Source organism: Balaenoptera acutorostrata, chromosome 2, assembly GCF_949987535.1.
Source record: "Balaenoptera acutorostrata chromosome 2, mBalAcu1.1, whole genome shotgun sequence".
NCBI classification, from domain to species: Eukaryota; Metazoa; Chordata; class Mammalia; order Artiodactyla; family Balaenopteridae; genus Balaenoptera; species Balaenoptera acutorostrata.
Window position 1 is genome coordinate 127,023,630 of NC_080065.1, and position 142,463 is coordinate 127,166,092.

The 142,463-nt window shown below is 45.1% G+C and overlaps 4 protein-coding genes and 1 non-coding gene across 12 annotated transcripts; 2 read left to right on the forward strand and 3 right to left on the reverse strand.

The window, feature by feature from the left end:
* The first annotated feature begins 14,113 nt into the window (after positions 1 to 14,113).
* On the forward strand, positions 14,114 to 28,091 carry DELE1 (DAP3 binding cell death enhancer 1). 2 transcript variants are annotated; one of them, XM_007194145.2, is made up of 13 exons: positions 14,114 to 14,272; positions 14,962 to 15,076; positions 15,171 to 15,288; positions 17,365 to 17,512; positions 18,479 to 18,640; positions 18,883 to 18,971; positions 19,074 to 19,170; positions 21,841 to 21,983; positions 22,827 to 22,985; positions 23,079 to 23,171; positions 25,330 to 25,489; positions 26,359 to 26,598; positions 27,490 to 27,628. In XM_007194145.2, the coding sequence occupies exons 1-12, from the start codon at positions 14,242 to 14,244 to the stop codon at positions 26,595 to 26,597; spliced, it is 1,554 nt and encodes a 517-aa protein (XP_007194207.2). In that variant the 5' UTR covers positions 14,114 to 14,241; the 3' UTR covers position 26,598; positions 27,490 to 27,628. The 2 variants fall into 2 exon arrangements, with proteins under 2 accessions (XP_007194207.2, XP_007194206.2); XM_007194144.2 differs by lacking the exon at positions 26,359 to 26,598 and having other exon boundaries at positions 27,490 to 28,091.
* A 4,764-nt stretch (positions 28,092 to 32,855) lies between these two features.
* On the reverse strand, positions 32,856 to 45,522 carry PCDH12 (protocadherin 12). The gene is made up of 4 exons (XM_007194153.2): positions 42,643 to 45,522; positions 39,149 to 39,246; positions 37,070 to 37,221; positions 32,856 to 33,704 (listed from the first exon to the last, which is right to left on the reverse strand). The coding sequence occupies exons 1-4, from the start codon at positions 45,520 to 45,522 to the stop codon at positions 33,235 to 33,237; spliced, it is 3,600 nt and encodes a 1,199-aa protein (XP_007194215.1). The 3' UTR covers positions 32,856 to 33,234.
* On the forward strand, positions 33,501 to 76,108 carry RNF14 (ring finger protein 14). Of its 5 annotated transcripts, none has more exons than XM_007194148.2 (9): positions 55,574 to 55,711; positions 58,084 to 58,257; positions 59,564 to 59,733; positions 60,791 to 60,942; positions 63,690 to 64,217; positions 65,155 to 65,383; positions 70,406 to 70,578; positions 71,543 to 71,673; positions 73,611 to 76,108. In XM_007194148.2, the coding sequence occupies exons 3-9, from the start codon at positions 59,580 to 59,582 to the stop codon at positions 73,666 to 73,668; spliced, it is 1,425 nt and encodes a 474-aa protein (XP_007194210.1). In that variant the 5' UTR covers positions 55,574 to 55,711; positions 58,084 to 58,257; positions 59,564 to 59,579; the 3' UTR covers positions 73,669 to 76,108. The 5 variants fall into 5 exon arrangements, with proteins under 5 accessions (XP_007194213.1, XP_007194210.1, XP_007194212.1 ...); XM_007194150.2 differs by having other exon boundaries at positions 58,084 to 58,227; positions 59,552 to 59,733; XM_007194151.2 differs by lacking the exons at positions 55,574 to 55,711; positions 58,084 to 58,257 and adding an exon at positions 33,501 to 33,627.
* Positions 71,876 to 96,785, reverse strand: GNPDA1 (glucosamine-6-phosphate deaminase 1). 3 transcript variants are annotated; one of them, XM_007194146.3, is made up of 7 exons: positions 96,655 to 96,785; positions 95,624 to 95,753; positions 92,560 to 92,661; positions 91,181 to 91,363; positions 89,961 to 90,145; positions 87,636 to 87,810; positions 71,876 to 72,400 (listed from the first exon to the last, which is right to left on the reverse strand). In XM_007194146.3, exons 2-7 carry the CDS (start codon positions 95,745 to 95,747, stop codon positions 72,378 to 72,380), a joined length of 792 nt encoding a protein of 263 aa, XP_007194208.1. In that variant the 5' UTR covers positions 95,748 to 95,753; positions 96,655 to 96,785; the 3' UTR covers positions 71,876 to 72,377. The 3 variants fall into 3 exon arrangements, with proteins under 3 accessions (XP_007194208.1, XP_057394571.1, XP_007194209.1); XM_057538588.1 differs by lacking the exon at positions 71,876 to 72,400 and adding an exon at positions 77,404 to 79,755; XM_007194147.3 differs by lacking the exon at positions 71,876 to 72,400 and adding an exon at positions 86,210 to 86,623.
* A 27,152-nt stretch (positions 96,786 to 123,937) lies between these two features.
* Positions 123,938 to 124,011, reverse strand: TRNAG-UCC (transfer RNA glycine (anticodon UCC)). The gene has a single exon. It is a non-coding gene; the product is annotated as a tRNA-Gly (tRNA).
* Positions 124,012 to 142,463: the final 18,452 nt, after the last annotated feature.

Below are 142,463 nucleotides of genomic sequence, written 5' to 3' on the forward strand. Positions count from 1 at the left end.
AATAGTCTCTTCAACAGTTGGTGCAGGGACAACTGGATATCCACATGCAAAAAGAAGGAGGAGGATGAGGAGGAGGAGGAGGAAGAGAAGTTGGATCCCTACCTTACACTATACACAAAATTTAACTCAATATGGTTCAAAAGGCTAAATATAAGAGCTAAAACTATTACACTCTTAGAAGAAAATATAACGGTAAATCTTCATGACCTGGATTTGGCAATGGTCTTAAACATGACACCAAAAACACAAGTAACAAAAGAAAAAATGGATATATTGCACATCATTAAATTAAAAACTTTTGTGCATCAAAGGACACCATCAAGAAAGTGAAAACACATTTTGAAAGTTATATATCCAGTAAGGTTCTGGTATCCAGAATATAGAAGGAACTCATTACAACTCAATAACAAAAAGACAAATAACCCAATGTAAAAATGAGTAAAGGGCTTGAATAGACATTTCTCCAAAGAAGATTATACAAGTGGCCAATAAGTACAAGAAAAGATGCTCAACATCATTAGTCACTGGGGAAATGGAAATCAAAACCACAATGAGATACCACTTCATGTCCACTAGGATGGCTATAGTAAAACAAAACAAAACAAAACAAAAAATAAAACACCTAAACAAAAACAAGTGTTGGCAAGGATGTGAGGACTTCGGAGCCCTGGTACATTTCTGGTGGGCATGTAAAATGGTGCAGCCACTGTGGAAAATGGTTTGGTGGTTCCTTAAAAAGCTAAACATAGAATTAGCATGTAACCCAGCAATGCCACTCCTAGGTATATACCCAAGAAAACTGAAAACAGGTACTCAGACAAATACTTATACGTGAATGTTCATAGCAGCAACGTTCACAATAGCCAAAAGGTGGAAACAACCAAAATGTCCATCGATGGATGAATGGATAAACAAAATATGGTATATTCATATAATGGAATGTTATTCAGCAATAAGAGGAAATGAAGTACTGACATATGATATAACATGGATGAACCTCAGAAACATTATGACAAGTGAAAGAAAGCAGACACAAAATGTCATATAGAGTATAATTTCATTCATTTAAAATATGCAAGATAGGTAAATCCACTGAAAGTAGGTTAGTGGTTGCAAAGAGATGGGGGAGGGGAGCATGGGGAGTGACTGCTTGATGGGTGATGAAAATGTTTTAGAACTCGATAGAGGTTATGATTGCACAACATTGTGAATGTACTAAATGCCACTGAAATGTATGCTTTTAAGGCTATTTGTATGTTATGTAAATTTTACTTCGATTAAAAAAAAAAAAGCAGATTCCTGGCCCCACCTTCAGAGCCTTAGACTCAGTACGTCTGCCATGAGGCCCAGGAATCTGAATTTTCTGCAAGTACCTTAGATACCTGATGCAGGTACAGGTACCGATTTTGAGAAATATCACTAAACTGTCTTAAACCTCCTGTGGATCCTCTCCCATAGGACCCAAGCTTCTCCTTTCGTAATACACCTCATAACTGGAATTACTTTTCCCGCAGCTCTTCTGCACCCCACCACCCCCGCGAGTCTGCAAACTCCCTGAGGGCAGAACCGGTGTCTTCTTTATTTATCATAATACTCCCAGCATTTAGAAAAATCACCTGGACAGTACATGTGCTTAATTGATATCAGGTGAGTGGAATTACTGAACTGGATTAACTAGAAGGGGTCAGAATAAAAGGGGGAAATCCTAAGGTGTCTCTAGCTCAAGAACCCACAGTCTATGTAATGCGTCCAAGGTTTAAACTCACCTCTCTCCATGAGTTCCACCGCATGATGCAGTGTATCCATCCCTGGTGTGGAAACCAGCACACTCTGGTTGGGAAAGGCCTTCCCTAGGACCCCAGACTGGGCTCCCCATGGGGAGGCACAGCTAGGGAGCTCCTGGCCAAGACTGGGCACAGCAGTTTCCGTTCTGGGACCCTCAGACGTGGCATCTAGAGGTGTACACCTCTGTTGGCATCTCCTGGCTGGAAGACTCTGCCAGGTTTTCCCAGCCTCCTGGCTGATCCCAGCACCTTTTGGCTGGGCGACTGCTCTTGCTCTTGGCTGCTTGCACATTGCCTTAGAGAACACAGTCGGCAGAATGGCTTCCCTCACTGTCACTGAGCTGGGCCTGAGCCATCCTACTGTCGCCCGTGCTGATTTCTGAGGCCTCAACCTCACAGCAAGGCCTCAACCTCATTGTGCAGGAAGCACAATGCAGCCGAGAGGGTGTAGGTGAGACATCCCGGAGACTGGCTGGACCTCTCATATGAGGCTTGCAAAATGCTTTCTCCTCACTGCTGTTACCCCTCCCGTCCAGGCTCCCTAGAGTCACCCTCGCCTCTGTGTCTTCTCTGAGGAGGAGAGTGAGGTTTTCCAGCTCTGCACTAAGCTTAGGACAGTCAATTAACCCTAAATCACCAACCACCGCCCCCGCCCCACGACAGACTTATGCTTACATACCACATACCACCAAAATAGGAAGACAGTGTGTCTCAAAGGAAAAACCAGGGCTTTTTAAAATTTTTATTATTGGCTAATTATGTGGCATTTCTCCAAGGCCCCCAATATTTCCCTCAACATGAAAAAAGTCACTTCCTTTGAGCACATACTATGCACCAGGCAATGGAACTTAACGCTTGCTTGTATTACCTCATTCAGTTCTCACAGGACCCTACCAGGTATGTGATGCTTTAGAAATTTAATTGTGAATACAACATATACAGAAGATGTCTAAAACATGTATATGAACCATTTAACCCATACTGGTCCCCTATAATATATTAACATACTTATAATTAATATTATAATATCAATAGATTATGTGTTATTATTACATATATGTGATAAACATTCCCTTGTTTTTCTTTATAGTTTTATTACCCATGTATGCATTCCTAAATCATATAGTTTTATTTCTAAACTACATATGAATGGAATAATACAATATATACTCTTTTGAAGTTTTTTCTTATCATGAATCCATGTGGAATTCACTTATGTTGTTTCATGTATCTGAAGTTAATTGATATTCATTGCTGTATATTCCACTGTATGAAATACAACAATTTATATTTCCATTCATTATAGTTGGGTATTGGGGTTGTTTCTCCTTCTTGGACCTCACAAACTTTTTTTTTTTTTTTTAATTTTATTTTTGGCTGCATTGGGTCTTCGTTGTTGTGCGAGGGCTTTCTCTAGTTGCAGCGAGCAGGGGCTATTCTTTGTTGCAGTGTGCAGGCTTCTCATTGCGGTGGCTTCCCTTGTTGCAGAGCACGGGCTCTAGGCGCTCAGGCTTAAGTAGTTGTGGCACGCAGGCTCGGTAGTTGTGGCTCACGGGCTCTAGAGCGCAGGCTCAGTAGTTGTGGTGCACAGGCTTAGTTGCTCTGCAGCATGTGAGATCTTCCCAGACCAGGGCTCAAACCCGTGTCCCATGCATTGGCAGGCAGATTCTTTTTATTTATTTATTTATTTATTTATTTATTTATTTTTATATTTATTTTTGGCTGTGCTGGGTCTTCGTTTCTGTGCGAGGGCTTCCCCCAGTTGCGGCAAGCGGGGGCCGCTCTTCATCGTGGTGCGCAGGCCTCTTCACTATCGCGGCATCTCCTGTTGCGGAGCACAGGCTCCAGACGCGCAGGCTCAGCAGTTGCGGCTCACGGGCCCAGTTGCTCCGCGGCATGGGGGATCCTCCCAGACCAGGGCTTGAACCCGCATCCCCCGCATTAGCAGGCAGACACCCAACCACTGCGCCACCAGGGAAGCCCCTGATTCTCTTTAATAATCATATTTTGAGGCTTACTTCCTGTAAGGCACTGAGCACATACAGAGACATCATAAATGTCGGTTACCATACATGGGAGTTCCAGAAAACAGCATGTGTGAATGAAGAGTTAAGGACATGTACTCCTACAGAGTGAGCTTAGAACCAAATCATAGAGTCCCAGATATGTAGCCATGTCCTGCCCTGCAGGGAGAGCCCCACGTAGCACATGCAGAGGAGCTTGGACTGGATGGAATATACATAAGGAATGAATGTGCTTCACAAAGGATGTACTATGGAATAATCTCACACTTTGAGCAATCCTTCCCCTCTACTCAGGACTGGAGATACAGCCTTGGGCCTTAGCAACAAGGGGTCTTAAGGGGCTTGGTCTGTGGAAATCATGTTTCTTACATTCAAATGGTCCCATTCAAGGGTCTGTGGGTCTCCTGATACCTAGAGGCACCCTCAGATAGAGGGGGCTGTAAGGAGGTGAGTTTTCTGTACCTGTTGGGGAAGTCTGCATGGATTAGGTAGGAGACCCGATGAGATGACCCGTAGGTCCTTCCCAAATCTGGGCCTATGTTCTAAGGTTAGATGGATATTGTTCTAAGGTGTCAGACTTCCTGAACCATAACTTCTAGTTTTTTCTTCTGCCTCATGGAAAAGAGGGTACCCCCTTTCTGCCACAGATGGCCTATTCTGGGACACCTGGAGGAGCAGCTGGGCAAGATTGGGGGTGAATAAATAGGGTGAGGATCAGAAAGACATAGGAGTATGTCCGGGCTCTGTCCTAGTTGGGAAAATCTCTAAACTACCTTCAGCCTCAGTGTCTCATTTGTAAAATGTAACTGTATCTGAGAAAGAAAGAATAATCAACCCCATTTTACAGATGAGGAATCTGAGGTTCAGAGAAGTTAAGGTGTTCAAGAATTCACTATACAGAGTAGAGTCAGGATTCAGACTCAGGCTGTCTGACTCTAGAGGTGAAGCTCTTATTAATTACTAAGAATCATTCCTGGGGTGGGGTGTGCAGAGGAGCAGGGGAAGGAAGAGATACTCTTTAATACATTTGACGCGGACATCCACTGTCAGACGTAGAGTGTTCTGGCGTGAAGGCAGTGAGGTACTGTGGGTGGGCTGGAAGGAGAAGGAACAGAGACTCCGTGTGACTCCTGCCATTTCTTTGTCGGGTTTACAGCCTCTGGCAGGCACCTAGCAGGGGAACAGCCACGTTAACGGGGGCCTAGGGCGCCTGCTCCCCAAGCGGAGGACATGCAGCAGCCTTATCCGCAGGGTGCCACTCACTCCCTTCCCCCAACAGTCAAGGTTTGGAGGAGCGCGGAGGGGTACAGCGGTTGCCACCGTTTATGCTCCTCCAGAGCTTCGAAGCAAGATTTCCCCCAAAAGCCGTATTAAGTAAATAAAAGGAAATTCAGCAGATGGAAACATGAATCAATGAAGACTCCCATATGAGTGCAAAGATCTATGTCAAAAAACGAAACATCAACATCTGGGAGCTGCCGTGTCTCCTCTTGGCTGCTCGTTTGGAATGGATTCTCCGTGTCGCTTTCTGCCTCTTTCTGGCCCTGGGAGAGGCCAGAGAGAAAGAATGAAGCCTATTTAAAAAACAGTCATTTTTTAAATCAGAAACGAACGCTGTTTTCCCCCTCAAGGCTGGAGGGAACTTGATCCGGGCTGCCGGGGCGCCGAGATCTCCGGGAGAGAGAGCCCCCTGCCGGACGCGGAGAGGCGCCCCGCGTTCCCCACATCCGCAAGGCTCTCTGGGGTCCGGTACTCCAGATTTCACAGCTGCCGCGGCAGCGCGAGCTCGTACGCCAGCACCCACCGCACTGCGGCCGCGTCCCGCGCTCCCGGCGCCGGCGCCCAGACCCGTCACGTGGCTGGAGGCCTGCGTTGAGGCGGTTCGGTAGTCCGGCCGGCCGCCAGGGAGCTCATCTCACCAGAGCGGGCCTCTGCGTGGGTTCCCCCAGTTCCGAGGGGAAGGATCGGGGACGTATGGCGAAATTAGAACGCAGGCTTTGAGGATGATGCAGCACGGATCAAAGATCGCACTTAGCTCGTAGGCTGGGCCACGCAGGGGTTAAGAGGGCAGGCGTTGGGATCCTGATGTCTGGGTTCAAATCCCAGATCTGCCACAGCCAACTGGGTGACCTTGAACACGTTAACCTCCCTGAGCCAGGGTTTCATCATCTGTAAAATGGGAATAATACCACCAGCCTCCTGGGGGATTGTGCAAAGAGAATGAGAAAACCCACATAAAGTACTCAGCTCAGTACAAATATACATGAAATTGAATAAATGTTAGCTATTGTCATCAGGATAAAGGCTCAGATTCTCATCATAACCTACAAGGCTCTGTATAACCTATGCTTCCAGCTCTGTGGCCTTGGAGAAGCCACTGACCCCCTCCATCACTAGGCTCCAGTCATTAACCTTGTCTTCCACCCAGCAGCCTAGCTCCCTTCCACCTCAGGACCTTTGCACATGCTGTTTCCTCTGCTTGGAAGACTATTTTACACCTTCCACTTCAACCCAGGCTGCCCGTTCTTGGGGCCTCAGTTTACTTGCCTCCAGGAAATTTCCTGATTCTCCCCTCCCCCAAACGTAGTCTCTGCTCTATACTCTCATAGCAGCCTTGGCTTCTTACTAGCAACACTCCCAGTTGTAATGTATCATCAGTTTTGTTATATGTTTGATGTCCATCTCTCCCTAGACAGTTCACTTCTTGAGGCCAGGAGCCCATCCTATTGCATTCACTGTGGTATCCCCAGTCCCTAGGACAGTGACTGACCTAGGCCCACTATTTGTGGTGAAATGGTGGGACTCTGAGGCCAGAGGGAATCTTGAATCTTCTATATTGTTTTACCAGTTCCTTCCAACAATAACTGTATTTATTAAGCTGGCCACCAAGGACACAGATCCGTATAATTCTATTGCTGACCTACTGGAGCTCATAGTCCAATGGCAGAGACAGACATGTAAACAGAGGACAACACAACACACAGATGGGGTGGAGACAGCAGACAGGGTGTGTGGGGGGTGGTCTAGGTGGACTAAGCTTCGTGCTTTTCCTGAATTATTTTACTAAAACTCACAACTATTAGATAGGCCTATTATTATCCCCATTGTATAGATGAAGCATAGAGGTTAAACAACTTGCCTAGGATCACAAAGATAGCCATGGCAGAAGTGGCATTCAAAGAGGGCACATTCTGCTTCAAAGCCAGAGCTCTCAACTACTTGGCCACTCTGCCTCAGAGCAAAGGGCTCTCAGTGAGGTTACCCTCCCTGCCCACGACCCCAGTTCTGGTTCTGCACTGAGAGTGGGGCACTGCCCCGCACCACGTTCTTGCCAGTAGAAATCCTGCCGCCCAGCGGCAGAGAGGGAGGTGGGCGCGCAGGGCTGAGGGGCAGGTGAAAGCCCTACGCCCTGCTCCGCACAGGAGCTTAATGAGGAATGTTCACAGGGTGGCAAAGGGGACCTGCAACAGCTCAGCTGAAAACAGGGGCACCTCTGGCTTCTGTGCTGCCAAACCCCAGCACTGGAGGGAGGCCCCAGCCTAAGCCGGCTCAGCACCCTGAGGGTGTTGCTCTCACCTTTCACACCCACCTCGAAGCTCCACTGATTCTGCTACATCTCCTTTCACCACACCCCCGGGGCTTTTTTTTAAAGGTTGGGTTCACATCCTTCATTTGCTCTCTTAACAGCGGCCCTGCCTGCTCTCCCGGATTCCAAGAGTCAGCCAGAAAAGCTTTTGGAGGCTTACAGGGGAACTGCTCTTCAGAGTCTTCTCTGCTGGGGCGTGGCTGAGGTTGGGTCGGGGTTCCTTAGAGGATTTGATGAGACCACCCCTCTTTTTCAGCACCCCCCCCCCTCCAGTTCTCAGAAAGCTGCATCTTCCAGCAGTGGCTGGAGTATTCCGACAGGTCTGAGGTCACAGCAGGACATCTAATGGAAGAGACTAGCAGGTGATGTTAGAACTCAGGAAAGAGAACAAGGGTAAGGCTGATAAGTGCTGCCATTTATCGAGTCCTTTCTGTGTGCAGGGAGCTGTGCTAAGCACCTCATGTGTGGTTGCCCAGTGAATGCTCACATCAACCCTGTCAGGAAGGGACCAGTATTATCCCCATTTCACAGATGAGGAATTGAGGCTGAAAAAATTCAAGTAACCTTCCCAAGTTCACTCAGCTAGAAAGTGGTGGTGGGGACTTCCCTGGCAGTCCAGTGGTTAAGACTCCGTGCTCCCACTGCAGGGGGCACAGTTTCGATCCCTGGTCAGGGAACTAAGATCCCACATGCTGCACGGCGCAGCCAAAAACAAAAACAAAAAGAAAGTGGTGGGGGATTCAAACCCAGGCCATTAGGACTCCAGAATTCAAGCTCTTAACCACTCTACTCCTGTTTAGGAGTCAGCCGCCCAGAGAAAGGTCAAGAAAAGAGTGGCGGACAGAGAACTGAAAGGTGGGCAATGCTGTACTCAGCATCAGGAGGAAGAGGCAATGGCAGAAACAGTGATCAGGAGGTAAACAAGCATGGGAGAGGCAGTACAAGGGAAGCTGGAGAGGAGACAGATTCAAGGGGCTGACACAAAAGACGGCGATTTTTACAGGACCTGGTGACTAGCTGGGTGTGGGAGTGTCTGACACCTTTGGGGGTGCCGATCACGAGAAATCCAGGAGGCAAGCTAGAGAGAGAAGACTCACATCACTGGCTTCGAGTCTGCAGTCCTGGGCTTTCCTGGGTTCCAGATGCATTCTACCTTTGGGGTCCATTAGCTGTCCCCCACTCCTCCATATCCTGATAAAAACTTTTCTAAAAAGGTATCTTCAATGGGTTTCTCACATTTGCAGTAAGAGTCAAAAGTAATATGGGGGTGGGCAGAGAAAGGGGTTGAGCCAACCCTGAGTTTAAGGTTTATTCCTGAATGGTTTGGGGAAATGATACAATTGACGGCCGTAAGGAAGGGTTGGATGACGAGGTGGTTTGGTATGTGAGAGTTAAGGAGTGGACGGTCAACTGAGGCAAGCGCTCTGGGTCAAGATTGATTGAGTGAAGGCCCACTGGTGGTTAATGAGGTGGTCTTTGATGACCCTGGTGACAGCTGTGTCAGAAGAATAGCGATGGAAGCTGGGAGAGAGCCGAAAAGTGAGGGAGTCGTGAAGGAATGGGAGGCAGTGTGTGTGTTACTTAATGAAGAAATCCAGCAGTAGAGAGAACAAAACAGAATGGTAGCTGTAAAGGGCAGGAGGATGAAACAAAGGATTTTCCCCCTAAGATAGGAAAGGCCTGTGTATATTTCATAGAAAGAAAAAAACTAATAGATGTATGCTTGTCTTGAGGGTCAGGATAATTATAGAGACAAGGTTCTAGAAGAGACAGGAAGGGAATGGGACTAGGAGCAAATACAGAGTTTGGCCTTAGAACAAAGGAAAGAGACAGACCTCTTCTGTGTTCTTGTCATTTCCTCCAACTCACATTCATGGCTTACATTTATTTGTACAGTGTGCAGCTAAACATCCACAGCTGTGCTCACAGCTGCTTTCAAGTTAGATCCTTCTTCACATCACTGTTTGTTGACCACGTGCCAGGCAATTATGTGTTATCTCATGAGGTGTGTACAATTATCATTCCCATCTTACAGATGTGGAAACCAAGGTAAAAGATAATATAATTCACTTGACCAAGGTCACCCAGCCGGTAAGTGGGAGAGCTGGGATGGATGCCAGATAGTCCCATTCCGGTGCTCTTCTGTGCTGCTTCTTGAAATTTTAAAGAGTTGAAAATTGTTGCCTCTAGGGATTAGGACTAGAGGGTAGAGAGCTGTGTGTGGCAGGGGTCTGCTGGGTTTTGTTATAAGCCGTTTAGTGCCGTTTTTACTAGAGTAGGCTCTCCTTTAACAGACCGTTTTTTTTTTTTTTTTTCTTTTTTACTTATTTATTTTTGGCTGTGTTGGGTTTTCGTTGCTGTGCGCGGGCTTCTCATTGCGGTGGCTTCTCTTGTTGTGGAGCACGGGCTCTGGGCACAGGGACTTCAGTAGTTGTGGCACACAGGCTCAGTAGTTGTGGCTCACGGGCTTAGTTGCTCCGCGGCACGTGGGATCTTCCCAGACCAGGGCTCGAACCTGTGTGCCCTGCATTGGCAGGCGGATTCTTAACCACTGCGCCATCAGGGAAGTCCCAGCAGGCAGACCATTTTTTAAGTGAGGGGTAGAATCCACTGAGCCTGGCACAGTCCCTGCTTTTTGCAGGCAGGCTCTTCCTTAACACAGTTCACACTTAAGTATAAACTGTTTGACCACCTGGCCAACCTCATGTCCAGATGCTACCAGAAATAGCAGGCTTTCTATGACATGTTTTTGGGTTTTTTCCCTAATACAAAACAAAAAAAAAATCAAAAACTTGCACAAAGGAGTCTGCATTTTTTAATGATACAAATTCCCACTAACAAAAAGCAAAAGGAACTGGTATCAGTGCTGCGATAATGACTCAGCCTTCTCAGTGATGAAGGTGAGGTCACTGGCCAGAAGGGACAGGGTGAAAATGAGGGCTTGACCCTCTCCAAACCATCCCTCACACAGCAGCCAAGAGCCTTTTAGCATCCCTTGGGCCTGATCATGCCCCTCATTCCTTCCTTGATGTTTCATGCCCTCAGGACAGAGTCCAGACATGGGGTGGGGGTGGGGGGTGGGCGCTATATAAGACTATGAACCAACAAGGACCTGCTGTAGAGCACAGGGAACTCTACTCAATAATACGTAACAACCTAAAAGGGAAAAGAGTTAGAAAAAGAATAGATACATGTATATATATCTATATATCTATATCTATATATCTATATAACTGAATCACTTTGCTGCACACCTGAAACTATCACAACATTATTAATCAACTATACTTCAATACAAAATAAAATGTTAAAAAAAAAAACTTTATGATCTGGCCCCATTTACCTCTCCAGACTAAAGGGTTATTGCTACCCTATACCACCCCCTCCACCATCCCCTACCCTAGCTACAGTTGCACAGATCTTAAATTGTGCTCTCTTTGCCTCCCTGGGACTTTGCACCAGCTGTTTCCCCTGCCTGAATTGTTTTTCCTTTCCCTTCTTCATCTGGCTAGTTCCCAGGCCTCCTCATTCAGGTTCATCGGTTTAGAAGTCACTGCCTCCAGGAAGTCTTCCTGACTTCCATACCTAGGTTATGAGCCTCCCCTGGGTGTTCCAATAGCACCCTGTTCTTTCCCCACAAAAAAACCACATTCTTCTGTATTCGTGCCTGTGTGTCTTCCCCTCCCACACTGATGCTGGGATGACCCTGTGAATTGCTTTAACCAACAGAGTGTGGGAGAAGTGACCCTGTGCAGGTTCCAGGCCTAAGGCTGAAGAAGCCTGGCAGTTTCCGCTTTTGTACTTTTAGAAGCTCTGAGCCACTATTTAAGAAGTTCAGCCACCCAGATGGAGAGGCCCTGGGACTACATGGAGAAAGAAAGAGGCCTAGTTGAGCCTTCATATGACTCCAGCCCCAGCTGCCATCTGACTGCCACCTCATGACAGACCCCAAGTGAGACCAGCAGAATTGCCCAGCTGAGCCCAGTCAGTTCACAGAACTGCAAGAGATAATAAAATGATTGTTTTAAGCCACTAAATTTTGGAGAGTTTGCTATGCTGCAATACATAACTAAAGGACCATTCTGGATTTCAATCATCTACTGAATTTGTTTGTCCTGCTAGACTATTTTCTCCATGAAGGCAAGGACCATTCCATTCTTAAAAATTGTTATATACTCAGGACATTCTCCAGCACAGAATAAGCTCTCATACATTTGATGAATGCAAATTAAGAATGTCTACAAGGTGAAGCCAACAACAAATGTCTAGACCACTCACTGTGTTGAGTATACAATGGCATCAACAAAAGGTGATTAACTGGACATCTGGGCAGTAAGTTCCCGATGTAAGACAGCTTACCTTTGTAGAGGGACTGAGTCAGATTGACTTTGGGCCGCAAGCCAACAACACAGAGCAACGTTGGGAGCAGAAGAGAATGGCTAATGGTTCGGGCCTGCAAGTTCAGAAGCTAAAGGCAAGGGAACAAAGTTGTTATCCCCGATGGTGCTCCTCTGGGCAGCACTGAACAGGGGATCTGGTGTGTCAGTCAGTGAGGACTCCAGCTGCCCTAGCCAAGTACCCCTCACTCAAATGGTCTTCAGCATTCACAGGCTTCTAGGGACAAGAGACATCGAAATGCCATTTTACACACAGGAACAGACATCATCGTCAAAAATTTTTAACTCGCTTTAAACACGGAGGGCCTTCAATGTATGCGGAATGAATACATTTCTGCTCAAATCGGTAAATCCCAGGATTGAGGTCTGGTGGTCTTGTCTGTAATAATCATCAGCACAAAGTGTCAAGTCAACGTGTATTGTTTGAATATCTTCTGTGTCAAGCCTTACGTGGGATGCAAAATGGGAAAATGCCATCCCTGCTCTGAGGGAGAGAACTGGGGAGACTAGACTTACACAAATGAGATAATTAAATAACAGGACAACATATAATTACTGCTAAATTGTGTGGTAAGAAATTAAGTGCTACAGTAATTGGGAAAAGTGGAGAGCAGTGAGGGCTCAAACAGTTGGGAAGTTGTCACTGAAGAGCTGGATGAGCTGGCTGAGCCTTGAGGAATGAAACCAACTGCAGACAGGCTGAATGGAAGAAGGATGCAGAAGTGCTGGGAGGAGGAAGAGAGCTGAACCAGGATGCTTGTTATTTTATTTTGACACAATAACACAAGGAATGTGAAAGGTGGCTGCCCCAAATCCCAAAGCCAAGGGTATTTCTGAAGTTTCCCAATATTCACATTTCTGGGCCTTTGTTTATTGCCTCTTCTGCTTGCAATACCTTTCTCCCTTCTCCACCTGGTAAATTCTTACTCATATTTAAAGGTCCAACTAAAATGCAACTACTTTTCTGAATCATTCCATGGTATCCCATAACCCAGTGCTCTTGCTTCTATTGGAACACATCTATGCCTTTTGCCTACTCACCTCCTCTACCACTGCCATTAATAGCAACTTATATTCATTAGGCTCTTACTATGTGCCAGGAACTATGCTAAACAGTTTAAATGTGTTGTTTAAGCCTCACAACAATTGCATCAGGTATCCTTTTTCCTATTTTATAGATCAAGAACTTGAGGCTTAAAGTGGTTAAGTAAACTGACCAAGAAGACATAACAGGAAGTAAGAAACCATTCAAACCATTTGTGGGACTCCAGAGGCCACTCTTAAAACACTGGACCATGTCTTCCTGGAGGCTACAAATGCTCTTCACTCCTCGGTCTTCTCAGATTCTAGGATGGTGGCTGACATATGGCTCAAAAATTGCTGAACAAGTTAATACCACTGTCATACACATGCCTGGGTCTAAAAGTAGGTACCTCCAGTACTCTTTTACCCCAGAGACTTCCATCAAACCAGAAGTCACTACCCGGGAGAAAGGAGGAGGGAGAAAGTGTAAGCAACTTACATTTGATTTTGAGCTCCTTTATTTCACGGATTCAGGTGTGGGGAAAGAGGACCGAGCCTTTGCCCAACAAAAGAATACACAGATAACTCTGGCTGTGTCTGAAGATGAGAGCTCTGATTAACAGGCGTGGGGGCGGGGAGGGGGCCAGTCTCCTCTTAGGTATTTTGAAAGCAGCAATTCAGGTTGTTCTTGTCAAATCAGGAAGGACCAGTCGAGCTCACTCCATCTGACCCTATCACTGGGCAGACTGAGGCCCAGACAAGGGAAGGGCTCGGCGCGAGGCTACACGGTGAGCCAAAGCTGGAGCCAGAGCTGTATCCCCCCGGAATCGGAACCCCACTCGCAGTTTTCAAAGCCTACCCAGTCGGGCAACTCCAAGCAGATGGCCTTGGGCGGAAAGCTCGGAATACTGGTTTCCTCCGTCGGACCCTAAGGTTCCTCTCCTCCACCCACTGGGCCTGGTGTCTCCCACCTCCTCTAGCCTCGGGGCCTGGGGAAGATTGTTCCCCCTCGAGTCTCCACGGTGTCTGCAAGGTCGTCTGGCACCACCGAGGCCGCTCTCGCCCCGCGTCTCAATGGTCCTTCTTCTGAGGCGGTTCAGCTTCGCCACCTGCGACCCCACTCCTCTGCGCGACCCCCCCCCCCCACCTTCTTATGCGGGCAGCAAATGACACCTCTTCCACCGGAGGCCGGGCCCATGTCCCCGTGCCCTTGTCGCAGCTCACCTCCCCGCTAGCCCCAATACGCCTACACCCCCCACTTCCTTTCGCTGAGCGCCGTCCTTCCGGCTGGGCCCCCTTCTAATTGGCTGGCGGTGAGCTTCCTTGGGGACTCGGCCACTCTGAGGGCGCCACACAGGCCACTCTAGCCGCCGTCCGGGGTTTGGCCGCGCTCTTTCGGCTGCGAGCTCTATGGTGTTGGCGATGACATGTGGCGGCTCCCGGGACTCCTGGGCCGAGGTAAGGACCTTCGGCCGCGGGTCTTGCGGCAGCTGAGACTTGGAGCTGAGGAGGGGGCGGGCCGGAAGACTGAGCCAAAGCAATAGTGGGCGGTGTTAGAGCGGAAGAGAGGCGGGGTCGTTAAGAGCCGCGCTGCACCCTGAGTCATGGGGCCGTTCGAATTTTAGGTGTGGGCGTGGCTAGTAGGAAGAGGGTGGAACTTAGAGCCAAGGAGATGGGAGGAGCTATTGGAAGGGGGAGGAGCCAAGTAGCCGGAGATGGTGGGCGGAGTTCATGAAAGATGAGTAGAGGCCAGTGCAGTAGGCGGGGCCAATGAAAAGAGGCGCGATTTAGAGACAAAGAGCTACAAACATTGAGCGAGAGTTTGTGTATGAATGTCTGGTCATTTTAGAACAGTGGTTGTCAGCCCTAGGAGGGCGTCAGATCACCCGGGGAGCTTTTTCAAAATATTGATGCTCAACCCTGAATGATCCTAGTTTATTTGGTTCTGGGGTGGCACGCTGGAATCTGTACTAAGCAAAAGATCCCCACGTGTATGTATCCTTGTTTAAGAACCTCTGCAGAAGCAGGTGCCAGTGTTTCCTGGGTTCCTGGGGTGGGGCTCTGTCAAGGATCAGAGGGAAGATTGGTGGGGCCACTGTTGCCTCAATCCCGCTCATGTCAAAGTGACTGATCCTTGCTCTGCACAGCTCTTCCCCGTCTGCTGGGACCTGGCCTCCGTGGGGTGACCTCCAAGTCCACCAGTCCAGATGGACCTCAGGCTACCTCCTCCAACCTGCTGGTCCCTGTGCCCAGTTTCAACAGGTGAAATACTGCCATTCCATCCCCCATGTGCTCCCCTAACCTCCCTCTACTCCCACTTAGGACAGAATTGGATAGCCTCTGTTACATCTTCTAGGTCTGGCCACCATGGCCCAGGCACAAGCAGGGGCCCAAGGTCCCATGGATGGAAGGATGCCTTCCAGTGGATGTCTGCCCGTGACTCCCGGAACACATTGTGGGATGCCATATCATGGGTAAGGCTTCCCCAGTCCTGTCCTTGACCTTCAGTGTGGATGAGAATGATCCTGTATGGAAGTATAGCCTAGAAACAAGAGCTAGGGCATCATTGTGGCCACACTCAAAATTTGGGTAACTCATGGCATTGGAGCATATTTGGGGAGATATTGCTGCTCCCTTTCCCCCTGCTCTCCATGTATATATTCCTCCTTTCATTCAGTAAACATTTATTTAACACTTTCTTTGAGCCAGGCATTTTTTGCTAAGTACTAGGGACATAGCAGAGAACAAGGTAGATATGATTCTTGCCTTCCTGAATCTTACAATTAAATAATACTAAATAGCTAACTTTTAATTTATTATTGTATCTATATATATCATCTTAATTAATCCTTACAAAATCTTGCAGAGGAAATATAATCTCTATTTTATAGATGAGAAAACTCAGGCTCTGAAACTTTAGGTAACACTCTTAAGGTCACACAGCTATTCAGTAGAGGAACCAGATTCTACTCTGGAGCTCGTGCTCTTAGCTACTATGCTCTACAGCTTGGTGTTATACCTAGTATGGCTTGTAAAAGCACATAGTACATATCCTGACCCGTGATTGTCGCTCAATAAATATTTGTTAAATCTGATCTATAAAGGCAGAGGCTCAGTAATACGAGCTAACACGAGGTCTAACAAGGCAGAATCTTTGACTCTTAGGTTCTGCTTATAAGATATTCTAAAGGAAGTTGGCCCTCACGTCACACTTGTCTCCATCACTTCTCATCCCTCTCACTTTCATGCTGCGTACTTTGGGCAAGTGGTTTGACCTCTCTGAGCCTCAGTTCTCTCATCTGTAACTTGGTGTCATCAGCAGAGCTGAGACTGGAATGTCTCCATGCCAGGGACACTTCTCTCTGGGGAGCTGTGGCCTAGGGGCATAACACACCCTGGAGAGGGATGTGTTTTCCCATTTTGTCAAAGATATGAACCCTAGGGCAATCCTATAGTGAGTCCTTCTAGAAACTGGGTCTGCATCTCAGGGGTCCTGATGCCATCCGTCAGCTCTGTCACTACTGCCTATGTGAACAGGCCTGAGCACAAGCTTATCTCCAGGGATATGGATACGTGTCCCTGTTATTGACATTGCTGGGACCTTCTCTTCCTTCTCTTCTCTTCTCTTCATTGCTTGGACCTTCTGGTCTCAGCACACACATCACTTCTTCAGAGAGGCTTTCCTCTACTCCCTGTCTTGTCTGGGGTCCCTCTTATGCCCTGTGTAAACTCTTGATTTGTTTCCTTAGCGGCCTTTAGCATAATTTGTAGTTATTATATTATTTCTCTGTGTACTTGGATTTTGTCTTTCTCCATCAATGAAGACATGAACTCCATGAGGGCAGAGACTGGGTCTGTCTTGTTTGCCATTGTATACAGTGCCTGTTGCAACAAATAAGTAGTTGGGTGTCCTTTCTCGTGCATAACACAGGAGGGGACAGGGAAAACCAAGCAGTCACTGGGCTAGGAGCTAGCTTAGGTCTTCTGCAGACCTGTTGGAGAAGAGACACCCACAACAAGCCTGTAGCTGTGAATGTGTGTGGTGGGGTGGCTTGGGGGTGGGGGAGGAGTTGTGCCAGGCTAGAGAAAGAGGGAGCCTGATGGGGAACTCTGACCTGTCTGCATTTGGCTGCATGTGTGGCCAAGCCCAAACTTTCCACGTTATCTTTTTGCCTGCTTAGACTTTGTTTATTCAGTCACTCGCTCAGGCGTTTATTCAGCGTGTATTTATTAGTGCTGTATCTTAGTGCTCTGCTAGGCGCCGGGGATACATAGGTGAGCAAAACAGACATGGTTCCTCCCTCGTGGTGCTTAGAGACTAACAGGAGAGACAGACCTTGATGAATAATTGTAGAGATGGCTGTTTAAGTACCAGTGTGATCAGGGCTCCATGGGGGAAGTTCGGGTGCTTACGAGAGTGTGCAGTGGGGGAGCGGCTACAGCCAGGAGTCAGGAAGGACTTCTCGAGGAAATGATGTTGGCGATGTAGGCGGAGACTGAAGGAGTTGACTGGTGGAGAGCTGTGTCCCCTGATGTGCTGTCTTCCTCAGGGCACCCTGGCCGTGCTGGCCCTGCAGCTGGCAAGGCAGATCCACTTCCAGGCATCCCTGCCAGCAGGACCTTGGCGAGCGGAGCGCTGCTTTTGGCGCAGTCCTCTGGACCGTTTCCTCTCATCTCCCTTGAGGCACCCGCGCTCCTGTGAGTTCTCAGTCCCGGGGACAGGAGAGCTGGGCTGGGAGTTTCTCTGGGCCAGGAAGCATCTCTGGACACACCTCAGGAAAAGAGCCGTCAGCAGCTCCTTGCCTCTCCTATCTGCAGTCAGAGGAAGAGGAATGGGAGGAAGGTCTGTCCACCCGGCATGTGGGCCACGCCTGCCCTCCAGGGTCCTCCCATGTCCTCCCCTCCCCTTCCATTGACGGAGCCCCGCAGGGGTCCAGGTTATTTTAGATCCTAGGAGTGGCTTCCTGCCCACTCCTCAGCCAGTTAGGTCATTCTCTGGTCAGCCATTCATCAATAAGTGAATCTTTATTGAATGGCTATCATGTGCCATGGTACAGAGGCAATGCAGCATAGTGATTAAGGCTCTGGAGTCACATTGTCAGGGTTCAAGCCCAGAACTGCTGATACTAGTTTGGTGTCCTTGGATGAGTCACTTTTAACTTCCCTGTGCCTCAGTTTCTTCACCTATAGAATGGGGAAATAATAAAACCCATCCCCACAGGTTTCTTGGAAGGACCAGATGAGCTAATACATGTCGAGGACTTAGAACAGTGCCTGGCATGTAGTATGTGCTCAGTAAGTAGCGGTTTAAGTTCTTGCCCTTAGTATTATGATTATAATCATAATCAGTATTAACCATCAAACAAAGTGCTAAGTGCTGGGGCTAGAACAGTGAATAAAGTAGATCCCTCCCTGCGACTGGAAGAATTCAAGCCAAGGAGTGATTTATGCTTGGGGTGTGGGGATCAGCATAAATGTGGGCCCCTCTCCACCCCTGCGGAGGGAAGCCAGCCAAGGAAATGGAGGAGGAGGCATGTGAAGGACGTGTCTCAGGAGTTTCCAGATTCTTCCTTTGGTCCGCGAAGCCTCAGGGAGGGCTCAGTCAGCCCCAGCAGGCTGAACCTATCCCCTTCTGATGTGACCGCTCTCACTGGCTCTTTCCAGCACTGCGGAGACACATTCTGCCCAGCCCTGATAGCCCGGCTCCCAGGCACACTGGCCTCAGGGAACTCAGGCTGGGCCAGGAAGAACCCTCCACTCGGCCCGAGAGCCTCTCTTCACCCAGTTCCTTGAGAGCAGCTGGTCTTCAGGGTGCCTCTGAGGAAGGTATGGTCCCACCTCCTAAAATCAGCAGAAGGCGGTGGCGGGGTGGGGAGTTGGGCAGATGGACATTTGTTGCTGCATATGCCACATTGGGGAATTGTCATTCCTGTGAGCCCCCTTGCTTTCTGGGGCAATTTGGAATGATTCTGGTTCCTGGCAGTGGTGCTGGATGGAGGGCTCTGTGGACTGGGAGAGTGAGAGAAAAGGAGAACTAGCACCTTCCTCCTTTGCCTTTTCCCTTGCAGATCCCAGTGACACCGGCTTCCTGCATGCCAGCAGTAGCTTCAAGTCCAAGACGAAGCCAGCCCAACCTCAGCCCGCTGGCGAAAAGCAGGTATTGTCCAGATTTGGCCACCTGGATCCCCGTAACATTCCCCTAGACAGGTGGCAATCCCAGTGAACTGCCCCATGATGAGTCTTTATATTTCTTCCCCAGGAACAAGATAAATCAAAAAGTCTTTCCCTCGAGGAGGCCATGACTTCCATTCAGCAGCTCTTCCAGCTCAGTGTTTCCATCGCTTTCAACTTCCTGGGTAACTGGGTGGACCCTGTCTCAAGGAGGGCGGATGGGAAAATGGAACGGGTGTGCGGTAGGTCAAGTAGAGTCAGGGCAGGGAGTGCACAAGAGAGAGGTTATTTTCTCCCAGGTAGGTCGACCAAATCCGGCATGGTGGCACAGTGGTATCAGGGACCTATTCTCAGTCAAATGGTTCTGCCATTCTTAAAATGGGCTCCCATCTCAAGGTTCAGTTTGCCTCATATCCAAATTCTAGCTAGCTAGAAGGGAAAGGTGGGAAAACTGAAGGACCACTCCTCCCCAACCTAGAAGCTGCACAAATCATTGTCCAGAATGAAGGCTCGCGGCCTTACCTAGTCACAGAGGAGCCTGGGAAATATAGTCCTTAGCTGAATGACCGTGTGCTTACCTGAAAATTCGGTTACTGTGTAAGAAGGAGAAAATAAATCTTGAATGACACCTTGAATTTTCTGCCGCACTTAGGCAAGAACAGGCTCCTGAGGTTTGGAGCAGGCCCTCAAGTGCCCTTTCTTACCCACATCTGGAGACTCCAGATTCCGCTCCACCATTTGTCCTATTCTCCGCAGTGACTTGGCTTCTTTCAGGCCTTCTCATGTGGAGACCCAGACTGCCAGCAGCATCTCCTGGACTCTAGTGGGCAAGTGAGTGAGAGGCTAGAATTCATTCAGTACAAATGTATTAAGCATTCACCTTTTGTTAGGCCTTAGTTTAGGTGTTGGGGATACAGTGATTCACAAGACAAAGTCCTTACTCTCATGGAGCTGCCATGTGAGTTGAGGGAGAGGAAAACAACAAATTGGTAAACAAATAAAAAAGAGAATTTCAGATAGTGATAAATGTTATGGAGAAAATTAAACAGGGGGATGCATTAGTGACTTGGGCAAGGAGCAGCTTTGATTTGGAAGGCCTCGCGGATGGAAAGATCCTTGACCTGACTGACAAAAACAAGCCAGTCTTGTGGAGAAAGCTTTCCAAGTAAAGGGAACAGTCTTGTGGAGAAAGCTTTCCAAGTAAAGGGAACAGCAAGTGCAAAGGTCCTGAGGCAGGATTGAGTTTTGTTTGTTAAAGGAACAAAGAAAAGGGTGAGCGTGGTTGTAGTTTAGCGATCACCAGGAGAGTAGAAAGAGATGAAGTCAGAGAAGCAGGCAGGGGCCAGATCAGATCAGGCCTGCTGAGCCATGGTGGCGTATGGTTCTCCTAAGTGAGACAGGAAGCCATTGGAGTGTTTTACGCTGGAGCAGGAAGTGGGGGTAGTCATGTGATCTGATTTACTTTTCCAAAGATCTCTCTGCCTGCCTGCTGTGTAGACAGACGCGGGTCGTAGGAATGCCAGAGGGGAAACAGGAGACTAGATTGGAGCTGTTACTGATGGCTAAGCGAAACATGATGGTGACTTGGTCTAGGTTAGAGGCAGAAGATCCAGTGTGGGGGATGGGGACAGGGTGGGATCCTGTGCCCTCTTGAGCCTTCTCCTCAAGGACAGAGGGCTCTGTGAACCCTCGACAGTGAGTTTTCAGGCAGCCAGGAGGTGACTCATTCACTGCTGGCCGAATGGAACCCGGTTTCTGCCTCATTAGCTTTTTGTGATTTTTCATGGGCAGACAGTCTTCTGAGAATTTTCTTGCCCATTCCTTCCTTCATATGCATATTCATTTATTCAGCAAGTGCTAAGCACTGTGGCAGAACACAAAGGGAGCATAAGCCATAATCATATTTTGCATTTGTATAGAGCTTTCACCCTATGCAAAGTTATTTCTTCTACGTTCTTTTTCTGCTTCTGCCTCCAGGATTTTACAGTCTAATTGAGGAGACAGGGCTTGTACTCTTGAAACAGTTTAGTTCCTAGAAAAAGGCTTGTGTATGAAGTAAGTGCCGAAAGAGTGTTTAAAGCCTGAGTGTGGTCTGAAGATTCTAGAGCAGAAACAGGTTGGGAAGGCCTGATGATAAGAGTTAGAAAAAGGTATCCCAGGCAGGAGAAATAGCTTGAGCAAAAGCTTAGAGTTGAGAGTAGGCTGTGCTCAGCCCCTTCCCTGTTTTCCTGTTCGTTTGGATGATAAAGAGAACATGGGCTTTGGAGCTGGGCTCTCTTTCTTATATTCTCTCACAGTTTCCTCATAAAGCAAGATTGACAGTGTCAGCTGTATCAGTTACGTTATGTTGGTTACAAGCAGCCTAAAACCACTTTGGCTAACCTAAGCACAAAAGGAACCTATTGGGATCTGTTGACCTGCCAAGCCTCAGAAAGGACAGGAATTAGAGAGGCTCCAGGGATGCATGCGGCAGTAACTGAGAAACAGTGTCTTCAGAGTGCTGCCATCAGAATAAACCTGCAGAAGCTGTTTTCTCTCCTGTTGCAGCCGGACCAAGATTCAGATTCCTGAGAGAGGGTCTCATTGGTTGGGAAGAGGGCAGGCACATTGATTGACAGCACTGGGGGGAGGGCTGTTCCCAAATGGAAATTAGGATGTTGTTACCAAGAGGAGGATGGTGTACAGGAGGGCAGAACCCGCTGATACCTATGGCAAACCAGTGAAATATTCAGAGGATGGAAGTGCATGCGAAGTGTCTAGCACAAAAGAGAAAGGAAGGAGCATGTGGGTATCTGACTAAGAATGCGGGGAAGTTCACAGAGGAAGCTATGTTTACGCCTAGTGCTTTCTTACAGGGACAGAGAACATGAGGGATGGAGACTACACGGCAGCCCTCTCTTGCTTCCAGAAAGCAGCAGACCGTGGCTACAGCAAAGCGCAGTACAATGTGGGCTTGTGTCACGAGCACGGCAGAGGCACCCCCAGGGACCTCGGCAAGGTACTACACCTCCTCCCTGCCCCCAGGCCCGTGGCCTGTGCCGCACCGCCCAGAGTGGCCTCCAGAAATGAGCCGTGGGCAGGGCTTGGGAAAGTCCAGCTTCTCTCTTCCAGCCCGGAGGGAAAACTAAGAAAGAAGTCTCCAGCTTCTAGGAATTTAGACTCAAAACACAGGAAGGCCAGGGACCTTGTCTTTCTTCTTTGCAGCTGTATCCTCACGACCTAGAACATTACCTTGATGAATGGATCAATTAATTCTAAAAAGTAGGATAAGTATGCAGAGATGTTATATATAAGAATTTATATATAACAGTTTCTTAGAATTAGATACAATGGCCAAAAAAAGGGAAGAAACTTGAAGTTCCTTCAACAGAGAATTGGTTAATAACATCTATGTGGGCCTTAAAAATGATATGCTAGATCTATATTTATTTGCAGGGGAAGATATTCATGGTGTATTGTTAAATGAAAAAAAATAGGTTACAAAAAATAGTGAGTGTAGTTCTCTCTCTCTCCCTTTCTTCCTACACACACATACACACACACGCACACACTTTTATATATGTGTGTGACTGTATATTAACATATTTGTGTATATATGTTAATACATATAGTACAGGGGGGAAGAAATTTGCAAGATTTTACACTAAAATGTTAACAGAGAATGATCTTTAGGAGGCAGGATTTCTTGGAATTTTGTTTCTATTTTTGGCTTATCTGTATTTTCTGACTAATCTATAATGATTATGTGTTATTTAATTAAAATAATTTTTAAAAACTTCACTCCAAAAAAAGGCAGCTTACAGAGTTATCAGTTGACTGGATGTTTTTCCCTTTGCCCCAGGCAGCCTCTTATTACCAGCTGGCTGCCAGCCAGGGCCACAACCTGGCTCAGTACCGCTATGCCAGGTGCCTGCTGCAAGATCCAGCCTCCTCGTGGGACCCTGAGCAGCAGAGGGCAGTGTCCATGCTGAAGCAGGCTGCAGACTCAGGCTTGAGAGAGGTGAGTGCCATTGGTGGGGTCACTCCTGGGCACTTGGGGCATGTGGGGCCTGGCAGTGACCAAGATACCTTTTTCCTTCCTCCTTGACCACAGGCCCAGGCTTTCCTCGGGGTGCTCTTCACCAAGGAGGCATACCTGGACGAGCAGAGAGCCGTGAAATATCTTTGGCTTGCAGCCAACAATGGGGTATGAGGTGTCCATATCCAGGCATGATGGGGATCAAGTCTGATAAAGGAAGGGATTTTGGAACTGGTACCGTGCCTAGGAGACGGTTGATAAGAGCATCGGGCTGGCTTCAAGCCTTAACTCTTGCTGACTTACTGTGTGCCCCTTGGACAGGGCCAGCGGTGTGCTGGCACTGGCTTGTACCAGCCTGCGAGAATTGTTGTTAGCTTGAAATCAGCTACGGGGAGAGCATTAGTACCACAGAATTGCCAAATGCTACAAAACAGGGCTTTTTCCCCTGGAGAGCTGGTTGTTAAACATTTACTAGCATACTACCGGGCTGGTCACTTCTTGTTTTCCTCGTCTCTAAGATTGGGATAATAATGCCTGCCTGACCTGTCTACCACTTCACAGGGTTGTTGTGAGGATCAAAATCTAACTGAGATAGTAAGTGTGAAAGTGCTTTGTAAAGTGTACACATGGAAGGTGCATCATCACAAGTGGCTTAGTCCAGGGAAGTCAGAAGGCACATGAGGTGAAGACATTGAGCAGTTTGGGGGGTAGAGGATGTCTGGTTGTCTGTCAACTAGGGGTTGGCATCCAGGCAGCATGGAGTTTGTTCCACAGAGCATTAGTTCCATGGAACGTTTATAAATAATACGAGGGAAAAATGGTCAGACGGGTTTGGGAAATACTTTGTTAAACAGGTATCTTTAATGCAGGAAATCTCAGAGCTTTATGTCACTGTGAATTACTGAAAAGGCATCTGTGGGTTTGCTGTATCCTCGAGTGTCTTTGACCAGTATATTTTTTGAGTTGTATCTTGAAGGACCAGGAGCCCTGGGTTAAAGCCAACAGTGGCCACGTACTAGAATTTCCCTGCTTAGGGGCTGCTGCTTCTCTTTACTTCCTGGCCAACACAGTGATAGCGTCATTGAACTCTTGGGCATCAGAATACTTCTCCTTTTTCACTGTCTGTTGTCCAAAGTATCTGCAGTAGCCGTCAAAAGGGGACCAATGTCATCATGTCATCAAACAGTACCTGCCTCTGTGCCTGTCTTTCTATGAAAGAGCCCCAGAGTCTTCCTTGGCCTCAGTGGGTTGTGTGACCATGTGTGGGACAAGGCTGGGGGCACCCTGGCTGGCATTAGTCACTCAGCGCGCCAGGAGAAGTGCACAAAGGGATGTTGTGTAACACATACATAACAGCATGTGTGTTTTGGCCTGACTGTGTCCTAAGCTGGCCTGTAGCCATGAGTCCACCATATTTATTACATAGACTTTGACCTACATGTTACGGAAACTCTTTAGAGGGTAGAAGAGAAATAGAACCATGGTTGGGAGATTGAATATAATGAAAATATTCATTACAGAGAAGGAGAGATGAATGATGTGGGCAACTAAAGGTGTGGAAATAATAACACTAATCTAAGCACTTTCCACATATTGACACATTTAATCCTCACGACAGGGTAATAAGGTAGGTGCTATTATTATGCCTACTTTACAGATGAGGAAACTGAGGCACAGAGACACAGAATATGATGCCCAAGGTTACACAGCTGGTAAGTGCTGGAGCCAAGATTGGAACCCAGGCGTCTGGCTGTAGAGATTGGGCTCCTACTCCCTACCTGATACTGCCTCTCCCAGGAGCCTAATTCTCAGTGAGAGGGGAGAGAGGATCCGGAGCCAGGGACAAAGGGATTAGCCTTTTAACCTTTCAAAGGAGGAGAAACATGTTCTTTGTAATGTATGCTTTGTAGCTCTCTGGGTAGAGATCAGGAAGGCATTCAGGGCCTTCGGAAGCCCAGCCTCCACCCTTGCTCCTGGCTCTTTCAGGATAACATAGGGGCCCAACTCCCTGAGCTCCCAGAGCAGGGCCAAGTGCTTCCCGCAGCCTTCACTTCTGCACACTTTCTGCACCATCCTCAGCACGAGAAGCCTCCACGCTGCTCTGGCCGGAAGCTCCCTGGGTGGAGGGATCCCCGTGTCCTCTGTTCTGGGCCTCTGGCTCTTCACAGTTGAGATCCCTTGGTCCAGGGAGGGTTGCGGCTGGGCCTGACCCTGCAGGGGTGAAGCACCAGCCTGCTGACTGCTGCACCTTCCTCCTGCCCCAGCGTTTCAGTTCTTCAGTCCTGCATGCGTGGGCATCTGTGTGTCTGTCCGTCTTCTCCTTTAGGACTCACAGAGCAGGTACCACTTGGGAATTTGCTATGAGAAGGGCCTTGGTGTGCAGAGGAATCTGGGAGAGGCTGTGAGATGCTACCAGCAGTCAGCAGCTCTGGGGAATGCGCCCGCACAGGAGAGGCTGCGGACCCTCTTTTCCATGGAGGCAGCAGGTACAGATGAGAGTCAAAGCCAGCAGGTGCCTCCCCGAGCTCAGTACCCTGTGACAGAGAAGCGGGTGGCAGTAGCCTTTGGTCTCTTTGTTACTTCTGCTCCATTGGTGGGAACGAGCACAGCTTTCTGAGTCAGACAAATCAAACCTGAGTTTTAACCCCTGCTCTATTCCTGAACTTGGCCTGTATGTCTTTGCACCTCTGTTTCTTCACCTCTGAAAACTCATTAGGTTGTAAAGATTAAATGAGATGGGACTTCCTTGGTGGCGCAGTGGTTAAGAATCTGCCTGCCAGTGCAGGGGACACGGGTTTGAGCCCTGGTCCGGGAAGATCCCACATGCCGCGGAGCAGCTAAGCCCGTGTGCCACAACTACTGAGCCTGCGCTCTAGAGCCCACGAGCCACAACTACTGAGCCCACGTGCCTAGAGCCTGTGCTCCACAACAAGAGAAGCCACCGCAATGAGAAGCCTGCACACCACAACAAAGAGTAGCCCCCACTCGCCACAACTAGAGAAAGCCCGCGTGCAGCAACGAAGACCCAACGCAGCCAAAAATAAATAAATAAACAAATTTTTAAAAAAAAGATTAAATGAGATGACAGCAAAGGGCTTAGCACAGCCTGGCGCACGGTAGGTGTTGAATAAATGGTAGTCACTCCAATGACTTGTCAGGAGAGACACTATCCCAAGGCTGCCTCCGTGCCCTGACTTACCGTCTAGGGCTCTGGGAGCCCTGCTCACTCCTGACTCACTCAGGCTGACCTGGGTTAGTAATGCCAGGGGAACCAAGTCCTTTAAGAAGCCCTTGCTCCAAAGTAGGAGTCTAAGAACACAGCCTGAGTAAGAGTTGCTCTCGCCTCTCCTCGCAGCCCCGGGGCCCAGCGACCTGGCAGTGAGAGGACTGAAGTCGTTTTCCAGCCCCTCCCTCTGCAGCCTGAACACCTTGCTGGCAGGAGCCTCGCGCCTGCCACATGCCTCGAGCACAGGGAACCTTGGCCTGCTCTATAGAAGCGCTCGTCTCAGAGCCAGCCCCGGAGCCCCCAGCAGGGCTGTTCTCCCACACCCCTACCCCTTGGAAAGGAGTCTCGTCAGACTGGGTTTTGGCTAAGGTGAGATAAAATGCAGTCACTGGTACCTCTCACTGGTGCTGGGGGGAGGGGCGGGCAGGGAGGAGATGGGATGGCAAAAAAAGCAGGGTGTCAGTATCCCTTTACAGGGTAGAAATTCCATGGGGGCTCAGGTTCCCAAGCAATTTCAAGTGCATGGCTAATAAATGACTTTGACCATTTCCCCTAGTTGGTAGCCTCACAAATGGGCAGTGGACACATTCATTTTTTGGCCATGCCACACGGCTCGTGAGGATCTTAGTTCCCCAACCAGGGATTGAACCCGCGGCCTCAGTAGTGAAAGCGCCGAGTCCTAACCACTGGACTGCCAGGGAATTCCCCATTCACAGTCATTTCTGTTCTGTGCATAAAAAAGATTCGTTCAGTGACCTGTGAAAAACTTTACTGAAGGGTCCAGAGACCCTGGTCCTCGCCTTAGCCTTTGCCTTTGAGCAAATCCCTTCCCTTCCCCCTTGCCAGTCTTCAATTTCCTCAGGCTTGGACCACATCATTTTTTGCCAGCATCTGATGTGTGTGCCTCCAGTGCTTCACAAGGGGATTTTAGGTAGTATTCAAAGTAATATTTTTTACTTTTAGTGTTTGTATATTAATATATATTATAAAAATGCGATTAGCATATCATAATGTCACAGATATTAAAAATAATGAATCAAGTAGAGAAAAAACCTTGTGACATTGCGTAAAGGGGAGCACAGATGGAGAGGTGGCAAAAGTCACGGGGTGGTTTCATGAATGCCTAAAACTCAGGAAACACTGAACGACGTCCGCTTTTGTTCATCCCCAATGGATTCCTGACTGTCTCCATTTCACCTTTGATTTGGAAGGAAGGAGCATAGTGTCTAAATGCCTGATGTAACTGCTTGACTTTTTCAGACCTTCACACTTCACTCAGCCCTAAAGATGAAGCCTGCGAGTTCTCAGAGAGATACCACAACTTGAATCCCAGAGAAGAGGCCAGATATTCACCCGCCTTCCCAAAGAACCTTAAGTACCTGCCCAGCACAGTAAAGAAGAAGAAAGTGTGTAAAGACCCAGGTTCTGGCCACATCACCTTGAAGCAGTGGCCTGACTTGCTGTGTTGTTTCCTCAATTGTAGACCAAGGGCAGCGGTGTCTGCCCTCCTACCCTCCAGGGCTGACATAGGGCATTTCACTATGGAAAGGACGTTGGTGCTCACTTAGGCCTGAGGAGGCAGAGTGATGCCCATGGTTACATGGCTTTATGAGTCACCAGGCCAGGACAAGGACCCCAGCCTCCTGACTCCTGGCCCAGGGCTCTTTTGCACAGTTCTTACTGTAATTTTAGGTGAAAGCGTTACTATCGTCCTGCCGATATGGGGGGGGGGGGGGCGGTAAATGGCAGTTGGGCCCTTAGAGTCTTGGAGCAGGAGAGTGTAGATTTTGAGATCCTCTTTTGTGAAAGGTTTGTGCCAGAAATGGATGGGAGTTTAATAAAACAGATACTGGATTATCTCATCACTCTCGCCCTTGAGTATGTTGGGGAAAGCCAGGGAGACGGGCAGGGGAAGCAGAAAGTGAGGCTCCGTCCTCATCTCCAAACTCTCCATTAACCAATTTAAAGGGTCTTAAAAGCTTCTCCAAGAGAGAGACCTAGCAAAAAATGATTTCTGAGTCAACGCTAATGACTCCAATTACTGAATTTGTGCGTAGCTCTTCCCCGGCTTCTGGATGTTAGCCCAAGTCCAATAGCAGAGATGTGGTTGAGGACGGGGCGTGGGAGGGACTGAGGCCCAAACCCCCTAGGAACCGTCCAAATGTGAAAGACCACCCAGCATGGCCAGCTCAAAGCGGGGAGGATTTGAGGAGGGGAGTTGTCCACATTTCCCTCTCTGCTGCCCAGCCCCCTCCCCAGCCTCTAGTGGTCTCGTCACACTTTTCCCAGCAACTTCCTCTCACTGCTGGAGCCCTAAGCATCCTCCAGCTTGAGCGCCTCTCCGGCCCTCTGCTCCCTTTCCGGGGCTGCCCTGCACACTGGCCTCACCCCCACTGGTCCCCTCATGTGGCTTTCTCCCACAGATGGCTCCTTGGAAGCAGGGACTTTGTCTTTGGATTCCAGTATCCTCAGCACTTAGCACAAGGTCCCGTCGTGCAGGTAAGGGCTCAATACACACATTGGTTAAAGCTCCGGTTTTTAAGCTGTGCAGTGCACTAATCTCTCTGCAAAAAAAAAAAAAAAAAAAAAAGATTTCTGTGGTCAAATAAGTTTGGGAAACACTGCACTAGACGTCCCCTTCTTATAGATGCACGATGCACATCAGCATATTCAAGGTTCCAAGAAGTCCTGCAGTAAAGAACTTGGTTAACCCAATGCTTCCCTCACAGAGTCAGGCGCAGAGCCCGGCTCCCTGCAGATCGCCGATGAACCTTCCCGGGGCACCCTCTGTGTAAAGTGTCACTTCCTGCCTTCCCGTGGAGCTCCACTTGCCAGCCTCTTCCCCTCCTGTTGTCACTTGGGGTTCTCTGATTATGGGCTCCTCTGGCCATGCCTGGGGCAGAGGGGCAGTTCACACAGTCCGGGGACCCAGGGCCTTCTGTGTTGATGGCTAGAAAGGGCTCTCCCTCCCTCTCCGTCGTTGTAAGTTAAGTGCTGATCCAATTCAGGGTACCAAATGTGGAGGGAGGATATTTTTAAGCTCTCCTTGTGGAGCAGGAAGGATGGAAGAGTCGTGAGAGAAATGCTGTCAAGGGGCCAAGAATCCTTGCTGTTCAGTCCCTACGGTCTCTGTACAGCCCCAGGGGATGGGCTTCCTCGCAGACCCTGGAACTGCTGTGCTTTTGCCATTAAAATTCCGTTATTAATGACTCATTGTCAGTGCCCTGAAAGGAAATGTGAGGGGAGGCTAGGGAGGTGGCCTTTGTTAGCAGGGCCAGCCTGGGTCAGGATGACCCCAGGTTCGAGCCCTGATGCCCTCAGCAATGAGCCCTTTGCGCAAGGCTCTGCTGCCTCAGTTTCCTCATCTGGAGATGCTGTTTTCAGGGAGCCCTGACACTGTGGAGGGAATGAGGCTGTTTGGTTCATTATATCTTCAGTGCTAATACAGGGCAGGGCACTTAGTAAATGTTCAGTAAATATTCATTCAGTAAATGAGTGATTCTATGCATTGTCTTTTCTCCAGCGGACACCAGCACCAAGCCTACCCAGCAACATAGGAGGTGCTTTAAAATATCTGTTGAATGTATGATTCTGTATACCCCTCCCCTGACTGCCATTCCTAGTGCTACTTCTGACCTGTAGTAATTGCTCAGCAAACTTAAAATGTTTGTTGAATGAGCGTTTCTGATCGTGCCCTCGACCCCGGACCCATTATATTGTGCCCAGTACTCAGTAGGGACTGGAAAACACTGACCTATTTTCTAGGTACACACTATGTGCCAGGCTGAGCCTGTGCTAAAACTCCTCCCTCCCCTCCCCTGTCCTCTCTTCTCGTGTTGGAGATTTGGTTCTCTCCAGAGTCCCAAGAGTGGTAGTTGCCACTTCACTCATTTCAGTCAGAGGAGAGGTAGGGTCAGTGAGCTGCCAAGCTGAAGTTGGGTGACAGACAAGGAGGCTTCCTGTCAATCTCAGAACTGCCCCCAGGCTCCGAGTGAGCACTGCATTGCACTCCTGGTGCTGGAGAACGGCTGACTATTGATAAAAAATGTCCCTCTGTGCTTTCCAAATTAAGACATTTAACTGAGTGCTCGCTGGCTCGCCAGCTCCTTCAGTCTCCCGGGGGACAGAGCCCATCTTGGTGGAAACAGTTTTGAGCACGTCCAAGGTCTCAGCTCTGACATCTCGGCTGATGTCAAGAAGTTTCTGTAACCTTTCTGTTCAGCACACTTGGTTCTGTCAGCATACACACCGTCTCACTCTCAGCCGGTTATCGGGGAAAGGGCTGGCATCAGCCTACTTGGAGGGGTTGCAACGTTCGGGTGAGAGCACTAACCCTCACGTACATACACCCCCGCCCTGATCAAAGGTCGGTTGCCTCAGAACAGGAACGGCTCTACCATGAGTTCTCCAGGTTCTGCGGGGAATAGAGGATCACAGTGGGCCTTAATCTTATTTAGGTCACAGACCCCTTTGAGAATCAGATGAAAGCACTGACTCCTTCCCATAGAAAAATGCACATCTTCCCAATTTTGCATGCAGTTCAGCAGGTTCTTAGATCCTAAAGCCCAACCAAGAACCCCAGGTTAAGAGCCCTTGATATATTAGAAAGAACATCATCCTGGATCTCAGATGCAGATGCTAGCGCTGTCACAAGCCTGCCGTATGGCTCTGGGCCAGTCAGCCCTTTCTGTCTTGCCATTTCCTTGGCTATAAAATGTTCAGACTCCTTGTGACTAAAGTTGCCCATGTCTGTGGAGGTGTAGATAGTGACTGAGAGCGGTGCTGCTTATCTTTTTACAGGTCACATGTTCCTTTGAAACTCTGCTAACTCCGTATCTTCTGCCTAGAAAAATGCCTGTACACAAAGTCTTGCCTGGCATTCAGGGGGCCCAAGATTTAGGACTTTTGAACTAGAGTGAGGCAGTGATCCAGTTGCGAGCCCTGGTTCCAGTTTCCCTAGGTCACCTCCTCTCCCCATCTCTTCTCTCCACCTCCCAACATCAGCTCTGCACTGAAAATCCACTAGTAATTGGGGGTCAGCACTGTCTACTCCAGGGCTGTGGTTTTCAGACTTTGTCTTCACATAATGGAACATTTTTTTTCTCTTTTCTACTCCAGTGCTGTGGTTTTCAGACTTTGTCTTCACATAATGGAACATTTTTTTTCTCTTTTCTAAGGAAGTCTTACCTGGAGCTCCAATATAGAGAAAAGGGACTCCTGTAGCATTTATTTACCCATTTATTCATTTATTCTTCCATTCAACAAGTATTCATCAAGTGTTGCCTTGTGCCAGGTACCTGGCTGGTCAGGTTGGAGACCCTACCTGCTTGGTGTCCCCCAGCCTCTTTCATTGACTTGGGGAACCCAACAGCTTGCAAATCACAGACCTTGTAAAGAGTTTACTCTGCCTCGGAGTGAGATGATCAGAGACCTAGAGACCCTGCTCCAGAAGCATTCCTGAAGCTCCTGAAGCATTCCTGGAGCTCCTGAAGCACTATGAGGGCCTCATTTTCCTCATCTGTAAAACGGGATAATGGAATAATGATACCTCATTGCATTCCAAGTGTGGATGGTTTTCATTATTCCTAGTTGGGAGTATGATTGGCCCATTTCTGTGGACAGTGAACATGTGTACTGAGCTCCAGAAAAAGGGCAAAAGGAGAGGCACAGAAAGGAATTTTTCCCTTTAGTATCCAAGAAAGCCCCACGTTACTGAGAAGCTGAATAGACTGCTTGGAAATTTCCAGGGAAATCATAAGGCTGAGCCTTGGGAAAATATTTGCTATTTTTTTCACTCCTTCCTCTCCTGGAAGGTTTGCTGCTGTCAGTGTCAATTTCATAGACCCGGTTCACACACTGTCCTCTAGGGCCTGAATTCACTGCTGTGACAGAGGAAGATTTACTCACGATTGGTGGGTCTGGAAAGATGACTTCTGTACCTGAAGGGCTGCTTGCTGGGAAAGGACAGGAGTCTGCAGACGCCTACCCTGCATCAGGTCAGTTCCAAGTCCCTCTCACTATGTGCTTGGAAGAGCAGAGATGTGAAGGCCTGAGTGGCTTTGGAAATGTTCTTTTCAACAGTGTTTCTTGCGGGGATCTCAGGCAAGTCTGCTACTGGCAAAAGCTCACCTATGGGGGCTTTTCCTTTCCTTTCCTTGGCTGGCAGTCTAGTGTCAAGGCCGAGGGCATGGGTTTTGGTGTTGGACAAGCCTAGTTCCAATTCCTGGCTCTGCCTCCTCTCTCTGCTTGATCTTGGGCAAGACCCTCAGCCTCTCCAAGTCTCATGGCCTTGTCTGTGAAATGGGGATAATAATACCTCTCCTCCCAGGGTTGTGGAGAAATGAAATTAAATCCTATTGTAAAGGCTTGTGCCTGGCTCGTGTTAATGCTCTATAGTCAGGCTTTTCTTAGCCTTAATTTTCCAGCTGAGAATCGGATTATTTGATAATGTAGCAGCAGCAGTGGAGCAGGGGTCAAGAGTACCCATGTCCATCATTGCCAACCTAACACTGTGCACCCTCCCGCCCAGGCCCCACATGACCCTCTGGCCAGGGACTGGATGACAAAGAACCTTCACTCTTATTCTTCCGTCCTCCCTCTCGACAGGTGCAAACAGGATAACGAGCCACTGCTTTTCCTTTATTAATAGGTCAGAGAGCTTTGCCTGGTGCCCCAGGATCCAGCCCCCCACACCCTCCAGTGTGCACCCAGGCCATCCTTTCCTGCTTGTGACACTCCTTGGCATCCGTTCTGCAGGAGGATGAACCCTCTGTGCTCCTACATGTGTTTTGCCAGCAAACACTTATCTCAGCGGCCAACTGTCTTCCTCCTCCAAAAAATCCACAGGCAGAGCCAGCCCCTAACAAGGGGTTGCTTTGGTCAGCCCGCTGTTTGTCCTGGGGCTCCTGCCTCCTCTGTGGGGCAGCACTGGTCACCTTAAGTTCTCAGGCCACCTCTGGTCAGTGAGTTCAAAGATTAGAGAAACCACCTCCTGTCCCAGAATCCTCAGGGCCTGGGCTTCCTAACATCTCCGGGGGCCCCTGGTTCCTGGATCCACAGGCCCCTGCTGCTGCTGCCGCTGCTGGTCCTGCCCTCGGCCCCCTGCTTTCCAGCTCGGCCCCCAGGGCCTTCGGAGCCCGAGGCCCCGCTGGTGGCTAGGTCTAGACTCAGGGTCCTTCCGCAGACTGAGAGCCGCCGCAGCACCTCGGAGGCGGCCTCCACCGGCACGGCGGGGCGCTGCTCCAACAGCATCTCCAGCAGTGAGCTCATCTCCGACAGGAAGGTGCTGGCCAGCCGCGTGCCCGTCGGGCTCAGCTCGGGCCCCGGCGCCTTGCCGAACGTCTGGAAGGTCCTGGGCTCCTCCGAGGTCGCAGCGTCCGGGGAGAACACGTTGTCACGGTAGTTGGTGGCGAGGGGCAAAGAGAGTCTTGCCATCCAGGCCGGGTCGGGGACGCTCAGCCGGTCCAGGGCCAGGCCTGCAGGGGGCGGAAGGGACGCGGTGAGGGCGGAGCCCATGGCGGGCGGGGGTGGGGTCGTGGGCAGGGCGGGGCGCCGGACAAAGGAGGAAAGGGAAATGGAGGGGACCGATGGGACGGCCGGAGGTGGGCGGGAAGGAAGAGGCCCTGACAGGGAAGCGCGCCGGGCAGGAAGGCAGCGACTGAGGTCCGCGCGTGAGCTGAGTGAGGACGCGGCAGGGGGAGGAGGAAGGCCTAGAATGAGAAATGGCCCGTTTCTAAAGCATCTCCCGGTCCGTAGGGGTGTTTCAGGTTTCGGTGGCCTTCATCCATCCCTGTACAGCCAGGATTTTCACTCCCTCAGGACACCACTAGCTGAGGATGGGTGGCGGGGGATCCCCGTTTTTAGCCAATGCTGGAGTTCCTGGCTTGGTGCTGCCTTCGGTTCCTATTCATAATAATAGTGACCACTCCTTAAGTACTTCTGTGCTAAGCAATTTACATAATTATCTCATTTAACCTCCACACAAACCTTTGAAGTCAAGAGTATTTTATGGATGAGGAAACTGAGGTTCCAAGAAGTTGTCACACAGCTACTAGGCAACCAAGCCCAGATTTGACCCCCAGGTCTGATGACTTGGAGGCCCCCTGTCACTGCACCACCCCACCCACTCTCTGAAGAGCTGGCCCTTCCTCCCCCTGGATGCTAGGTGGTTCTGGTTTCCCAGGCCTACTAAGCTCTGTACTGTTGCCTCCCGGCCCCATGCTCTCAACTCCTCAACCTTCCCCTCTCAAGCTGCAGGAAACCGTGTGAAGGGGCTGGCTGCCTAAAAGCTGTCCCAGGAAAGGGCCGGGGCAGTGAAAAAGTGTCCCCCAGGCCCCAAATCCCACCATCACACTTCTCCTTTTCCCATCTCTTCAACAGAAAATCCTGTCTCAGAAAACTAGTCCCAGGCCCAATGATAGAGGCCAAGCCAGAGGGAAGAAAGTATAGGCCTTGTGGTTAAGAATGTGTGTCTTTAAAAAAAAAAAAAGATACAACATCTGCTTTAACATGTATTTAATATTTGCTTAAGGTAACCTGCTTTAAAATTTGTGCGTAGAATGAAAGACTGGAAGGGACGCATCATAGCGTTAACTGAAATTACCCCTGGGCAGAAATGATTTATTCTCTTTTTGTTTATCTACATTTGTCTATATTAACCAAATATTACTTTTGTGATTTTGAAAAGTTATTCCAAAATACAGTAAATGCTGTTTCTAATGATAAATGAGTCTCGATCTTGCCTTCACAGTGTGGGGCTGTGCAGGCTGTGAGGCAGGGTCAGGCCCCTTCCTGACTGGTCCAGCCCATGCCTGGGGCTTAGTGAACGTTTATTGAATGATTGAATGGACATAAATATTAACCCTGGACATTTGGGAAATGTAAACCTAAGTTCCCTGAGACTCTGGGGTAATAAGGTTAGAACTCTTTTGCTGTTACAGAATCAGGCTTTTCCTTGCACAAGGGTCAGAGAGCTTTGGAAGGAATGAAGCTTGGAATGAGAAAATCAGTGGAGTGTAGGAGAATGGCTGAAATGTGATGATGAATTCACTCCGTGGCAGGTGGGCACTGGGCAGACCTGGGTTTGATTTCCTAACTTTGCAGCTTATGAGCAGTGTGACCTTGAAAAACTTGCTCAACCTCTCTGAGCCTCCTTTTTCGCTCATAAAGTGGTGAAATAGTAGCACTTATCTTGTCAGGTGGCTGTAAGCATTCAATGAGCTCATGCAACGGTAAAATATGGTCATCATCACATCCTCAGGTGGGGCTGTTAGCTGATGCAGCCAAGACCCCAGTGTCAGGCACATTCACCAGTAGCCCCATCACAGTCCAGACCTGTGAGCAGCGCAGGCACTTCTACCCCTGCTGCGCTCTTCGTCACACCACTTGTTACCATCCCCCTGTGTTCTTTGCCCTCTGTGCTATGGGGAAGCAGGACCACATGGGAACTGAGCCCACAGGTTCCAGCGCAGAGCTGGTGCACAGAGATATAATGCAAGGCAGTGAGGTCATCTGAAATTTTCTAGTAGCCACATTTAAAAAGTAGAAAAGAAAAGGTGAAATTAATTTGTAGAAGTATTTTTATATTTAATATCATCATTTTATCACATAATCAATATTAAAATTATCAATGAGATGTTTTACATTATTTTTTCATACTAAGTCTTCAAAATCTGGAGCGTGTTTTATACTTCTATCACATCTCAATTGGTACTAGCCATTTTCAACCACTGCGCCACCAGGGAAGCCCCCTAGCCATTTTCACATGTGGCCAGTGGCTACTCTATTGGACCTCACAGCTCTGCATTCTAGACAATGCTGTCCTATAAAACTCTGTAGATTTGTGCTGTCCCAAGCAATATCCATTAGCCACACGTAGCTACTGAGCTCCGGAAATGTGGCTGATATGACTGAGGAACTGAATTTTTCATTTTACTTGATTTTAATAAGATTTCATTTTACTTAATTTTAATTTAGAGCGACACTGCCTGGGTTAATAACCATTGGCTGCACAACCTTGGGAAAATTATTAAACACCCTGGCCCCTCAGTTTTTTTCCTTTATGAAATGGGGATAACGAATAGTCCCTCTCTCAGAAGATTTTCTCATGAGGCAATTAGAACAGGGACTAGCACACAGAAAGCACTCAATAAAAGTTAGCTATATATTTTTTTAACCAAGGCTGTCATGCCTTCAGCACACAGAATATGTCCAGATGAGGAGCAGATTAACTACAGAAACAGAAAATCACAGCGTAGGTTGGACTTACTGTGTGTTACCTGAAGGGGGCTGACTGGTGCGGGGGCGGAGGGAGCTGGCAGATTCTTGAATTCTCAGGGTAAAAGCGTATTTAAAGACATCAAAGAAATGCAGATGAGTGGTTTAGGAGGTAAAGAGAGGTCCCCTGATGGTAGGTGGGCTCAGGATGGCTTCCCTTCAATCTTTGAAGGTGACTCAGGGCAGGCTGTATTACCTCTCTGAGCCTCAGTTTGCTGATCTCTAAATTGGAGCTCATAATATCTACCTGAAAAGACTGTTTGGAAGCTTAACTGAGATAATGTGTATAAGATGCTTCCTTGGTACCTGGCACACACCGAGAACTTAGTAACTGTTCACTATTCTTATGATGATTTTTTAAAAATGAATAATCAAAGTAGAATCTGATCTTTAAACAAATGAAGATCTGAAGCTCCAGGGGAAGTAAAAAAATGTTGCTGATAGTCTTCTCCAGAAATAGAATGGCTGTTTTCCTGCAGTGGATTGGAGCAGAACTCTGAAGCCTGGGCACAGGAGGGTACCGTTGGGGCAGAGCGGGGTTGGGGTGACCCTGGGGAGTCCCTACCTGTGTAAGGGTCCAGCAGGTTCGACAGCTCTTCTTCTAGCAGCTGCTTCACAGAGAGGTCCTCCTCAGGGTCCAAGGGCCCTTCCTCCTGATCCGGTTCTGCCTGGCCACCAGCCCTGGCACCTGGGCCATCTGTGTCTGGGATTGCACTCCTGCAAAGGAAGACAACCCAGTCCACGAGTGAGGAAATTCACACATAGATTCATTCATTCCTGCTCATGAATAGTCTTCTATTCATGCCAGCATTCATTCATCCACAGAGGGAAGTGGGTCCACAGCCCAGCCTTCAGAGTCAGACCAACCTGGGTTACTTGATCCCAGCCCTCCTGCCTACTCTGAGTCTGCTTCTTCATCTGTAAAATGGGAGTAATAAATACCACCCACCTCATGGGGCATTATGGGGGTAAAATGAGTTGTTGCATGTAAAGAGCTTAGCACAGTGTTGTAAGCAGTCAGCAAACAGAAGTGACTATGAATGCCCTGGTATTACTCACCATTGTCCCTCCATTGCTTCTCATTACCTGGCATGGAATAGGAGTTTAGTAAACTTTGGGTGATCTAATGCAGTCATCCTTCCACCCCTCCATCCCTCTATCTGAGTATGAGCTCCAGTGAGGGCAGGGATATTTGTCTGTCTTATCCCCTGCTCTCTCACCAGTGCTCAGAATAGGACTAGGCACAGAGTAGGTGCTTAATAAATACTTTGTGGACTGAGTGACTGAATGTTCCTTCCTCCCTATTTGAGGCTAAATCCCAGACCAGAAGAGCAGGTCAATAGAGGATGCAGCTGAGGTGAGGCATCCAAAAGCTACTCAGAATCTACTATGGTGTCTCTTGCTGTCTCCCTGACCCCTCCCTCCCAAAGACCCTCCCTATCACCTGGGGGAGGCCAGTTCCTGGGACTACCTCAGCATGGTGGGGACAGGCCTGGCCCCTCATCCCAGCATCTGGAAAGCCTCCCTTTAAGGCCTGGGGGTCCTTGCTGCTTTTTTTCTGTGGCCATTTCTGCTCCTATGCAGGGGTAGCAAGTTTGCAAGTAATGGCAACAACTAATGTTTATTGAGCAATTACTCTGAGTCAGACATAAGCTTTGCAAGGTATATTTACCTTCTCATCAAACCTTTCACTTCTGTAAGGGGTTCTCTTGTTGTCCTCATTTTACAAATGAGAAAACCAAGATTTGTAAAGTTTAGGTAGCTTGCCCAAGGTCCCCACAAATTAAGTAAGAATTCAAATCCAGGCTGATATGACTCTGGAATGTGTGTGCTCACCCCTACTCTACACTATTGCTAGCTATCTTTGCAAAAAAAACAACAACAAAAAGACTGTAAGTTGTCACAGCAAGAGCACTGAACCGGAAGTCAGTGTCCTGAGAGCTGGTCCCAGCTTTGCCACTCACTGGCTGTTTGACCTTGAGCAAAGTCACTTTAAGGGGAAAGGACTTAGCATTGTTTGTGTACCTCCTATGTGCCAGGCACTGGGCCATGGGCTTAGAACGCATGTGATCATTAAATCCTTACCCCATCACTACAAGGAAGTGCGGTGACCTCTGTTTCATGGATGAGAAACTGCGGCCCTGAGGCTTGATCTGACTTGCTCAAGTTTACATAGCTGGGTTGGATCAAACTACTTAGAGCCTCAGTTTCTCCATCTGTAGCAAGAGGGAGTTAAATTAGATGTCCTCTTGAGGTCCCTTTAATTCTAGGACCGCCCAAAGGAACACACCCACACACCCACATCCTTAGCCAGGAGCCTTCATATTATGTTTAAGGGTCAAGAGAAAGAGCTAAATGTTACAGATTTAAAGTTCATAGCCCAGCACCTCTGCAATCAGGGAACAGATAATCAGAGCCTCAGGGATGAAGTCACTTCCTTAGTGACTCGGGTCCTGTAAATACTATTAATACAGTTGCTCCAGGACCAGGATGCCTGGGAGGGGGGATGGATGCTGTTTGCTGCAGTCTCCCAGGGGAGCAGCATCTGGGATGTGCTCACCCTTCCTCAAGGCACAGAGGCTGCAAGGGTGAGGGCAGGCTGGTGGGGGGCTTGAGAAGCCAGTGGGGGCTACGTGCAGCTTACCTGCTGCCGCCGGGCTTGGCCAAGTACTTATTTCCCCGGTGGTTTGGTTTGGGCTGGAATTGGCCCTGATGCAGCAAGGACAGCAGCTGGGAGATTTGCTACAAGACAGGAAAAATCTGTTGACTCCACACAATTCCGACCCAGCACACTTCCTCACCGGATGTTTCCCTCAATGCCGGCGCTTTCTTTTTATAGTCTTTCCTCCAGCTTCAGATGTTTGTGGATCGGATGGGGGATGGTGAACGGTGATGGTGACGGAGGCAGGGATGTATGCAGACAGGTTCCCTGCTTGGCCATGTGTCAACTACAAATTCCCGGGACCTGGGAGTCTGAGAGAGAGAATGAGGACCCTCTGGGCCTGTCCCCCAACTCTCATTCCCCCAGGAGACCTGCTCCTGGTGGAAGCTGTGGGACGGGGGTGAAAAGGGCATGTCCTGACTATAAATGTATTATAACCTCGATAAGGATTATTGTAAAGTGTTATTTCCCCCGCTTCAGTGATGTTCAAAGACTAAGCCATTGTTGGCGGGCCAGATGTAAGACTATGTTGTACAGAAGGCAGAAGGGTGTCTTTGAATCATTCGTTTATTCATCCTTTCATTTGCTCGACAAGTATTTAATGAGAGCTTGTTTGTGCCAGGCCGAGTGCTTGCTGGGGGGCTAAGAATGAGAACAAGGCCCAGTCTCTGCCCTCAGGGAGTTCCCAGTCTGCCAGGGAGGACAGTCAGGGGAGACGGGACACAGCAGCTGCTATGGGGGGTTGCACCAGGGATGAGAAAGGGTGGAGGTCAAGTGGAGCAGAGGAAGGCCCCTCACCCAGCTTGCAGCAAGGAGGGAGTTACGGGGTGGGGCTGTGGATACAGGGGGAAGTAATTCACTTATTTCAACAAATGTTTTCTGAGTTCATACTACATGCCAGGCGCCTCTGCTGAGACCTGGAGGTTCCACAGGGGCTTGGCAAGTGGAGAGAGGGTGAGGGCCAGGGTGAGGGAGGAAGGGAGTTTCGGTCAGAAGGCGCTCAAGCTGAAAGGCCAGAGGAGACGGTGGCGTTTCAGAAAGGCTGGTGAATGGGGCAGGGGTGGGTGAGATGTCAGGGCCAGGCCCCACAGGCCCTTGTGAGGGAGAAGGCAACAGACCAAGTCAAGGTCGTTTCTAGCTTGTTGTGTGATGTTAGGCAGGTTTTTAGACAAACTCAGACCTCAGTTTCCTCATCTCTAAGGTGGATCTAAAAATACCACCCAGACTTCTTTACAGGGTTGTCAGGATTAATTAGGTGGTTTGAAAGTTTGAAATGCTCTGCAGAGTCGAGGGGTTTGGGTTGTTCCTGCTAGAAATGCTGCCTCTGCCTCCCTCCTGGGCCCAGCCCCCCTCTTCCCTGAGAGGGCCCCTCTGCCCTCTGGGCAGCTCAAGACAGAAAGTGCCAACCTCAGAGGAGAGTTGGAAGGGGAGGTGGCCAGGACTGGGGTTTCACTGTGATGTGGGAGGGTCAGGGTTCCATTGCCTGCCTCAGGGAAGTTCCCACCTCCTGGCTCAGGCCCAGAAACCCTCCTACAAGCACCTGCCATCCTTTTTTCGGGTGACAGGTGATACTTCAGGGAAACTCCCTGAGTGCCAAACCCTAAGTTGTATGCTGTCATTCCACAGTTAAGAGTCCAGACTCTGGAGTCAGACTTGGGTTCAAGTCCTAAATCTGCCCCTGTTCCACTTCCCATCTGTGTGGCCTTGAGGAATTACTTAAGCATTCTGAGCCTCAGTTTCCTCAGCAATAAAAAAAAAAAAAAGGGAATAATAATGAGACTCAGGTCATGTGTTGGTTGTGGCTATGAGGATTAAATGAGTGAAAGTCTATAAATTACTTAGTAATAGATCTTATGATAAGCACTTAATAACTGTCCAGTGGTATATAATCTCATGTCATTCTTCAGTAACCCAAGGAAAGAGATACCATTATACCCACTTTACAGATGTGGCACCTGAGGCTCACAGGGGCTACACAGCAATTAGAGTTAGGGTTGGACTTTGAAACGGGATCTGACTCCACTGTGGTACTGTGCTACTGGAAAGACAAGCATTAGGCAAGCTGCCTCTTACCCTCAACTTGGTCCCAACTTGGTACCCTTCTCTCTTTCACCCCAATGGGGTCACCCACAGGGCTTGCTATCTGCTGTCTCTGTTTGCCAACCACCAGCACAGTGTTTGGCACAAAGAGCTCATTCAATAAGCATTTGATGAATGCATGGGTGAATGAATGAATGAATGAACAAATGAATGAATGACTGTCTCTGGGCAACTTCTGGGGCTGCACAGAGCCCAGGGCAGGACTCCTGAGAGAGCAGCTGGGCCCTCTCGAGGTGGCTTCCTGGGGAAGGGGTGGGGGAAGGAAGCTGTGTCCTTGCTCCGCAGGAAACGTGAGCTGATAGCCTGGCTCATGACAGAAGTGTGCCTTGGGCGGGCAGCCTGGCACAGGGAAAATGATCTGGGGTTCAGAGGAGTTGATACAGGTGTGAGATCAGGCACCATCCCGGAAAAAGCTTTCCCAGGTGTGTCCAGTAAATCCTAGGTCATTGGACACAGCCATTCATCATCCCATTTAATTCTCAACCCCCTGGGAGGTAGATACAGCTAAATTTGGCATCACAATCCCCATTTTATAGATGAAGAAAATAAGGCTCAGATGTTAATGTTGCCCAGCTCCTAAAGTGGCTGTGCTGAAACTGGAACCTAGATCTGCCTAACTCCCAAGTTCCAAGGTTGTTTCCACTGTCCTATCCCATAGGCCTAGCTGGCAAGCTCTGGGGTCTCAGGCAGGTCAAATGCGCCCCTGAGCCTGGGGGCAGTGATGCCTATGCCGGCTTGCTTCACCCGGATGTTGCCCAGATGAGATGAGGGCAGGTGAAATGGAGAAGAGCTTTGCAGAAATCATCATAATCATTTTCTGAGTGCTGACTACACGCCAGACGCTATTCTAGAGGCTTTAAGTACATTCACTTTATTATCTTCAAGCAAACTTGGGAGATGGGTGCTGTTAACTTGGGCAACTTCAACAGAAGAGCTGAGGGACTTCCCTGTGGTTCACAGCTTGGAAGAGGTGGAGCCAGAATTTGAACCTGGGCAGCCTTGCTCCAAAGCTTGAACTCTTAATCACTACCTTTGCTATGTGTCTACTTGCACAAGGCACTCTAAGTAAGCGCTCATATAGGAATTAACTGACCAAATCCTTAGGACAATTCTGCAAGGCAGATGCTCTTACTGTCATCCCTATTTTATAGATAAGGAAACTAAGGCTCAGAGACAGTAAGTCATTTGTCCAGGATCACACAGCTAAATTCTGTTGACCCCAGAGCTGTGCCCTGAACCACTGCACCCAATGCATCCTAAAGTGCGTGGTGAGCCTGAGGAATGAATGTGAAGAATGTGAGGGTAATGGGGTCTGATGCTGTTGCGGGCGGGTGAGGGGGTGGTGACAAGAGAGGGAGCTGCCCACACCGAGGTACCTGAACAGGAGGCGAATCCACAGTGAGCTCCTCTACGGGGTTCCGCTCCGCAAAGGCAGCCACAGACAGCCGGACCAGGCTCCGCAGGATCTGACGGGGGCCTGACTCTTTCTCAGGGGCTACTTTGCCGTGGAGATTCCGCTGCCGCCTCAGGGTTGCAGAGGAGGCTGGGGGGCTCAGCGGGGCCTCCTTACTGCCCTGGTCCCCAGGCACCCTCCCTGTGGGGCTGCCCGCAACCTTCAGGGGCCTTGAGCGGGGCTGGCCCGTCGCGGGTTGGGGCTCGGGAAGGTTCAGGTTCTCCCGGGAGGCATTCCTCTGCCTGGGATGGTTGAAAAGGAGGTTGACAGTGTCCTGCAGCACCTCTCGGCTCTCGGCCAGCGTTCCCTGGTTACCTTGGTTACGCAGAGTCCTGTACAGGGTCGGTGTGAGATGAAAGGGGGCCTGCAGGCAGGGGTCCCAGCCTGCTTCCATCATCGCTTCCTTGCCCACGTGCTTGGGGGGCTGCCCAGCTTCGCCAGGCTCATCCACCTGGCCCCTGAGCACAGGCACGAGGTGGATGTCCGCCTTCTGGATGTGTTTCTGGGGCCTCTTGGGCTGGTGACGGTAGGTGGACTCGGCCTCCCGACAGTTGTAGGCCCTGTTGTCCTTCTTCTCCGTCCGGCAAATGGACATAATCAGAGCCAAGATCAACCCGGAGATGGCCAGCAGTACGACCAGGCAAATCACTGTGAGCACCGATGTGCTCAGAGCCCCAGGCTCACGGGCTGAGTCCCTCAAGTGGTCCACACTGGTGACGAAGAAGACCCTCAACAGGGCTCGGGTCTGTAAGGAGGGGCTGCCTCGGTCTTCCACCACGATCTCCAGCTCCCACTCACTCCCAGTGAGGCTGCTGGCATTGGTGATGTTGATGAACAGCTGCCCCAGGTGGGGGCTGAGGACGAAGAGACCGGCTTCGTTCCCACTCTGAATGCTGTAGAGGAGCTCTCCATTTGCCCCCGAGTCTGCATCTCTTGCTACAATGGTTACCAAAAGGAATGGCCGGGAGCTGGGGGTGGCCTGTGGTGGCATGTCAGTGCCTGCTGGACCCACGCCATTGGGAGTTTCAATGGGCACCAGCAGGTGACCTGTGGAGGCATTTACAAGCACCGAGAGGCTGGCTTTCCCATCGCTGAGTATGGGGTGAATCACCTCTGGGGCATTATCATTGGCATCCAGGAGGCTGACCCACACAGAGACACTGGATGCAAGCTGGGGCTGGCCCCTGTCCTCTGCGATCACCAGGAACTCAAAGCCGGCCATCTGTTCATAGTCCAGTGACCTCTGAGCGGTGACCTCGCCTGTGTCTGAGTCAATAGCTACCAAGTGAGAAACTGGAGAGTCCTGGATGTGGTATGAGATTTTCCCATTAACGCCCAGATCTGCATCATGGGCCTTGATGGTAATGAGGTGAAGAGAGGGTAGGTTGTTTTCCCGAGTGGAGACCTGGTACCTGCTTTTCTCAAACACAGGTGCGTTGTCGTTGGCATCACTGATCTGAATGCTGAGCTGTTTCTTGACTGATAAGGGCTGGGGTCCTTGGTCTTGGGCCAAAAGAGTGAGGGTATATTGCGGCCACTGCTCTCTGTCCAGCGTGGCATTGGTTAGCAGCATGTATGTGTTGCCATTGGTCCTTTTCAGCCTAAAGTGGCCCAGCTCTTGGCTCAGCCAACAGTGGACCAGACCATTGTTTCCTGAGTCTAGGTCTTTTGCCATGATGAGAGCAATGAAACTGTCCTTGGGAAGAGCTTCGGACACCAGTGATGGTTGGGAGGCCCATGTGATGTGGATGCTTGGGGTGTTGTCATTGACATCCAGAACCTTAATGAGAATTTTGCAGTGGGCTGGGATGGGATTGGGACCCAGGTCCCTTGCCTGGACGTCCACCTCGTAGGCAGGATTTTTCTCATAGTCTAGGGGTTGACGCAGAATCACCTGGCCTGTCTTGGCATCAATACTGAAGGTGTCCAGCACCTCTGGAGGCACATGCTTACTGAGGAAGTATTCCACCTCCCCGTTGGGGCCTTGATCAGGGTCTGTGGCAGTCAAGTTTATGAGGAGAGTACCAGGGGAAGCGTCTTCTTGGATTTCTAGTGCCAGCGAGCTCTCAGCAAACACAGGGCTATTGTCATTGGAATCCAGGACATTGACCTTGACCAAGCTGGTGCCTGACTTGGGGGGGTTCCCACTGTCATAGGCAGTTAACACCAGATCAAAAAATGAGTGGATTTCCCGGTCCAGCTCCTTCACCACCACGAGTTCTGCGTGTTTGGTCTCATCGGGCCCCACAATGACATCCAGGGCAAAATGCTCACTGGGAGACAGGGTGTAGGAGTGCAGGGTGTTGGGGCCAGTGTCTGGGTCCAGAGCTCTGTCCAGGGGGATCCGGGTGCGCAGGGAGGCGCTCTCAGAGATTTCCAGCTCCTGCTCACCTTTGGGAAACCGTGGCTGGTGGTCATTGATGTCCAGCACCTGGATCTCCACGTGGATGAGAGCCAAATCCCCTGTGGCAAGCACGTCAAAGGAAACCAGGCAGGGATCCTGCTGCCGGCAAAGCTGCTCCCGGTCCAGCCGCCTCCCTGTGCTGAGCAGGCCGTCCCTGGAGTCCACCTGGATGGGGAGCGCCTGAGGCAGCTGCAAGACCTGGAAGGCAGCCCCTGCTCGCCCAGACCTCTCCTCCCGGCCCAGTTCCTGAGACAGCTTCCCTATCACTGTGCCGGACGGTACTTCCTCTGACACTTGATATTTCACAGTGAGAGTGGTGACCTCCTGACAATCCCCTGAAAGGAACAAGTAGCCACCTGGCCCCAAAAGTCCCAGCAGAAGTGGCAGAAGTCGCATCATGCTTACCGCCAGAGTGGGCTAGATCCAAAAACCGCTAGAGTTCTTCAAAGGCTGGGCAAGTCCTCCAGTGTTTCCTGGGGCGCTTGATTAGCCCTGTTCTCCTGCCCCCAGACCTGCTGGCACAGCCTTGTCCCATAATTAGTTGATGGAGCCAGCAGAATTCCCAAGCAAGGCCATCTTCATCAGAAGAGATTTGAGGGGTCCAAGGACCAATGAAGTAAAATTGTCCAGGGGCACTGTTGGTCCCCGTTAGCAAATGATGGACAAGAGCCGGTCCAGGAGGGACTTGACCCAGTAGAGCAGGATGTGGGGATCTGACTTCCAAACAGTTGCTAGGCTGGGGAAACAGAGAAGCAGCTTTTTCCTATGGAAACCCCACCTACAGGAAAAGGGAGGGCTATGAGTTTCTATGCCAATTAGAGAAAGAGAGTTTCCGTGAAGCTGAGTGGCCCGCCGCTGAGGAGGATGCGGCTGGGGACAGGCCGGATGGGAAGGTGCTGTCCATGCGGCAAGGCGGCCACTGAGGGGAGGGGAGCCCCTGCTGTGGCCAAGTGAGCAGAGAGCCTGAGCCCCTCCTGGGCAAGTCACACCCTGGCCTCTCTTCCCTTCCTTGTCTCTCTTTGTTTCCGTCATCTCCCGTTATTCTTCTCCCATCCCCCTTTTTCCCACACTTGTCTACCTCTCAGTCTTGACTCTGCCCTCATCACCCGTTTCTGTCTCATGGGAAGCAGCGCTGATTAAGAGAGTGGCCATCAGAGCCAAACTGCCTGGGTTCAAATCCTGACTCTGCAACTTCCCAGCTGGGTCATGTGGGACAAGTCACTCAACCTCTCTGGGCCTCATCTTAAGAGTGCAGATGGGAATAACAACAGTAGCCCTCTCAGCAGGAAATCGTGGGGATGAAATGAAACGTGCATGGAGAGCACGGAGTCATAGGCAATGACGTTGTTATTAGCGGTGGGTGGCGTGATCTGCCAGCTTGGCCTACCTTGTGGCTGCCTCTGGCTCTTGCACTGGCCCTGGGTCGGTCCCTGCCCACATGGACCCGTAAAGGTGCCCGTGTCCTTGGCTCCTGAAGCACAATGACCTCTCTGACCCGACGGTGTGGCCTCCCTCCCCCTTCCCTTCCGGCTCCCCAGCCTCCGGGCCCATTGTTCTCCACATCTGGTCCAGCCTGAGGCCCTGTGCGGGGGAATCCCCCAGCCTCCTGCTCCTCGGTCTTGGAGGTTTTTATACCTTTCCCTCTCCCACACCTTCCTCTCCCTTTCCCTCCCTTCCTCCAATTCTTCTCTTCCCACTGCTGTTCATGTCCAAGAGTCCCGTCACAGAGGTGAGGCCCAGGAGGGGGGCGAGTGGGCAGTTGGCTTGGGTGGCCTTGAGGTGGCTTGCTGCTTCTCATTTCCTCCTGCATCCGCTGCCCCCACCATTGTCCAGTCTTGCACTTTACCTTGAGGTTGAGTCCAGAGGTTTGTAAAGATTTTGAAGTGATGGGAGTTAAGGGCCAGCTTCCCCTCGATGGGTGTTGGCAGCTCAGTCCTTGGGGCTGGAGGTGCCTGTTGGGACACCAGTGACTCCAATCAGGCCCATTGGCCAGGGGGCTTGTGGCCATTAGGATGGAGCGACTAAGGACCTCTCTGGCCTAAGCCTCACCTTGCACCCCCCTTCCCCTCTGTATTCTCTTTTCCACACCCTATCCTTTCATATTCTACTCCTGGAGGTTTCCCAATAGCAAGGGGCCTGAATCCAATGGGGTGTTTCCTACAGTCTGGCTCTGAAGACAGACAGAACACTCACTAGCTCGGAGACATGGCACAAGTCACGTAACCTCTTTGGGCCTCAGTTTCCTTCTCCGTAGAGCGTGGCTGTCACCCATCTCCCGAGTTTGTGGAAAGGATTTGATGAGATAATACAAGTGAGGGCTTGGTGCAATGCCTGGTACAGAGAAAGCACTCATTACATGGGACTAGTTTACCTTGTACTATTTGCCAGGCTTTATACCTCGAATGCAAATGGTAAAAATGGTCTTGCATTTGTCCCTTCACTTTTTTTCCTCTGCCTTCTTGGCCAGGAAGTCTCATTTCCCAGGGCTTCCTCAGCTCCGGCGAGGGCCCAAGGCTACCTGCCCTGCAAGGGGAACCAGCGTGGGCCCCAGGCCCTCTGGTGACAGTCAGCCTGCATGGCGGCCTCACTGTCTGGCCCTCACTCATCCTACTATGTGCAAGGCAGTGAGCAAGACAAAGTGACCCCCAAGGGGCTTGCAGTCTCAAGTCAGGGTGGGGAAAATGAAAGAAGTGGGTCCAGTGGATGGCTCCAGATTCAGGCTTAGGGATCAGGGGAGGCTCCTCCTGGAGGACCCTCCGACACACCCTGAAGGACAGGGAGGAGTGAGCCAGAGGGGGGCAGGTGCAAACAGGTGGAGGGAGCAGAATGGAAGAGGCTGGAGGTGGGCGAGCTGGCTCCTTGCAGCCCCACACGAGGGCCTGTGCGAGTGGGGAGGAGGAAGGTGGGCTGGGGATGTCAGCAGGGGCCGCCAGATGATGGAGGGCCTGGGACCCCGTGCTAAGGGTTTGGACCTTGTCCTGAAGGCCATGGAGAGGTTTGGAAGGGGTCTGAGCAGACTGATGAGAACAGCAGCTACCTGCCAAGCCTTGTCCTGAGTGTTTTACCTGCATCGTCCCATGCCACCCTCACAACCAGGCCATCGGGGTGAAGAAGCTGAGCATGGAGGGTTGGGTAACTTGCCCAAGATCACGCACATTTGCCCTCCACAAAGCCCCTTCAACTGTACTCTGGGACATGGATTGAAAGGGAACAGAGAAGAGGGAAGGAAGAAGGCCAGCTGGGAGTAATGCAGGGGAGCTTTAGTGCAGGAAACTGGTGCTGAGAACGTTTCCAGAATGCCATCTGGTGGCCAAAGGCAGGAAAGCCACAGAGGTAGGGAGGTGGGTGGCTGGAGTTCACAAATGTCCACAGCTCCAGACCCGTGTTCCTGTGCTGCGTACAACACAATGGAAGGAACTATACCCAGGTGACAATCATTTCACTTAGTGGGAAACCTAATGTGACCCAATGCCCACAGGAGGAATTATGGAATTCATGATTTTACATGTGTTAACATTTATATTTTGGAAAGGGCATTGATGTGTGTGTGTGTGTGTGTGCATGTGTGTGTGTGTGCATGTGTGTGTGTGTGTGTGGTGTGTGTATGTGTGTGTATTCCCTTGACTGGGATTCGTGGACGTAAAAAATGGACTCACAGGTCAAGAAAAACTTTGAATTCGGATTTCGTAGGTGGTTTTATTATTGTTCTCTGTTTTACTCACGTTGGGGGCAGGAAGCTAAGACAACCCTTTAAGAATCCAAAGTCGGCAAACCAGACCTTTTAAAGGCTATTACCTCTGGGAACAAGGTCCCCTTTTAGTAATATTTCCTCCTCCTTTCTGGCTACAGGGTCAGTTGATCTCTAGCCGCCGCATATCAGGGGGTGAAACTGGAGTTTATCTGGAGGGCCTTCATCATCCTGAGTTTTGAAAATAGGTTTGAAGGAGCAGAAGTCCTCTGAAATAGGTCTGAAATAGCTGAGGACAGCCTCCCTAAGTCTGAAATATTTTTGAAAAGAGGGCAGGCTTGGGCTTGGTGCTTGGAGGCCTTGTTCACCACCAGCCTTGGGGTTGTTCACACTTGGGTCCATTGTTTGGGAGGGGTTGGGGAGTGAAGTGAGAAGGGTGGGGGTCAGAGGATCCCTGGTGTCCTGAGGAACCTTGAGGGGTCAGACCAGCAGGGTGGGACTCTGACCCTTGGGGGACTTGAAGACCAGTTGGAGGAAGGCTAAGGTCATGCCCCACCTATGAATGTCCTACGGGGTTGGCTGCTCACCCCCAGGGCTCCCTGTGAATCTGCCCAGTCGCTGGCCATAGTCATCACCACCCACCAAGGCAGTGTTGATGAAGCTGGGAAGCTTCATCCTCAGGATCATTCTGGTTGGGGAGGTGACTGGACCACCTAAGGTCTGCCTCTTTTTTACAGCAAGACCTTGTTGAAATTGAAGGCAGTCTAACCAGGACCATTGACTGGGAGACTCAAGTAGCTGTTCTGGGTCACCTGGTCCTGGCCCGTACTTTGTGATCTCTGTTGGGACAGACCACAGATGTCCATTCCCACGCAATGGCACCTCTTTCTGGGCAAAGAGCAGAGAGAAGAATGCACTTTGCAGGGAGAAATTTGCCAAGAAATAAGACTTTTCAAGAAATGAAAAGGCTTTGTGTCTTGATTAAGAGTGGTATCTCTCAAAAGCGTCCACATATCACGATCACTTGAAAAGCTTTTCAAAATACCAGGAACAGGGCAAGAAAATTCATACTTTTCTCTTTCCCAGCCTGCCAAAGAGAATTTTATAATTGCCAGCTCTATTACCCCCTCTCTGAAAATGCTTCATCTTTCAGATCATTTGGGACTGGATTGAGAAAGTTGATTGGACCTTTTTTGCTGGCAAGAGAGGCCTAATTGATCTACATAATAAAAGGAAAAATAGATGAGGGGGTGGGGGATTGCTGAAGCTTGAGGATATTGTGGAGGGAGGTACCCTACAGAACAGCAGAGGCTGTGAAGAAAGTAGATTGAAGATAAGGACTTTCCAACAGATAGTTGTAAACTATGGATCACCTTCGTGGTTTTCAAGATAAATGCAAGAAAAGATTTATAATTTATTTTGTGCTTTAGTAACCACGACACGGCCCCCCAGACGGACCACATAAATTCTGAGTTGATAAGGGTTACACTTATGTCTCTCTCCCCAATCCTCAGAGGGGGAGAGGGCTACTTCCAGCATGTAGATTTCAGTTCTGATATACTGTAGGTCATTCTGCCACGCACCCGTTCTCCACCCCAACCTCACTGAGAACCACTGACATAGAACTTCTTAGAAGCACCAACAACCTTGTAAGGGCCGAACTCTACAGCCATCAGGCCTTTCTCACTGAGCATCCTCCTGGTCCCCACCTCTCCCCTGTGCTTGTGTCAACGCTCAGCAGAAGCTCTGTGCACAGCTGGTTCTTCTTCCGTATTTCTGCAGGCTCTTCTGTCTGCTTCTCTGATTCCTCCCTTGCTTTGCCTTCCTTCTGACTCCCAGGTGTGGGCATGTCCACCAGCTAACTCTCTCCAGCCCTCTCTTCTACATAGGTTTATTAGCCCAGAAATCGTTTGCCAGATTTAACAAATAAAAATATACTGTGCCCCGTTAAATTTGAATTTCAGATAAACAATGAAAAATTTTTAGTATAAGTATTTTTATCTGGCAATCCTATCCAGAAGTAATGTATGATCTTACCACAAGTTCTTTTCTGTTTTCATTTTTCCTCTTCTTCTTTTTATTTTTAGAATTTTGGTTTACACAGTGAATTTAAAAATCTATCAGTAAACACAAAAATCAAACATATTGACTGGGAGCATCATCTGTGCATGAATATTCAGAGGCTGACTGTTGATTGGCCTTGTTATGTATTCAGCGTTTCTCGGTGACTCTAGGATGGAACTGTTCTCACACTGAAAGAACCACCCCAGAGAAAGACTGGATCACACTCATTCATTAATTTATTCGGTCATCCAGTCACTCATTTATTTGGTGGAATTCAGCATGTTCTTCTCCATTTACAAGGTCAGTTTTTTTTGGCAAGGGAAGTGGTAAATAGCTAAAGCTGACCCACATTTTCCCTTCCCATTGGTTTGGTTTTCTTTCTTCACATAGAATCTAATCAGCCTAATTCTCACCTTGCTTCAGAAAGATTCTTGCAGGAAGGAAAATGAGTCCTGCCATCATTACATAAATTCTCATGGGGCTGCCCTTTATAAGTTTATGACAGCCAGGAGTTGAGCCTGGAGCTCCGAGAGAAACAGCCATGCACTGATTTATGATGGCAGCTGCTGCTAAATCTCACCCCTCTTTCCTTCTTACAGTGCCATGTTACCTTGGGGTTACAAAACTCTTTCCACTGTTATTCAGGGGAATATTAATAAAGTCCCAGGTTGCAAGTATAAACATGATCATTCTGTGCCTATTAGTGTAAATCAAATTTTACCTTTTGCATCAGAAGCACAGAAAACATTTTTATACTGTTAGCCACCGCAAGCCTTTCTAAGAGTCTGTTTTTATATAACCCTGGGATGACCTGAGGTATTGTTTGAGCTACGCTGACCAGGGAAGCTGGCCACACAAGTAGTCTGGCTATTTCTCCTTACAGACCTGAGCACTTTGCTTGAGCAAAGTGTAAACTTGATCTAAGCATAGCATTAGGGTTAATAATGTGGGCTCAGGACTCCAATTGCCTGGGCTCAAAGCCTGGCTTTGTAATTTCCTATCTGTGTGACAGTGGCAAGCTACTTAACTTCTCTGTGATCAGTCTCTTTAGCCTTAAAATGGGATGACGATGATGGTAATATGTTACAGGGTTACTGTCAGGTTTAGGTTAGTCAATACAGAACATTTAGAGTGGGGCATGGGACATGAGTAGTGCTCTAGTTGTTAATTATTTATAATTGCTTTTAGTGTAGTAGCTCTCAATTTTTTTTTGAGGATGAAGCCGCCGTTTTAAAGAAACACCAATTTTTCAGATTCCCAGGTGATAATGGTAAATTTTTTGAGATCTACAGAGTGAGCAAATACATAATGACAGGAGACCAGCAGTGATACTTCTGTACTGGGGTGGGGCTCACCACTGTCCAGTCCTGTCCCAGAGTTGGGGCAGGGCTTTCCCTTCCACACTGCTGCCCCTCTATACGTCAAGGCTTGTTTTAGAGGTCCTTGTGAGTGGTGGCCATTGAAAAGGAGGCTGTCCCCTCTGGGCAGGTGGGATGAGCTCAGCAAAGTCTCTGGACACCATTTGGATGCCAGTGATGGATGGGAACCAGTGCAGGTCCTGATGGAAGCCCGGCTGGTCCCTACAAGACCAGACACATTTTGTGACTTACTCCTGCATCTCTACCCAATGGCCTGGGTCTTGACCTCTGGCCTAGGTCACACACCCCATCCTCTCCTAGCCCTAGACTCCATCATCATCTAGTGTCCCTGGGGACAGGGGATGGAGTTGGGTCTCTTTCTCTCTCTCTTTGTATCTTCATTCTCACCTATCATGAAGTCATAAACTGTAATCCTGACTTTCCTAGGGCCTTCCCTCTTAATTCTTAAAGCCAGAATGATTTTTTTTTCTTCTTTTTTTTTTTAAGTATTTGTTTATTTATTTATTTATGACTGTGTTGGGTCTTCGTTGCTGTGCGAGGGCTTTCTCTGGTTGTGGCAAGCGGGGACCACTCCTCATCGCGGTGCGCGGGCCTCTCACTATCGCAGCCTCTCTTGTTGCGGAGCACAGGCTCCAGATGCACAGGCTCAGTAACTGTGGCTCACAGGCCCAGCTGCTCCGCGGCACGTGGGATCTTCCGAGACCAGGGCTCGAACCCGTGTCCCCTGCATTGGCAGGCAGACTCTCAACCACTGCGCCACCAGGGAAGCCCAAGCCAGAATGATTTTATTCTGTATTTCTGTTTCAACAAACCCTAGTTCTTTCACAGGCTCTAAGAGAGGGTCAAACTGATGCAGAATTGGTCCTAATACTATATGTCACCACTGAATGACACCGGTAAAATCACTTCACCCCTTAGCACCTCAAGTTCCTGATTTGTGAAATGGGGAGATAAAATTACCTTGGTCATGGGGTCCTGGGTGTTTAAATGGGACAATGCGTGTAAAATGCTTAGCACAGTGAAGGGCTGGGCACGTGGGTATAGCTCAATTTAAAACCAAACGACATAAAGCCAGTCACATAAAACCAAAGATACAAAAATGTTATTTTTATGGAGTCTAAAAAGAAAATTAAGTAGAAAACTCTCTTTATCCAACCCTGACCTCCAAACTGGACTCTGAGTGCTTAGTCCACTTTAAACATTCATCTAATTTATTAACACTGCTTTGAAATTCTCCCTTCTATTCCCTCCATCCTGTGACCTCTGGCATGAAGTCATGATGTGATGTCACAATTCACCTCCTACTCCGACTTTGTGAGAATTTCCCGACCTGGTTCTTTGGCTCCCTCACTTTTTGCATCTGGAAGGTCTCTGTCTGTGTTCGTGGTCTCACCTCCAAGCACTCTGCGGTAGGGTTGCCATGCATTTCTCTCTTGATTTTATTTCCTTTGGCTAAACATGAACAGTGATATTAGTGAATGGCTTCAGAGAGTCTTCTTCCTTTCTTTACGTTTTTAAGGAGTATAGTATATTTCTGGTTTTGGTGTCCATTACAGGGGTAGTTAGGTTTCTGTTCTGTAACGGTCAAGATTTACAGTACAGAAAATTAGGGCTGATTATTTGCATTTCAAAAATTTCCCTTCTGTGGCAGTCAGGTAAGCCCCTCCAGTGCCCGATTTTTTTTCCCACTTGGCTTTTCTTCTCTCCTGGGTGCAGGACCAGCATCGTAATTTGTGAAGCCCAGCACAAAATGAAAATGCAGACCCTCTGTTTTCCAGAGTGGCTACACCATTTTACATTCCCAAAAGCAATATATGAGGGTTCCAATTTCTCCACATTCCCACCAACACTTGTTATTGTCTGTCTTCTTTTTCAAAATTGTTATTGAGGTGTAATTTACATAAAACATTATGTTAGTTTCAGGTATATAACAATGATTCAATATGTGTATGTATTGAGAAATGATTTCCACAATAAGTCTAGTTAACATCCGTCACCATACATACAGATTTTTTTTCTTGTGAGGAAAACTTTTAAGATTTATTCTCTTAGCAACTTTCAAATACGGTGTACAATACAGTATCATGTACTATAGTCACCACGGTGTACATAACATCCCAATGACCTATTTATTTTATAATTGGAAGCTGTATCTTCACCCAATTTGCCCACCCCCTACCTCTGGCAACCACCAAATGGTTCTCTGTATCTATGAGCTTGTTTTTTTTTTTTTAATTTTTCTTTTTATTATAGCAGTCCTAGTGAGTATGAAGTAGCTTCTCATTGGGGTTTTGATTTCCCTGATGACTAATGATATTGAGCATTTTTCACATGCTTGCTGACCACTTGTATATCTTCTTTCAAGAAATGTCTATTCAGATCCTTTGCCCATTTTTAAATTGAGTTGTAGGAGTTCTTTATATGTTCTGGTTATTAAACCTTTATCAGATATATGATTTTCAGATATGTTCTCCTATTCTGTGGGTTGTCTTTTCACTTTCTTGATAATGTCCTTTGAAGCACAAAAGTTTTTAATTTTGATGAACCCAATTTATCTACTTTTTCTTTCGTTTCTTGTGCTTTTTTTCATATCTAAGAACCTATTGCATAATCCAAGTTCATGATTTACTCCAACATTTTCTTTTAAGAGTTTTTTAGTTTTACCTTTTACATTTAGGTCTTTGATCCATTTTGTGTTAATTTTTGCATATGGCATGAGGTAGGGGACATGTAATTTTAACTCCCACTCAGCCTGTTAATAATCGTGTACCCTTTGGTAAATTCTTGAACCTCTCTAAGTTTCAGTTTTCTCACTCGTAAAGTGGGAATAACAGATGGTACCGAAATCATAAGGTTATAGTGACGATAAAGAGAAAATTTACATAAAGCACGTAGCACAGGGCCTGAAGCATCCTATGCTTAATAAACGTGGTAGTTATTACTGTTATGAACAGTGAGTGAGTGCCTTCATAGTGGAGGTGCCAGAAAGATGGGCAGCATTTCTGAGACCGGGATCCGAGGAGGGAGAAGAGGCTTGCTTAGTCTATCTGGGGGAGCAGGTCTGGGATTGTTACAGGAATGTCTGCCCCCGGTAGATCGCTGCCTCATGATCACCTGTAGGGATTGGTAAAAATTCTAATTCCCGGACACTGTCACAGAAGTACTGAAAGGACCCCCCTGGGTAGAGGGCCCCAGAATCTGCATTTGTGTCAACTTCTCCAGAGGCATACTTAAGTGTGCAGGACTGCGGTACAGGTGACGGTGGTCGCTCCTGCAGCGCCGCCTTTGACCTGCGGGGGGCGGCCGAGGGGCCGGGGCGGTCAAGGCGGCTGCGCAGAGCCCTTCTCACGCTGGGGCCTCTCAGCCAGATCCGCGCCGCTCAGCTGACAGCTCCGAAGACTGAAGAGGCGGTACGCTGGTTGAGCCGGGCGTCTCCAGGAGGAGCCGGCGAGTGGAGGTGAGGGGACTCGGAGCTAGGGTGGAGGGCGGGACTGTCGGGCCCGGCACGGCGGGGCAGCCGGAAGGTACGGTGGGGACTGCGCTCCGGGCGCGCGAGGCAGAGAAGGGCGGCCGGGCCGGGACTGCTCAGCGGGCTTCAGCTCCCCAGACCCGGGACGGGGCGCCCACAGCCCGGCCCGGCTAAGACCCCCGGGGCGCTTAGAGGAGGAAGGGGAAGGTCCAGGCTCTGCTCCTTTGGGACGCCCCGGGCCGGCCCACACCCGTGCAGCGCCCTCCGTGTCCAAGCGCCGGGGCAGGTAGCAGGGCTCGGGCCTGCCCCCAAGTTGTAGATGAGTCTCACAAACAAGGACTCCACACCCCGCGGTGAGCGGTGGAGACACCGGCAGCGGCGTGCTGACTCCGGAGCCAGGGCAGACCCCAGGGCTGGAGCCCGCACGGTGTGGCCTGGGAGTATGAGTAGGATTTTCCCAGGCCCAAGGGAAACCCGGCGGAGGAGGGGCCTTCCCTCACCGGTGTAGCGGTTTCCGGTTTGCCAAAAGTAATATTAAATTTGAATTCTCTCTTGTGTCCTGGCACCGGGGTTTATTCTCGTTCCCGTGTTACAGCTGAAGAAACAGGGTGGTCTGAATCCAGGTTTAGTTATGTATTAGCTGTGTGATTTTGGGCCAGCAAGGACTTAAAATGTCATTTTTCTCTGTATAATGGAGGTAGGGCCAGGACTTGCTCCATGGGGCTGTGGGAATGTAACGAGCTAATGCATTTAAAGGACTTAGCACAATGCCTGACACACGGTAAGAGCGCCCTAAGTGACTGTTCTTACTGTTATTGTGACCACCGACCCAACCTCCTCCTAGTGGGATGTGGCAACGCTGTCACTGAACCTTGATTCTAGTCCCCCATTAGAGCACACTGCATCTCACCCCAATTCAGTTCTCACTTTTTCCAGTGTCTAATGTAAGGCACTGCTAGATGCTGAGAACAATATACACAGATGCAAAAGACTTGATCCTCACCCTTAAGGAGCTAATGCGGTCTGGTAGGAGAGGAAGTGCAAGTTAAGAGGAAGAACTGTAACGCAAGGTGGGTTGTGACAATGTCATAGGAAAGTTACAGTAGAAAAGTTTGCTGGATTTTTAAAGAAAGACATGATATCTAATTGGAAATTTTTACGTGGAGTAAGGGCTTTGGACATGGGTCTTGAAAGCTGAATGGATAGAATCAGAAGAAAATCTAGGTCAGCGATCTGAATTAAGGGACTGGGACCCAGTGGCAGCTTCAGAAGCTGGGGTCTGGTGGGGTAGGTCATGAGGAGCTGCCGATGGGAAACAGCTTGGAGTAGAGCTTAATCCTGGTTGCTCATTAGAATCACGTGGAGAGCTTGGGTAGCTACTGATGCCTGATTGAATTGCTCTGGGGTATAGCCTGGGTATTGGGATTTTAAAAGTAGCTTCTCAGGTGATTCTACCATGCAGACAAGGTAGAGAACACTAATCTAAAACCAGAAACTATAAATTCATCTCACCCCATTTATAATGTTTGAACAGGAAGAAACAAAAAGCTTAATTACATTATCACCATGTACTACACCTGGTAAAATTGTTTGCAATTAAGTAATGTGAAAAGACAGTATAGTACATAGTAATACTACTCAGTAAATGTAAATTAATCCTGAATTTCATTCTTAGCTTATTTGGGAGTCACACATCTGAGAATCTGGTTTTAAAATTATGGTTTTATATCATATTTTTTGCATATTATATTAGGATGTTCATAGGATTCTCTAAAACCTATCTATGGACCACTCTCCCCTTCTCCTTCATTCCCAGTTAAGAAGCCTGGTAAAGCATTTAGAATAGGACTTAAAAGTGTGTATGTGTGTGTGTGCGTGTGCGTGTGCGCTTTTATTGTTTTGTTTTTAAATATCCTGCTGTCTTGCTTAAATTAACCTAATGTTGAGTGTCCCTAGCAGGATTAATTCATTAGCAGGCAAGAGGACAAACTGGAGGGGGATAGGAAGTGAAGGAATAGAGGAAGCAGAAGAGGAAAGGAAAAACAAAATCAAGAAAACCGCAGGAAGTCGTTTGTTATGGGAGCATGCTGTACTGTCCTCTCGTATGACCTCGGTGTTTCTCCTCAGCTCCTCCTGGGGCTGAAGGCAGTCAGATAAGAAGGGCGCTCTTATTACTGGGGACATGCAAATGTCCGTTCAACCATGTGCCTCAGTTAGGCTGACCTAGGAGAGTAATATGCAGCTGTAGATTAGGATTGACTGTGTGTTAGGATGTGTTTGATTTAAGTGATGGTAACGGAAATTCAGAATTTAAATTTGAAGAGGGTCCTAACACCATCTTTTGTATTTTTTTTCTGCAGTTGGCAGGATTTCTGTAGTATACCTAGTATGAGTTCCACATCTTGGCCTCTTATCCAGCTTCAGCAGTCTCATCTCCATCATCTGGAGAATAAATGAGATCTGCATGAGTTCCAAACTGAGCTGAAATACGGACTGCAGTGCTAATATCCTTTTCTTCTGGTTGTTATTAACAGGTACTAACTGACCTCGAATAGAATATGTCACTGTGTCTTAGGGACACAGCTTAAGCAGAACCGTTATCATCTGCTGGAAAAACGTACTTTTTGAAAATGGAATCATTTTAAATGAACTTGTCTAAGTTTTGTAGTGTCACCTTGTATAATGTGAAAAACCATGTCCTAACTTTTCAATTCTGTGCATTTCAATTTAGAAAAATATTTCAGCCAAGAGGGAGCATATTTGCAAATGCAGTTATAGTCCAATATTTTAATTGATAGAATGGTAATTTTTGGTGGTTGTTTTATTAAAGTAATTTTCATAGATTCTCACTACATATTTTTTGCACATTTAAATTATCTGATGGTGTGGTGTATCTTTCAGTTGCTGCGATTAAAAAGCATTGTCTGGGCCCTGGCTTCTCCCCACTGTAACGTCTGTTACACACAAACTGTTGCGGGTTCCCAACAGGCTTGAAGAAAATGAAAGAAAAAAAAAAGCATTGTACAGTTTAATTGTAGCATATTTTCACTGTTGGTGTTACCTTAAAAAATGATAAATGTTAAAATTGATTTGACAAAATTCATCATTGTTTCAAAAATTTAATGTTATTTTGCTACTTCCTCAGTTATCTGTCTTACATAGTACCTGTCCGTGTAACATTCTCTAGAGTAGGGTGGTCTCAACTGGGAGCAATTTTCTTCCGCCTCCCCCATGCAAGGGGGGGATATTTGGCTGTGTCTGGCGATATTTGTGACTGTCACAGCTCTTGAGGAAAAGGGATGCTATTGGTATCTAGTAGGTTGAAGCCAGGGATGCTGATATACATCCTCTAATGCACAAGATAACCTCCCACAACAATTGTTTGTTCCAAAATGTCAGTAGCGCTGAGATTGAGAAAACCTGTCCTAGAGATTGCTGTGGATTTAAAAAATTCATTTATTTTTAAGAAGCATATCAAGTATACTTTGACTACTTTTATGAGCAAGGCATTTTCCTAAGTTCAGTGGGCAAGTCAGACTAACTTGTGATTTTTTTGATTGTGCTTTTTTTCTTAAATCATACCTAACTGATAAAGTCAGCAATTAAAAGAACCACAACTGTCCTTTTTGGAAAAGGCTGTTACTGTTGCAGAGCTACTGGAATATTAGATATGCCTGTCATTTTTAGTTTGACAGAAAAGTGAGAATATTGATTAATTCTTTGCAGTTGTTTTTGAGGAACTTTCTTTTTGGGGGGTGGGGGGGGCGTGGCCAGTGCCACTAGACTTTTCCAAACTCTGTGCCTTTTCTGTTCTTAACTGACTTGAATGATTGTCTTCAGCTCCTCAGAAAATTAGATGTCGTCAGAAGACCGAGAAGCTCAGGAGGATGAATTGCTGGCCCTGGCGAGTATTTATGATGGAGATGAATTTAGAAAAGCAGAGTCTGTCCAAGGTGGAGAAACCAGGATCTATTTGGACTTACCACAAAATTTCAAGATATTTGTGAGCGGTTAGTTAATATTCTCTTAAACAGATTTTTCTAAATAAAGGTTATTCTCAGTTTCTTAGTGTACCCTAAATTATTTATCATCTTGTGTTTATAGGCATTAGTGATATATGGTAGTATTACAGATTTAATGCCTGTTTCTCTTTTAATTGAAAATTGAGCTGGGGGTGAACAATTTTCAATTTGATTCTGCGTTTTTGATCACTGAATTAGGATATTATCCTGCATATTTCATGCATCCTAATCGTCTAACTAGCAGTTCATTAGCCATGAGTCATTGGCTGTTAAATAGGGATAATAAAAGAGAAAATGAAATAATATATGTGAAAACACTTGGAAAGATTTAAAGTACCATGGTGGTTGTTAATACTATTTGGTTTCCAGAATCTTTTCAACCACCATAAACACATGACACTTGCTGCTACTCTGTGACCTTCTGCTTTAGAAAAAAGTTGAAAACTGGTACTTTAGATACTAATGTACCAGATGTCATCTGTGAACACTTTCTCAAAATGTTTCTACTATAAAGGCTTTGAGTAAACAAAGTAAGTGTGATAACTGAAAATGAAACTTTGATTGTGAGAGTGTTGTGTGTTGTATCTTGCCCTCAAGAGATCCTGGTATTGGCACAAATTCTCCCAACTATGATTCATGGGTAGTTGGCACATGCTGGTCTAAGTAGGTCATGGCTCTTTGATAGAAATAAACGTCCTTTTCTCTAGATTGTGTCTTTAATCATCTACTGTAAAACAACAACAAAAGAAAACATTGTGTATTACTTGTCATTAGTGTTAGGAATTATACTCAAAAGTGTATACAAGAATCAGTTGTGTATCTTCATTTTAAATTTCATGATGCTTAGTAGATTTTTTTAAGGGCTTACAAGATTTTTTTTTTTTAAGGTGGCAGCTACGAAGTACATTAGGGAATAGAAGGTGCTTTGGGGGAGGGTTTTTATCCCCTCAGCTAAAGCATTACGTTTTTCTTGAGCACTGCTCAACAGTAACGGACACTCAAGTGTTGACCAACTGATCCTTTCTAATCTTTGTTTTTGGTTCAGGCAATTCAAATGAGTGTCTCCAGAATAGTGGCTTTGAATACACCATTTGCTTTCTGCCTCCACTTGTGCTGAACTTTGAACTGCCACCAGATTATCCATCCTCCGCCCCACCTTCATTCACACTTAGTGGCAAATGGCTGTCACCAACTCAGGTTAGACCCGAAACTTAATTTCTCTTATCCATTTTTAGAAACTTAAAAATCATCTTTAATTGAACACTACCTTGATGATCTTGAATTCAGTGCATGAAGAACAAATGGGTTTGATTTTGTAATTTTTTTTTCCCTTGCCTTCATGAATTGTAATGTTAATAAATTGAAAATGTTTGGTGTTTTAGAAAAGAATGGCGTAATTAGAACAATTAATCATTTTGAATTGCAGTAGGAGTAATTTTTAATCAAGTATATTGTTTCTCTCCTTGTCTTGCTATTTTCCTATTTAACCTGTATTGCAATGGATACTATAAGGTCCTCCTCATTTTCCTTAGATGTTGGTATTGCTTTTTATTTTTTTTAGTTTCTTATCCATTCCTTAAATGAAAGATTTAATTGTAATTAGGAGGACTAAAATTGAGCTAACGTAGTTATAATAAATATTTCCTAAGAAAACATAAGAGTGCTTTTATTCTTAAAAGTCTGTATATTAATAACAGAGTTGTTGACTACTCTCCCATAGGTGTGAATGCACACAAATAGAAATGTGTATGATTCCTGTAGATATCTCATTAAGGCTTGAGATCTTATATTATGATCTTCATTTCCTCTGGGTTATGTATCTTTTTCTAGTAACAACCTCAACTCTTGATTGAGACATAAGTATGGCTTGAAGCTAATATAATGTATTCTGGGATAGATAATGGATCAGTAGCAGTTATTTTTCTAGAAGTCATGATGAAGATTGATAGGCTGATGTATTAAGACAAAACTGTCAGAGTTACTTGACCTCAAGGAACAGCTGTCAGTTTTTCCTTTTTGATCATGTAATTTTCATTCCCACCCCTGCTCATCACCAATCTAATCTTTAGATGAGAGTGCTTTTGTAAAATTGAACTTACAGTTTTAAAACAAAATTAAACTTTAAAAAAGAATAATACATGTAGAATAAAAAGGAATTTTACCTTACATTTTAATATCTGTGTCAGAGGCACCACATGCAAGACAGTGGATGATTTGCCCAAGAATATCAAAGATGTTTGACATTTAGATCACTGAGAGTTGACTGAATTATCTAGATATTTATAGTCCCATTTCTCCAGAGAGCTCGTGATACTTTTATGTCCATGCATGTTTGCACGTATACAGTTTCAGATTCCAGCCAAATAGCATCTACTTAATGCTGGCTTTTAGGGTGTGGGGAGAAGAGGGTTATTCATTATTTTATGTTACACAGCTAAAATTACAGTAGGGTTCTCTATCAAATAAATTTTTGTCCATATAATTGACATTTTAATTGTTCTATGTTCCTTCTTCCTTCAATTCTTGTTTGTTACTGGGCCCTGATTCCTTGGCAGTATGAATTTCACCTGTTGATAGTGAAGTTGATTCATGTACCTGTCCCTCACTGAATTTGGTTGGTAGATAGAAGTGGGTTTAGTTTTCTAGTATTTTCCATTATTCCTCTTCCAATATATATACACAATCTCTCGCATGCTCTTCTCTTTCTGCCTCCCTTATTCCTCACATTTCTGTACATCCCAGATGCCTCTTTTGAGAAGGGACTAGAGAAGAAAAGAGGATGGAGGAGAATGGCTTCTTCACTGGACTTGGTAGCTCAAACAATACTCACGAACAAGGCTTCCCTTTTAGTATTTATTACATTTTAAAGATTTCATCAGGTTTCTGGTTGATCATATAACCATAGTCATGCAAATGTATAAAAGCATTAGTTGTCCAGTCTTGAAGTAGTCAGTAAGTGTTTAATTTTGTGCCTGTATAGGGTTTAGTGAATAGCACTACGCAGCGTAAGGAAGAGAGAATGTGGTCCTTTTTCAGTTGGTATTCAAATTTACAAAATTTATTTACATCTGGAAGGCTTATTTTTTGATGTTTACCTTAAAAAGAAAAGCTGCTTATGATTCCTGAGCTCTACTTAAAAATATTTTACATTTCTAATGGAAAATCTTCCTATATTTGCCTTTCAAATTGAACAGACCAGTTTTAAGGAGGAAAAGTCAAAGTAGTTTAAACTTTGGTTGCTTAGGTTAGGAAATGTGAGCTTTGCCTATGGCAGCCAAACCATGTTAAGGGCTTATAATCATGTCTGGGTTCAATATCAGCCTGCCTCCCTCTATTAGCCAGGATCTGGTGTAAGCCCAGATTGCTTAGTTAAAATCAGCTTGTAAATTTGAATACCAAGGACTCTGAGGTTAGATTCTGTTAGTGATTCTTTCCCACGAGGTGGCTTCTTGATACGACTGAAAGAATTAATTTTAAGGTTTGAATGGTATTTTTAAACTGTTCTTTTCCTAATCATTATCGTAGGGTACCTACAGGGCTAGGACTCCAAGGAATAGAAATAGTTCATTTTAGAACTAGATCTCTTCTGCATGAGGTAGCAATACTAACGTGAAGAAAAATAAAGAACAGAAAAAGTCCTCCATTGCAGTGGCTTGTACGTAAACCTAGTTCTACATCTGGTAGAGTCTTGCTGTTTCTCTTGTCTTAATGATACTTCTTTTAGCTTCTGACCTTGTGTTCCACTGTGGCTCCTGTTGCTGAATAGTTTAAGAAGTGCTTCGATAAGAACACTGATGCTGTTGTGCAGCACAGTTTATCACAGAAGTGAAAAATCATGTTAGGAAGTAGAAAGGCCTGACTTAAAAAGATTTCAAGGGAAATCAGGAGTTGACAGCATCGTCATCTTTCCAAACTCACCAGCATCCTCATGTGTTTTCCCCTAGCTGTCTGCTCTGTGCAAGCACTTAGACAACCTGTGGGAAGAGCACCGCGGCAGCGTGGTCCTGTTTGCCTGGATGCAGTTTCTTAAAGAAGAGACCTTAGCGTACCTGAATATTGTCTCTCCTTTTGAACTCAAGATGGGTTCTCAGAAAAAAGTTCAGAGGAGGATGGCTCAAGTGTCTTCCAACACAGAGCTAGATTTTGGAGGAGCTGCTGGATCTGATGTAGACCAAGAGGAAGTTGTGGACGAGAGAGCCGTGCAGGATGTGGAATCGTTGTCCAGTCTGATCCAGGAAATCTTGGACTTCGATCAGGCTCAACAGATAAAATGCTTTAATAGTAAATTGTTCCTGTGCAATATCTGCTTCTGTGAGAAGCTGGGTAGTGAGTGCATGTACTTCTTGGAGTGCAGGCATGTGTACTGCAAAGCCTGTCTCAAGGACTACTTTGAAATCCAGATCAGAGATGGCCAAGTTCAGTGCCTCAACTGCCCAGAACCCAAGTGCCCTTCAGTGGCCACTCCTGGTCAGGTAACTCTTTTACTCTGCTGACAGCTGCCCCCTAATTCTCTCTCACAAAGGGAGACATTTTCTCAGGAACTTCTTTTTTTTTTTTTTTTTTATTAGGATGAACTTTATTTTTACATTGTTGTGCAATCCATTCATAAACTTAAAAAAAAAAAACCAACATGATTTAATTGTTGTCCCAGAAAAGATTTCTGTGATGGTACCAACTGCTTTCTCTAAGGGTCACCTGCTGAAATAACTTGTGACTTGAGCAAAATGCCCCACGTGTATCTTGACAGTGAGAAAGGATGACACACATCCTGGTGGTGCTCAGCCTCCCACCTCCTGTGGCAGGGGGTGAACCACAGGTGCCCACAGCTGCAACCCTGGGACTTCTTGATAGGGCTCATCAGGGCAGTCTGAGGCCTGGGAGCCAGCCCACAAGTTGTTTCATTGTATCCATCAAGAATGCCATGATCTTAGTTTAAGCAAATGTAAATGCTTCCTTTGCTGGCTTTGGAATGAGTGGTCCTCCGCAGGGATGAGCATTAAAAAAGTAAAGTAATTCTGGTGATTTACTCTGTATATCTGCTAGGTGGGGGAACTACTACCCTGTCTATGTGAGGTTGGGATCTGGAGGGGTTATCTCTTAGAATAGTTAACCAAATGTTTTACAGACTTTAAAGACAGCCTGCTTGGTTTCCTTTTTTTTCAGTCAACTCCATTAAGGCATAAATGTACTCATTTAAAGTGTACCGTCTGCTTAGTTTTGACAACTGTGTAGACCCATGTAACCACCATCTCAGTTAAGATGTAGACTTCCCATACTTGGTTTGATTTTGAAGGGAGATAGAGTTTTAGTTTATGTGCCTCTGGTTTACACTAGCTTCCTAAGGATCTCCTCAGGATCAGAACTGGTTGGGAAATCATCAAACCTATGATGTTTTATATTTCCCTCCAGGTCAAAGAGCTAGTGGAAGCAGAGTTATTTGCCCGTTATGACCGCCTTCTCCTCCAGTCTACCTTGGACCTGATGGCAGATGTGGTGTACTGCCCCCGCCCATCCTGCCAGCTGCCTGTGATGCAGGAGCCTGGCTGCACAATGGGCATCTGTTCCAGCTGCAATTTTGCCTTCTGTACTTTATGCAGATTGACCTACCATGGGGTTTCTCCATGTAAGGTGACTGCAGGTAGGTTGTAACTGTGTGAACTCAGTATCCCAGTGCTCTACCCGCACCCCCCCACAAATAAAAAGAGACATCACTTCAATTCTTCAGTTTGGAAGAATTGTGTTCTTCTGTGTTTGTTCAACAGATATTTTTGAGTCAGTTACTGTCCTAGGTTCTGGGGATATAGCAGTGACCAAATGCCCTCATGGAACTTACATTCTAATGGGGGAGATAGGCAAACAAAATAAATAAGAATATTCGATGGTGGTAAATGCTGAAGAGGGAAAAAGAAATAAAGCAGGGACAGGCTATGAAGTGTTCTGAAGGGGAAGGGGCTTCGGATTTTATTTAGAAAAACCAGGGGAGGCCTCGCTGGCAAAGTGGTTTGAGTAAAGACTTGAAGGAAGTAAGGAAACAAGCCACGCAGATATCGGGAGGAGCATTCCAGGGAAGGAATGACAGAGTAATTTCTGTCTATGAATGTGGAATAATGTAGATCCTGGTCGGCAAATGCAGAGCATCTAAGCTATCACTCTTGTTTCCATGGTACACATGTTTGATCAGTCATCAAGTGCTTTCTCAATGAGCCCAGGGAGGCCTCAGAATCTTCCTCAACACAGTGCTTCAGAAGGCCACCCTCTATTGAGGTAGTCACAGGAGGTAAAACCTGTTAGCCATTTCTGATCTAGATTAAGGTTTGAGGAATCAGGCCCTGGACATCAATTTGACTAGACTTTGGTGACTTAGTCTTTCTCAAACTAAAAGGGCTGATGATAATAGCTACTTCATAAGGTTATTGTAAGTTTGAAATGACCTATTGTAGTGCTACTTAAAGTTGTTACAGTTGTTATACTGGTCTGTGACAAGGTAAATACAGAAATTGAGAGTCAGTGTTTGAAAGTTTAATAACATTTTTGCTATCGCTATTCACTGACTAAATTTTATGGTAGTCAAATCTAGTAAAAATTTAGGCTTATATTTTTTGTCTTTTTACCCTCATTTTTCTAATAATTCATTTGATTATATTTTGCAAAAATACTGGTCCTTGACAGAGTGAGGGAAAAAAACTGGTACTTAACCATAGTTTGAGAATGGGCTAATGTATGTAAAATGCAAAATGGTAACTATTTTTTTTTTTCGTTTGTGTATTTATTTATTTATTTAAATTATTGAAATATAGTTGATTTAAAATGTGTTAATTTCTGCTGTACAGCAAAGTGATTAAGTTATACATATATATACATTCTTTTTTATATTCTTTTCCATTATGTTTTATCACAGGATATTGAATATAGTTCCCTGTGCTATACAGTAGGACCTTGTCGTTTATCCATTCTATATAAATAAAATAGTTTGCATCTGCTAACCCCAACCTCCCAATCCATCCCTCCCCCAGCCCCCCTCCCCCTTGTCAACCACAAGTCTGTTTTGTATGTCTGTGAGTCTGTTTTTGTTTTGTAGTTAGGTTCATTTGTGTCATATTTTAGATTCCACATATAAGTGATATTATATGGTGTTTGTCTTTATGACTTAGTTCACTTAGTATGATAATCTCTAAGTCCATCCATGTTGCCGCAAATGGCCTTATTTCATTCTTTTTTATGGCTGACTAATATTCTGTTGTATCTATATACATACCACATCTTCTTTATCCATTCCTCTGGCGATGGACATTTAGGTTGTTTCCATGTCTTGGCTATTGTAAGTAGTGCTGCTATGAACATAGGTATCTTTTTGAATTATAGTTTTGTCTGGATACATGCCCAGGAGTGGGATTGCTAGATCATATGGCAACTCTTATTTTTAGTTTTTTGAGGAATCTCCATACAGATTTCCATAGTGGCTACACCAATTTACGTTCCCACCAACAATGTAGGAGGGTTCCCTTTTCTCCACACCCCCTCCAGCATTTGTTATTTGTAGACTTGTTTGTTTTTTTGTTTTTTTTTTTTTTTGGCCTTGATGTATGACATGTGGGATCTTGGTTCCTTGGCCAGGGATTGAGCCCATGCCCCCTGCATTGGGAGCATGGAGCCTTAACCACTGGACTGCCAGGGAAGTCCCCTGTAGACTCTTTTTTTTCTTTGAAAGTTTAGTTTTTATTTTTATTTTTATTTATTTATTTATTTTTATAAATTTATTTATTATTTATTTTTGGCTGTGTTGGGTCATTGTTGCTGCACGCGGGCTTTCTCTAGTTGTGGCGAGCAGGGGCTACTCTTCGTCGCGGTACACGGGGCTTCTCATTGCAGTGGCTTCTCTTGTTGCAGAGCACGGGCTCTAGGGTGCGCGGGCTTCAGTAGTTGTGGCTTGCGCGCGCTAGAGCGAAGGCTCAGTAGTTGTGGCACATGGGCTTAGTTACTCTGCGTCATGTGGGATCTTCCCAGACCAGGGCTTGAACCCGTGTCCCCTGCATTGGCAGGCAGATTCTTAACCACTGCGCCACCAGGGAAGTCCTCCCCTGTAGACTTTTTAATGATAGCCATTCTGACTGGTGTGAGGTGGTACCTCATCATAGTTTTGATTTGCGTTTCTTTAATAGTTAGCAGTGATGAGCCTCTTTTTATATGTCTTTCAGTTATCTGGATGTCTTCTTTGGAGAAATGTCTATTTAGTTGTTTTGCCCATTTTTCCATTGAGTTGTTTGTTGTTTTTTGTTTTTTGTTTTTTTAATTTTATTTATTTATTTATTTATGGCTGTGTTGGGTCTTCATCTCTGTGCAAGGGCTCTCTCCAGCTGCGGCAAGCAGGGGCCACTCTTCATCATGGCGCGCGGGCCCCTCACTATCGCGGCCTCTCCCGCTGCGGAGCACAGGCTCCAGACGCGCAGGCTCAGTAACTGTGGCTCATGGGCCCAGTTGCTCCGCGGCACATGGGATCCTCCCAGACCAGGGCTCGAACCCGTGTCCCGTGCATTGGCAGGCAGACTCTCAACCACTGCGCCACCAGGGAAGCCCTGTTTGTTTGTTTTTTGTTGAGTTGTATGAGCTGTTTGTATATTTTGGAAATTAAGACCTTGTTGGTTACATCATTTGCACATGTTTTCTCCCAGCCTGTAGGTTGTCCTTTCATTTTGTTTACGGTTTCCTTTGCTGTACAGAAGCTTGTAAGTTAGGTTAGGTCACATTTGTTTATTTTTGCTTTTATTTCTATTGCCTTGGTCAGGAAGTGTTTTGCCTATGTTCTCTTCTAGAGGTTTTATGGTGTTATGTCTTATATTTAAGTCTTAAACCACAAAATGGTAACTAGTAATGCCAGTATTACTATAGTTATTGATTGTTAGCAGAGTGTCATTATCTCTAAGAAAGGACCCTGAGAGGAGAATGAGTAAATACAGTACTTCCAGTTGCCTATTGCAGAGTCTTGTAGTGGTTATAGGCAGATGGGATGGAGAACTCACCAGAATATAATGTTAGCCTTTACTTTAGACTTCTGTATCCTTATCACTGAGAGGCTGAAGTACATTTCAGGTGTTTCACAGTGTTTGGGGAAGAAATCAAAGATAGGCTTAGGGGCTTCAGCAAAATTAGGAATCTCTTTCTCAGTCTCTGTATCTATATATTCCATATTACCATACAAAATATATGAAATACTAATAATTTTATTATTTTGAGAACATTAGAGCAGTAACTTTTGTCCTTAAGATGTCTAGGAACATAAAAACGCTTTGAATTAGTAGAGGAGATAAAAGTGACAGGATAAAAAACTACATGTCTGCTACATCTAAGTAGAAGTGACGGAGTCATGGGAATGAACAACACAGAGAAAGGATTCACAGGTGAAGCAAAAGTGCAGATAGAATTCCGCCCCTGAAGATGTCCACTGCATTTAGAGGGAAGATGTCCACCTCTAAATAATGTGAGGAAAGTAAATTAATAAAATAGCTAGAACATTGTTGAGAGAGGTTTTTAATTAATTGTGTTGAAAAATTAAGGTAATAGAATTGTGAGCAAAAGCTTTGTCTACAACTAAAGCCTTTGGGAATGGCTGCCCATTCCATTTGAATTAAGTGATAAAGCAGTAGAAACCAGATTGAAGAGTATTAAGGGGAAAAGTTGACAGGAGGGACTTTTCATTTCCTGTGGGTGGTAAACTTTATTCACTGGCTTCTTTTTATATACAGAATTGAACAGCTGGTCTTTGCCCTTAGGTGCTTTTGTTTAATTTGGTAGGCCTGTTGTTATCAAATGGTGAATGATGCTGGTTTAGTAGAAAATCAGCGTCTGTTTCAACCTTTGTGTCATTTAGATAAGTCAGTCTTAAACTGTACTACTAGTTGTGCTAGTTGCACAAAAATATCAACATTAATAAGTTAAAATCAAAGGAAAAAGATAAGCTGTTATTCTGTCACCATTAACAAGTCCAGCTTTTTTTTTTTTTTTTTTTTTAATTTTTATTTATTTTTAATTTATTTATGGCTGTGTTGGGTCTTCGTTTCTGTGCGAGGGCTTTCTCCAGTTGCGGCAAGTGGGGACCACTCCCCACCACGGCGCGCAGGCCCCTCACCATCGCGGCCTCTCTCGCCGCGGAGCACAGGCTCCAGACGCGCAGGCTCAGCAATTGTGGCTCACGGGCCCAGTCGCTCCGCGGCATGTGGAATCCTCCCAGACCAGGGCCCGAACCCGTGTCCCCTGCATTGGCAGGCAGACTCTCAACCACTGCGCCACCAGGGAAGCCCCAGCTTTTTTACTTGGAGGATTCCTGTCTGTTCTTTGTCTTTCATGCATGTGTAATTTTTACCTAGTTACAACCTAAATATGCTTTTTTCTGAATTCCATAATGAGTATTTTAACTGAGTTGTAGCCATCCTAATTATAAGTTTTAATAACTAAATATTATATCTTAAGTGGTTCCACACGTAATTATTCCCTTGGACATTTAATTTGTTTGCCATTTTTATATGTAACTTTACTTTGGATTAATTCCTTATGATAAAATCCCAGGAATAGCATTATTGAGTAGTCAAAGGTTATGGCCAATTTCAGTGGTTTTTAATCAGCATTACAAGTTGTATAAAAGTTAATTTTCCATTTCACTTTCTAGAGAAATTAATGGACTTACGAAATGAGTACCTGCAAGCAGATGAGGCCAATAAAAGATTTTTGGAACAGAGGTATGGTAAGAGGGTGATTCAGAAGGCACTGGAAGAGATGGAAAGTAAGGAGTGGCTAGAAAAGAACTCAAAGAGCTGCCCATGTTGTGGGACTCCCATCGAGGTAAAGGTTTGGGGACAGACATGGAGGCAAACCTAATTGCAAGCATGTTACGATTTCCTCAAGAAGCCTTTTAATTTTGTGACTAATTAAGAAAACACATTTTGGTATTTATTAAACTTTCTTAACTTGGAAGATGTAAATTTACTACTAAATATTGTTATTGACCTAAAATGTATGTAGACTTCCCATTTCAAAGTGCTTTCATACGGTGACAGTTGTTCTCACATTATATCCACCTCAAAATTGAGTGGGTTATAAAGAGGCCATACTCGAGCTACAGTCAACTCTTAACTCATCTACGTGACTAAAAAAGAATCAAGCCTGACTTCTCCTCCGAACTATTTACCCTGGAATTTAATAGCTGTTTTACAAGTGCCTGCTTATGAAATGGAGACATCTGAGTCAAGATAGATACATCTACTGCTTCTTGACAAAATCTTAATATGTTTCAAAATTGAAATATGTCTTTGCATTTGACTCTGTTGTTCCAATCCATCATATCTGAGCTCACCCTGGTAGTGATGCCCCAGTTACTCCATTAAGGAAACTGGCCTTCTATTTAACCATTTCTAACATGCCTCAGCTCTTATAGAATGGGGGACTTGGTACCAAATGTTTACTTAGATTTATGTAAAAAGTTTAAATCCCACATATTAAATCCAAACATTTTAATATTAATCTAACTATATGTTTCACTTATACATGTTTGGTTTGTATTTACTGTTTATCAGAAGAGGTTTTGCTAAGTATCTAATTGTAGGAACACCTGCTAAGTATTCTCTGTATTTTACTTGTAATGCAAAAGAGTTAGGCATTCATAGTTATCATTGTGTGTTACCTGTATATCTCCACCCTGCATTAGAAAAGCGGGAAGACAAGGAGAATGTTGTACCAAATCATTTTGGCATGTGCATTTCTCTTTTGCTTTTGTAGCCTTGATATTTTTCTCTGTCTTTCCCACCAGAAATTAGATGGATGTAACAAGATGACATGTACTGGCTGTATGCAATATTTCTGCTGGATTTGCATGGGTTCTCTATCCAGAGCAAACCCTTATAAACATTTCACTGATACTGCTTCCCCATGTTTTAACCGGTACGTACACACAGAACTCCTAGTCTCAGCAGTTTTGGGTACTTGGTTTGTGGACCATAAGCCCAGAAAGTTTTACTTCAGTACTTTGCTTATTTAGAGAATTCTCATATATTTTCCCCCATGTATGAATTTTCTTGAAAATGAGTTTTATGATGAAAATATACTATCTGGGGATTTTCTTTTATTTATTCTCCTCCTCAATTTTTTTCATGAAAATTTTCAAACATACAGAAAGGATAGGACTATGATTAATAGGATACCTTCCACCAAAATGAACAATTGGTAATATTTTGCCATATTTGTTTTCTAAATTTATTGCTGAACTACTTGACCCTAAGTTGGAAATATGATGCTTCATCTCTATATGCTTTTTTTTCTTTAATTAATTAATTTATTTACTTTTGGCTGCGTTGGGTCTTCGTTGCTGTGCGCGGGCTTTCTCTAGTTGCGGCGAGCGCGGGCTACTCTTGGTTGCGGTGTGCGGGCTTCTCATTGCGGTGGCTTCTCTTGTTGCGGAGCACGGGCTCTAGGCGCATATGCTTCAGTTGTTGTGGCTCGCAGGCTCTAGAGCTCAGGCCCAGTAGATGTGGCACACAGGCTTAGTTGCTCCGTGGCATGTGGGATCTTCCCGGATCAAGGCTCGAACCCGTGTCCCCTGCATCAGCAGGTGGATTCTTAACCGCTGCGCCACCAGGGAAGTCCCTCTATATGCTTTCACACGTCTTTCCTAAGATAAGAAAAGTCTTCTACATAACAACAATACCGCAAAAAATTTAACAACAATGGCTTACTATCATCTAATTAAATATTTAAGACTTATCAACTATCCCTAAAAATATCTCTTGAAGCTGTTTTATTACACCAGGATCTAATCAAGTTCAATCACTTTATTTGGTTCTGTCTCTTTAGTTTCTTAATGGAGAAAAGTTTTGCCCACCTTTTTTTTGTTTGTTTGTTTGTGTTGAGGGGAACATTGACTTTTTGAAGAGTCCAGGCTGTTGTCCTGTATAACCTCTTACCTTTTGGAGTTTTGTTTCTCCATGGTACCTCTGAGTTTGTTTCTCTATCCTCTCTATTTCCTGTAAAGTGGAAGTTAGCTCTAGACTGGAGTTTGACTAGATTTAGAGTAACATTTTTGGCAAGAATACTTAATAAGGGGTGACGTACTTCATGTTGTACCACATCAGATCCATAATGTCAGGCTGTCTCACTGTTAGTATGATGCTCAGTTCTATCATTTGTTCCACTGTAAAGGAAAGGTTTCTCTTTTTGTTATTAGTAAGTGATCTGTGGGGTGATTCCTTGGCACAATGTGAATATCTTGTTCTCCACCAGCTCCAATTTCAGCATCAGCTGATAATCTTTGTTAATAGACATCTGTGGAGTACCTACAATCAATCATTGGTGTTATGAAACTGTAAGATAAGTTGAAGATACAGGCTCTTCCCATGAACCATTGGAAATATAGTGTTGAAAATTGCATAAATTTTAAGTAACATAAGGGGAGGAAAACAAATTGGCAACTGAAAAATATTCTATAGGTGGAGAGTGCAAGGACAGTGAAGATGGAGAGGATGGAGTGATTAGCGTGTAATAAAGTTATAGTGTTTTGAAGGAGTTCAGCTTCTAGACTGCCTGAATTTTCCAGTCTTGGCTTATTCCACATATTGTACACATTTAGTATCAGTTTTGTGATGCCCGTCTCCCATTGTTGTTTATGCTTGGTCCTAGAGAGTTGTCTGGATCCTTAAAAGGGCTGTTCCTATAAACTCTAAGGGACCCATATTTCAGCCCTCCCCAGTGGAATGATTAAAGGAGAGGAAAAGATATACAAAGATGTTATCAGAAGAGTGCAGAAAGTATATTTGAGAAAAGGAAAGAAATTATATTCAGTTTCTATCAGGTGTATTAAAATATACCTTATTTTATGCTTCCAGGTTGTTCCATGCTGTGGATGTTAATGGAGATATTTGGGAAGATGAGGTTGAAGACTAGTTAACTTCTGCTGCTCAAGATATGGAAGTGGAGTGGTTTGCCCTAATCTTTTGTCAAGTATACAGAGTAACTTTGCAGGATATTTAGGGTACCATTGATTCCCTCTTCCTATGTAGAAGATATGGGAGAACAAGGTTGATATTTTCATGTGGTACTACTGATTAAGGCACATTCAGACATTTTTCATTGCAACATGATTGAGGAAATATTAAGCCAAAGGTTCCGAAAATGAAAACTAGAAAATATTAGTATTACAATGTGCCCAAAGCTTTGAGTAGTTAAAAATTAAATATTTATTTTCTTCTCCAAGCTTTAGGTAAGGAGAGAGGGGTCAAGAGTTAAACTTATAGTCCTTTTTATCTCTTGAGAAGCATCCCTCTAACACATTCTGTGGGAGCTCCCTCAGTAGTACTGCTTACAGCTGAGGTGGGTAGAAGCCTTATTAAAATTGTACCGAGAGCCTGATGTTATTTACTCCATGTTACATTCTTTCCAACCTGAATTTCTGCTAAATTAATTTTCTTTGGAGGAAGCCCTTTACTCTATAACTGATTGGATGGCCCAGTGTCATTTTGATCTGATTTTCAGGTTAGAAATTTATAGATAATTTTAAAAATATTTTTTGATACCACAAACACTGTGGGTCACCTGCTATATTTATTAGTGGTCTATAGTCCACTGTTTTTGAGCCAAGTCTAGAATTTCTGCTAAATTAATTTTCTTTGGAGGAAGCTCTTTACTCTAGCTGATTGGATGGCCCAGTGTCATTTTGATCTGATTTTCAGAATAGAAATTTATAGATAATTTTAAAAATATTTTTTGATACCACAAACACTGTGGGTCACCTGATATATTTATTAGTGGTCTATAGTCCACTGGTTTTGAGCCCAGTCTAGAATTTATTGATACTGGCTCAGAAGAATTTCAGCCCTATTCAACTTTCCTGTTCCTTCTAGGCAGTAGAGCCTAGATTCAGAATGACTTGTCTTCTGTTCTGCATTCTTTCTGTTGACTCTTGCCCTGCTTTTCATTGGTAAGGACAATTTTAATATTAGCTCCAGCAGCTCATATTTCTATTTCCTCTGCTGGGATAGGAGAAAGCCTAATATGTTCCCAAGCCGAACAAGCTGAACTTTAATTATCTGCGTTTTGAACACTGCACCACCATAGTTCCAGTCCTAACTTTCTGAATTCTTTTTAAAGGGCTTCTCTAATGAGCTATGGAAATTTGTCTTCCTATCCTTTTTTTTTTTTTTTTTTTTGCAACAGCACTGTTTCAGGGGATAATTTTGGCTTGATACCTAGATCCTTGTTTCTGGGTTTTGCTGGCTTTTTGAAAAATTGTCTTTTCTTGTGGTTTGGTGAGCGGCTTGGTAGCAAAATAAGATTTTTGGCAAAAAAAGGACAGAGGAATTCAGCTGCAGCTGTGAACATGCTCTTTTTTCATGCCTTGTCATTGAAAATTGGGGAATCACTTTTAACCATTTTAAGTGTGTGTATCCAAAGAGCACGGACTGTTTCTGGATTGTCAATGAGGATGCTTAATCTTAAAAATAAAAATTATTTAAAAATTGTCTTATAATTAAAGCAGAGTTGCTGCTCTGTGTTCTGTCACCAAGGCAACTGATCACATTTAAAAACTATATGGTAAAAAAACAAAAAAACAAAAAAAACTATATGGTATATAACACATATTCTTAAAATGAGCAGAAGAAAGTCATAGTACAGCACCTCCGCTTGTGACTGAACTTAGATTTTAGGACTCATATTTTGTTTGAACTACATGGACTTCGATTCAGCACATTTAATGTAAGAACGAAAGTTAACTTAAAGAATAAGTTGAAGAAATGGAAATTAAAACAACTAATTATACAGTACATACTTGAGAAGAGTGCTTCTTCTCAGTGACTGGATAGGAGTTCAATTCATCTTTCACTACTAGCCACTCAGAAGCTCTTTAGTTCATGGGCTAGTTGATGTTGCTAGAGATTATTTTATTTTAGGCTGTTGTACATTATGTTGATGATGTATTGGAAGTAGGAAAGAAGCCTTAGTTTCGTGAAACAAATGGCAGGGTTTTTCTCCATGATTTTAAAAAACAACGTGGGCTTCCCTGGTGGCGCAGTGGTTAAGAATCTGCCTGCCAATGCAGGGGACATGGGTTTGAGCCTCGGTCCGGAAAGATCCCACATGCCATGGAGCAACTAAGCCCATGAGCCACAACTACTGAGCCTGCACTCTAGAGCCCGCGAGCCACAACTACTGAAGCCCGTGCGCCTAGAGCCCATGCTCTGCAACAAGAGAAGCCACCACAATGAGAAGCCCGCGCACCGCAACAAGGAGTAGCCCCCGCTCGCCGCAACTAGAGAAAGCCTGCGTGCAGCAACGAAGACCCAACGTAGCCAAAAATAAATAAATTAAATAAATAAATAACACAACAGGTCGTTAGTCTCAAAGATTTGTTTGTTCAACTGAGTGTTTCTTCCTTAGGTACAAAATCTTCACCCCTTAATTTTCACAAAGACAGTAGGGCTTAGTTTTGAGGCATGAGTCACGAGCTAATTTTAAGATGGTATAGTTTTGGGTAGAGTACTTCTGTCTCTGAGTAAAATGGAAGATTGAGGTAACCCCTCATATGACCTGTGAAATAAATAGGTTTGTGGAATGTTGGTATATCAAGAAAGTATATGAGAGAACAAAGAGTTTTGTGTATCTAGCTTCATTTCATGAAGGCCTTTTTTTTTCCCCAGCATTTAAGATTATTGTTTTATTTTAAAATTAACTTATTTTTGCCAATCTGATAGGGCAAAATGGCACGCAATTAAAAAATTTTTTGCACACTCATTACTTACTAATGAGTATAATTTTTGGAAATTTGAAATTTCATTCTATGAATTGCTGTTAATTTCCTTTGAATTTTTTTTAAAGTAATTTATTTATTTATTTATTTTTGGCTGCGTTGGGTCTTCGTTGCTGCGCGTGGGCTTTCTCTAGTTGTGGCGAGCGGGGGCTACTCTTCGTTGCGGTGCGTGGGCTTCTCATTGCGGTGGCTTCTCTTGTTGTGGAGCACAGGCTCTAGGCGTGCAGGCTTCAGTAGTTGTGGCACGTGGGCTCAGTAGTTGTGACTTGCGGGCTCTAGAGTGCAGGCTCAGTAGTTGTGGCGTACGGGCTTAGCTGCTACGTGGCATGTGAGATCTTCCTGCACCAGGGCTCGAACCCGTGTCCCCTGCATTGGCAGTTGGATTCTTAACCACTGTACCACCAGGGAAGTCCCTGAAATTCTTTTTTGATTGAGGTCTTTTTGTAGCTTTGAATCAGTTTTTTTTTTGAGAACACTGGCTGTCTCTGGAGTTTTAGGCTGTGTGCCCGTTATGGTCATTTTTCTGCTCAGCTTCATGAGGAAATCATTAAACACTGGACAAGTTGATCAGACTTGTGGGTCATCTGGACTCACGGAGGCTCTGCACTAGTGTGAGAGGATTAGCCTGCCACCTCAGCTAAATACTGAATCCAACGAGTGAGCATCTAGTGGCTACATCCCTTCCTGTTGAGGAGATGGGTAAGGCAGAAAATACTTGGCAGCCGTATTCCCAGACCTATAGCATTGTCAGCGAAGTCATTTTTTAGTAGTAGAGGGTTCTCGTTTACATTAGAATTTCATTAATATACTTACTACCTTTTAGTTCAGAGAAAAAAATTAGAGTTAATCAAATATGATAATCATAAAGCCATTCATGTGGTTGCCTGCTTTAGAAGGGAATTTTAAAATTTTGACTGGAATTTTGGAGAGCCCACCAAGTATTAATTTTATCATAAGCAGCACCAGCAGGTGGCAACAGTTCCCATGTTATAAATGCAATAACTGCTTATGACAGGAGTAGTACTTTGTTATAGAAGCAGGTGTATTTCTGGGATTTTAATTTTCCTCACTGTGTTTCATTATAGTCTGTTACACACCTTGGTAGGTAGAATAGCATCTAATGAGACAAGCAAGGCAGGAATAGCAGTATTACCAAAAACTGTAAGGCCACTTAAAACTGTTTGAACCATAGTTGACATCCAACTGTGATATGACATTAAAGTGTCACTCCTGATAGTAGCACTTGCCTGCCACCACTGAAGTAAAGAAATTAAGTTATAGCTGAAGCTGCTAAGTAAGACCAAGGAATTGTAACAACTGTGGTGCCCTCTCATACTGGTAAGAGTAGCCAAATAGTCTGTTCCCTGAACTTTGGCTCACTAAAAAAAACATCGGCCTGCAGAACAGGTTGAGAGTTTGTGGTCAGAAAGCTGTTTATGGTAATATCAACTTTCAGCACCCATAGTCTAGTCTTTGCACAATTATTCAGGTAGTCCAAAGATTTACCACTCCAAGTAGTCCCATATTTCTCAGAGCCAGGGGTTGCTTTGGAGAATATTGTACACATTGAAAATTTAGTCAGATTCTGATGCCAAAGTTGGTAAGTATAAAGTCAGCACAGTTATTTCTTTTCCTTGGCTCTTTTTTATTTTTGTCATTGAATCAACAAACTAAACTAATATTAATATAACCTTAATGCATATAAATTTAAAAGGTGATTGTGTATCTTATTTTCAATCCCGTTCCACTTCTTGTAACCTATTGTGTTTTCTAGTATTCATTCACTCATTTAACGAATATTTATTGAACACCTCACAATGGGCCTTACTATTTTCCTAGGTGCTGAGAATGTAACAGTGATTAAAGCAGGTATAAATCTCCCTGCCCTTGTAGAACTTAAATTCTGGCGGAAGGAGACAGACGCTAAGCAAATCATATGGTTTATCAGAAAATAAGCACCACAGAGAGAAGTTGGGAGAAGGAATAGGGTGTTAAGGGAAGCCGAGTGATGTTGGAATCTTAAAGAGTGGAGAGGAGTTCATCAACATAGCACTTGAACAAAGGCTTGGCAGTGTGGGAGTGAACCTTGTGGGCACCTGTGAGAAGAGAGTCGAGGCAGAGGGAACAGGGGCAAAGGCCCTTGGGATAGGAGCATGATAGAGGGCTCCAGGAACAGTGTGGTAGCCAGTAAGGACTTAAGCAGACTGAGGAAGGGAGAATTTTAAGAGGTGGGATGGGAGTGGGTGGTGCTACAGACTGCATAGGGCCTTGGGTGAACTTTGGTTTCTACTCTGCGATGGGAGCCTTTGGAGGACTTTGAGCAAAGTGTGATAGGGTCTGACTTACGTTTTAGGGGAGCAGGGTGAGCAAGGACAGAAACAGACCAATTAGGAGACTACTGCAGTGACTCAGGTGAGAAGTACAGATGGCTTGGACAAGTGTACCAGCACTTGGAATCTTGACAAATGTTCAGATTCTGTACTTCCTTGAAGGTAAAACTAATAGGATTTGCTGATAGATTGGATATACAATGTGAGAAGGTGAGGCATCAGAGTCGATTTCTAGGTCTTTTTGAATAGCTGAGATGGAGAAACCTATAGGTAGCAGAGGTTTGCCAGTGAAGATCAGGACTTGAGTTGTGGACAGATGAGTTTGAGATGTCTGATAGTTATTTCAGTGGAGATGTTCGGTAGGCAGTTGGATATTCTAGTCCAGGGTTCAAGGGAGAGATTCGGGCTGGAGATATAAATATGGGAGTCAATGTATAGATTGTATTTAAAGCCATGAGACTGGATGAAATTACCAAGAGAGTGAGTTTTAAGAGAAGAGGTCCAAAGACTGAGTCTTGGGACACTGCAAATGCTAAGAATTCAGGGTGGTGAGGAGGAACCAGCAAAGGAGACTGAGAGTGGCCAGTAAGGTAAGAAAACCAGCACAGTGTGATGTCCTGGAAAGCCATGTCAAATTTGAAGGAAGGAGGGGTCGGCTTTGTCAGGTACTGCAAATGGATCAAGTAATATGCGCTCTAAGAACTGACTTGGCAATCAATGTAGAGGTCATTGGTGGCCTTGATGAGTGCTGTTTCCCTGGAGGGGAGGTGAAAATCTGGGGTGTGTGTGAGAAATAATGGGGTATCTTCACAATAAAAAAAAAGCTGAACAAACTGAGAATCAACTTTTCTTCGATCCATCAGAGAACTGAGGTCACAGGGCGAACTTCCACAAAAACTATAAAGACAGAAAAATGCAGAAAATACAGATTAGCTCACCCAAAGTCGAAGTTGCTTGAGGCAATAATTAGGATTTAAATGAATTGCTAGGGGGCTGAGTGTGGATTCATTTGAGAGTTTAAAACTCTGGGGAGCAATTTGTAACAAGTATCAAATAAATTATTACAACTTAAAACATGAACAACAACAACTCCTGGGAGCTTTCCTGAGGGGGCCCCCATGCTTCTGTGGGTTTTACCTCCAGGAGCTCGATCATGTTCCCACTGTGAAGATGGCAGAGGAATCCCCTCTTGTTGGGGGAACCGGGGGGTGGGGGGGTAGGGGGGTGGGTTTGGGGGTGTGGGGGCGGTGGGGGGGTGGGGGGTGAGAGGAGTAACCATTTGGAAATATATCCAGAGCTTTGCTTCCAGGGCAGAAGCCTGCCCTCAAGGAAAATTACTTTGCTGGAGTCTTCTGTGATCTAGGGGAAGGGCATTTGGATGGTTTGAGCCCTCTCTAGCCTTCCTTGCTCACATAAGTGGGGAGAAAAAAAAGGCTAAGGAACTTCTGTAGGTCTCAGCCCAGAGATTCTAGCCCAGTAAAATAAAGCAGATTCAACCATAAGATTATAGAATGCTTCTCCCTAATACTATACCATCTATAGGGCTCCAGTATTATAACAGTGGATTACAGCTCTTGAAAGAGTTGCAAGACACAGCCTCTATTTTAAGAAGGAGTTTCTAGGGAAACCCAAAGACAACAGGGGAGACAAAAACAAAAGACACTGAAGAAAATTGAAGCCTCTGACACCTACAGGAGACATTAAAACACAGCCTAGCTGCTAGCCAGATAAACATAAAACCTCACATTAATGGCCTATTTATCTCAGTTCCTATTACCCAGTACCTCGTGTCCAACTTTCAATAAAAAATTACAAGGATGCTAAGAGGCGGAAAAAAATAATCTGAGGAGATAAAGCAAGCATCAGAACCGAACTCAGACATGGCAGAGATTTTCGAGTTATCAGAATGGGAATTTAAAATAACCCAGATTAATATGCTAAGGTCTCAGAAAAAGTGGACAACATGCAAGAACAGATGAGTAAGCAAAAGAAACTCTAAGAATGGAAAGAAATGCTAGAAATAAAAACATTGTAACAGAAATGAATGCTTTTGATGGGCTCATCAGTAGACTGAACACAGCTGAGAAAAGAATCTTGCACTTGAAGATATGTCAATATCTTGAAATGTCCCAAACTGAAATTTAAAGAGAAAAAGGAATGAAAGAAAAATAGGTACAGAAAAGGTACAGAATATCTAAGAACTGTGAGAATTGCAAAAGGTGTGTAACGTGCATAATGGGAGTACCAGAATAAAGAGAGAGAACTGGGGGAGAGAGATTGGAGCCAGAGTATAGGTAATTCCAGAAATTTTGCTTATTGAAAAGGGTATCAGAGAATGAAGCTATGATAGGAGGGGACAAACAGGGTAAAGAGTTTTGTTTTTAAAACTTGTTTTGTATTCTGATAGGGGTGATCCAGGAAAGAAGGAGTTTGATGCTGTAGGTGCGAGAGGAGAGTCTTGCTGGAGCAATGCCCTCAAGAAGGGAAGAGAAGATGGGATCTAGTGCACAGAGGGACTGGCCAAGGAACAAGTGACAGGAAGAGGGCAAACAGTGAGGGCAGGGCTGGCAGGCGGGTGTATGTGATGGTGGGAACTTGTGGAAGTTCTTTCCTGATTGCTTCTATTTTCAAGGTCATCAGCTCAGAGAAGAACTGGAGGAAAAGGGATTAGAGTCTTGAGACGTTATGAATTAGGGCTCTCTAAGTAGATCGAATGGACTAGGGAAAAATAGTTGGTGTTAAGGGCACCCTTGAGATCCAAATTACTATGTTGTTTTATTTACCCATTATTTCATAACCCAGGATCCTATCACAATATGTCTTACTGGAAACTTATGCATGCTTCACTAGCATCTCATCACATTAAGGATTTTAGTTCCCAGGAAGGAGGCATCAGAAACTATCCCAGAGAGGGATAGAGAATCAGGATTGCTACTTTATATCGGAGGGTCAGGGAAGATCTCTCTGATAGATGACATTTGAGCAAAGACCTGAGGAAGTAAGGGAGTAAGCCATAGATAGGGGCGGGTAGATAGTGGGCTAGACTCTTGTGTCCATCTGTTCTTTATAAACAGATGTATTTAATAGGAGAGGTGACACCCACTTATGTCAACATGCTGCTTGTTTTTACTAAATGTAATGAAAATTTAAGCACATTCCATCCACCCTTCCTGAAATACAACTCCATGTATACTTAATATTACCATTTCCTTTTTGAGTGTCACACTTGGGGTTTTACAGATAGATTCAACTTGTTCCACTTAGCTGTATTTATTTATTTTTAAAAAATTTTGTTGGAGTATAGTTGATTTATTTACAATGTTGTGTTAGTTTCAGGTGTGTAGCGAAGTGACTCAGTTATATCAATACATATACATATATTCGTTCTTCTTCAGATTCTTTTCCCATATAGGTTATTACAGAATATTGAGTAGAGTTCCCTGTGCTATGTAGTAGGTCCTTGTTAGTTATCTATTTTATATATAGTAGTGTGTGTATGTTAATCCCAAGCTCCTAATTTATCCCTCCCCCCAACATTTCTCCTTTGATAATCATGTTTGGATTTGAAATCTGTGAGTCTGTTTCTGTTTTGTAAATAAGTTCATTTATATCATTTTTTTAAATTAGATTCCATATGAGTGATATCCTGATATTTGTCTTTCTCTGTCTGACTTACTTCACTTAGTATGATAATCTCTAGGTCCATCCATGTTGCTGCAAAATGGCATTATTTTGTTCTTTTTTTATGGCTGAGTAATATTCCATTGTATATATGTAACACATCTTCTTTATCCATTCCTACTGATGGACATTTAGGTTGCTTCCATGTCTTGGCCATTGTAAACAGTGCTGCAATGAACACTGGGGAGCATGTATCTTTTCAAATTATGGTTTTCTCCAGATATTATGCCCAGGAGTGGGACTGCTGGATCATATGATAGTTCTATTTTTAGTTTAAGGAACCTCCATACTGTTCTTTATAGTGGTTGTACCAATTGACATTCCCACCAACAGTGTAGGAGGGTTCTCTTTTCTCCACACCATCTCCAGCATTTATTGTTTGTACTTTTTTTTTTTAAATTAATTTTATTTTTGGCTGCGTTGGGTCTTCGTTGCTGCGTGCGGGCTTTCTCTAGTCGTGGCGAGCGGGGGCTACTCTTCGTGTGGTGCGCGGGCTTCTCATTGCGGTGGCTTCTCTTGTTGCGGAGCACAGGCTCTAGGGGCGCGGGCTTCAGTAGTTGTGGCTCGTGGGCTCAGTAGTTGTGGCTCACAGGCTCTAGAGCTCAGGCTAAGTAGTTGTGGCGCACGGGCTTAGTTGCTCCGCGGCATGTGGGATCTTCCCGGACCAGAGCTTGAACCCGTGTCCCCTGCATTGGCAGGCAGATTCTTAACCACTGCGCCACCAGGGAAGTCCTGCTTGTAGACTTTTTGATGATGACCATTCTGACTGGTGTGAGGTGATATTGTAGTTTTGATTTGCATTTCTCTGATAATTAGTGGTGGTGAGCATCTTTACATGTGCTTTTTTGGCCATCTGTATGTCTTCTTCCACTTAGCTGTATTTAATATTTCTTTATTGATCAAACTGTCACAACCTGGCCAATAGGAGTCTCATTAAACGGGCTGCTTTGTCCTCTCAGTACTACCTCAGACATTTTTTTTTTTTTTTTTTTTTAAAGAATTTCACGTTATTTATTTATTTATTTATTTATTTTTTGGCTGTGTTGGGTCTTCGTTTCTGTGCGAGGGCTTTCTCCAGCTGCGGCAAGCGGGGGCCACTCTTCATCGCGGTGCGCGGGCCTCTCACTATCGCGGCTCCTCCCGTTGCGGGGCACAGGCTCCAGACGCGCAGGCTCAGCAGTTGTGGCTCACGGGCCCAGTTGCTACACGGCATGTGGGATCTTCCCAGACCAGGGCTCGAACCCGTGTCCCCTGCATTGGCAGGCAGATTCTCAACCACTGCGCCACCAGGGAAGCCCCCTCAGACATTTTTTAAAGCATCCTTGTTTTCTGGGAACAAGATATTCCAGGCCCACTGTGATCCCTGCCCCAAAACATATAATTTCTCCTCTGGTATCAGAGGCCCAGTCTGGCCCAGGAGTATACATCCCACTTGATCTGCATAAGAGCTGGTTGTAGCAGGACGACACGGCTGTTGGGCCACCAGGGAAACTGGCCTGGGAAAGACAGATCTTTTTTTTTTTTTTTTTAATCATTATTATTATTTTAATTTTTATTGGCGTATAGGTGATTTAATGTTGTTACTTTCTGCTGTACAGTGAAGTGAATCAGTTATATACATATAGCCACTCTTTTTAAGATTCTTTTCCCATGACAGATCTTTTTAAGGTCCTGAGTTCATACGACATCTCCAGTTTAGCTGTCATCACTAAATCCTTTCTCATTTCATTCTAATATGATTTTTTTCCTATTAACATATGTACTTAAAATGTAATCCCTTCTTTACTGGATAAACAAAATGTGGTATATCCATACAATGGAATATTCTTCAGCAATAAGACGGAATGGACTGCTTGCTACATGTCATATGGGTAAACCTCAAAAACATTATGCTTAGTGAAAGAAGCCAGATCCAAAAGATGTCTGCTGTATGATTCCATTTATATATGAAATGTCCAGCAAAGGTAAATCTATAGAGACAAAGTAGATGAGTGGTCACCTGGGCTGGGGTAGGAGTAGGGAGCTTTGGGGGATGACAGAGAGGGATTGTGGTGAGGAATTGTACAACTCCATAAACTTAATAAAAATCATTGAATTTATATTTAAAACAGGTGAATTCTATGGGAATGTAAATTATCTTAATACAGTTCTTAAAAAAGTAAACCCTTCTTTCAACTTCTACTTGTACCTCAGTTGGTTATGTTGACCCAAGATGTTCCATTATATTGACTTTTTTAACTAAAAAAAAAAACTTAAGCCTGTTTTCCATACCTTGCAGTTGATATATCCCTCCTGGTCACAAATCTGCCTTATTCTATTTAACAGTCATATCTTCATTTGGATGCCAAGTAGAGACAGAATCGGACAATTTATTGCTCATCTGTTCATTCCTACCATTTTTTCACACAGGCACTGCATTTTTATGAGATATTTTGATTATTTTCCCCTCTGGTGATTGAAGAAGATCAACAGTTGCTATGATTGTGACTTCCTGCCAAGCTGCTGTGAGGAGTGAGTATGAAGCTTTGCTCGCTAGCTATTCTCAAAATATATAAATATCAACCCAAACCAGCTTCTGACCTTTGGGGGTGGAAGTCCACAAACAACACATTTTACTTGAAAATACTGGATTTAATAGAAAATATTGTAAACAAGTCCATTGATCCATTAGCTTAAAACAGAATGACAGCACAATCACGTATAAAAGCTAAAGATGAAATGCTGGTACCAAACACAGCACTTAAAGAGAGGCCTGAGCCAGGCTCTGAAAGATCTTTCCCAGAAATAGAGGCAGCAGCAGCTTCAAATGGGCACAAAAATAGGGAGGAGGAGGCAGCATCCAAACCATCAAGGCATAGGAGTAAAAGGAAGGCAGAGCAGTGGACAGCTTGTGAACAAGGGGTGAAGGATAAAGGAGCAAAAGCATTGTATTTCCTGATGTTCTGGGCACATCAGACCATGCCACACGAACCTGGGAGGGTTAGAAGGGCAGGGTATTTTCAGTGGGGAAAGGACATTAGGCAACTTTAGAAACAGTTGGTATGTTTCTTGGCACTCAGCTCTTAGGGATGTAGAACATGTCACTCGTGTGTTGTTTCTAACTCAACTAAGCTGCTTGCCCTGGCTCCATCACCTTGACTGAACACTACGCTGAACTTGACAGTATCTGCTGGCCTTGTGGACTTATGAAAGAGCATGTATGAGAGGTGCCACAGTGAGACCTTGGAACAAAACACAGGGCTCTGGTGGGAAAAGGGTTTCCGCCTTCCTCCTGGTGCTGGAAGGTCTCTGATGGAGGGGAGTTTAACGTGGCTGGGCCCCTTGAGGCTCTGAGTTTATCAGCAAAAGCCTTCTTCTTAGTCCTACCCACCCAAATCCTCCCTCAAGGAGTCCTCTGAGTTCTCGGAAAGGCCAACTGAAAGAGCAGTAAAAACTGGGGAAAGAAAATAAGGGATAGTTTCCTTCCCATGGCACTTGTTACTGACCAGAGGGACCACTTCCTTATACTGATTTTAGACTTTGAGAGTGTTTGTTCCTTAATCTAAAACAGTGATTCCCAAATAAGGGGCAGGCCTGCTCAAGAGGGGCTCTCAGGACTCTCCAAAGAGGTTTTGTCCCATATACATAAGCCCCTAACTCCCTCCCGATTGAGAATCAGTGCACATAATGATAGAACTTCCTGGCAGGAGTGTATTGTACATGTGAACAGTGTCAGAGACAGAACAAAAAGCTAAAAACCCCTAGTTGGGCCGACATCAAAATTATGGAGAGATTTTTTTTTTTTTCTGATTAACAGTAAGTTACAAACAAGTAGCTAAACTCCATGACTAGACTCCACACTGCATAGCCAAGAATAATAAGTTCACCCACTTATCTGGAGTAACCGTACTAGATTAAAGAAATACAATTCTGTCCTCCTAAAGACAATTTCCAGAAAGACCTGCCTGTCCCAATGAGGTACTTGACACTAGGATTAGCTCAGGCTAATCACTGTATGGTTTCTTAGAAGACTGGCTTTTCCCTGTTTCTTTCTCTTTGATACTGTACAAGGGGTCCACCAACTTGTTATGAACAAGCATTAAACCTACAAAAAATGAAAAACAAAAGTCATTAATGCAGGTAGAGGTAGAGTTCCATGATTATCAACAGTAACATCCAGGGGCTCTCAAATTTTGTCCTAGAACTGACACTCATCATCTTTTCTCTGTGGGCCCAAATGATAAACACCCTAAGAATAGGAAAAGAATTTGTTATTCCTAATGAATGCTACAATCCATGGGATTGTTATAAATTCAATCTCTAGGAGAGTTGGCCATTAAAAGGTTAATCTTTTCATCAAAGAACAAATTCCTAGGGCTTCCCTGGTGGCGCAGTGGTTGAGAATCTGCCTGCTGATGCAGGGGACACAGGTTCGAGCCCTGGTCTGGGAAGATCCCACATGCCGTGGAGCAACTAGGCCCGTGAGCCACAACTACTCAGCCTGTGCGTCTTGAGCCTGTGCTCTGCAACAAGAGAGGCCGCGATTGTGAGAGGCCTGCGCACCGCAATGAAGAGTGGCCCCCGCTTGCCGCAACTAGAGAAAGCCCTAGCACAGAAACGAAGACCCAACATAGCAATCAATCAATCAATCAATCAATCAATAAATCTTTAAAAAAAAAAAAACCAAATTCCTAATTTGCCTGCTCAGTAAATGAGGATTTTCACATAAGTTTATTTAAAGCAGTGAGTGTCCGCTTTAAGTAGAAGAAAGAAAGATGTGCATGACAGTTCAGTGCCTTGACTAGAAGGAAAAGGCCTGTATAAGATCTGGAAAGATAAAAAACCTGAGGCTCAATATCGCTGCAAGGTGATTACCAAACTACCCTTGAACTACAACTTTCATTTCATTTTCTTTCCTCCTCCTCAGAGCAAACAGGTCTCTAGAAATGGACCCTTAAATAGTCACGGATGGAAGAGAAAACTGTATTCTGAGAGGAGGGTTTGATTTGATTAAAATCATAGTTGTCAAAGTGGCCAGAGCCTGCAAGCTAGATCCATTCCTCACTCCTGGCACACCTGAACTTGGCCACCTACCCCCTGACCCACCCCACCCTCACCTTTGAAATACTTGACGGTCTTCACTTTCAACTCCAGGGTGGCATCCTCGTCGCACACAAACACCGTGCGGGGATGCTGCTGGAAGGCAGACACGGTCCACATGTGGTTCACTCCCTCCTCGATGGCCTTGTATAGAGCAAACGCCTTGTGAGCACCCGTGATGAGGATCATCACCTGGGGATCAGAAAACAGGCCTGTGATGGAGGAGAAGGAGCAGCGGAGCTGGGAGTCTAGACGCCTGAATTCCAGCGGCCGCCCAAAACGACTGTAAGGACTGTTGTTTTTATGTCATTGTAGGTCGTCAGCACGTGGCACACTGCTCCACGCTCTGTGTGCTTTATCACACAAGGAGCCTGAGATGGGGAGCGCTGTCATCCCTACATGCTCGGATAAGGAAGTGGACTCTGTGATGGGGGTTTAAGTAACTTGCCCCAGGTCATTTCTAACCCAGAGGCCATGCTCTTGACCACCACATGATAGTGCCTCCTGGCGCCTTTGATGATGACCGTGAAAGTGCCCTGTGAACGGATGTGCTATACATACAGAGGCCCACGCCTTATCCCAACAGCTCTGACGCTGGGTCCCGGGCCCCTAGGTTGGGTGAGTTTTCACAGTGACAAACCGGAAAAAGAGGGGTCCTGATGTGCACCTCCAGGGAGGCCTTGGAAGCAATGGTGAGAGTTATCTGTGTGGCTGCTAAGGTTGAATCCCAGTAAAGCTGCCCCTTAATCTGGTCACTTTCAGTTCAGAGTATTAGACCTGCTCATGTGACTTGGAGTAATGCTTTTTGTTTAAGTAAAACAGGCACAGACTCCCCTCAACACTTAAAATATCGAGAATGTTAAGTGTGGGAATTCCCTGGCAGTCTGGTGGTAAGGACTCCTTGCTTTCACTGCCGAGGGCCTGAGTTCAATCCCTGGTCAGGGTACTAAGATCCTGCAAGCCGTGAGGCACGGCCAAAAAATAAATAAATAAAATAATTTTTTTAATTAAAAAAAAAAAAAGAATGTTAAGTGCCAGAAAGTGATTATAAAGAACTCAGCATTCCAGATATCCTTTCATTGTAATTCACTTGTGCCATGGAGTTGTGAGCAGGATTTACTGTTCCTTTCTTGAAATGAGAAGACAGAGGCATAGAGAGAATGTGACTCTTTGTTCAGGACCCCAGAACTCATTTTAAAAAAGAGAATTTCCAGATTTCCAGCCCCAGGTCCTTTCTGCACACCACAGGAAGAGCCCTCAAACTGTAGTGTTTATAAGCTGCAAGGCCAAAAACAGCAGAATGACCTGCCTAGGTACGGATTCAAGGTTACCCAACAGAAATCTGCTGCCATCGCTCATTTCACAAAAATTCACTTTAAATATATTTTATTTATTTATTTTTTATTGATTAATTGATTGATTGATTGATTGCTATGTTGGGTCTTCGTTTCTGTGCTAGGGCTCTCTCCAGTTGTGGCAAGCGGGGGCCACTCTTCATCACGGTGCGCGGGCCTCTCACTACCGCGGCCTCTCCTGTTGCGGAGCACAGGCTCCAGACGCGCATGCTCAGTAATTGTGGCCCACGGGCCCAGCCGCTCCGCGGCATGTGGGATCCTCCCAGACCAGGGCTCGAACCCGTGTCCCCTGCATTAGCAGGCAGATTCTCAACCACTGCGCCACCAGGGAAGCCCAAAAATTCACTTTAGACAGGGAAACTTTTTCAATGATTTACATGTTTGTTTACATACAGACTTGGGCAAAGAAACTTAAAGCTAAAATGTCTGTAGCTGCTTCCCACTGAATATATCAGGAAGAGAAAATGCTTCTAATGAAAGTAAGGAAATTGGAACTACAAAAAATACAAATGATACCCAAATTTCTATAGAAAGACTCAATTCAGTTCAAGAAACTATTTCAATCACACTTCTCCACATTTATGAATCCCTGAGCACAGGGCTATAACCACAAGCATCCTGCGGTTGCAGGGGGAGCTCCCTTCAAGCAGTGGCCTCCACCAACTGCAGGGAACCAGAGGGCCCCTCTCAGTACCTGGACAGGTACAAATTCATATTCTGTTATTAGTGGTGCTGGGTAAGCAGAGACCAGGAGCCTGTGGCCCCCTGGGCAGTCAGTGCTGAAAAGGTTTCACCTCACACTGGGAAGAATGGTTACTTCCAGAGAGGAAGGAGAGCAGTGATAGGGTCAGTTGGGATTTTAGCCTTATTTACAATGTCTTCATTTTTAATAAAATGGATTCAGGTGGTACCTGTATAGTTGAAATTAACAGCAAAAAGCCAAGTCCAGCCCCCCAATGAATGCCTGTGGATCCCTTGCACCCTTACCTCTCTAGCATCCATGACAGTGCCCACACCCACCGTCAGGGCCATGGTGGGCACCTTGGCGAGATCTCCATCGAAGAACCTAGCATTGGCCAGGATGGTGTCCATGGCCAGCGTCTTCACACGGGTCCTGGACACCAGACTGGACCCCGGCTCGTTGAAGGCAATGTGTCCGTCAGGGCCGATGCCTGCCCAGAAGAGACAGGGCAGCTCTGTCAGTCCCAGGGATCCAAGATTTCAAGAATGGACAATCTCTCCTTCCCGACCTGGGGTCTGAAAAAAATCCTTGAAAACCGTGTCTCTCAGCTCATTCATTTAAAGGTACACTTTAAGCATATGATCTTCCCCTCTCATTTCTAGCTGAGGCACACACAGACATTGTTAACTTGCTACCACCCTCAGAAAGCTAAGTAGGGAGCAATCCCAAAAGCTTCTGCCCCCCCAGATCATCCAAGTGTAACTTCTCTCTCTCCTGCCACTTCTCTATCCCTGCTGGGCTGGAGTCACACCGAAGAAAACATACACAGGGCCTGGAAAGGGGCTGCCAGGTTTATAAAATCTCAGAACATGAGCACTCCTAGCCATTTCCTCCCCACCTTGAAGTAAAGAAGGGTTAAATCTGGAGCAGTCAAAGACTGTTCAACTTCAGCCTCCCACCCCCATCCCCCATGGGGGACTCCAGAGGCCGTGACAGACGAAGTGTAAGAGGGCAACTCAGGACAGGAACACGCATAAGCCTGAGAGCGGGATACCCTAGGTCCCCACCCTCTCTCCACTGCTCTGGCTGGCTGACCCCGGGCAATTCACAAAACTTCTCTGGGGTTCAATTGCTATTTTTAGCATGCAGGGGCTGATGGTAGAATCTTCTGGAACTACATGAGTCTGTGATTATGTTTAACTAAGTCCCATGACTGATCCATAAAACCTTGTCTAAGGAATAGAGAGAATCTCAGAGTCCAAATCCAAATACCTCAATTTACAGACAAGGCATCAAATTGCAGAAAGAGGAGATGCCCCAGATCACAAAGTTTCTGAGCGGCAGGGCAGGGCACCAGGGCTCCCACTCTGTGCCTTCCCTGCTGCCTCAGGCTAATAAGTGACCCCACTGTCACTGGTGCAGAGAGAGGGAGCTGTTTGCAGACAGGCATGGGTCTTGTCCTCCTTCTCATATGTTCCAGCCACCCTGGGTTTGCCCTGGACACCTGCTGCGGTGTCGCGCTCACCTCCGACAAACAGCTCAATCCCACCCGCAGCCTTGATCTTCTCTTCAAAGGCATCACACTCAGCCTGCAGGTCAGCTGCATTCCCATCCAGGATGTGGGTGTTTTCTGGGTGGATGTCAATGTGCTTGAAGAAGTTGTTCCACATGAAGGAGTGGTAGCTCTCCGGGTGGTCTCGAGGAAGGCCTGTGGGGCCATGGCTGCACTCAGTCATGCCAGGCTGAGCAAGAGCGCCCTCCCAAGGATGCCAGGATACCCCCAGACCCCCAGAGACACTTTCAGGGAAGAGCCCATCAGGGAGCCTTGGGCACTAGCCCTCTCACCCCCAGCCACTCGGAGTAAGCTGAGCTGGTGTCCTTGTGCCCATGACCGTGGGCCTGGGCCCTCATTCTGATCTTTTCACAAGAGAATGGCTGGAGGCGAGGATCAGTCTGGACCTCTGGAGGTGGGCTAGCCTCTGGGGGGTAGGGCTGGGCCCATCAGGAAAGGAAGCAAGAACACCCCTTACCCTGTGCCTCCCACCTCACCGTTCATCCCCCCATTACACCCTGCTCAGCCTGAACCCCAACTGGAACACCAAGTGGTTGGAGAGAATTATCTCAGAGCTTCCCAAAAAAGATTTTTTTCAGTCAAGAAGAAAAACAATGTTTAAAGTGCATGTTTCAGGGGGCTGAGGAGTGGGGAAATGGGCAGTTGATTTTTAATGGATAGTTTCAGTTTTGCAAGATGAAAAGAGTTCTGGAGATTGGTTGCACAACTGTGAATGTACATAACACTGAACTGTACACATAAAAATGGTTAAAATGGTAAATTTTATGTTACGTGTAGTTTACCACAATTGAAAAAAAAAAAGAATCTTTAAGGCGAAACCATTACAAAATGATGGTGGGGGTGGAGAGGGTGACAGAAGCCCAAGGTGCCACTTTTCATCAGTGGAAAGGACACCAGTCTCAGCTCCCTTCCCAGTATACTTGGCAGGAAGGGGACGGGAAGATGAACAGTAGAGAGAAAGTCCAGACACAGACACTGGTGTGTGTGTGGGGGCACACACCCCAGCCATGGGACCCCAGATCCCATTTGCAGCCATTTGTTCCAGAAAGAAATGGCATGGAGTTGGGGAGGAGGCAGAGGAGGAGATATGCTGGAATTCATTAAGTGCTTGCTCTGATCAAGAAGCTTCCACACGTGGTATATCACTTAATGCTTACAGCCCATGAGGTCAGCTTTATTAGCCTCATGTCATAGCTGAGTGAACCAAGGCCTGGAAGATACAGTATCACCAATTGAGCCTACCCCCAAATGCCACTGGTTCCCTGAGACCTCCCCAGTCCTCTCCTGGGCCGATCCTGTGAGGGGAGGAGTACGATTCTCCCAAGACTCACCCACATACTCGTCCATGTTGAAAGTCTTCACATATTTGAAGGACAGGTCTCCGTTCTTGTAGTATTCAATCAGCTTCTTGTAGCAGCCAAGTGGGGTGCTCCCTGCAAGAGAGGCCACAGCCATGACCCCCCTTCAGCCCCCAGCTCCTGGAAGCCCAGAGGGCTCCTGGGAATGAATCAGGGATACTCCACCAGGAGAACCTGTCAGATCTGACAGAAACAAATCAGATCTGAAGTCCTACCCAATGCTCAATTCCAACTGCCACCCGTTAAGTGCTGGTTTAATGCCTATTTCCCCCCTAGACCGTAAGCTCCAGGAGGGAAGGGCTGTGTCTGTCTTGTTCACGGCTGAATCCCTAGCACTCAGCACACTGATGATTGAAATGACTGTGATTAGCACCTGAGTGAATGTCAGACTTAATTACTGACATGACATTCCCTGAGCAACCAGTACATGAGAGGTACGTGATGGGGACACAGAGAAGTGAGCAGCCACCCTGGAAGAGCTCACTGTCTAGGTGTGGGGACCCGAAGCAGTAATGTCGGCTGTGGTACAGGCTAGCCTGTGGGTTTGGGGAAGACTTTCCCTCGGAGCAGCAAACCCGAGTTGAGTCTCATTAGAAAGTCAGTCATAAAACCCATAAAAGGGCAAGAGGACTGCTGTCGATTAAGAAACTAAATATGCATGAAGCCTGACTGGACACTGGGATTAATTTTTTTTAAAAACTATAAAAAATAAATGTGGACAATTAGGGGAAAAAATTTAATATAGTCTGTATATTAGATGATATTATGAAATGATTTTTAATTTTCTTAGGTATTATAATAGTATTGTGGTTATGTAAGAGAATGTCCTTATTCTGAGGAGATATGTACTAAAGGATTTAGAGGTAAAGTGTCAGGATCTCTGGACCTTACTTTCCAGTGGCTCATAAGAAATGTGTGTGTGTATGTGTGTGTGTACAGACAGAACATGAGCCACAAGAGATGAAAGCAATTGTGGCAAAAGGTTAACAGTTGCTGAATCTAAGTAGATGGTACTGTACTATTCTTTCAGCTTTTCTGAATGCATGAAACTTTTAAAAAGAAAAAGATGGAAAGAAAAAAGCCCCACCCAAATCAGATCATTCTTTTCATAACCCACTAATGGCTTTTCATTTCACTCTGAGTTATAATCAGTCCTAACAAAGGCTCTATATAATTTGGCCCCTGGCTAACTCTCTCCCCAGCTAGGAATCCTGCTTCAAGCAATTCCACCTCAGGGCCTTTGCACATGGTGTTTGTTTCCTTTGCCAGCAATGCTCTCCTTCAGGTATCTGCACAGCTAACTCACCTCTTTAGGCCTTTACTCAAGTGTCACTTTCTCAGAGAGACCTTCCCTGCCCCCATATCCAACACTGTAACTCCCACCTCTGCCTAAACACTCTCTAGCCCCTTTCCCTGCTTCATTTTTCTCCTTCCCTCTTATCACCATCTAACATAGTCTATATTTTGCTAATTCACTTGTTTATTATCTGTCTCTCCCACCATAATTCAAGCTTTAGGAGGGCAGGAATTTGTGTTCTTTTTATTCACTGCTGTATCCCTGGCACCTAGAACAACTTGGCATACAGCAGGTATTCAATAAATATCTGCTGAATGAATGACAGTGGCAGCCCCATCCACACATAATCATCAGCCTATCCCTGTGACATGGTCTTAGCCATGGCTGAGCCACACAGCTTCCCTGTCCTCCCCCTGAGCTTCATCATGTCCATTTTCCAAACTTCTAGCCTCCCCATCAATTCTGTGAGCTTCCAATATCTAGCCAATAAATTCCTTTTCTGCTTAAGTTAGCCAGAGTCGGTTTCTGTGGCTTCCACCCAGAACCCTGAGGGTGCTTCAACTAACAGTAGGAATGTTCCAAGGAACCCGTATGGAAATGCTGTGCTGGTTCAAGTGTGACAGTCAGGAAGGGGCCAGGTCTTGGAGGGCCCTGAACAACACTCTGAGGGGCTTGGATCTAATTTTGCAGACGATGGGGAAACGGGGAGGGGTTTCAGCAGAAGCCCAGACTCTGACCCAGGGTGGCTCCACAGTTAGAAAACAGGATGTTAGCACAGCCCCGACACAGCCTGAGACGCTGGTGGTTTCACAGATACCTACCTGAGTATAGGGTTTCCACAAACCTCTAGAGCAGAGGTCGGAAAACTTCAGCCCACAGGCCAGATCTGGCCTGCTGCCTGTTTTTGTAGAGCTCATAAATTAAGAGTAGTTTTTAAAAACCAAAAGAATATTATGATATATGAAAATTATATAAACTCAAACGTCAGTGCTGGCAGACATCCATGCTCATCTCTGGATTGTCTATGGCTCCTTCTGAGCTACAAGGGCAGAGTTAAGTAGCTGCAACAGAAACTGTATGGCCAGTGAAGGGTAAAATATTTATTACTTGGCCGTATACAGAAAAAGCTTGAAGACTCCTGCAATAGTGGATTGGTCACTGAGGCAAATCCACCCCACTTCTGAAAGAAATAATCAGAACATTTGCCTTGAAAAACTGGGTTCAAAATATCCTCCCATAAAGGCAACATTCTGATTTTTTCCCTAAAGAAACTAGGACTGTTTTTCACTTAGGTCCTGTGTTTAATTAAGCCTTACAGAAAATGCATTGAGTGACTATCTTCTCAACTCTCCCAAGGATGGCGCTTAGTTAGTAGCACTCTAGATGCAGAGAAGAGAAATTAATTCATCACATGAAACGTATGCCTTAAGGTATTAGAACTTAATTCTGTTAAGGAAACTTGACTGACAGGGCTGGCTTAGGATATAGCCTAAAAATCAAAGTTTTTCCTGCCTAACCAAGATCACTTCTACTCCAGGACTCTTCAGGAGCAGGCAGCAACAAACCAACCCAGAGGAAGCTGGGTCCTCTGTTTCGTATGTCCGGGGGCAGGGGAGTTGTTCACTCATAGGGCCAGTACCTCAGAGCCCTCCTTGCAGTCCCTTGGCTGAATGAGCCTACCTACCTGGCCCCTTAAAAGCCCATAATGCCCTCGCCCACCCTCCCCATCCCACAACGCACCAGTAGGGAGCCCCAGAGTGAAGTACTTGTCTGGCCCTGGGTTAAACTGGATGATGCGGTTCCTGATGTATTTGGCTGCCCACTCACTGGCCTGAGAATAGTGGTCCAGGATGATGAGCTTCATCTTGTCCTGCAGGGGTAGGTGACAAAAGGAATCAGTGGTAAGGGGTAAGGAGAAAGGGGTGGAGGGGAGAAGCCCTTCTCTCCATGCTGTCTGAGCCTGGAAGGGGAAGTTCATAGAGCATTGACAAGCTGGGCCAAGTGCCTCCACTACCCACCAGGAGGTGCTGCTGTGGGACAGACCTGGGTTCTAATCTCGGTTCCTCCATTGATCAACTGCAGGACCTTGGTGAAGGACCCAAGTTCTTTGAGCCTGTTTTCTCTTACGGGAAAATGGGGACAACAGCACCTACCTGACAAATTTCATGATGGTGAATATGAAAGAAGATGCATGTAAACCACATAGTATTCAATATAACATGTTGGCTATTATGTTGCAGCTCGACCCAGGCCCCTCTTCGCCACCCCTCGACAACCCCCACCTGGCTAGATACTCTACTGTTGAACTCTTCCTCAATAGGAAGAGTCATGGGATCATCTTGGATGGGGGTTGGGAAGGTCATGGGAAGGTCATGGGATCATCTTGGATCACTAGAGCAGGTGGAGGCCTGGAAAGGTGTGTTCTCTTTCAGTACCAGAGAGGGGCGCTCCCACCGGCCTGCCTTGCTTTGCAGATCCTGTTTCCCCCAAAGAACACGCGGCAAAGGTAATCGCTCTGGAAGGAGGGCGTTTAGTCCTCCCCGCCGCACTGCGGTCAAATCAGAGTGGGAAGGCCAAGGCTGAGGTGGCCGGATCCGTGGTCCGTGGGGTACAGGAGTTTTTCCCCCACCCCAGTGGCGATCCCATCGCCCCTCCCGGGGAGGGGACCCTAGCGGATCGCTGGGGGTCCCGGCCCCAGGTTGCCGGAGGCTGGGCAGCGCCCGGACGCCCGCCCGCGAGGAGAGTCCCCGCGCACCCCGCTCCCCACTTACGCGGACGCCTCCCGCGGCTGATGCAGCGACTGCGCTGGCGGCCCCGCCCCGCGTGGGTCATGTGGCTGCAGGTCACGCGGTGCCGCGCTGCGCCCGCGGGGCTGACTTCTGGAGCCGCGGCTCCAAGGAGGACTCTGCCCGGCGGGCCAGAGGCTGTGCAGGCCCCGGAAAAGCCGTGGGGGGCGGGGCTTGGAGACTGGTTTGGTGGAGGAGGGAGACTTGGGGGGGTCCCAGGTCGCTCCCAGGGATGCAGTCCCCAAGGCCGGGGGCTGGGGCAGGGTTTTCAGTGCTAGGGGTGGGGCGCGGGAGGAAGAGCAGAATCGCTTCCTCTAGGGCTGGGCTTGGCTCTGCCGTCAGTTTATTTTTTTAGATATCATTTATTTACCTAGATATTACTGCTTTTTTGTTTTAAATATAATTGGATTTTTCTACCTTAAAAAAAAAATCCATCTTTGCAGCAGTATGAACTAGAGAAAAATGTAGGTCCCTGGTCTCCTCTACTCCCCACCCTAAGGTAATCATTGCTAACAGGTTAGACTACATCCTCAGTGATTTTTCGTGAATATCCTTACATTGTATTTTACAGAAATGAGAACACACCACACGTGTGGTCCACAGTCAGCTGGGCGACCACATCCTGCAGTTCCCGTGACTCGGCTCGCCTCTTCCTTGGGCCTCGCTGCGGCTGCGGAGCAGCTTGAGAGAGTGGGCTTCTAATGGTGAGGCCCTGATGAGCCCGGGCGGTGGAGCTAACACAGGTTGAGGGACTTGTTCTTTGGCCTCAGTGTTGGTGTGGGTGTCTTTTGCTTTTTTGTTTTTTTAAATTCAGTTAGAAATCTCATCTTAGCCTGAGGATTGCAGATGTTTCACAGTGAGGTTCCCACCCCAGTCTCCAAACACTTCAGATGATACCTCCAGGTCTGCAGCAGTTGCCCTCAGATGGTACAGGAAGTGAGTGACTTCATGTGACTTTAACTGGGCCTGTTTCCCCAGAGTTACCCTTTCTGTAGGGAACCAGTGCAGGTGTCTGTTAAGTCTGGAGGCTCTTGATTGTGCATACGGACTAATCAGGAAGGCCTGGGTTTAAATTCTGGTCTTACCAATATCCACTTCTTGAGTGAGTGACTCAAGCCAGGGACTCAGCTTCTCCAACTCTTCATTTTCTTATCTGGAACTTGGGAATTGAGTGGAAATTATGCAATAGTGGCCTCATGTAGCTGTTGTAAGCATTAAATGAAAACCAGTGGGCCCTGCATATCTGTGGTTCCAAATACACAGATTCAACCAACCTCAGATGGAAAATATTCAAAAAATAATTCCTGAAAGTTCTCAAAAAGCAAAACTTGAATTTGCTCTGTGCCTGGCAACTGTTTACATAGCATTTACGTTATATTAGGTGTTATAAGTAGTCTAGAGGTGATTTAAAGTGTATGGGAAGATGTAAATAGGTTATATGCAAATACTGTGTCATTTTATGTAAGAGATTTGAGCATGCATGGATTTTGGTATTTGTGGGGGTCCTGGAACCAATTTCCTGGGGAAACTGATGGCTGACTGTATTAGCATAGCATAGCATGGCTAGCCATGTTACCGATACCCCTTATTTCCTCCTACCCTCCTTACAGCTCTCTCTCTAACCCTGAAATACTCTCTACCCTAACCTTCTGCCCTCCTCAGGCTCCTCCCACTCCATGCCTGGGTTTAAACTGTTACCCATACCCATCCTTCCATCCTCTTGTTTTGGAACTAAAGTTGGCTAACTAAAAGAATTGTTGAGTCCCTTCCCACCCCAGATTTTTTGCTTGTGAGTTCGTCTATGCAGTCTCTGTTCCTTTTCCTTCCTTCCTGTGGTGAAGGCAGATGTGATGCCTGGAGCTGGGGAAGCCATATTATAACTATGAGGCAATAAGCATGAAGGTAGAGTGGAGGATAGAAGGAACTTACGTCTTTGATGTTTGACAAGTGCTAGGCCTCTACTTCTGGACTTCCTCTAAGGAAATAACAAATATCCGTGTGGTATTTATTTAAGCCACTGCTGGTAGAGTTTTCTGTGTCTTGAGATTAAAAACATGACTCACTGTTACAGCAGATGACTCAGGTCTTCCTTGGGGTTTATGTTGGTATTGTGGGGAGATACCTTTCTTCTACAGGAATTTTGAGCTGTGAAATCCAGGAAAGCTTAGAGCTGCCAGTGAGAAAAGTAGAAACAATAGAAAAGAGATACAAAGCCCTGTGACATCATTTGAGCTGCCTAGATCTAGCTATGTCCAAAGCCAAATATACTCTATTGGGTTTAAGTTGGGTGAATGAATGAGGGAGTACAAAAATAAATATCTTTTTTTCCCTGAGGCTAGTTAGGGGAAACTCTGGAAGAATATTGAGTTATCTATTGCTGCATAACAGATTACCCCAAAACTTAATGGCTGAAAGCAGTAATTACAATAAGGGCTAAAAAGAAATGTGCTGTCAAGCCATGAAAAGACCTGGAGGAAACATAAATGTGTGTTACTGAAAAGGCTACATATTGTAATATTCCAACCCTATGACGTTCTGGAAAAGGCAAAACTATGGAGACAATAAAAAGATGGTTGCCAGGAGTTAGCAGGGAGGGTGGGATGAATAGGTAGAGCACGGAGGTTATAGGGTAGTGACTTATAGGTTATAAGGTAGGCCTTCCCACTCTGTAGTGGTGGATACATGTGGTTATACTTTTGTCTAAACCCTGGAATGTACAAGAGTAAACTCTGATGTAAACTATGGATTTTGGGTGATTATAATGTGTAGGTTTGTCACTTGTAACAAGTGTGCCACTCTGATCAGTATATTGAGTGAAATCTCATGAGAGACCCTGACCCAGAATCACTCAGCTAAGTCAGTCCTGAATTCCTGACCCACAGAAGCTGTGAGATAATAAACATTTGTTGTTTTAAGCTGCTAAATTATAAAGTCATTTGTTATGCTGCAATAGATATTTAACACACTCAGGAAAGTTCCATAGGTGGGGTAGGTGTTAAGCAGGGGATTCAACCCCTGTTTCTCTCCCCTGTGCCTGGAGGTGCGTCATCTGACCCACCAGAGACTCCATTCCTCAGACCACACATTCCCACGTTGTGCTGCCCTCCGCCATGTTTGTGGAATCCCCTGCCAAGGCTTCTGCTGAGCCTTTCTTCCTGTTACTTGCTGTTTTCTAATTATCTGAGGCCATGTCTTATCTTCATTCCCTGTAGCTGTTTCTCACTGATCTTTGCATTTCCCATACCACCTAGCTCACTACCTTGCACATAAAAGCCAAAGCCCCACATGTTTCAGAGCATTGGCTCTGGAGCCCATTGGGTTCAGATGCTAGATCACCCACTTATTAGCTGGGGCACTTTCTTAATCTCTGTGCCTCAGTTTCCTCAACTGTAAAATAGGGAGAGTAATGGTACCTACTTCATAGGGTTGTTTTGAGCATTATAATACATTGTCACGTGGAAAGCATTTGGAACTATGCCTGACACGTGGCAGCTGCCCCATAAATATCACTTATTAGATTGAATCATACAAAAATTGTTATTTTTCTGGGTCAAAAAACTAAATATTAGCAATTTCACATAGTTTAATCTCATATTATTATTTTTATCCTTTCACCAGAGTTATATTCAAAGAAACAGTCTGGCAACCCAAAACAATTACAATTGTTGGTAATGTCTCTAGAAGAATGTTAAAGACAATCCAAATCAGAACTCAGAGCACCTCTTAAAATTCTCCTTGCCTCATTCTTTTTATTGTTACCAGGAAACCTTTTCCACTGCTCATTCTAAACTCCTAACTAAAAAAATCTCTGCCCCAACACCCCATCCCACATAACCAGCCAAAGTAGGTGACGACCTTGCCCATCCTTCAACTTACCTCCATTCTCTTCCTCGCAGTAAATTTCTGTCTTTTTTGATGCAGACACGTGGGTTTGGCTTCCCAGGTGTCTCTCTTTTCCTCTCTCTCATTGCAAAAACCTAGACATGGTACTGCCCAAAACTGGCTTCCTAGAGAGCAGAAGAGAGGGGAGAGGCTGAGAAGGCTAAGGTGAAATTCCTTCTTTCTTTTAAAAAAATTTTAATTATGGTAAAAACATACAAAGTTTACCATCTTAACCATTTTTAAGCATCCAGCTCAATAGTGTTAAGTACATTCATGTTGTACAACCAATCTCCACGACTCTTTCCTCTTGGCAAACTGAAACTCTATACCCATTAGACAACAACTTCCCCATTTCCTCCTGCCCCGAGTCCCTGCAGCCACTGTTCTACTTTCTGTCTCTATGAATTCAATTACTCTAGTTCCCTCATATACGTGGAATCATGTGGTATTTGACTTTTGCAACTGACTTCAGTTAGCACAGTGTCCTCACATACATACATACATACACACACACATACATACATACATACTATATTATTTTATCCATTCATCTGTCCATGGATACTAAGGTTGCTTCTACCTCTTGGCTATTGCAGAATTCCTTTTAAATGGGGAAATATGAACAGATTTAGTAATTTCAGGCTCCTTCACAAGGGGAAGACAATGTAATAAACTGCATGATTGTGTTGTTCAAATATTAAATGGGGAAGCAGGTCAGGGCCCCAAGAGAGCCACATCGGTCAGAGCCAGACAGACTTGGGTGGCATATCCAGGAATGGATGCCAGAGCCACACTGTTTGGCTTTGAATTCCAGCTCTACCACTTACCGATTGGTTAACTTCTGGGAAGTCAATTTCTTTCTGACTAATTGCTTCATCCATGAAATAGGAAAAATAACACCTACCTTATTGTATGGACTATTATTGCCAAGAGTAGTTACCTCAGGGGAGGAATAAATGATTTAATACATGTAAGGCACTTAGAACAGTGCCTGGCACTGAGTTAGCTGTCACTGAGGGATCATTATTATTACTAGGGTTTTGAGATGGGCCTTGAAAGAGAATCAGGGTTTGGTCGCTGAAGAGGAGGAGGGTGGCATTACAGACAGGGATGATCAGAGGCAGGAAGGCACTGAGGCTGGGGGAGTAGTGTTTCCAGAGTTAAGAAACAAAAAAACACAGGATATCGAGTTAAATTTGAATTATGGCTACTTGCCTGTGCATGTGTACTTTGAGATAAAAGAAAAATATCACATGATACATACTTATTCTAGAAGCATATTTTGGGGAATTACCTGGTGGCGCAGTGGTTAAGAATCTGCCTGCCAGTGTAGGGGACATGGGTTCGATCCCTGGTTCAAGAAGATCCCACATGCCGCGGAGCAACTAAGCCCATGCGCCACAACTACTGAGCCTGCGCTCTAGAGCCCGCGAGCCACTAATGAGCCCACGCGCCACAACTACTGAAGCTCTTAATCTTTGTTTTGCAGGATTTGCTTATAAAATTCCTCAAAGTTACAGTCTGTGTTTCATTTACATTTTGGTATGATTTCTTTAGTGGTCACATCTAACTTATTATGTTCTTGGCCATTGAACATTGACTAATGAGAAATCATGCTCAGCGTTAGCATTATGAGCCAGTATATAGAACACGTACTGTCATAAAGTTAACAACTCTGAGAATTACTCTTCAGATTTCATTGGTTGAAGCCCATAATACAGTCTTTCACAGCATAACTTGCTTTTCCACTCTTCAGGATTACATTGTACCTTTTGATCAACAACTTTTTAAAATGTGCACAAACAAAAAGGAGCATTGTCATCAGTGTTTATTCTTTTTTTCTTCAACACTGCACCTGATGATTCCACCTGTTTCCACGCTAAAAGCGTATTTAGTAACATCCATGTAAAAGAATTGAATTTGTCAATGGATGAAATCCATTTCAAAAGATAATCATAGCAAGTGCTGCAGTAATTTTCCACTTTGGGCTGAAATTTATTTTCCTGCTCACATAATGTTGTCCCTTTTAAGAACAGCTTTGGTAATAAAAGGGATACATTTTCCATCAATTCTTCTTTAACACATTAACAATTCAACAAGTTCCTTTAAGCAATGGAGTACTGCAGTAACACTGTTGGCATAATCCTATTGCTAAATTGATACTGAAAACTAGGAACAAACTTCATTCAGTGCATTATTTAAAAAGCCAACAAGAATTTTGGGGTCCTTTTCTTCAGAACTGAAGCATAATGTCAGTGCTTCAAATAAATGGAGGATTCTCTCAACTGCAGTTGTTAGAGAGCCAGTGGTTTTTGAATGTGAGAGAAGTAAAGAATACTGAATGCCAAAAAAATCACAAAAAGCTTTAAATCGCTTAGTTAGAATAGTGTAAATGCTGAAGTAGGACAACATTGCATGACAGTTACTTCAATCTCAAAAGAAAAGACATCAGGTACTCTTTTTTTTTAAAAAAATAAATTATTTATTTATTTGACTGCACCGGGTCTTAGTTGCAGCACGCGGAATCTTCGTTGCGGACTGCAGGATCTTTGTTGCAGCATGCGGGATCTAGTTCCCTGACCAGGGATCAAACCCAGGCTCCCTGCATTAGGAGCACAGAGTCTTAACCACCGGGCCACCAGGGAAGTCCCAACATCAGGTACTCTTGAGCACATTATGCAGAGCACAGGCAGGACCACCAACACCTTCCACAGAATTATTCATGCTTTGCTTCAACTTTGAATAAACGTTGTTTGTGCCTTTATGGAAACATCCACCAAAAGTTGTATTTGTATTATCTCCAACAAAAGTAGTAAAAATTTCTCATTAACTCTTTATTTTTAAAATAAAATTTCGACTTTATTCTGATATCCAAGAAGTTCATTCTGTGATTGTAGTATTGTGTTTTGACCTTGACTTTGGCCAAATACTGATATAAACATTCAGTTATTCAGCCAAAATGTGTATTTGGGGCACTTAATTTGGGAAATTTTTTTCCTTCCAGTTTTATTAAGATATAATTGGCATACAGCACTGTACAAGTTTAAGGTGTACAGCATAATGATCTGACTTACATTCATCATGAAATGATTATCACAGTAAGTTTAGTGAGCATCCTTCATCTCATAGATACAAAATAAAAGAAAAAAATGTTTTTACCTATGATAAGAACTCTTAGGATTTACTCAACATCTTTCATTAATAATGTACAGCAGTGTTAATTATTATTAATCATGTTGTACACTACATCCCTAGTACTTATTTATCTTTTAAAAGGAAGTTTGTACCTTTTGACCACCTTCATCCAACTCCCTCTCCCTCCACCCCCTGCCTCTGGTAACTGCAAATCTCATCTCTTTTTCTGTGAGTTTGTTTTAATCTTGTTCATTTTTTATTCCAAGTTTCCTTGTACATATCCAAAGAGAAGTGATAACTGATAATGTGTGGGCTCCATGGGCAAAAGAACAACCTTACAAACAGCTAAATGATGCCAGTTTGATATCAATGTCATCCAGTGTTTTAAGTATATCAGTTAACTCCAATGGGGATTTGATTTCTTTTCAACCAATTCATGGAATCAAAATAAAGCTTTAAGAAGTTCATTCTGCCAAAGGTAAAGCATCCAAAATTAATGTAAACACAATTATAAATTTAGTTAAAATATCCAGCATTCAAGATAAAATTGTTTCTGTGGTCTCAATACAAATATATATTTTGGTGAATCACAGCTTCATGATAAAAATGTTTTTACCATATTAGGATATTAGCAATGACCTTAGAATTGGTTGTGATGCACATGTAATTTTTTTTTTTTTTAGGAGGGAAGATAGTTTGGGTTTTTTAAATTTTTTTTAATTTAATTTTTATTCTATTTATTTATTTTTTGGCTGTGCTGCATGTGAGATCTTAGTTCCCCGACCAGGGACCAAACCCACACCCCTGCAGTAGAAGCACGGGTCTTAACCACTGGACTGCCAGGGAAGTCCCTACATATATTTATTCTTTTTCAGATTCTTTTCCCATATAGGTTATTGGAGAATATTGAGTAGAGTTCCCTGTGCTATACAGTAGGTCCTTGTTGATTATCTATTTTATACATAGTAGTGTGTATATGTTGAGTTTGTTTGGTTTTGAAGTATAATTGACCTACAACACTGTGTTAGCTCCTGGTATACAACATAGTGATTTGATATTTCTACATGTTACAAAATGAACACCAGAATAAATCTAGTTACCGTCTGTCACCATATAAAAATATTACATTATTATTGACTATATTCCTCACGCTATACATTTCATACCCATGACTCTTATTTTGTAACTGGAAGTTTATACCTCTTAATCTCCCTCACCTATTTCTCTCATTCCCCCACCCCTCTCCCCTCTGGCAACCACCTGTTGTTCTCTGTGTTTGTTTTGTTATGTTTGTTCATTTGTTTTGCTTTTAGATTCTACATATAAGTGAAATCATACAGTATTTGTCTTTGTCCATCTGACTTAGCATAATGCCCTCCAGATCCATCCATGTTGTCACCAATGGCAAGATTTCATTCTTTTTTATGGCTGAATAATATTCCATTATATGTACCACATCTTCTTTATCCATTCATCTATCAGTGGGCACTTAGGTTGCTTCATATCTTGGAAATAATGCTGCAATGAACATAGGGGTGCATCTTTTTAAAAATTATTTATTTATTTATTTATTTTTGGCTGTGTTGGGTCTTCGTTGCTGTGTGTGGGCTTTCTCTAGTTGTGGCGAGCGGGGGCTACTCTTCGTTGCAGTGCATGGGCTTCTCACTGCGGTGGTGTCTCTTGTTGTGGAGCACGGGCTCTAGGCACACAGGCTCAGTAGTTGTGGCTCGTGGGCTCTAGAGCACAGGCTCAGTAGTTGTGGCGCATGGGCTTAGTTGCTCCACGACATGTGGGATCTTCCCGGACCAGGCCTCGAACCTGTGTCCCCTGCATTGGCAGGAGGATTCTTAACCACTGCACCACCAGGGAAGCCCAGGGTGCATCTTTTTGAATTAGTGTTTTTCTTTTCTTCAGATAAATACTTAGGAGTGGGATTGCTGGATCGTATGGTAGTTCTGTTTTTAATTTTTTGAGCCACTATTTTCCATAGTGGCTGCTACAATTTACATTCCCACCAACAGTGCACAAGGGTTCCCTTTTCTCCACATTGTCGCCAACACTTGTTATTTGTCATCTTTTTGGTAATAGCCATTCTGACAGGTGTGAGGTGATATCTCATTGTGGTGGGTTTTTAAAAATTAATTAATTTATTTGGCTGCGTTGGTCTTAGTTGCGGCACACGGGATCTTTCATAGCGGCACTCGGGCTCTTTGTTGTGGTGTGTGGTCTTCTCTCCAGTTGCGGCGCAGGCTCCAGAGTGTGCGGGCTCAGTAGTTGTGGCGCACGGGCTTAGTCGCCCCATGGCTTGTGGGATCTTAGTTCCCTGATCAGGGATCGAACCTGTGTCCCCTGAATTGGAAGGTGGATTCTTAACCACTGGACCACCAGGGAAGTCCCTCATTGTGGTTTTGATTTGCACTACTAACTTTTAAAAATATATACAAAATACTATATATATTTAATGTGTATAAGTTGATGAGTATGGGCATGCATTCCCTGGGGAACAATCACCATAATCAAGGTAATAGATTTATCCATCACCTCCAAAAGTTTCCCATGTCCCTTTGTTTTTGGTTTTCGGGTGTGTGTGTGTGTGTGTGTGTGTGTGTGTGTGATTAACTCTTAACTCAATAAGAGAGTGTCTGCAAAAATTTTTACGGTTTCTGAAGTCTCATCTGAAAGGCATTCTACTTGCAATAGCCTTATATGCAAGGCTTTTTCACAAGAAAAATATTGCACAAAGGAAAATTTGTTTCTGCACTGTGATTTGCATTTTGGCTATGCCATAAAAGGGTGAGACATTTAGATCTTTGATAATCTCTGTAGTAATAAATGGAGCTATTATATTATTATTATGGCAGTAGATTTCATCCTAGCATTTGAAAATTTGTTTGCAATTTTGGAACCTGAAAACACATCCAAACACTTACTTGAGTTGAAAGACTGATGATGATATTACAGGTGTGGAAGTCCGTTACATTTCTGCTGTGATTATATTATCTTCTTAATCTGAATTTTTCCTAATAAAAAATTGTTTATCACTTTCCTTAGTGTTAGTTAAGGAAATCATACATCTCTTATGGTTAGTTGTTAATATATGCTGGCTTATGTCTGATTTTTCATCTTTTTTATATTAAATGAACAACTGCATACTGCAGAAACTTTCAAAAGGGATTTCTGTCTTGTTTAATAAATGTTCACTGCTCAGAAAGTTCAGCACAAAATTTATGCTTGCCCTTTTATATTTGGGGGTTCATATGTACAGAAAAATAGATTTCTGATAAAGTATTAATATCCAAAATATATAAGGAACTCATACAACTGAATAGCAAAAAACAAACAAACAATCCCAATTAAAAATAGGTAGAGGATCTGAATAGACATTTTCCAAGGAAGATATACAGATGGCCAATAGGTACATGAAAAGATACTCAACATCACTAATCATGAGGAAATGCAAATCAAAACCACAATGAGGTATCATCTCACACTTGTCAGGATGGCTGTTACCAAAAAGACAACAAATAACAAGTGTTGGCGAGAATGTGGAGAAAAGGGAACCCTCGTGCACTGTTGGTGGGAATGCAAATTGGTGCAGCCACTATGGAAAACAGTATGGAAGTTCCTAAAAAATTTAAAATAGAACTACCATACGATCCAGCAATTCCACTCCTAGGTATTTATCTGAAGAAAACGAAAACACTAATTCAAAAAGATATATGTTAGGACTTCCCTGGTGGTCCAGTGGCTAAGACTCTGAGCTCCCAAAGCAGGGGCCCTGGGTTTGATCCCTGGTCAGTGAACTAGATCCCACATGCATGCTGCAACTAAGAGTTCACATGCTGCAACTAAAAGATTCCCGCATGCCACAATGAAGATCCCACGTGCTGCAACTAAGACCCCGTGCAGCCAAATAAATAAATAAATGTTTTTTTAAAAAGATATATGCAACCCTGTGTTCACTGCAGCATTACTTACGATAGCCAAGATATGGAAACAACCCACGTGTCCATCAATGGATGAATAGATAAAGAAGATGCAGTATAGGGACTTCCATGGTGGCGCAGTGGATAGGACCCCATGTTCCCAATGCAGGGGGCCCGGGTTCGATCCCTGATCAGGGAACTAGATCCCACATGCATGCCACAACTAAGAGTTTGCATGCCACAACTAAGGAGTCCGCCTGCCACAACTAAGATGAGGCGCAGCCAAGTAAGTAAATAAATAAGTATTTTTTAAAAAAGAAGATGCAGTATATATTACACAATGGAATACTATTCAGCCATCAAAAACAATGAAATCTTGCCATTGGCAACAAAATGGATGGGCCTCGAGGGCATTATGCTAAGCAAAATAAGACAAAGAATAGCCTATGATTACACTTATACGTGAAATTTAAAACAACATCAAAAAACCAAGCTCACAGATACAGAGAACAGATTGGTGGTTGCCACAGGTGAGGGGGTAAGGAGTGGGAGAAATTGGTGAAGAGGACCAAAAGGTACAGGTTTCCAGCAATAAAGTAAATAAATCATGGGGCTGTAATGTGACTGTAATGTAATGGTATAATGTAATGGTGACAACCGTTCAACTTTACTGCAGATTTTAAAGCTGCTAAGAGAGTAGATCTGAAAAGTCCTCATCACAAAAAAAATATTTTTTAACTGTATGGTGGCATGTTAACTAGGCTTACTGTGGTGATCATTTTGCAATATTTACAAATATCAAATATTTTGTTCAATTGAAACTAATACAGTGTTATGTCTGTTACACCTCAGTAAAAAAAATATTGCAGGAAGGTTTAAAAAAAAGTAAGAGAAACCACTTAAAGAATCAAAGAGATTGAATTTGATAATCTCACAGCTGTGAGAGTGCATTTGTCATTTACAGGTTCAAATTCTTGACTTACTATAAACTGGGTCCAACTGTTGAAAGGGCTGCAAAACTGCAAGCTAACATAAATTGAATTTAACATCTGATTAAAAAAAAAAAAGGTGAACTTCCTGTTTGCCTGAAAGTGAGACTGCACTTTTAAGGCAAAGTCTCCCCAGCAAAGCCAGAGCAGATTTTATGGAAGGTTTTGGGGAGCCTGGGCGAAGGGGCTGGTGGACTTTCAAAAGAGAAAGGATTTAAGGATGTAAGGACTTTCAGCTGCGTTACTGTATCCCTGGAGCAAGGTTGCCTTTGACTGGCTGGCTTTCGAGCATGGTCCTGGGAGTGAGACGCTTGCTGATTGGCCGTCGTCTAGGAGCGTGGGGACTGTCACTGACTGGCTGGCTTTCAGAGGGTTGGTCGTGGATTTGTTCACATCCAGAAGCATAGTTACTGAAGTGAGAGTATCGCTGATTGGCTGATTTTCAGAACAAAAATCGTAAGTGATTTCTCATCAACGCGGTTACTGGTCACAGCTTGGGACTTTGGCCAAAGAACGGTGTTCTCTTTTCCTGCATATGAAAATAAGTACCTTTAATTCTCAGTCTCCCCTTTTATTTCCCTCAGCTAAACCTGCAGGAGATCATAAGAGGTTGAATTTTTATTTGTGGAGATACGCTTTTCAGCTGGTGTTGCCATTTAAGTGATTTAAGCACCAGTTACTGTGGAGGAAAAATAGCTCCGACGCATTTTAGTAATTTATTGAAAAAAAGCTGAATACAGGACATTCAGGGTGTCCTGACAGTCAATACAGGACGCAGGACAAAATACAGGACATGTCCTGTATGTACAGGCAACTCTATGAGCAAAGTGCTAAGGGAAGAGAAGGAAGCCTCACCTCAACAGAAGGAAATTGAATTCTCATTTCCTTCTAGAAGGGCATTCATTGTAGCCTGCTTGTTAAAGGCAAATACTGGAAACAACCTAAATGTCCATCAGTCGGGAACTGGTTGGATAAAGCTTCGGGTACCTGTAAAATGGAATACAATGCAACCATTAAAAATGAGATGGAGTTCTGTGAACTAATATGAATACTACCATGATAGATAGTTAATTAAAAAAAGAAACAAGATGCAAATTCCATGTATGGTATCATTTGTGCTAGAATATGCGTGAGGGTCATGGAGAGAGGAATAAATATATGTTCCTATATGTGTCGACTGTCTCTGGAAGGATATTCAAGAAACAGTCATGATGATCTTGGGGGAGGGGAACTGAAAGGCTGGGAGGCTGAAGGGCAGGGAGCAGAAGCGGCTTCCTTTTCAGGGCATATCCTTTTGCAAACGGAACACTTTTAATTATTTTTAAAACAATGATTTAAAAAAAATCGAATGTGTGACCTGGGCATGGGTGAGAGGCACAGGTTTGATAGGCTAAGGGTGTGGACAGGATGTTTTTTGAGGCTAGTGACCCGTCTGCACAAGGGTGGACCTCTGAGGCTGGCCAACCAGCTGTGTGGGATGTTTCCCACATCTCCAAGTCTCCACACCAGAGAGCACAGGAACTAGCCTGGGGCTGGGAGGGGAACAATGTCATCCCACGTAGCAAATGACCAAGAAACAGAGCTCACAATAAGTGCACTAAATTGCACAGGCAGCCACAGGGAACAGGGATCGCTCTAATGATCCTGTCTCGAGTTCACTTCCTGGGAGCTCTCTACTGCTGATGGAGATAAAAACCAGAAAGGGTCCCTCTGGAACATCCTTGGAATTTCATTGCTGGAGGTCTCCTCATTGGGGAGTCAGTCTGCTTTGAGGAGAACAGCTCCTTTCCTGGCAGAAACAGATCTCTGCAGCATAAAATGTATAACAGAGAGAGTATGACAAAAACTTTTGAAAATGGAGGAGTTGGAAACAGTGAACCCGCTATAGGGGATCATCATCATAATTATAGCAGCTAATATTCACTGAGCATTTATCGTGTCCTAGGGACTGTTCCAAGTACTTTGCATGCATTATAATCTCACTTAGTCCTTAAAACAACCCTATGAGGTAGATACCCTTATTCCAGTTTCACTGATGAGAAACCTGGTAACCAGAGGTTTAGAAATTCACCCAAGGTCACATAAGTAGTTGATCTGGGGTTTGAACCAAGGCTGTCTGTACTCCAGCCATTTGACCATACTGCCTTCAAAAGAGGGCTTCTCTGGCACAACCTAAAAACCAATTAACAGCATTAAGCATAGGTGCCATGGGAAACATTTGGTGTTCTGAGTGCCAGCACAGCCCCTGGAATGTGATTTTTAAAAAATTGAGGTGAGGGACTTCCCTGGCCGTCCAGTGGTTAAGACTCCACGCTTCCACTGTAGGGGGCATGGGTTCAGTCCCTGGTGGGGGAACCGAGATCCCGCATGCCATATGGTGCGGCAAAAAAAAAAAAAAAAAAATTTGAGGTGAAATTCACCTAACATAAAATTAACCATGTTAAAGTGAACAATTCAGTGGCATTTAGTGCACTCACAGTGTTTTATAATCATCACCTCTATTTAGTTCCAAAACATTTTCATCACCCCAAAAGGAAACCCTCTACCCGTTAAGCAGTTTCTCTCCATTTCCCCCTCCCCCCAACCTCTGATAACCACCAAATATGTGTTCTGTCTCTGTGGATTTATGTATTCTGGGTATTTCATATAAATCGAATCATACTATATGTGACCTTTTGTGTGTGGCTTCTTTCCCATAGCATATGTGTTTGAGGTTTATCTACGTTATAATATGCATCAGTGCTTCGTTTCTTGTTATGGCTGAATAACATTCCATTGTGTGCATCTGCCACAATTTGTTTATCCATCCATTCACTGATGGACTTTCGGGCTGTTTCCACCTTGTGGCTGTGGTACAGCTGTGAACATAAGTGTATGTGTGCTTGTCTGAGTACCTGTTTTCAGTTTTTTGGGTGTATACCTAGGAATGGATTGCTGGGTCATATGGGAATTCTGTTTAACTTTTAGAGGACCTGCCAAATCAGAATGTGACGTTTTGATATTAGAATCTCTCCTTGGTACCTTGGCTTTCTCCTATCCAGGAAAAGGAGAGCTCATTTTTCAGGTGAATAAGAGAAACACAGTGTGGTGTAGTGCAGGGAAGACACAAGCTGACCTGGTTTTGAATCTCTGCTCTACCACTTATTGAAAGCATCTGCTAATACGTTATCAGCAGAAATGGAGATGATCACACCATCCATTGTCTTTTTCCTTATCTGTAGAAATGGAGATGATCACACCATCCATTCATTCATTCATTCAATGAATCCGCTGAGGGCTTGTTGCAGGTCTGGCACTGGGGATAGAGTAAGCCATCGTGAAGTTTACAAAATGAGGGATGGGGGGAGGAAGGGAGGACCCAGGAGTGAATTATTTTACAAAAGGAAGAATTTTTTTGTCATGAGAATAATCACTCCCTTTAGTCACAAGTAGTCAGTGAGCACATCCAGGTGGGCCTGCATCTTATTCCTCTATCCCCAGCAGCCAACACAGGGCTTACAGAGATGGGTCATTTAGGATTCTGGAGTAGCAAGCAACAGAAACTCAGTGGCTTGGTTTAACAAGGATTACTGGATAAAGATTGGGATAGCTCCCAGAATGCAAAGAATAGCTAAACAATCAGTCCTCTGGGAGGCTGGAAAGAGGCCAGGAAGTGATGGGCATCTCAGCACCAGAGGCTTGTAGCTCGGCCTCCCCTGGGGCTCTGTCTTGGATGACCCAGCTCCAACCTCTGTTGGTGTGGCAGGGTTCTGCCTATCACTGCAGGTTGGGTTTTGCACGCTCCAGGGGGTTCCTTCACGTCACAGTCGTCAGAGGATTGAATTCTCATTAGGACAATTTTCTAGCAAATGACAGTCAAGTGTCTTGAGGAAGGGTGTCTCTGTACAAAGTCACAGTTGGGGCTGAAAGTGAAAATCAGCTTGGACTGAAAAAGAAAAAAAGCCGGCTGGGAGGACAGAGGAGATAAAGCCAGCTGCAAAGCCACAGCTTTGTGTTTCTCCCACAGTCAGGCAGCAGCTGTGAAATGCCACAAGGACCTCTCTTTGGGTGACTGCTGCTTTCTGACTTTTGACAAAAGACAAAAGCAAAAGCCTGGTTTGCTATTCTCATCTCTTACTGCACGGATAACCAACTGCTCTGTGGCCTCACCTCATGACAGCACTCCATCCCTAGTTAATCTCTGCTTTTCTCAGTCCTGAGTCCAAGACAGCAACCAGTCCAGAACTGATTCCCACTTCTCTTTGACCCTCCTTGGAATCCTTGAGCTGGAGCCCAAAACTTACAAAAGAGCTGCCATCCTTCTGTGGGTCCTCTGGAGTGCCCCACCTCACTGCTTGGAGCCAAGAAATCTGATTCCATCAGACCACAGGCTTGTTCTTGGTCACCTCTGGCTGATTAGGCTGGAACGATTGATTACTGACTGTCAGGAGCTGGAATAGAGGACTGTGATGGAGGGAGGAAGTTCCCCAGAGGTAAATGAGATGCTGTCATCAGGAAAAGGTGAAGGTATTGGGCATGCAGACCCAAGAGATGGCTCTTGGAGTACTGCTCAATTAATGTGAATTATTATTAATGAAGTCATGTTTTTAGAGACACTATAGCAAATATCTTACAAAATGATAGATAATAACAATGCCTAATAATGATGGAATATTTGCTGTGTGCTAGGCTCTCTACTACCTCATTTAATTCTTAGAGTGACCTCACATCTATCTTACAGATCTCTGCAGTTTCTAGGACATACTGTCTGTGCAGGAGGAGTTATCCAGTATGAATGCTGGTGGCAGGTTGTTTCCAGCTCTGGTACCACCTCGGCAACTACGCTAGCCTGAAAGCATCCCCTGGATTTCCTCTGTATCTTGGTGGGAATGTGTGAAGTCAGAAGTGGCTGTAGACCCAACTCTTGCCCTGCTTTAGGATGGGGGACTCAAACTCTACTCTGGCAGCAACAACGATAATAACAACCATTGGATACACTCATAAGCTGTTTTACCACATGCTGGGGACTGTGCTAAGAGCTTTGCATGTATCATCTCCTTTAATCAGATGAACAGTCCTGTGAGGTACGTGCTGCCTTATTTCTCAGATGAGCACACTGAGGTCTGGATATCCTTCTTGCTAAGGTCACACAGTTAATGAATGTCAGAGCCAGGACTTGAACCTGAGGCTGTCTAGAACTCAAGTGCTAAAACAGAAGGCTTGACTGCTTGACTGACTTGCAACCATCTGTAAATACAGCCTCTGTTTATATTTTTGTACATGTTTACTTATGTAAATATATTTTTAAATGAATTAATGAATAAAACACTTAGCACAGGGCCTGGCTCATGAGCCATTATTATTATGGTTACAAATGGATGTGTTCTTGACAAGTATATAAACCAAATCCTATCTCTCTGTAACTTTAGCTTGTGATTCTCATTTTATCTTCGTTGCTCAGTGATGTCCAGTTTGCCATGGATCTTAAATGCTCTCCACCTCTCCCCTGAATGCCATCTGCCAAACTTCTCACACTCTTAATCTGGCAAACACCGAAGAGTAAGCACCTGAAAAGTGAAAGCATCCCTTAGCAAATTCTTTTGGGGAGGGAAGAATCCTGTTGTCTTGGGGTAATAAGTCATTGACCCCTAATTTTTCTGTTCATCATCTCAGGAATCATTCCCAGTATTGGGGAAGGGAAAGGGGGAATAGAGACTATGGTGACTGTCTCACAGACTGGGGACAGCCCAGGGGAGTCTCTACCACTGAGAGTAGCCAGCGGGGTTCAAGGTATGGGCTCTAGCCGTTAGCATTGCCATCATTGTGGGCAGCGGGGCCAAAATTCAGGTTCCCAGGCCCTGCCCCAGACCCACTGAGGGTACATCTCCAGAGATGGTGCCTGGGAACCTGCATGTAGTGTTTCCTGGTGAAGAGCTATAGTCTTATTCTAATGTCTCGGGGAAGGAGCCTGGGATGGGGCTGGGGTCACTGTCAGAGGAGCAAGTATGCTTAAAAAGTGGCTCATGGATGGCTGCCATTTTAGAAGGTCTCCTGATTTTGCTCTCACGTTTCTTCCCTACACAACTTTTCATCATGGCTGCAATTGCCTTATTAACATCAACTTACTTATTACACTATTGTTCTAAAATTCCACCTCTGGAGAATGTGCTGGGAGAGCAATCACTCTTCCTGCTTCTTCCCCCAGACATGTTTCTGCTCCCCAAAAGCTGCTTGCACAGGACCTACCATCCTTCCAGGCCCCTCTTTTTCTTATGTCTTCTGGTCCTTGGTGCTGCTGTTCCATTGTGAGGGGATGCAGGGAGGATGCTCCTAGAATGTGCAAAGACACATTCCCTTTGTGAAGTTCAAAGGTGAAATTCATATGAATCACTTCACATTTGGATTTGAGGCACTGATATTTTGTGCCCAATTTAGTAAGGACTGGATTGAGAGAATTGGAGCCTGTTTGTTTATCCTCGTAGTTGGCCTTCCCCTCCCTCCTTTCTGCAATTGGTTATTTCTTGTCTAGCTACTGTTGCAGGTTTCATTTATCAGTCTGAGGTGCCTTGGGATGCCAGCAGAGGAGGCGGGGCCTGAGTCTGTGCCTGGCAGGGGCATTAAGAGGAGACTCTGGGAGCATTGTGGGAAGAAAGGACTAAACTCGTGTAAAACACCTTGCTGTACTCAACAACAACACAAACAGCTCAAATTCAAAAATGACTTAGATACACATTTCTCCAAGGAAGGTATGCAAATAGCCAAGAAGTACCTGAAAAGATGTTCAACATCACTGACCAGTAGGAAAATGCAAATCAAAACCACAATGAGGGGACTTCCCTGGTGGTCCAGTGGTTAAGACTCTGTGCTCCCAATGCAGGGGCCCCAGCTTCAATCCCTGGTCAGGAAACTAGATCCTGCGTGCCACAACTAAGAGCCCACATGCTGTAACTAAAGAGCCCGCATGCCGCAACTAAAGAGCCCACATGCCACAACGAAGATCCTGCATGCTGCAACTAAGACCCAGTGCAGCTAAATAAATAAGTAAATAAATAAATAAATAAATACTACAATGAGATACCACCTCACACCCATTAGGATGGCTATTATAAAAAAAAGAAAACTGATAATAAGTGTTGGTGAGGATGTGGAGAAATTAGAACTCTTGTGGTGGGAATGTAAAATGGTGCATTGCTGTGGAAATGCAGTATGGCAGTTCCTCAAAAAATTAAAAATGGAATTACTGTATGAACTAGCAATTCCACTTCTGGGTGTATATCCAAACACAAGGACTTGAAATGATACTTGTTCACCCATGTTCATAGCAGCATTATTCACAATGGTCAAAAGGTAGAAACTACCCAAGTGTCCATGGATAAACAAAATATGGTATATACATATAATGGCATATTATTCAACCTTAAAAAGGAAGGAGGAAGAGGACATTCAAGATGGCGGAGGAGTAAGATGTGGAGATCACCTTCCTCCCCACAAATACATCAAAAATACATCTACATGTGGAACAACTCCTACAGAACACCTACTGAACATTGGCAGAAGACCTCAGACTTCCCAATAGGCAAGAAACTCCCCACATACCTGGCTGTGTGGCTGACGGGGTCTTGGTGCTCCGGCCAGGTGTCAGGACTGAGCCTCTGAGGTGGGAGAGCCGAGTTCAGGACATTGGACCACCAGAGACCTCCTGGCCCAACGTAATGTCAATCGGTGAGAGCTCTCCCAGAGATCTCCGTCTCAACGCTAAGACCCAGCTGCACTCAATGACCAGCAAGCTCCAGTGCTGGACACCCCATGCCAAACAACTAGCAAGACAGGAACACAACGCCACTCATTAGCAGAGAGGCTGCCTAAAATCATAATAAGTTCACAGACATCCCAAAACACGCCACCGGACACAGTCCTGCCCACCAGAAAGACAAGATCCAGCTTCATCCACCAGAACACAGGCACCAGTCCCCTCTACCAGGAAGCCTATACAACCCACTGAACCAACCTTACTCACTGGGGGAAGACACCAAAAACAACAGGAACTACGAACCTGCAGCATGCGAAAAGGAGACCCCAAACACAGTAATTTAAGCAAAATGAGAAGACAGAGAAATACGCAGCAGATGAAGGAGCAAGGTAAAAACCCACCAGACCAAACAAATGAAGAGGAAATAGGCAGTCTACCTGAAAAAGAATTCAGAGTAATGATAGTAAAGATGATCCAAAATCTTGGAAATAGAAGGGAGAAAATACAAGAAACATTTAACAAGGACCTAGAAGACTAAAGAGCAAACAAACAATGATGAACAACACAATAAATGAAATTTTAAATTCTCTAGAAGGAATCAATAGCAGAATAACTGAGGCAGAAGAACGGATAAGTGACCTGGAAGATAAAATAGTGGAAATAACTACCGTAGAGCAGAATAAAGAAAAAAGAATGAAAAGAATTGAGGACAGTCTCAGAGACCTCTGGGACAACATTAAGCACAACAATATTCAAATGATAGGGGTCCCAGAAGAAGAAGGGGGGAAAAAAAAGGGACTGAGAAAATATTTGAAGAGATTATAGTTGAAAACTTCCCTAATATGGGAAAGGAAATAGTCAATCAAGTCCAGGAAGCTCAGAGAGTCCCATACGGATAAATCCAAGGAGAAACACGCCAAAACATGTTAATCAAACAATCAAAAATTAAATATAAAGAAAAAATATTAAAAGCAGCAAGGGAAAAGCAACAAATAACATACAAGGTAAAAAAAAAAAAAAAAAAAACAAGAGAATCCCCATAAGGTTAACAGCTGATCTTTCAACAGAAACTCTGCAAGCCAGAAGGGAGTGGCAGGACATATTTAAAGTGATGAAAGGGAAAAACCTACAACCAAGATTACTCTACCCAGCAAGGATCTCATTCAGATTTGACAGAGAAATTAAAACCTTTACAGACAAGCAAAAGCTAAGAGAATTCATCACCACCAAACCAGCTTTACAACAAATGCTAAAGGAACTTCTCTAGGCAGGAAACACAAGAGAAGGAAAAGACCTACAATAACAAACCCAAAACAATTAAGAAAATGATAACAGGAACATACATATTGATAATTACCTTAAATGTAAAGGGATTAAGTGCTCCAACCAAAAGACATAGACTGGCTGAATGGATACAAAAACAAGACCTGTACATATGCTGTCTACAAGAGACACATTTCAGCCCTAGGGACACATACAGACCGGAAGTGAGGGGATGGAAAAAGATATTCCATGCAAATGGAAATCAAAAGAAAGCTGGAGTAGCAATTCTCATATCAGACAAAATAGACTTTAAAATAAAGACTATTACAAGAGACAAAGAAGGACACTACATAATGATCAAGGGATCAATCCAAGAAGAAGATATAACAACTGTAAACATTTATGACCCCAACATAGGAGCACTTCAATACATAAGGCAAATGCTAACAGCCATGAAATCGAAAATCGACAGTAACACAAAAATAGTAGGGGACTTTAACACCCCACTTTCACCAATGGACAGATCAACCAAAATGAAAATAAATAAGGAAACGCAAGTTTTAAATGACACAGTAAACAAGATGGGCTTGATTGATATTTATAGGACATTCCATCCAAAAACAACAGAATACACTTTCTTCTCAAGTGGTCATGGAACATTCTCCAGGATAGATCATAACTTGGGTCACAAATCAAGCCTTGGTAAATTTAAGAAAATTGAAATCGTATCAAGTATCTTTTCCTACCACAACACTATGAGACTAGATATCAATTACAGGAAAAAAACTGTAAAAAATACAAACACATGGAGGCTAAACAATACACTACTAAATAACCAAGAGATCACTGAAGAAATCAAAGAGGAAATCAAAAAATACCTGGAAACAAATGACAATGAAAACACGACGACCCAAAACCTATGGGATGCAGCAAAAGCAGTTCTAAGAGGGAAGTTTATAGCAATACAATCCTACCTCAAGAAACAAGAAAAATCTCAAATAAACAACCTAACCTTACACCTAAAGCAATTAGAGAAAGAAGAACAAAAAAACCCCCAAAGTTAGCAGAAGGAAAGAAATCATAAAGATCGTATCAGAAATAAATGAAAAAGAAATGAAGGAAACAATAGCAAAGATCAATAAAACTAAAAGCTGGTTCTTTGAGAAGATAAACAAAATTGATAAACCATTAGCCAGACTCATCAAGAAGAAAAGGGAGAAGACTCAAATCAACAGAATTAGAAATGAAAAAGGAGAAGTAACAACTGACCCTGCAGGAATACAAAGGATCATGAGAGATTACTACAAGCAACTATATGCTGATAAAATGGACAACCTGGAAGAAATGGACAAATTCTTAAAAAGCACAACCTTCCAAGACTGAACCAGGAAGAAATAGAAAATATAAACAGACGAATCACAAGCACTGAAATTGAAACTGTGATTAAAACTCTTCCAACAAATAAAAGCCCAGGACCAGATGGCTTCACAGGCAAATTCTATCAAACATTTAGAGAAGAGCTAACACCTATCCTTCTCAAACTCTTCCAAAATATAGCAGAGGAAGGAACACTCCCAAACTCATTCTACAAGGCTACCATCACCCTGATAACAAAACCAGACAAAGATGTCACAAAAAAAGAAAACTACAGGCCAATACCACTGATGAACATAGATGCAAAAATCCTCAACAAAATACTAGCAAACAGAATCCAACAGCACATTAAAAGGATCATACACCATGATCAAGTGGAGTTTATCCCAGGAATGCAAGGACTCTTCAATATATGCAAATCAATCAATGTGATAAACCATATTAACAAACTGAAGGAGAAAAACCATATGATCATTTCAATAGATGCAGAAAAAGCTTCTGACAAAATTCAACACCCATTTATGATAAAAACCCTCCAGAAAGTGTGCATAGAGGGAACTTACCTCAACATAATAAAGGCCATATATGACAAACCCACAGCCAACATCATTCTCAATGGTGAAAAACTGAAACCATTTCCACTAAGATCAGGAACAAGACAAGGTTGCCCACTCTTACCACTATTATTCAACATAGTGGAAGTTTTAGCCACAGCAATCAGAGAAAAAAAAGAAATAAAAGGAATCCAAATTGGAAAAGAAGAAGTAAAATTGTCAGTGTTTGCAGATTACATGATGCTATACATAGAAAATCCTAAAGATGCTACCAGAAAACTACAAGAGCTAATCAATGAATTTGGTAAAGTAGCAGGATACAAAATTAATGCACAGAAATGCCTTGCATTTCTATACACTAATGATGAAAAATCTGAAAAAGAAATTAAGGAAACACTCCCATTTACCATTGCAACAAAAAATATAAAACAGCTAGGAATAAACCTACCTAAGGAGAAAAAGACCTGTATGCAGAAAACTATAAGACACTGATGAAAGAAATTAAAGATGATACAAACAGATGGAGAGATATACCATGTTCTTGGATTGGAAGAATCAGCATTGTGAAAATGACTATACTACCCAAAGCAGTCAGTGCAATTCCTATCAAACTACCAATGGCATTTTTCACAGAACTAGAACAAAAAAATTTCACAATTTGTATGGAAACACAAAAGACCCCGAATAGCCAAAGCAATCTTGAGAAAGAAAAACAGAGTTGGAGGAATCAGGCTCCCTGACTTTAGACTACAAAGTTACAGTAATCAAGGCAGTATGGTACTGGCACAAAAACAGAAATATAGATCAATGGAACAGGATAGAAAGCCAAGAGATAAACCCATGCACATATGGTCACCTTATCTTTGATAAAGGAGGCAAGAGTATACAATGGAGGGAAGACAGCCTCTTCAATAAGTGGTGCTGGGAAAACTGGACAGCTACATGTAAAAGAAGGAAGTTAGAACACTCCCTAACACCATACACAAAAATAAACTCCAAATGGATTAAGGACCTAAATGTAAGGCCAGACACCATAAAAGTCTTAGAGGAAAATATAGGCAGAACACTCTATGACATAAATCACAGCAAGTTCCTTTTTGGCCCACCTCCTAGAGAAATGGAAATAACAAAAATAAATAAATGGGACATAATGAAACTTAAAAGCTTTTGCACAGCAAAGGAAACCATAAGCAAGACGAAAAGACAGCCCTCAGAATGGGAGAAAATATTTGCACATGAAGCAACTGACAAAGGATTAATCTCTGAAATATACAAGCAGCTCATGCAGCTCAATATCAAAAAAACAAACAACCCAATCCAAAAATGGGCAGAAGACCTAAATAGACATTTCTCCAAAGAAGATACACAGGTTGCCAACAAACACATAAAAGGATGCTCAACATCACTAATCATTAGAGAAATGCAAATCAAAACTACAATGAGGTATCACCTCACACCAGTCAGAATGGCCATCATCAAAAAATCTACAAACAGTAAATGCTGGAGAGGGTGTGGAGAAAAGGGAACCCTCTTGCACTGTTGGTGGGAATGTAAATTGATACAGCCACTATGGAGAACAGTATGGAGGGTCCTTAAAAAACTAAAAATAGAACTACCATATGACCCAGCAATCCCACTACTGGGCATATACCCTGAGAAAACCATAATTCAAAAAGAGTCATGTACCACAATGTTCATTGCAGCACTATTTACAATAACCAGGACATGGAAGCAACCTAAGTGTCCATTGACAGATGAATGGATAAAGAAGATGTGGCACATATATACAATGGAATATTACTCAACCATAAAAGGAAATGAAATTGAGTTATTTGTAGTGAGGTGGATGGACCTAGAGTCTGTCATACAGAGTGAAGTAAGTCAGAAAGAGAAAAACAAATACCGTATGCTAACACATATATATGGAATCTAAGAAGAAAAAAAAAAAAAAGGTCATGAAGAACCTGGAGGCAAGACAGGAATAAAGACGCAGATGTAGAGAAAGGACTTGAGGACACGGTGAGGGGGAAGGGTAAGCTGGGACGAAGTGAGAGAGTGACATTGACATACATACACTACCAAATGTAAAATAGATAGCTACTGGGAAGCAGCTGCATAGCACAGGGAGATCAGCCCAGTGCTTTGTGACCACCTAGAGGGGTGGGATAGGGAGGGTGGGAGGGAGAGGCAAGAGGGAGGGGATATGGGGATATGTGTTTATGTATAGGTGATTCACTTTGTTATACAGCAGAAACTAACACAACAATGTAAAGCAATTATACTTCAATAAGGATGTTAAAAAAAATAGAAATAGAAAAAAAAGGGAAGGAAATTCTGACACATGCTACAACATGTATGATCCTTGAGGATATTATGCTAAGTGAAATAAGCCAGTCACAAAAGGATAAATATTGTATGATTCCATTTATATTAGGTACTTAACAGTAGTTAAATTCATAGAAAGTAGTATGGTGGTTGCCAGGGACCAGAGGAAGGGAGAAATGGAGAGTTATTTTTAATGGGTATGAAATTTCAGTTTGGGAAGGTGGAAAAAATTCTGGATATGGATGGTGGTGATGGTTGCCCACCAATGTGAATGTACTTAATGCCATTGAACTATATACTCTAAAATGGTAAAAATGATAAATTTTATGTTATGTATATTTTACCACCACAGCAAAAAAAAAGAATGGGGACAATAAGGGTACCTACCTGAAGCATTACAAATAACAGCCAGTATTTATTGAGCCTTTACTGGGTCCTGTGCACTGCTCTAAGAACCTGACACGTTTTGTTTCATTTAATCCTCACACAAACCTTTAAGGTAAATTCTTTTTAAATTTCGTAGCTGGAGAAACTAAGGCCCACAGGGGCTATTGGTCGATCATCTAGCGAAAGGCAGGTTTAAAACCCAAATCTGGTCCAAGTGAAGCCTCTGGCTTAGGTAACTTCTTAGAGTAGGGACTTGGACTTGGCACTGCTGTTTCTCCAGTACCTAGAACAGCACCTGGCACGTAGTAGGCTCTTATTAAAATGTGCTGACTGAATAACTCCAGAGTCTGTGCTCTCAGCCGCTCTGCTAAGTGGGGTAACACGTGGAGAGAGCTCAGCACAGTCCTGGCACGTTGTCAACTGTCCATAAATAGAAACAATTATTACCATCATGGGCCCATCCATATGGCTGGGAGCGCTGAGGAGGGTCACCGCCACCCTGTTCTGTGAGCCTGGCTTGTTCCTTCCTCAGCGCACTCCTAGGCATCCCGCCTTCTTGGCTTCCTTCTGCCTTTTTAATGCTTTTGCTCCTCTCTACTCCCAGATGGACTGAGTACATTAAGAACAAGGTGGTGACATCGTTGTGTCCGCTCCACAGGTGCCACACACAAGGCTTTCGGCTCAAAGGACCCAAAAGAAATAGTGGGAAACCCACATGCTTGCTGAATGGGTGTGTGTGTGGCTTCTTTTCAGTGGGCCCTGCGGCCCCCAGGAACTCAAGGGCAGACAAAGCCCTTACTTCCTGCTCTGCTGGCAGGACCCTGACCCTTCCCTCTGGCATCCAAAGGTAGTTCTATCCAAGTTGGGAAGCATTCTGGTCAGAATCAGGTAAAAAGAAAAGAAAGATAGGACTTTGGGGATATTAATAGGAAAGACAAATTCCCAAAACAGATCTACCCATAGACCTAAGAAAGAGAGTGCCACCCAGAGTTAGGGAACTGGTCCATTATCTTTTTTTGTTCAACAAATTCAGTATTCACGGATGTGCACTTCCCCACGGCTTTCCTCTCTGTCAGTCCTTCATCGTGGCAGCTGTCCCGGCCCTTGGTCAGCCCTGCAGGCAGCCACTTGCCTGTGAACCCCACAGACAGGAAGTGCCCCCTTGGGAGATCTGCTGACCCAGGAGTGCATCGCTCTGGGATGCCGCCTGGGTGAGGAGTGGGGGCCTTTCCCCTTTGCCCCAGGGGAACAAAGAAGAAGAATCTCTATTGTGACCACAATATAAGTCCCTTTGGAGAAACCTGCACTGTGTTTCCTTCAAGGTCTTGGTTTTTCTAGCAAATGGTCTCTTGACTTCCAACCAGCCAATTTCTGATGCCTCTTGAAGAGATTCTGAACTAACTGTTGCTCTTCTTTTCCTCCTGATTCACCTGCATGGACCAGTCCCTTAAGTACCTCCCCCTGCCCCACCCCAAAAAGCCTGGGTCTCCAGGATCATTTCAGGGAGGGACAGTGGTTTATCAAAAATTCAAAGATTTGCCTACCGCTTCACGATTTGTTGCTGTTGCTGCTATATCCATGTACCATCTGTGTTGTTACATACTTAATATTTTTATTTACAGTCATCTTTTATTTTATTTATTTATTTTACTTTATTTTATTTTTTTATTTCTTGGCTGCTCCCTGCAGCTTGTGCGATTTCAGTTCCCTGACCAGGGATCGAACCTGGGCCCCCTGCAGTGGAAGTGCAGAGTCCTAACCGCTGGACCACCAGGGGACTCCCTATGGTCATTTTTTTAACTTTAGCATTACCCTAACCATTGTTATCTATGAAGTTATGGATTTTATGTTCCATTATATACACATGTACTTACACACACACACAATTTTAAATAAATACATAACTATTAAAAAAATTTTCTGATATACCACTAAAATTATCAGGTGCATGTACCCTACCTCAGGAACACTGGCCTAACCTGCGGTGCTCAGAGCAGAATGGAAGTAGATTCTCTCAGGCTTGCGTGCAGCAGGGGTCAGCTGTGGCCGTGGGAGCCTTCCTGGCCAGTGGGTTGGGATCTCACCCGCCTCTTCTCTACATGAGTCCCAGAACATTCTCTTCATCTCTGGGGGCAAACACAGCTAGTAGGTGCTGTGTGTAAACCTTTAGACTCACTCCACACTCCTACTAGCATTAGGGCATTCTTCCCAAGTTTCTGTTCTTCCTTCTCTTAGTGGAGCTGATTCGCCCTGCTCTGCCTGGCCCTGGGCTGAGCCTCTGTTGTGTAGGCAAATCAGCTGACTTGAGGGGGTTGCCCCTGGAACTCTGAATGGTGTCCTTGGTCCCAGAGAGGGCTGCTCAGCTCTGCTGAGTCTCCAGAGGCTGCTTTTCTTTGCTTGATATGTCTCCTAACCCTCTTTTTTAAAGGTTCATTTAAATTTTTAAAAATTTATTTTATTGAAGTATTGATACAACGCTTATACCTTTTTTTAAAGATTTCTTTTTTAAAGGTCAAGTCTTTTATTTATTTTATTTATTTTTGGCTGCGTTGGCTCTTTGTTGCTGCGCACGGGCTTTCTCTAGTTGCGGAGAGGGGGGCTACTCTTCGTTTCGGTGCGCAGGCTTCTCATTGCAGTGGCTTCTCTTGTTGCGGAGCACGGGCTCTAGGCGCTCGGGCTTCAGTAGTCGTGGCTCGCGGACTCTAGAGCGCAGGCTCTGTAGATGTGGCGCACGGGCTTAGTTGCTCCGCGGCATGTGGGATCTTCCCGGACCAGGGCTGGAACCCGGCTCTCCTGCATTGGCAGGCGGATTCTTAACCACTGCACCACCAGGGAAGTCCCCAACGCTTATGTCTTAAATGTACAGCATGATGAATTTTTATATAAATATCCATGAAGCCACCTCTCAAATCAAGATACAGTCTTGCACTATTCGATACAGTAACTACTAGCCACTGTGTCTACTAAGCAGTTCAAGTCTGGCTAGTTGGAATTGAGATGTGCTGTGAGTGTAAAATACACTTCCAACAACGTAGTACAATAAAAGGGAACATATGTCACTGGTAGTTTGTTTATAGTGATTAAATACCCAAATGACAACATTTTGGATATATTATATTAAATAAAAATATATCCTTAAAATTAATTTCACCTATAAATTTTAATGCACATATGCAGCTGACATTATATTTCTTTTGGACAGCACTGATTTAGAACATTCCCAGCACCCCAGAAATCTTCCTCATGTTCCTTTTTCTTCAATACCATCCCTAAAGGTAACCCCTAGAAGATATGTAGAACCTACACTTAGGCAAAATGAAGATAATAAACAAACCCACCATTTCAAGTCAACTGCTGTTAACACTTGACATACATATATCTATCTGTACATTTATCTGTATGTATACTGGCAAAAATGGCATCATACTACAATTATATTTTTTTCTAACAGTTTATTGTACCGTGCCCATCTGTCCCTGTCTATGAGTATGCGTCTACAGCATAGTTTCACAAGGTAAATCATGTTCTGTTTCATGGACGTGCCATAATTTAATAAATCCCCTTATTCTTGTTTTTAAAAAAATTGAGGTATAGCTGATTTACAATGTTGTGTTCATTTCTGCTGTACAGCAAAGTGCTTCAGTTATACGTATATATGTATTCTTTTCCATATTCTTTTCCATTATGGTTTATCACAGGATACTGAATATAGTCCCCTGTGCTATACAGTAGGACTTTATCATTTATCCATCCTATATATAATAGTTTGCATCTGCTAATCCCAAACTCCCAATCCATCCCTCCCCCGCCTCCCCCTCCACCACCACCTTAGCAGTAGTTAACAGTAGTTAAATTAACAGTCTGTTCTCTATATCTGTGAGTCTGTTTCTGTTTCATAGATACGTTCATCTGTGTTGTATTTTAGATTCCACATATAAGTAGTATCATATGGATTTGTCTTTCTCTTTCTGACTCACTTCCCTTAGTATGGTAATCTCTAGTTGCATCTATGTTGCTGCAAATGGCATTATTTTGTTCTTTTTATGGCTGAGTAATATTCCATTGTATATATGTGCCACATCTTCTTTATCCATTCCTCTGGCGATGGACATTTAGGTTGCTTCCATGTCTTGGCTATTGTAAATAGTGCTGCTATGAACACAGGGGTGCACGTATATTTTCTCCGGATGTATGTCCAGGAATGGGATTGCTGGATCATATGGTAGCTCTGTTTTTAGTTTTTTGAGGAACCGCCATACTGTTTTCCATAGTGGCTGCACCAACTTACATTCCCACCAACAGGGTAGGAGGGTTCCCTTTCCTCCACACCCTCTCCAGCATTTGTTATTTGTAGAGTTTTTAATGATGGCCGTTCTGACCGGTGTGAGGTGGTAACTCATTGTAGTTTTAATTTGCATTTCTCTAATAATTAGCAATGATGAGCATCTTTTCATATGTTTGTTGGCCATCTGTATGTCTTCTTTGCAGAAATGTCTATTTAGGTCTTCTGCCCATTTTTCGATTGGGTTGTTTGTTTTTTTGTCATTGAGTGTATGAGCTGTTTGTGTATTTTGGAAATTAAACCCTTGTCGGTCGCATTGTTTGCAAGTATTTTCTCCCATTCTATGGGTTGTCTTTTCACTTTATTTATGGTTTCCTTTGCTATGCAAAAGCTTATAAAGTTTTATTAGGTCCCATTTGTTTATTTTTGCTTTTATTTCTATCGCCTTGGGAGACTGACCTAAGAAAACATTGGTACGATTTATGTCAGAGAATGTTTTGCCTATGTTCTCTTCTAGGAGTTTTATGTTGTTATGTCTTATATTTAAGTCTTTAAGCCATTTTGAGTTTATTTTTGTGTACGGTGTGAGGGTGTGTTCTAACTTCATTGATTTGCACACAGCTGTTCAGCTTTCCCAACACCACTTGCTGAGGAGACTGTCTTTTCCCCATTGTATATTCTTGCCTCCTTTGTTGAAGATTAATTGACCATAGGTGTGTGAATCCCCTTACTCTTGAGCCTTTAGTCTCTTGCCAATTTTTCACTATTATAAACTATGTTATAATGGGCATCCTTGACCTAGAGAATACTATGCTTGGTGAAATAAGTCAGACAGAGAAAGACAAATACTATATAATATCACTTATATGTGGAATCTAAAAAATAGATCTATGTCCAAATGAATCTATATACAAAACAGAAACAGACTCACAGACATAGAAAGCAAACTTATAGTTACCGAAGGGAAGAGGGGGGTTGGGGTGGGACAAATTATTAGTATGGGATTAACAGATAAAAACTACTATACATAAAATAGATAAGCAACAAGGATTTACTGTATAGCAGCAGTCCCCAACCTTTTTGGCAGCAGGGATGGGTTTCGTGGAAGACAATTTTTCCATGGATGGGGTGGGGGGATGGTTCAGGCAGTAATGCAAGCAATGGTTCAGGCAGTAACGCGAGCGACGGGGAGCGGTGGGGAGCGGCAGATGAAGCTTCACTCGCTTGCCCGCCACTCACCTCCTGTTGTGCAGCCCGGTTCCTAACAGACCACGGACCGCTACCACTCCATGGCCCAGGGGTTGGGGACCCCTGCTGTACAGCACAGGGAGTTATACCCAAAATCTTGTAATAACCTATAATGCAATATAATCTGCAAGACAACAACAACAACAGCAACAATGAATCACTATGCTGTAGACCTGAAACTAACACAATATTGTAAATCAACTATATTTCAATTAAAAAAAAATAATGCACACCCTTGCCATTAAATCTTTGCTGTGTCCTTAAATTTTTTCTAACCATGGAGTTGCTTGTTAAAAGACTGAGATGCGTGATTTGAAGGCTGCCAGATTGTCCCCCTCCCCACCTTTTGACAACAAAAACCTCTTACTGGTGAATGCCAGTGTGAAGGTTAGAGGGAAAAGAATCCTCTCTAGAACACAGACTCACTCCTTCCTAGATCTAAAGTGCAGAAGGCACTGCTTCCCTAAGAATACTAGGTCATCTATAATGCAAAAGCACAGGCAGGTTGGGACTTCCTCGGTGGCGCAGTGGTTAGGACTCTGCGCTCCCAATGCAGGGGGCCCGGGTTCAATCCCTGGTCTGGGAACTAAATCCTACATGCGTGCTGCAACTATGAGTTTGCCTGCTGCAACTAAAGAGCCCACACACCACAACTAAGAAGCCAGGGAGCTGCAACTAAGGAGCCTGCCTGTTGCAACTAAGACCTGGAGCAACCAAATAAATAATAAATAAATAAATAAATATTTTTTAAAAAAAATGTCCTGAGAGAAATATTTAAATCAGGAGAACTCACCCCTCAGAAAACATTCAATAGCCTCATTAAAAAAAAAAAAAAAATACCACAAGCAGGTCTCATTCCTCTGGGGCAGAGGGAGAGCTGTTGGGTTCCCAAGGAGGAGATACTTGGAACAAGGATGGGAAAGCTATATCTGTGAGAAGGCAAATGCTAACTAGGTGAGTTAGAGAGACCAGACATGCTCTCAGGTTAGGTCTAGAAAAAGGGATGGAGCTAGCAGAGCATTGTGCTTAGCTGCTGTTAATGCAGATAATCCACATCCCCAGTCGCCCCCCATTGGTCTCCATCCATTTATATGGGATGTTTGCTCTGTGAAGGGAGAAGAGTAGCCCCCGCTCGCCGCAACTAGAGAAAGCCTGTGTGCAGCCACGAAGACCCAACACAGCCAAAATTAAAAATAAATAAATAAATGTATTTTAAAAAATTAGAAGAACACTGAAGTAGAGAAGGATATTGAGTCATGACACAAAAGCTTAGGCAACACAAAAGAAATGATTGATGGATATGATCACGTATGAAAATGAAATACTTCAGAAGAGAAAAACAAGTTAAAAGACAAATGAAAGCAGGAGAGAAATATTTGCAACTTCTGAGACAGACAGGAACTATGAGCTCTTACAAATTCATGTGCGTGAGCGTGTGCGCATACATACACACACACACACACACACACACTCCGAAACATGTCCCAGAAGCATGTCTTCTCTCCTGGGAGACTGGACTCTAAATGTGCAAGGAGAGAATTGTGTCTGAAATGTCTTTGTTCTGCCCACGGGACATTATACATGGTAAGTACTCAGGTGGACTCTGTTGATTTCAGCTGTTTATTGCAGTTTCAAAAATGTCTGCACCTCTTTCCCTTCCTCACACTTAAAGACTCTCCTCTCTCACTCAGAAAAATCTCATTAAAATGCTTCCTGTGCAGTTTGTGACTCACAGCTGGATTATGGTACCCGCAGTGCTGATTTCAGCAAGAAATCCTCCCCCAGGCATAGGTTGGGTTCCTGCAATGCCCAAAGAGTGAATTAAACTGGAAAGTCTTTGCAACCGTTCAGCACCCCTTTCTTATGCCCTTACTATGTATCTGGAGCCGTATTTACCTTTTTTTTTTTTTTTTAATTTAAGTTTGTGCTCATAAGGGAGAGTACAGACAAGAAGAGGCCTGGTCAAGAAGAATGGGCATGGACTGGGAAATCTGGATTTAGTAGCTCTGCCACTTCTTATCTGCGTGACCAGACAGGCCTCTTCCATCCTTGGGGCTCAATTGCTTCCTGTGTAAAACGAGTGGGGGGACTAGGTGGTCCCCACAGGGTCTTCCAGTTCTAACATCTAAGGATTCAGCTCATTTTGTCTCTTGAATGTGTGGGTCCTAATAGCCATTTAACCTTATTTGAGAAGTTTTGGAAGTCCCTTGAGAGTCCTTTTCAGATTTTGGAACCCACCAAGAGTAAAATAGAAAATGCTTTCAATTACTGAAGTTGTTCCTCCATTTTCTAAAAAAGATTCCATTCCACTCATTTGGAAAAAGTAAAATTGCAACAGAATTAAATAACTAAGGAGGCAGTAATCAGGTTAGGTGGTGGGTCTGCCCCAGTCCCCACGTGTGCTGCAGTGATGTGTGTTGCCCTATAATTTGAAAAGTGCCTGTTGGCTTTCCAGGGACTCAGTGTCCTCTGTTACCCCAGGAGACTGTCCAGACCAGGGCTGGCTCCAGACACGGACAGAATAAGCTCTGGGGTTGTTGTCCTGCCCCACAATGGCCTTCTATTTGCCTATGATTTTGGAATGTCCATGATGTCAGAAATTTCTAACACTAGCTCCTCCCCTTTGAATTAAGGTCTTTGGCAGTGATTATTTTTGGTTGCTCAGCATGTCCCTCTCACCACCTACCCTAGTCCACCTATGCCCCTTCTTCTGATCTGGCCACAGATGTAGGTGTGGTAGCTAGTGTAGGCCAAACATTAGCCTTCATTTTCCTAGACACATGATTGATCCAGATGGGCATGACACACGATGCTGGGAGAGAGAGGTTCCCTGTCCCCAGATCTAAAACTATCCCTGGGGGCTACTAAGCTGGGAGGATGTAAGTCTGAACTGCTGGCAGTCATCATTCTTGTACATGGAAAGAACCTGATGTGGAATGAGGCCAAGCTGAGGCTACAGAGATGAGATATGGAGAGAGTATCATGGAAGGAGGGAACCAAATATACAAAAGGGAGGTTCAGAAAGGTGGGGGTGATGAAACAGAGAGAGAGAGAGAGAGAGAGATTTACTGATTCACCATGAAGCTGAAGCTTTGGTTCCTGTAACTCCCCCTTAGAGTCTGTAAGCTGCTCTGCTATCTTCCCAGCTACATAAGCAAATAAATCCTGTTTCTGCTTCAGAGGTTTTGAATTTGGACGTGTCCTGAATAATGTATTATTGTATCTCCGGGAAGCTTTTCTTAAACTGTGAATGTGTTGTCCAGAGGGATGACACATGAAGTGAGTAATGTAGATTAGGTTTTCAGATAAGCTGTGACTGGTACATAGAATAGATAACATTTTGACCAGGAAGATAAAGTAAGGGTATTGCTAGAGAAAGAAAGGCAGTGCTAGAAAAGGGCAGAACCCTTGTACACTGCTGGGGGGAATAACGTAAAATGGTGCAGCCGCAGTGGAAAACAGTTTGACACTTCCTCAAAAAATTGAACATATGTTACCTTATGACCCAGCAATTCTACTCCTATGTATATACCGAAGAGAACTGAAAACATACGTTCGCACAAAATCCTGTACGTGAATGTTCATAGTAGCATTATTCATAATAGCCAAAAAGGAGAAACAAACCAGTTTCCATTAAGTGATGAATGGATAAGCAAAATATAGCATATCTGTACAATGGAATATTATTCAGCAATAAAAAGGAATGAAGTACTGATACATGCTACAACATGGATGAACTTTGAAAATACTATGCTAAGTTAAAGGAACTTATCACTAAAGGCCACATGTTACGTGATTCCATCTATATGAAATGTCTGGAACAGGCAAATCTATAGAGATAGAAAGTAGATTAATGGTTGCCAGAGGCTGGTGTACAGTGACTTGTATACTTTAAAAGGATGAATTACATCTCAATTTTTTAAAAAAGATTACTCTTATTATTCTGGTCATTCCCATCTTTGCATCATACCATCCAGAGTTCATTTTGTGGTTTGGCTCTGATCCTCCCCAGACCTAGAGCTCCCCATCCCACCCTGAATCCTCCACAATATTTAGAACCCTTGGGACACTGCCTGCCATGCATAGGAGCTGGGGCTGACTTCCCCTTCAAAGAAGCTAGACCCTTTTCTCCTTGCTCAGTTGTTTTGCTGGGGTACAAGACCAGTCTTATCAACTCAAAGGGGATAGGTAGCAGTGGACTGAAACTAATTCACAATTTTGTTTAAATTTATTTGTCAAAGGCAGAAATATTCAATTTCATGCATACTCCCAATTCCCTTCACTGGGAGCAGATTTCCAGAAGGCAATTATGTAGAACAAAATGTAATGGGGAACAGGGGGTACCTTGTGAATTATTCATAATCCGATAATGATTTTAACCCATTTTTATCATGACCTGCTATTGGTGTTAGCTTCTGGAAAGTTCCCAAAGTAAGCAACAGAGAGGCTTCCTTTAGCAATGCTTATATAACCATAAACCTCCTGCCTTTCCCCAAACCACCTGAATAATTAAAATCAAAAGAGGCCTGGGATCCCTTTTCCTCCTCAAGTTCCTCAAAGCAAAGAGAAGTGCTGCCTTACAGTCCATCTCGCTCACCCATTACTCCTCCTTAGAGTCTTCTCAGGGAGGTCGGTACAACATCGTGCCCAGCAGATGGGCTGGCTCTGGGAAGGTACACAATACTTATTTGTTTTTGATTGTTTGAATGAATGAATGAATGAATGAATGGTGGAAAGAATGAGGTACTTGTAGTAAAGAAGACTTTGGGCTAAGTGGTTTTGCTACTTATCAGCTGTGTGATTTGAGCATGAGAGTTTCTTGCTCTCAGTTTTTTTTAATCTGTAAAATGATACCTGCTTTGCTGGGTGATTGGAAGAATTTGAGAACATAATAAGTGCTCCGTAAGCAATAGCTATTATCATAGCTAGTCTTTCTTTCTAGTAACAGCCCTAGAACTTCCTCAAATCTGGTAAACAATGAGAGAGTCAGCCAAAGCTTCTAGAGCCGCAGGTTCCCAAATCTGGCTGTGTAGCAGAATCACCTGGGGAGTTTTTTCAAATATAAATTTCCAGATTCTGCCTCTGGAGATTCTGATTCAGTAGGAATGGGATGGGGTCAGAGGATATATTTTTTAGTTTTGTTTTGAAATTAAGGTAAAATTTATCTACAGCGAATTACACAGATCTTCAGAGTATAATTGGATGAGTTTTGACAAATGTATATAGAACATTTCCATGGCCCCAGAAAGTTAAATCAACCCCCACCCTGCATAGACCACCAATGTCCTGATTCCTGTCACCATAGGTGAGTTTTGCCCATTCTTGAATATCAGCAGAATCATACAGGATTCACTTTTTTGGATCTGGTTTCCTTTGCTTCTCATAGTGTTTTCCAGATCCATCCATGTTGTTGCATGGATCACATCAACAGTTCATTCCTTTTTATTGCTGAGTAGTATCCACCATATTGGCTGTACCTCAGTTTGTTTCTCTCTTCACCTACTGAGAGGACTTGTAGGATTGTTTTTGACTATTATGTATAAAGCTGCTATAAATATGCTTTCATTTATCATAGGTAAATACCTAGGAGGATAATTGCTGCGTAAGAGCGTTTAACTTTATTTTTACTTTATTTTATTTTATTTTTTTTTTAAATTTTATAGCTACTTTATTTATTTATTTCTTTATTTTTGGCTGTGTTAGGTCTTCGGTTCGTGCGAGGGCTTTCTCTGGTTACGGCAAGCGGGGGCCACTCTTCATCGCGGTGCAGGGACTGCTCTTCATCGCGGTGCGCGGGCCTCTCACTATCGCGGCCCCTCCCGTTGCGGGGCACAGGCTCCAGACGCGCAGGCTCAGTAGTTGTGGCTCACGGGCCCAGCCGCTCCGTGGCATGTGGGATCCTCCCAGACCAGGGCTCGAACCCGTGTCCCCTGCATTAGCAGGCAGACTCTCAACCACTGCGCCACCAGGGAAGCCCTATTTTTACTTTATTTTTAAAAGCCCTTCAAATGATTCTGATGATCAGCCAGATTTGGGAACCCCTAAGGTAGAGAAACATCAACCTTGATGATTCAGCTGGTGATTTGTTCAGCTTTTGTCTCGCTGTGCAGGTGTCAGGAACGACTTCTTTCACCAGGGAAACATCTTGTGTTGCCCCTCTCTTGGCTACCCAGCTCTTCTTTCCCCCGCTTGCCAATTTCTTACCAGAGAAGAGAGTTCCAAGCCAAGGATCCCCGTGAGTTTCTCGATGTGTCATTCAAAGAGTTCCAGGAAGCACTGAGGGTGTGAAGGGCATCAGATGAGGCTGCCAACCCAACAAAGACTTGCTTTAATCTTGGGATCGCTTGCTTAGGATGAAAGGCCAACCCTGCAGTCACTTGGGGTGGGAAGGGAAGGCCATTTCCCTCTGGGCCACAGCAATCCCACCACCTGACACAGGGCCAGGTCTGGGGCAGTCTGGGACTGAGGCCTTCAGTGACCACATGGAACTCCAAGAGAAGTGCAGTGGCCAGGGCCCAGTAGACTCCTCAAGCTCAGGAAATTGGAGTCAGTGTTGGGTGCTGTAAACTGTGATGGGAGAGGAAAAGCTGTCAAAACACAGCAATTTTGTTTCAAGGGTCATGCTGGCTGTTGGCTGGGGAATAGTATTTTTTTTTTCTGAAATTGTTTCTCCTTTTTGGGATTATTAGAATTTCACAGTAGGGGTGAAGACATTGGGAGGTGAAGTGATGCTCTAATCCAGCATTTCCAAAGGGTGGTCCATGTGTATGGTACTCAAGATGGTTTCAGGGATTATACAGATGAGTGTGATTAAAAATAAATATTTGTTTTAGCACATAGTCGAAAAAATAAAACTAGCACTGTAAATATGTGATTTCATGGATGTATTGCTTAGCATGGAGCCAAGTTATAAAGATTAATGAATTTTCAGAAAAAGATTAAGTATATAATAAGACAGGTAATACACAGGTGTGACAAAAGATATGAAGGTGGAGATGAGTGACTATGGTTCAGAAAACTATCAAGCCATGCGTTTGACATGAGCAAACCAAGGTGCCAAGATGCAAGTGACCTGCTCACAGTCAGACTTCCTCAGAGCCAGGACCAGATCACCCAAGTTACCTGGTTCCTGGCCATGTCACTAACGTGCTCTTCCCTCCTGTAAGGAGGGAAAGTGATCTCAAGGCCATGTAGCGTAGCCCCTAGATTCAAAGTCAAATGCATTTGCAGAAACCACCTGCAGTTTGCTCAGACTACGAAGTCAGGAGGAGTCCATAATAGGACCAGGCTTCAGGAAATCTGAGTTAATGAGAAGGAACCAGCCTTCTAAAGAAGGAGCACCAAGATCTTGGTAACTCTCCTCATATGAACTCTCCGGGGGAGAAGAGGACAGAAGTAGAACGGGCAGCTGGTTTCCCCATCCCTGTCCCTCATCCTTCCAGAAGATTAAAAATAGCCTCTAAGTCAAGGCACTAGAAGGCATGAGTGCCCTTTGTGGGCAGTCTACTTCTGCACAGGTTTTTCTGAGGTCTCAGGGAGGGCTCTGATTGTTCACAGAGATAGCTTCAGGCAGCTGGAAACATGTCAGGGCACAGCTTCCCAGATGACTGTCATCTTTGAATCTTCACAAATCCAATAGGGAGCTGTGGAGGAGGCACCCCATTAGGAGTCTAGCATTTGCTGAGCCCCACGGCACTGAGTGAAAAGAGCAGGCACTGGAAATGCAGGCATGGACTTGAACTTTTTCAGCTGGAAAGTAATGTAACTGACCATGGGAGAGAGGATCTGTTACTGAATTGGTTGACTGCACTCGTGCTGGGGTCCTAGCCCTGACCAAGACCCCTGTCTCTGCCAGGGAGGTTCTTTTTCCGATCAGATTCGCACAGCCAATACAAAACTGATGCTGAGACTGGAAAAGCACAAGCTTTATTCAACAGCCAAAGAATGGAGAAGCAGGAACCTAGTTCACAAATCAACTTCTCAGCCCAATTCGGGTGGAGACATCAAATATATAGGAGGGTCGAGGTAAAAGGGAGGAAATTGGAAAGAATGGGAGGAATATTCGTGAGTTATCCAAGAACAGGGGTGTGGTTTGGACCCAGAAATCCAGCTCTCCTTTTCAGTCCTTGTATGGGCTTTTCCAGTTGTTGTCATGGCAATTGTCGACTGTCATGGCGCTGGCGGCTGTATCATTTAGCATGCTAATGTATTACAATGAGACTATAACAGAGGCTCAAGGTCTATTGGAAGTCAAATCTTCCACCATCTTGGGCCTAGTTGGTTCTAACCAGTTGTTTTTTTCTCTTTGTAGCTTCCTCCTGAAACTTAGATAAGAGTAATTGGTTTTTGTTCGAGGAAGGGACAGAGGTATGATTCTGGGGCAATAGGCTTGGTAACAGAGCCATATTACTATTTCTTTTCCCTGAATGGGATCTTGTGTCCCTTGCTGAAGCATCCCCGACCTCTGCAGTCTGGGAGCCACTTGTTCTTCCTCTGTGTCACCTTCTGGGTGTTGGTTAGTGTGTGACCTGCTAGCCCATCCCTCGGAAGAAGTCTCAGGGATCCAAAAACACTACCCCATCTAACCTCAAAGTAGGCGTGGTGGAATACACTGTGTGTAAGTTTTCCCGGTCAGCCTTACAAGAGTTCCGCATCGAGGAAGACACCGCTTTATCCTGGGCCCAAATCAGAGTCTGTGCATGAACTCCTCTGCCCCCACCTCCTGTCCTGGCTCTGGTCCTTGGGAATGGGAACCCTAAGCATTTGAGAGTGGATAAGTTAAACCAATGACTATAGTTCCAAAGCTTCTCCTGTCCTTTGTAGGCTCAGCATGAAGATTCTTTAGTTGAGCAAAGCACCTTAATGTGTTTTTAGGATATGCCAGTGTTGGCACGGGAACCTGATTTGAGTGGAGACAGACAGGTGAATACCTCTGCAGTAGAACGTAATAAGGAATTTCCAGGTGCCTGCTGTGAGTTGGGGGTGGGGTGTGAGGTCAGGAGGGAGGGAAACCAGATAAGACCCTCGGGTCTCAGCTCTAAGGATAGAAGATGGTGAGAATCCGACCACAAGTTGGTCTTGTTCTGAGCTATGGGGTGTTCGCCCTCTGTCACCTCCAGACCTTCAGTAAAACCTGCTGTAGCTGCCCAGTGTTGATGGTGACCCGGACTCATGCATGGAGTGGTTAGGATTCCACATGAGGGTGACACAGGTGAGGTGGGCAGAGAAGACCCCAGAGCAGAGGGTGACCTTAAGAACTGGGACTGAACTGGGGCGCAGGCCACAAAGCTGCCTCTCTGAAACGGAAGTTAGACCATTCAGGTATGAAAGCAGGAGTAGGGGCGGGGTGAGGTGAGGGTGGGGGAGTGGCAAGGGGCACACACCGTGATGGGTCTCACTTTGTAGGGGTGGTCTAGACCCTGGGAAGGTCTGCCTTCCCCCAGAGCACAGAGCACTAACTGGGAACTTGGGAGTCTCCTTATTGGTACTCTGATCCCATCCTTGGCCTTCACTGGTTAGCCCAGGCCTGGGAACCTCCAACCTGGGGCAATGAGTCTCTCCCCTTGGTGTTTTGGTCTGGGACTGGGAGAGCACTTGAGGTCAGGCTGTCTTCCATGACTGAGGCTGTGAAAAGTAAAACTCATAGGATCTGTCAGCAGCCACGCTTCCCGTCTTGTGGGAAAAGCCACTGCAAGGGGAAGGAAGGTTGTTGATGTCCTGAGAGGGACAAGAGATGGGGATGGAGTCCTGATGACTTTCAGACCTCAGATCCCCAGCTGCATCACTGCCTACAGAACACTTCTCCCTAAGTTTGGTCTTTGCCACTTGCATCCAAAAGTGCCCACTGGACACCAAGCACCATCTACTCACCCCTCATCTGGTGTGCCCCTCCCTCTGCAAGTGGGGAACTTAGATGAGGACAGAGGAAAATGTCTAGCCTAGGATCGGAGGCCCTCAGCTCCTTCATCTGCACCACACTTACAGATACCGCAAATTATATTTATTTGTTTGTTTACCTGTTTACTTTATCACCCCTCTCCCCTGGGGAAATGTAAAGTTCCGTTCTGTCTTGTTTAACATGGTGTCCCTAGTGCTTGGAACATAGTAGGTGCTCATGAGTCATTGAATGAATAAATGAATGAATGAATGAAGAAATCAGGCTTGAAATCAGGCCACTGTAGACCGCATACAAAGTCACGGTTGCAGCGGAAAGATCTTGGTGCCAGACACTAAGTCCCAGATGTTTGAAATTTGTGTGTCCAAGCTCTCTGCAAGTCGGCTGAGTACATATGCTGGGGGCAAGGCTGGATAACACAATCAGTGCTTCATAAACCCCAGATAAAGAGCCAGAGGTTGGGTATGATAAATGGGCTCTTGGGAGGAGAAGTTCAATGCAGATTACAAAGGTTTTCCGACAGGACTAGCGAACTGAAAGGCAGCTGTAATTAGAAAGCCTAGGCATTCAAAGCTGCCTGGAGGTCAGAGGGGCTGGGCTGGCGGGCTGGGAAGCTTGGGCAGGAAATGGACACGGAGGCACTGCAGTTCTGGGCTGACATAATTGGACAGAGATCAGCAGCCAGTTGCCATGGTAACAGCCAATCCGAGGGGCTGCTTCTGTGGCGTGGAGTGAAGGTTTCTAAAGAAGGGGCTGAAAAAGCTGCCTTTGTTCCCACTCTGAGCGAGTTGCTGTCAGATCCCTGTGGGGGTGATGCTGCTTGGGGCCTGAGCCAACAAGTGCTGGCCACTGTGGCCGGGATGCGGCCACGTGAGGACCCAAGAGGTCTGGCTGGGGCTGGGGAAGCTCACTGTAGTCATGTTCTGTAGCTGCTGGTACCTCCCAGTATAGAGCAGTGGCCAATGGCTTGGGTTTCAGCATCTGAGAGTGCAGTGTTTGGATCGCAGTTTGGCCCCTTAGCAGCTGTGTGACCCCAGAAACGAGGGAGCCTGAGTTTCCTTACATGTAAAGAGGGACTATAATTCCTTTTCTCCAGGGCAGTTGTGAGGATTGAGAGAAGTGATGCATGTCACACACTCAGTGAGTGGTAGATACTATTGTCATTCTTTTGACAAATGACACAAACTGCTTCTCAGCAGCTTCCCCAAAGGGCATTTAGCTTCTGGGGAGTAAAAGCCAGGTTTTGCTTCTTTAGGGATACCAAAAAGGCAGCCAACAGAGCCTCAAAAACTCCAGGACGTGACCAGTTAGATTAACAAAGTGGTATTTAAAAAGAAAACAGGGCTTCCCTGGTGGCGCAGTGGTTGAGAATCTGCCTGCTAATGCAGGGGACACAGGTTCGCGCCCTGGTCTGGGAAGATCCCACATGCCACGGAGCAACTAGGCCCGTGAGCCACAACTACTGAGCCTGCGCGTCTGGAGCCTGTGCTCCGCAACAAAAGAGGCCACAATAGTGAGAGGCCCGCGCACCGCGATGAAGAGTAGCCCCCGCTTGCCACAACTACAGGAAGCCCTAGCAGAGAAACAAAGACCCAACATAGTAATGAATCAATCAATCAATAAATCTTTAAAAAAAAAAAAATGAAATAAAAAGAAAACATTCTTTTTTTATTAATTTAATTAATTAATTAATTAAATTTTTGGCTGCATTGGGTCTTCGTTGCTGCACGCGGGCTTTCTCTAGTTGTGGCGAGGGGGGGCTCCTCTTTGTTGCGGTGCGCAGGCTTCTCATTGCGGTGTCTTCTCATGTTGCAGAGCATGGGCTCTAGGCGTGTGGGCTTCAGTAGTTGTGGCTTGTGGGCTCAGTAGTTGTGGCGCACGGGCTTAGTTGTTCCACGGCATGTGGGATCTTCCTGGACCAGGGCTCGAACCCCTGTCCCCTGCACTGGCAGGCGGATTCTCAACCACTGTGCCACCAGGGAAGCCCCAAAAAGAAAACATTCTTAAGGCCATCTTGAGAGCTGTGAGCCATCAGAGAGCCCTTGTCCTTTGTTCTTCTGGCCAATTTACGGGCCTGAACAGGATACAAAGATGAGGCCATCCCTCCCCTTGCCTTCCACAGCAGGAGAGAGAACACAGAGGAGAAGGCTCTGAAGCGAGGTCTTCCTCCGATGTTCAAGGGATGTGGGGGTGAGGGGCAGAGGAGGTGCTTTGCTTAGACACCAGGACAGACCAGAGGCAGACAGAGCCAGGGCACGACTGTGGACCGGCCCCCCCCCCCCACTTCTCGCCCTCCCCAGAAGATGTGCTGGGAGATGCAGACATCCCTATTTGGACTCTGGCGCCGTCCTCCGTTGCTACGGCAACTCAGTGGGCTTGCTGGTGGGTGGAGGAAGGCAGCCGCTGTGTGGAAATCAGCATTGAAGGCAGCAGCTCTGCCCTTTCGCTGCGGCAGTCAAGGCGTTTCTGAGTGATGAAGAGCCATTCCCTCTCCCATCTCAGGAAGCCTCAGGAGGCCCCTGAGACTTCAGGGCTGTCGCTCCTGGCTCCAATCTACACCTGTGTCCCAGTGAGGAAGCAGGCCCCTGTGTGGAGAGAGAGCTCCCTGGGGACCCCTCCCTTGGAGTGCCTCCTCACACCACACGTTCTCCTGGAGGTTTCCTCCTTCATTTTCCTGGTTGATGTATTCATTCATCTGTTTGCTCATTCATTCAGTCAGTGCATACTGTGCGCCTGCTGTGCCAGGGGCTGGGGGCAAAACAGCAAACAAGACAGACAGAGCGCCTGCCCTCAGGGAGCTCGCAGTTTTGTGGGGAGAAGACAGTAACAACTGAGTAGAGGGAGACTCGGAAGTTGGTACACGGGGCAGGATGATACAGAGAAATTGGAGTGGGTGGGCCGATCTAGAGTGGGTGGTCAGTGTAGGTCTTTCTGTGCCGAAATTGGCAAGCTGAGAAGGGGCCATGGAGTTGCCCGGGTGTGAGGAGTGTTCCAGGGATGTGGATTTAGAGGAGGAGGAAGGAAGCAAGTTGTGAGGGCGGCGGGGGATGGAGCTGGAGAGGCAGCAGTGGGATTATGGCCTCGGGCCTTGCCGTGGAGCCTGGATTTTGCTCTGAAGGCAACAGGAAGTGCTGATGGGTTTTAAGCAAGAGAGGGAAGTGATCTGACTTATGTTATTATTTTTTACTTTTAAAAAAAATATATATATTTATGTATGTATGTATTTATTTATTTATTTTTGGCTGTTTTGGGTCTTTGTTGCTGCGTGTGGGCTTTCTCTAGATGCAGCCAGCAGGGGCTACTCTTTGTTGCGGTGCACGGGCTTCTCATTGCGGTGGCTTTTCTTGTTTCAGAGCGCGGGCTCTAGGGCGCGTGAGCTTCAGTAGTCGTGGCACACAGCCTTCAGTAGTTGTGGCTCGCCAGCTCTAGAGCGCAGGCTCCGTAGTTGTGGCGCACGGGCTTAGTTGCTCCGCGGCATGTGGGATCTTCCCAGACCGGGGATCGAACCTGTGTCCCCTGCATTAGCAGGTTCTTATCCACTGCACCACCAGGGAAGTTCCTGACATGTTTTTAAATGGCTCTGCTCTCCTGCTGGACGATGGACTGTAGGAAGGCAAGAGTGGAAGCAGGGGTTCCAGCAGGGACATGGCTGCAGTGGCCCAGGTGCATGGGCCTGGCTTGGGGGGGGCGGTGTATAGAGAATTTGTAGGTAACCCCAGCAAGGGCTTGCTGGGGGACTGACAGGCGGAGATAAGGGAAAGGCGGCTTCACGATGACTCCCAAGTATCTGCCCTGAGCCCCCGGCTGGGTGCAGGTGCCATCCGTGAAGGGAGGGGTAGCAGAGGGCCAAGGGGAGGAGTTGCACTGAATCTCCGCCTTGTGGCCTGGAGGAAGGGAGTTTAAGTTGCCCAAGCACCTCTTTTCCCATATTCACCATGAAACCCCTGAGAACTAGTACATTTCACAAGCAACATCTCTAAGGAGCTAAGCTGAAAGGAAGCTTTCCTACAACACACTAACAGAGAAGAAAGTCATATTTAAAAAGCCAACCGCCAGATGTCCTAGGGTGGTGGCAAAACTTAGGGCCATAACAGCCCTTTTGAGCGGTAAGGGACTCGATGGGTCATTTCCTGGTGTGAGAGGTGGTATTATCACGGATGCCTAGCACAAATGTGCGAGGGACGGTGCTAACCCCTTTAAATACATTCCGGTGTAACCCCTGTCACATATTAAGAAACTGGAGCTGAGAGAGGATGAGTACCATGCCGAAGGCCACGCAGGCAGCAGTAGCGGAGCCCCAATGTGAACAGATGGGGCTTATCAGCCACTCCACAAGACCAAGAGAGGTCAACTTCTGGGCTGAATAAGAAGAAAGCAATGGGGATCGAGGAGCTGTTCCCTGGACAGTGAAATTGGAAGGAATCTGGGGAGATGGCAGAGGGCCCCTGGGAGAGAGGAGGTGACCTGGCAGGTTGCCATGAGTCCAGGGCCTGAGAAGTTCAGCCAGTGGCTCCTCGCAGGGTACTGTAGTCAAGGAGTTGTTGAGAAGAGTGACGCCTGCTATTCGCTGTAATGCTTCCTGTTGGGCACTGTGTTGTGACCCCTCTCCTTTACCCACAAACCGCAGAAAAACACTGATGTTTGGGAGAACTAAAGAAGGAATAGCAGCGATGATGAGTGTGGAGAGAGGTGTGAGAACAGAGAGGCCAGTAGCAGATTCAAGAACAAGACAGGGACAGGAAGTGACCAGGGACACATAAGCAACTCTGGAATCCACAGTAATCCTGTGGGGGGAGATGGCCTTG

Bases quoted from the DNA above. Each gene is read 5' to 3' on its own strand.
- DELE1 (XM_007194144.2), top strand. From the start codon at position 14,242: ATGTGGCGGCTCCCGGGACTCCTGGGCCGAG. The intron at 14,273-14,961 runs GTAAGGACCTTC...TGCTCTGCACAG, and splicing joins CCCGGGACTCCTGGGCCGAG to CTCTTCCCCGTCTGCTGGGA. The intron at 25,490-27,489 runs GTACAGATGAGA...TGACTTTTTCAG, and splicing joins CTTTTCCATGGAGGCAGCAG to ACCTTCACACTTCACTCAGC.
- PCDH12 (XM_007194153.2), bottom strand. From the start codon at position 45,522: ATGATGCGACTTCTGCCACTTCTGCTGGGACTTTTGGGGCCAGGTGGC. The intron at 39,247-42,642 runs GTACCTCGGTGT...CCTGTCTTGTAG, and splicing joins TGGATTCGCCTCCTGTTCAG to CAAATCTCCCAGCTGCTGTC. The intron at 37,222-39,148 runs GTAAGCTGCACG...CTTCCTTTGCAG, and splicing joins GCCAAGCCCGGCGGCAGCAG to GAGTGCAATCCCAGACACAG.
- RNF14 (XM_007194151.2), top strand. From the start codon at position 59,580: ATGTCGTCAGAAGACCGAGAAGCTCAGGAGGATGAATTGCTGGCCCTG. The intron at 60,943-63,689 runs GTTAGACCCGAA...GTTTTCCCCTAG, and splicing joins AATGGCTGTCACCAACTCAG to CTGTCTGCTCTGTGCAAGCA. The intron at 64,218-65,154 runs GTAACTCTTTTA...ATTTCCCTCCAG, and splicing joins CAGTGGCCACTCCTGGTCAG to GTCAAAGAGCTAGTGGAAGC.
- GNPDA1 (XM_007194147.3), bottom strand. From the start codon at position 95,747: ATGAAGCTCATCATCCTGGACCACTATTCTCAGGCCAGTGAGTGGGCA. The intron at 92,662-95,623 runs GTGCGTTGTGGG...CCTCTCTTGCAG, and splicing joins CACTCTGGGGCTCCCTACTG to GGAGCACCCCACTTGGCTGC. The intron at 86,624-87,635 runs GTGAGGGTGGGG...CATTTTTTGTAG, and splicing joins GACCGTCAAGTATTTCAAAG to GTTTAATGCTTGTTCATAAC.